Source organism: Magnolia sinica, chromosome 12 (assembly GCF_029962835.1).
Source record: "Magnolia sinica isolate HGM2019 chromosome 12, MsV1, whole genome shotgun sequence".
Classification (NCBI taxonomy): Eukaryota; Viridiplantae; Streptophyta; class Magnoliopsida; order Magnoliales; family Magnoliaceae; genus Magnolia; species Magnolia sinica.
This window is the reverse complement of record NC_080584.1, coordinates 10,793,767-10,927,312: the sequence shown is the minus strand read 5'-3', so window position 1 is coordinate 10,927,312 and position 133,546 is coordinate 10,793,767. Positions and strand designations below refer to the sequence as shown.

The 133,546-nt window shown below is 40.9% G+C and overlaps 1 protein-coding gene and 1 non-coding gene across 4 annotated transcripts; one reads left to right on the top strand and one right to left on the bottom strand.

The window, feature by feature from the left end:
• The first annotated feature begins 9,542 nt into the window (after window positions 1-9,542).
• LOC131222016 (small nucleolar RNA R71) lies at window positions 9,543-9,649 on the top strand. Its single transcript, XR_009159725.1, has one exon. It is a non-coding gene; the product is annotated as a small nucleolar RNA R71 (small nucleolar RNA).
• A 49,581-nt stretch (window positions 9,650-59,230) lies between these two features.
• On the bottom strand, window positions 59,231-115,640 carry LOC131220911 (probable LRR receptor-like serine/threonine-protein kinase At1g56140). Of its 3 annotated transcripts, XM_058215846.1 has the most exons (24): window positions 115,450-115,640; window positions 112,882-113,053; window positions 112,555-112,626; window positions 96,262-96,333; window positions 94,093-94,164; window positions 92,919-92,990; window positions 90,678-90,749; window positions 90,275-90,343; window positions 89,846-89,917; window positions 89,509-89,580; window positions 89,317-89,388; window positions 89,046-89,117; window positions 88,848-88,913; window positions 87,424-87,489; window positions 86,888-86,932; window positions 86,603-86,667; window positions 85,184-85,557; window positions 83,793-83,988; window positions 82,014-82,184; window positions 81,295-81,413; window positions 80,352-80,562; window positions 77,687-77,918; window positions 61,832-61,982; window positions 59,231-59,850 (listed from the first exon to the last, which is right to left on the bottom strand). In XM_058215846.1, the coding sequence occupies exons 1-24, from the start codon at window positions 115,622-115,624 to the stop codon at window positions 59,473-59,475; spliced, it is 3,138 nt and encodes a 1,045-aa protein (XP_058071829.1). In that variant the 5' UTR covers window positions 115,625-115,640; the 3' UTR covers window positions 59,231-59,472. The 3 variants fall into 3 exon arrangements, with proteins under 3 accessions (XP_058071829.1, XP_058071827.1, XP_058071828.1); XM_058215844.1 differs by lacking the exons at window positions 92,919-92,990; window positions 94,093-94,164; window positions 96,262-96,333; ... (1 more) ...; window positions 112,882-113,053; window positions 115,450-115,640 and adding an exon at window positions 91,249-91,444; XM_058215845.1 differs by lacking the exons at window positions 92,919-92,990; window positions 94,093-94,164; window positions 96,262-96,333; ... (1 more) ...; window positions 112,882-113,053; window positions 115,450-115,640 and adding an exon at window positions 91,178-91,196.
• Between the last annotated feature and the right edge of the window lie 17,906 nt (window positions 115,641-133,546).

The following is a 133,546-nucleotide window of genomic DNA, read 5'->3' as shown; positions in this document are numbered from 1 at the left end:
TAGATCAATGTGCCATGGGCCTAATGTTAGATTTCAAGTTGGAAACTGCAAATCAGGAATGTAGAGAAACCATACGTACAGATTAAAGACGAAAGTCAGATTCAAGAAGTCTTCTGGAATTTGCCCGTTTACGTTCAACTCATATATTTTCCTGGAAATTTAAAAAATGCAGAAAAAAAAAAAAATCAATCCAAAGAATAAAAAAAGATTATACTCTGGCAGAGTTTGATGATTGATGAACCAATGGATGCAGCCAACCACTGTAAATGTCACAAACATATTTGTTCAATCCAAACAGCAGGTGTCTCTTTAGACAGGATATTACCCAGAAAGCAAATCAAATGAACGATCTTAAAATGAACGGCTAAAGTGAAAGATAGTCCATAACTGTCCAATAAGGAGGCCATCAAATTGATAATTAGAATGGAAAATAGTCAATGGTCCAATTTCAAGAAAAGAATGCAGATAACTAAGAGGTTAGAATAATCCATTCAATCTGATTATGGACCTACATCTGAAGTGTGGCCCATTATTTGGATGGTTTGGATTGAAGTAAATTTGCCTCCCAAGTACATAGCAGCAGTACCTTTGAGGACTGAAAATAGAAAGTCATAAAGAAATGATGTAGGATCTGCATTCAATGTCTTAAGTTATGGACCATCGATGTAGAGGCCTGAAAGTGAACGATCCAGCTCTTGTACACAAGTGCCATGTGTGAAGTGCTAGCTGTGATTGGTTCCAAAAAACTAAGGAGCCATCAAAGCAAGGGTGTTGGGGGCTTTTTACCAGTTGTGTGTTTGGGCTTGGTAGTCAGTAACAGGATAGGTGCCTGATTCATTGCCTGTTTGCGTCCAAAGTGTGGTTTGGTGCCCTTTCCAGATTCAATGTACGTTGGGTTATGCCGCATTCTATAGGAGATATGTTAATGGTTTGGCATGGCATTTCATTGGGAAAGGATTTGAAAGGTCCGTGGTGGCTGTGCCTGCTAGTGGGTCTTTGGGCAATTTGTTAGGAAACAAACGGAAGATATTTCCGTAATGTCATTCATAACGCTGAGTGGGTTGTAGGGAGATCTTGGGGCTTTGTCCGGGAGTGAGGTTAATGCATCATGGGCTATAGGGGCTTGTTGTTACATTGTTGTTTGGGGTTGGCTGGTTGTTTTTTTTGTTTCTTGTACTGTTTTTTTTCTGTTGGCACTTCCCAATAAAACTTCCATAATTTCTCACAATGCGCGCACGCTGTTCACTCCCCAAGTATAGGGTTGTGATGTAGTAATAAACTTGGTGAGACCGAGGTCGAATCCCAAGGGACTGATACTTGTACGTTACCTGAAACTAGGTAGAAATAGAACTAGCCTAAGATGAAATCTAAATCCAATATAAAGTGATGAATAATGGTGAGAGATTAATCTAAAACTTGAGAGAAATCAGAGATAAGAAACTAGGGATTCAGAGGATCCACGTGTAGAGATCAGGGAGATCTTATGCCTGCTTCAAAAATCATGGAAATCAACTGAACTTCCTTTGATATAGTTTTCAAGAGATGAAAGGTATATGAATTAGAATGGATTTCATCACCAAACCATGCCCAGGAGACAAAGTAAACAACAGAATTAAACTAATTAAAAACCAATTAACATGATATGAAGGTTAGGAAGGGTAACGTCATCCAACCATGCCTAGGAGACGATGGCGAACAACAGGACTTCCTGACGTCATAATCAAAATAAGGAAAAAGAAATACTCAAAGCCATCGCAGACCCATTATAATTTCAGTCACAACAGACCATTAAAAACTAAAAACATTCCCTTAATTATCAAACTAAAATCAAAGTTAGTTCATAAAATTAAATTACAAGCATAAAATAGAGTCTCCCATCTCACTACAAGCTTCACCTCTTAGCCCTAGCTAAGAGGTTTAGCCACACATAAACCTGATTAGGCTAAATCTCAAAAACATCATAAAACAGTAAAGAACAAATCTGACTTATTCTCTTTCTCTCTCTTGTGCATCCACGTCCAAGCCTAAGCTCCCATCCCCTCCTCTGATCTCTAGCTCTTCTCTTCTTTTATAGGCTGATGGAGGTCGGCTACAAGCATAGTCGGTGGAACAGGTGCTGCAAAATCTGTTTACGCGGCCAAGAAGCTTGCAAGTCACGCCGTGCGTAAGAAAAGGACCCATCTTGCGTTGATGCTTGGTGGGGCCCATCTTATATGGTTACTGAAGAATCAGATCTGTTCACTAGTTTCGTGGTATCAATTTAGGCCACTATTCCAAGATTTAAGTGAATTCGAGCTCTGGGTGGACCACACCATTTCTCGACGTGGCAGCTTGTTCCTTGCTCCGCGTCTTTGAATGACTGAACGGGTGCATTAAAATGACTGGGTTTTGGTCTAAGACCTCCTCTGAACATGATGGACGTCTCGGATCATTCATTTGGTGATCGTGGTGGGCCACTTCAACTCCCAGCGGACAGACAGCGTTCAGTCTACGCAAATTGCTTGCGCTGGTTCTTGGTGGGGTCCACTTCATTTATCCTTTACAAAATCCATGCCATCCACCGGATTCTTCTCGAAAAACCGTTTGGGAAGGGACAGTTTTGGATCCAAAACGCAGTGGCCCATGAGATCTTTGCTTCCACCATTCATTCTGCGTTTGATCACTTCCTTCTTGTGTGTGCATGCATGGTCGCAGATGATCACCATGGATACGGTAAAACTTCTTCTCTGGACGCAATGGACGGTCAGGATCAAGCGTTTGGAGCATAATGGTGGCCCACCGAATTTCGTCCGCAGTCTCTGTTTCACACCAGAAACAGAGTTTCTGGTTTGAAGAGGAGACGGTCAAGAGGACCATCTCTGTGTTGCCATGCATGGCTAGTGCACTCATGCACTATGCACACCCGACTTAGGTGGGGTCCATGATCATGGCTATGAGAAATCTGCTCCATCCATCCTCTCTGGTACTTCATTTAACACGTTGAGACAACAATTGAAGCATATCCAGATATCAGGCGGGCCCCAATTCACAAATCTATGCGCTGATCTGTCCGTTGGGCAACTTTCAGAGAGATCCAATGGCTAAAATTTGTCTTGTACGGTTAACTTATGGTCTTCAGGCCATATATGAAGTCTCGAGGCAAACGGATGATGGGAACCCTGCGATCTTGCATTCTGGATGTCTTTCAGGCCCGTTTAACGTGAATGGCGTGATTTTCTCAGATCTCTGGTGTGTAAATTCTTCAATCTCGGTCCCCTGGGGTCCGTCCCTTGCCTTGGTGTCTTCAGAGCATTAAATCTATGCTTTTAGCACCCTTTTGCAGTCCAAGCTCCTAAATACATCTTGCATCAAAAACACGATTATAGCAGGGTGTTAAACAGTACCATGTTCGTAAATCCAAGCAATAATTGGGGTCTAATATGTAATATTTGACCCTCAACACAATCCCCAACTAGCATTTTGCTAGTCCCGAGCAAAGTATGCGAAAAATAAGTTGAGAATTACAGGATAATTTATATAAACTCGAGTGATTTTTGAAAAACAATACAGATAGTAGAATTCTAAGATTCATGAATGTTGGGCATTATTTTCTCCTGGTCTCAAGTGCACGGTAAACTTCATAGTCAAGTTCAAAGTATTAATCCATCAATTAGAAAAAATTCTAAACATTAGGATCCATGAGTGTATAGTTTAATATCGGCTTATCATCATTAAAATTCACTTCTTTATTTCATGATATCATTGGTAACCAACAAGAGGATTCATGATAACCAAAACTTGCCTCACAGATCATCTTTTCATTCTTCCAGCTTTTGATTTTTTCATTAAAAGTAACGCCAAGAAGGGGAATCAAATCCTTACCTATAGGGAGTAAACCTATGGTGGAGACCGTACACCCAACCCTTTTCACATATTATCCATGGGGAATTAAATCTACAACTATAGGGAGCAAACCTATGGTGAAGATTATTCGCCCAACCTTTTCCAAAGGTATCTGTTTTTTTTTTTTTTTTGCTAAGTATTTTCTTTTTCTTCAATTGATCATGACGAACAAATTTTCCAGGCTAGTTCCTTATATGTTTAGTGATTACTAAGTTAACCCTTCAATATCAAACTGAAACCTTAATGTGAAAGCGAGATGTGACATGTGAAATCATGACTCAATCAATGTTTACAACTTCTAATTCTGGATTAACAATTTAAACTTAACTGTGAAATCTAATAGATAACTGAATCTAAGAGTCATAAATCCAACATTACGTATCTTGAAATTCACAAGGAATTCCAAAAGAAAATAAAAATTTTCACAATTTTTGCTCAAGACCAAGAAAACACTGATTAGGAAACCTAATCTCCCACCCCGAACCTAAAATCTACATTGTCCTCAATGTAAAAGAAATAAGCATGCAATGCACATGGGACAACGAAAATATAAGAGGAGTGATGGAAAGATAGTACCTGGACGAAAGAATCAAGAAGCTTTCCAAAAATATCTACGTAAGAGCGGGTCAACACGAGAGAAACCAACAGAAGTAAAATAAAAATAACAAAAATAAAATCCTACCTACACCACTTTCGCAGGTGCTCTCGATTGCATTTAGCGTATGCAACAAGCCTTTAAACCCCTAGGTTGCCCCTAGAGGACGAGTTGTAGTCTCGTGAGGGTTTGCAGCAATGTTACCCATAAACATTGAACTAACTAAGAAAATGAAACGGAATGAAAAGCTGGGTTGGCTCCCAGGAGCGCTAAGTTTACCGTCTATCCTAAAACAGCATAAAGGAAACTACCCTAGTCCTATGAAAACAGGAAACCTACCTATACCTCCATCAGACTAGGAGATCAATCCTGGTAAACAGGATCAGTCAGAGGTATGGACATGTCCTCTGAATCAAATTTCTCGACAAATGGCTTTAAGCGATGTCCATTTACTTTAAACTCCTTGCCATTGTCAGGATCTCTTATCTCAACGGCCCCATGAGGATACGCAGTGACCACAATGTAAGGGCCAGTCCAACGAGATCGAAGCTTACCTGGAAAGAGATGTAATCGAGAATTATACAAAAGGACTTTTTGACCAGGTGTGAATGATTTTCGTAGAATACGTTGGTCATGAAACGCCTTCATTCTGTCTTTGTAAATTCTCGAGTTCTCGTACGCATCGTTCCGGATTTCTTCAAGTTCATTTAATTGAAGTTTACGTAGCGAGCCAGCGTTGTCCAGATTGAAATTCAGATTTTTGATCGCCCAGTACGCTTTATGTTCCAACTCCATAGGCAAGTGACAAGCTTTCCCATAGACAAGTCTAAAGGGAGACGTTCCAATAGGGGTTTTAAAAGCAGTACGGTATGCCCATAAGGCATCGGTCAATCGGATTGACCAATCCTTACGATCAGGGTTAACCGTTTTCTCTACGATATGTTTGATCTCCCTATTGGAAATCTCAGCTTGTCCACTTGTTTGTGGATGGTATGGGGTGCTCACCTTATGAGAGATACCGTATTTCTTCATTAAGCTCTCGAATGGTCTATTACAAAAGTGTGAGCCCCCATCACTAATGATGGCTCAAGGCATCCCGAACCGCGAAAGGATGTTCTCTTTTAAGAATTTAATGACCGTGCGATGGTCATTATTTCGGCACGGAATTGCTTTGACCCATTTAGTGACATAATCTACGGCGAGCAAAATATACAAATTTCCAAATGATTGGGGGAATGGTCCCATGAAATCGATGCCCCAGCAGTCAAATGCTTCTATGATAAGGATGAGATTCAAAGGCATCATATTTCGACGGGATAATGCTCCCAATTTTTGACAACGCTCACAAGCCTTGCAAAACTCATAAGTGTCCCTGAACATAGTGGGCCAATAAAAGCCACACTGTAAAATCTTGGCCGTGGTCTTTTTAGCAGAAAAGTGACCACCACAGGCCTATGAATGACAGAAGGAGATGACACTCTGATACTCGTCATTTGACACACATCTCCTTAGAATTTGGTCTCGGCAATATTTGAATAAACATGGATCGTCCCAGAAAAAGTTGCGCACCTTGGTAAAGAATTTCTTCTTATCTTGTGCAGTCCAATGCGTCGGTATGGAACCTGTGGCAAGATAATTGGCAATATCAGCGAACCAAGGCGAATGGGAGACTCTGAACAGTTGTTCATCAAGGAACATGTCATTGATATGGGTCGCCTCAGGAGAATCAGAGGTATTAAGGCGAGACAGATGATCGGCCACTATGTTCTCTACTCCCTTTTTATCTTTAATTTCCAAATCAAATTCTTAGAGTAGAAGGACCCATCGTATCAAACAGGGCTTAGAATCATTCTTAGAAAGAAGATACTTAAGTGCCGCATGATCTGTGTAGATAATGATCTTGGATTCGATCAGGTAGGACCTAAATTTATCCAAAGCGAACACTACGGCTAGGAGTTCCTTTTCCGTAGTCGAGTAGTTCACTTGGGTAGAATTTAAAGTTCTACTTGCGTAATGAATGACGTAGGGCCTCTTATCTTTTCTCTGGCCTAGAACCGCCCCAAAAGCATAATCAGAAGCGTCGCACATAAGCTCAAAAGGAAGGCTCCAATCGGGTGGCTGCATGATGGGTGCAGTGGTTAATATGCCCTTAAGCTTGGTGAAAGCCTCCTGGCATTGCTCAATCCACTCGTATGGTGCATCCTTTTGTAGAAGATTACATAAGGAACGAGAGAGGAGACTAAAGTCCTTTATAAATCGTCTGTAAAACCCTGCGTGTCCTAAGAAGGACCGCACGTCTCTAATGTTCTTGGGTAGAGGTAGGTTAGAGATAAGATCGATTTTTGCCTTATCCACCTCGATTCCTTTGGACGAGATAATATGTCCAAGGAGAATTCCCTTATGAACCATGAAATGGCACTTCTCCCAATTAAGTACCAAGTTCTTTTCTTCACATCTTTTCAGCACACATTTAAAACTCTCTAAGCACTCACTGAAAGATGAACCGAAAATAGAGAATTCGTCCATGAAGATCTCTAGATATTTCCCCACCATGTTAGAAAAGATACTCATCATACATAGCTGAAAGGTGGCAGGGGCATTACATAATCCGAATGGCATCCTTCTGTAGGCAAAGGTGCCGTAGGGACATGTAAATGTGGTCTTTTCCTGGTCCTCAGGGGCGATTTCAATCTAATTGTAGCCCAAATACCCGTCAAGGAAACAGTAATAGGAATAATCAGCTAGCCTTTCCAAGATTTGATCAATGAAGGGCAAGGGAAAGTGGTCCTTCCTCGTGACGGTATTCAGCTTCCTATAGTCAATGCACATTCTCCAACCAGTAGTAACTCTAGTTAACACGACTTCATTATTGGCATTGGCTATGATGGTAATCCCGGACTTCTTAGGAACTACCTGAGTTGGACTCACCCATTGACTATCGGATATGGGGTATATGATACCCACATCCAATAGTTTAAGAACCTCGGATTTAACCACTTCCCTCATGTTTGGATTTAGTCTATGTTGTGATTGCCGAGCAGTCTTAGCATTATCCTCAAGATATATGCGATGAGTACAAATCGAGGGGTCGATCCCCTTGAGGTCCACTATCGTCCATCCAAGGGCTCCCTTATGCTCAATAAGAGTAGATATAAGCATACTCTCATGTTCTTTCTCCAGGTGGGCAGAGATCACCACCGGGTATGTCTCATCTTGACCTAAATAGAAATATTTCAAATCAGAGGGCAAAGGTTTTAGGTCAAGCTTCGGTGGCTTGATGTTAGACGGTAGAGGCACTACATCAGTTTGGGGCAACCCTTCAAATTGTGGCCTTCACCGGTTAACTTCAAGTACCGATGCAGTATCAAGCAAGGCACACGTCTCCCTAATCATGTCGTCGTCAAAATCATGGGAGTGGGCCAGGCACGTCTCTAGAGGGTCAGAGGATAAGGCAGAGGTGTCGTATCTTCCACTAAAGAGTCAATCATGTTAATGTCGTGGAAATCGTCATCATCCTCTAAGTTTCTACCGTTATTGAAAAAGATTTTTGACTCCAATGTCATATTCCCAAAAGACAGTCATGACACCATTCCTACAATTGATAATTGCGTTTGAAGTAGCAAGGAATGGGCGACCAAGAATGATGGGGATCTGAGTGCTCATGTTATTGATGGGTTCGGTATCCAGGATAATAAAATCTACAGGGTAGTAAAATCTATCAACTTGGACCAACACATCCTCAATTATCCCTCTGGGTACACGAACAGAGCGATCAGCAAGTTGTAGTGTGGTTAGGGTGGGTTTTAATTCACCCAAACCTAACTGTTTGTATACCGAGTAGGGAATCAGATTGACGCTCGCTCCTAAGTCAAGAAGTGAGTGATCAATTCGATGGTCCCCGATTACACATGATATGGTTGGGCTACCAGGATCTTTGAATTTCTATGGCACGTCTTGCTTTAGGATGGCACTCACTTTCTCAGTTAAGAAGATCTTCTTTTGAATATTCTGCCGTCGTTTGGTCGTGCATAAGTCTTTCAGGAATTTGGCATATGAAGGTATCTGTTTTACGACATCAAGCAGAGGAATGTTGACTTTCACTTGTTTCAACACCTCTAGGATATCCTGAGAGTTAGAGAGAGGTTTTGGTGCGACCAACCGTTGGGGAAATGGAGCAACTGGCTTTTCTAAAAGCTCCGGTTCTAATTTTTGTGGGGCCTCACTAGATCCATTATTGTTGTACTCTTCTGGTTCTTGAGGCTTTTCGGGCCTAACCGGAAGGGTTTCATCAATGATCTTCCCACTCCTAAGAGTGGTGATGGATTTAGCGTGCCCCATTTGATTTGAAGAGCTGGGATCACTTATCTCGTATTGCGGTTTAGGATTGGGGAGCGGTTGTGTAGGAAGCATCCCCTTTTCTATAACCGTCATACGTGAATCCATCTTTTGCATAAAGTCTCGCATTGCCAAGGTCAGCTCTTGCATGGAATTTTGAACCGGTTCTTCTTGAGGTTTCCCTTGATTTGGATTTTGATTGAAGAAACCTTGAGGGGTAGCAGTTTGTCCATTTCTCCAACTAAAGTTTGGATGATTTTTCCAACCAGGATTGTACGTATTAGAGGTTGGTCCATTGAAAGGTCTTTAATAATTATTTACGGCATTGGATTGTTCATTCAACACTTCTCGAAAGGCGGGTATTGTAGGACAATTTTCAGTTGTATAAATGTTGCAATCACAGATGCCGCAAACACTTTCATTAACCTTATCCTTCTTTCCTTCCATGGCCTCAACTTTTCTTATGAGCGTAGTCACTTTATACTTGAGATCATCCTCTTCTTTCAAGAGATTCAATGCACCTTTCTCCTTAGATTGAGTCGGCCTAGACGTGGTGTTCATTTTTGGGTAATAGTCCCATGATTGTGTTTTTTCAGCAAGACTATCGAGGTAATCCCATACCTCGTCAACATTTTTATTAATGAATTCTCCATTACACATTGTCTCGACCATTTGGCGCATGGAAGATGTCAGTCTATCATAGAAAAAATTTGTAATGCGCCATGTTTCAAAGCCATGTTGTGGGCATGAACTGACCAAATCCTTGAACCTTTCCCAACATTGGTAAAATGTTTCATCCTCCTTTTGGGTGAAGTTCATGATTGCTTTTCTAAGGGTAATCGTTCTATGATGTGGAAAAAATTTCTTTATAAATTCCTTTTGCATATCATTCCATGTGCCAATAGATCTAGGACGCAATAAATGTGACCACGTCTTAGCCTTCTCCTTTAAGGAAAAAGGAAAGAGTTTCAGCCTGACTGTGTCTTCGGACACATTTTGAAAATATAAAGTGGCTATAATCTCATTAAACTCTTTCAAATGTAGGTATTGTTCTTCAGATTCAAGCTCATGGAACTTAGGAAGGAGTTGGATAACCCTTGGCTTGATGTCCATATGTCCTGTATTTTCAGGAAAAATCATGTATAAGGGCATACTCACCCCCGCTGGTTGTAAATAATCTCGCAAAGTACGAGGCGGGGGTGCTTGATACACCTCATTCTCATCCTGAATGTCCTCTACCCTAGGTTAGGGTAGAAGAGGTTGGTCTTCAGCCATCACTTCAATTAACTCAGGGGATTTGGAGTGGTGTCTAGTCCTGCGATGGATAGTCAACCCCTCAACCAATCCTCCTTCAGTCAAGAGACGTCGAGTATTGTCACGGGCCCACTTGGGCATGAAACACTCGCAGCCCTCAATCAAATTCGAAACCTAATCCTAAGAAAGGAAAAGAAAATCTAGAAAGAAAGAGAGAGTTGGAAAGAAGTTACCAAATTGAAAGCCCTAAGTAACAAAACCTGCAAAAGAAAACAAAACAAGTCAATTTCTAAAGAGAAGGTCTAGAATTAGAAAATCCTTAAAAAGGAAGATAGAAACAAACCAGTTTCTAAAAGAAGAAATTCCTAAAAGAAAGTGAAAATTTCTAAAATAAATTAGGAAAGTCCTAAACTAGAAAGTAAGTTACTAAAAGAGATCTGAAAAATTGAAAGTGGAGAAAGAACTTACCGAATTAGAAATTTCTATCTTAAAGGCCTACAAAATAGGAAAGTTAGTTTCTAAACAAAAATTCTATAAGTAGAAAATTAGGAAAACAAAATTAGATTCCAAAAGAGTTAGAATTAGAAAGTTACTAAAAAACAAAAATAGAAAGTTAATTTCTAAAAAAGGAAAATAACTAACCTAGTTTCTAAAAACAAAAGAGGAAAGTTTCTAAAAATAAACTATTTCCTACAAATAGGAAAATATTAGAAAATTTCTAAAATTCAAACCCTAATTCTAAAAGTAGAAAAGTAGAGAAATTAGGAAGAGATTACCAATTTAGAAACTTATGTCAGGATCGTACAAAACAGGAAACAAGTTAGTTCTAGAAATCAAATAGAAATAAAAATCTAAAACTAAAGTTTGTAAAATCCTAATCTCAAACTAATTCTAAAACTAATTAATTTCAAAGAATCGTAACCGTCAATCCCCGACAACGGCGCCAAAAACTTGTTCACTCCCCAAGTATAAGGTTGTGATGTAGTAATAAACTCGGTGAGAGCGAGGTCGAATCCCAAGGGACTGATACTTGTACGTTACCTGAAACTAAGTAGAAATAGAACTAGCCTAAGATGAAATCTAAATCCAATATAAAGTGATGAATAATGGTGAGAGATTAATCTAAAATTTAAGAGAAATCAGAGATAAGAAACTAGGGATTCAGAGGATCCACGTGTAGAGATCAGGGAGATCTTATGCCTGCTTCAAAAATCATGGAAATCAACTGAACTTCCTTTGATATAGTTTTCAAGAGATGAAGGGTATATGAATTAGAATGGATTCCATCACCAAACCATGCCCAGGAGACAAAGTAAACAACAGAATTAAACTAATTAAAAACCAATCAACATGATATGAAGGTTAGGAAGGGTAACGTCATCCAACCATGCCCAAGAGACGATGGCGAACAACAGGACTTCCTGACGTCATAATTAAAATAAGAAAAAAGAAATACTCAAAGCCATCGCAGACCCATTGTAATTTCAGTCACAACAGACCATTAAAAACTAAAAACATTCCCTTAATTATCAAACTAAAATCAAAGTCAGTTCATAAAATTAAATTACAAGCATAAAATAGAGTCTCCCATCTCACTACAAGCTTCACCTCTTAACCCTAGCTAAGAGGTTTAGCCACACATAAACCTGATTAGGCTAAATCTCAAAAACATCATAAAACAGTAAAGAATAAATCTGACTTATTCTCTTTCTCTCTCTTGTGCATCCACGTCCAAGCCTAAGCTCCCATCCCCTCCTCTGATCTCTAGCTCTTCTCTTCTTTTATAGGCTGATGGAGGTCGGCTACAAGCATAGTCGGTGGAACAGGTGCTGCAAAATCTGTTTACGCGGCCAAGAAGCGTGCAAGTCACGCCGTGCGTAAGAAAAGGACCCATCTTGCGTTGATGCTTGGTGGGGCCCATCTTTTATGGTTACTGAAGAATCAGATCTGTTCACTAGTTTCGTGGTAGCAATTTAGGCCACTATTCCAAGATTTAAGTGAATTCGAGCTCTGGGTGGACCACACCATTTCTCAACGTGGCAGCTTGTTCCTTGCTCCGCGTCTTTGAATGACTGAACGGGTGTATTAAAATGACTGGGTTTTGGTCTAAGACCTCCTCTGAACATGATGGACGTCTCGAATCATTCATTTGGTGATCGTGGTGGGCCACCTCAACTCCTAGCGGACGGACAGCGTTCAGTCTACGCAAATTGCTTGCGCTGGTTCTTAGTGGGGTCCACTTCATTTATCCTTTACAAAATCCATGCCGCCCATCGGATTCTTCTCGAAAAACCGTTTGGGAAGGGACAGTTTTGGATCCAAAACGCAGTGGCCCATGAGATCTTTGCTTCCACCATTCATTCTGCGTTTGATCACTTCCTTCTTGTGTGTGCATGCATGGTCGCAGATGATCACCATGGATACGGTAAAACTTCTTCTCTGGACGCAATGGACGGTCAGGATAAGCGTTTGGAGCATAATGGTGGCCCACCGAATTTCGTCCGCAGTCTCTGTTTCACACCAGAAACAGAGTTTCTGGTTTGAAGAGGAGACGGTCAAGAGGACCATCTCTGTGTTGCCATGCACGGCTAGTGCACTCATGCACTATGCACACCCGACTCAGGTGGGGTCCATGATCATGGCTATGAGAAATCTGCTCCATCCATCCTCTCTGGTACTTCATTTAACACGTTGAGACAACAATTGAAGCATATCCAGATATCAGGCGGGCCCCAATTCACAGATCTATGCGCTGATTTGTCCGTTGGGCAACTTTCAGAGAGATCCAATGGCTAAAATTTGTCTTGTACGGTTAACTTATGGTCTTCAGGCCATATATGAAGTCTCGAGGCAAACGGATGATGGGAACCCTGCGATCTTGCATTCTGGATGTCTTTAAGGCCCGTTTAACGTGAATGGCGTGATTTTCTCAGATCTCTGGTGTGTAAATTCTTCAATCTCGGTCCCCTGGGGTCCATCCCTTGCCTTGGTGTCTTCAGAGCATTAAATCTATGCTTTTAGCACCCTTTTGTAGTCCAAGCTCCTAAATACATCTTGCATCAAAAACACGATTATAGCAGGGTGTTAAACAGTACCATGTTCGTAAATCCAGGCAATAATTGGAGTCTAATATGTAATATTTGACCCTCAACACACGCGCACACACATGCACGCACGCACACACGCGCACACACACACACAGAGGATAGGTGCCTGATCATCCATCTCACACATGCCATATGTACAAGATCTGCACTGTTCATCAACCAGGGCCTCACTGCAATGTTCCTTCACCAAAAAACAGTCACATGAGCTCATTATATAGTTAAAAAAGACTTTAAAAATAAAATAAAATTTAAAAAAAAAAAAAAAAAAAACAGAAAGAAAAACAAAGGTTCAGAAAAGAAGGATATCGGTCCACATTCAACCAGAGTTCAAAAGCTCGATAATTCAACTCGAAATGATACTCAATTGAGTCTTCATCTAACTTGACTTTATATTTAATAATAAAATTAATTTAATTTAAAAAATAAGTATTGAATAAATAAGGAATATAAAATATCCAAACTAAGAAATCCACGGTCAGCAGGATGGTGATTGCAGGTATTTGCTTCATTAGCAGCTTCGAAACCCACTTTGAGTGATTCAGCTTGAGTCACCATGAGACATGTCAAGCTGATCAAGCAAGCAACTCAAAAAGACATGTCAATTTGAGACCAAAGAGCGAGTTCCTAAGAGACTCTTGAAATCTTGTCAAATCAACAAGTTTTAGAACCACAGATTCAACTCAAAATCAAATGTGGCACACCCAGTAGTGGACTGGCCCAACCATTGTTTCAAAGCATAGATGCAGTGTGGCCCACTCAGTCATGAAGACTAAAAGCACCTAATCTTCACTGACCATCAAATTGTAGGCTATTGTAGCCTTTTTACGTAGAAAAAATAACTTAGAAGGGAATAGGAGAATACTGATTTTTGTTGTATTGCTTCTTCATACTTGAAAATCCATACACATTTATAAGCTTTTGGATACATTTAACAAATAAAAGCTATTTAATAGATGCATAAAAAACTAAGGGACATGTGACTCTTCAACAAGAGACATGAACCTTTTCACAAAATTCTAAGCATGAATACATGCATGTATTCCAAAAGGTACATGTATTGGAACAAATACATGTATCTCTCTTCAAGTGCATTAATTCAACACAAATGTCATGATATGGAAAATTAAGCGAATGAGAGTGTGCACATACAATTCCCTCAAGTGGCATGTGGTCCCGTTATCGAATGTACAGTCGCACTTAATGGCCGGATTGATGTTGGTGCTGTCTACCTTTTAGAATCGATGGCACTTCCGGTGCATGGATCACCAGCAATATTCCAAGAGGGATCAGAAGAAATACCAAATTTCTGAAATATGGAGTTCAGCGCCCTCACTGCCATCCAACACATATTTATTAGCATCACTAAATAGAAACAATATTTGATTTTATGCCTCAAGAATCAGGCCATTTCACTCATCCAGTGGGCAAAAATGTACAAAGTAAACTGACAGAATAACAATATAACTATTTTTTTTGGCCATCCATTTGTTTTTTGTGCTATGAACCACCTGAGGTGTCACATGGCCTGATTTTTAGGACCGGAGATCTAATAGTGCAACCCATATGATGGAAGGCTTAGATGTCGCACAGGTTTCGTATTGGCACTTCTATCTGAGGGTGGACAAGCAAGGTTCCCACATGCATGTGGACCTAGTAAACCTTATTGTGAACATAATCCATGTGGCATATTATGCTTAGGCCCCCCTTGTGTAAGTTATGCCCAAGCACGGCCCGAAATGGGCTGAGCCTTCAGAGCCACCCATCACATTACCAGCAATTGATAGACCTAGGCCCACTAATCCGAAATAAAAACCGAGTATCCTGTGCATACCCTCAAGTCAAGAATCTTATGTTTCCTCTATCAGCCTAGGCTCCTATGATTTGTTGAAGACTCATCCTCCTCACTCATGGCAATCATGTACTGGTATCCAAGGCATCCAAATTGTGGCACACTGTAGATGGAGCATATCTCTAAAATCATACGAACCAAGCAATCCTAACCATCCAATTGATGCCCATCAAATGGGTGGTTAAAAGTAAAATAGTGAATTGTCCAAATTCCAAGGGCAAAATCGGATGGTTACTATCATCTTCTCAGTGTGATTTTGGGCTATAACCCAACCATGATTGAGCCATCAATTTGGACAGTCTGGATTGCTGTACAACTATGCCAGGCATACTGAAGGGCCACCACTATTTTTAAAATGGTCGCATACTACCTCCCTCTCTCTCTATGCGTAATAACTTCTATTAGCTAAGAACAAAGTCTTACAGTCATACAACCAGAAAATCTACATTAACATAACAGTAAAAAAGGTGGGAATTCATGAATCCATTCAATTAGCCCAAAGTAGCAGATTTAGCCAGAATATCTGCTACAACATTTCCTTCTCTATAATCCCATACAAAAACAAGCAATACATTTTCCTTCAGAGTGACATAATTGAAAACTGATGATACCACAGCTCCTCCATGAGCAACATACAAACCCATCAAAGTTTGAGTTTAAAGAATCAGGACCGTCGGGAATTCCCGTTTGACTAGAGATGATGGCCGACTAAATATGCTCCAAATAGGATTTCTTCTAGTTAAATCAAGAACAGAATTCAGATACGCCACATTCTCCTTTTAAATGGACTGGCTCATGGTCAGAGGTTTGATTTCAAAATATACAGTTGTTTCTCTCTAATGGTCTAACCAGATATTCCATAGAGTGGAAGGTAAAACTTTCCAAGTAGCATTAGAGTGGCCTCAAGCTAAGTAAGAAATATGCCATTGGAGAAAGAAGGATTGAAGGTTTTCAAGGTCTAGTAAGTGTATTTGGAACTATAGTAGCACAAAAGGGGAAGCAAAGCAGAAACAATTCAGGTGTGGGATCGGGGAAGTGTCTGTTTTAGAATGTAAACAAGTAGAAATAAGTAGCTAGTGGGAGTGGGAGTGGGAGTTTGAAGCATGATTGAAGCGTGAGTAGCGCCTACTAGAAGAATCCTTTAACTAAGTTTGGGACAGAGAAGCTAAGAAATAACAATTTCTTTGAGTGAAATCATGGCAATATAAAAGATGCATATGATTTTCAGCTTCCAAGTCACATGGAACACGGATCAGGTTACGTGGTAAGTGATTTGAAAAAAGTCTTTTGTGGCATCCCATCCATGCAAGACAATCCACAGAAAGAAAATTCTTTCGATAGGCTTCGAATTTTCCAGTAGGCAAAGATAAATGTTTCCAACAACATTGTCGTTGGTGGATTCTATAGGGATTGGAATTTGAAGGCCTCTTGTTGTTGCATTTCAGGGTCCCAAAGTGCTTTAATTTTTGCTGCATTAGGTTATTTCGTTGTCATTGAACTGATGGTTATGATTCCTAGGTGAGGGACTATGATAAGCAATGTGTAGGAGGGCCATCTGTCAGTCAGAGATTGATTGACTCACCATCAACTAAGGTCCATCCAATGCATGCAAGATTCAATAAATTTGTGTATTTTACAGAGAAATGGAACCAGATAGGCAAAAGGATGGATGGGATATAGATATCAAGCCACTTTCACACTTCAATATATCTGCTATTCGTCAATGTAACTCAGGTTTATTGAGGGAGTTTCCCAACCAAGGTTGTGGAGAATTCAAGGGAAAATGATGCAAGTCTTATGGTGCATGTCTTTCTTCCTATGGGGCATATGAGTTTCCCAATGGAGAGAACAGAACATTAGAATTTTTAACAAGAAGTCGGTAGGGGCTGAAATGGTTTTCCAAAGGGTAAAAGGGAGAATGATATTTTGGGCTTCCATTAACCTTCACTACAAGGGATGCAACTGGGAAGAAATTCTGGGTTTTCTTTTAGAGCTTTGATTCTGTGTCATTGAGGTAAATTGGGATGATTTCATATCATCACTTTCTTCCTCATTTCAAGTTTTTGGCCTTTTTCCAACAAAGTTTTTATTGCCATTAAAAAAAGATAGGAAGTAGCAGGTGCAATGCATGTTAAAAGAGGATGGCAGAAAGAAAAGGTGGGAGAAATCCGAAAGAGAGAGAAAAAAGGGAAAATTAGTATGGAAGGTGTGGGCTACACGCAAAGGGAGAAGGAGAGAAGGGCACTCATGGTTTCAACGGTGGACAACTCATCTCCATTTTTTCCTGTCGTATGGCCTATTTGAGCTTTAGATCTGCCTCATTTTTTGCCCGACGTCCTAACATAAGCCAACGCAACATATATATGGTACACATTTCACACAATCATCAATTCATCACAGTAGGCCCCACAGACCCTTTGTTTCAAAATACTCTTTAACTTCATTCAAAATTTCTTCTCATACTTTTTGAAAATACTCTAACTTCAGACAACAGCCATATTTTTTTGTTCGCAAAAACTCTAACTTCATTCAAATTTCTTCTCATATCTCCTTCGAATATTCAAAGTTTTCCACCTTATGAAACTAATTGCATAGCAAAAATGTCCAAAAGTTGCTAGTGTTATATATAGTATAGATGTAACCCATAAAAATGTGTCATTAATGAGCAATTTCCATCCTAATTTCAGAAGGAATGCAATATTCATGAGATATGAAGTCCTCTCGTACAAAATGGCTGGAAAATCTCCCAGAATTATTACCCATGATTTTCCATAGAAAAATCCAATGACATTTCTCATTTCCTCAATAGTCGAAACAGCATAACATATAGATATTACACAAGCATAATGTGGTTTGGCATGCCTGCCGTGACCGCTTAATTAAGGGTTAATGGCCTGTAGCAGGAAAAAATGATCCACTGTTCTCGGAGCACTAAAGTTATACTACTCTTGTATCAGACACTTGAATGCCCAACCGAACGATACTAACTGTCCATTAAGTCAATAACATATTTCATTGGCTACCAAGTAAAAATCTCACTAATGGGATGATCCTATCCAATCTTAATTAGGCCTTCTTTTTTATAACAATCTGTTCTTGAATCCATGGATGAAATGGTTAGGATTTCTTAAGTGAATTCTAATCAATCCATGATTGGCCCAGAGACAGATGGAGCAAATTTTTTATTGAACGTATTCTATACAACCGATATTGATCATCCTAAAGATCTGATGGTCAAAATTGTCAGATCGGTGCGAATTTTGCATGGCAGTCCATGGAATTTGTGTTCGAGCTAATGGACAGTCCAGATCAATCAATAAGAATCTGCAAGTTTCCTGATACAACTAGGACACTATCCAAGCCACCCATCAGAAAGGTCCAACATTGTCGATGTTTTTGCCCAAAAATAAATCTGGTCCAACATCAGGTGGGCCAAGACAAGTTTTTTCTTTCTCAGCCATACATTTTGTTCGTAAATTGTGGCCCACCTGACTAGTGGACTAACTTAACTTTATTCTTGGATCAAGGCATCAAAATTCTGGTACCCATCTGATGGATGGATTGGATCATGCACACGTGTGCCATGATGGAACGTCTAACGAATTGGAAATCACAGTTTGAAAGAGTAGAATTAAAGAAGAGGGGTAAGAAAGGCATACCTTCAGATGGGTCTGTTCTTGCTGGAGCTTGAGCTTGGGACCTCTCAACATGGCAGAAAACGTAAATACAATAAAAACCAAGGGCGAAAACTGACACGACTCTTCGCTCTCTCTCTCTCTCTCTCTCTCTCTCTCTCTCTCTCTCTCCAGCATTTGAATCGGCAGAGATGTGAAGCAGGAGAGGGAGCTATCATTACTGGAGGGAACTAAAGGTCGGCTACAGTCCTATGTGAGTTTTACACCATTTAAAAAATGGAGGTGACTCTTCAAACTTACACTTGCCATGGTCCTATGGCAATCTATACCGTCTAAATCTCTGGCCCAACTTTGTTATGCGTTACGATCCCTTCATCTTTGCAATACCTATTGAATTCCCCATAAGTGAATTCTTGACTGTTATCTATCCTTAATACTTTCACTTTTCGCCCTGATCGTTTATCCACCATCGCATTCCACTTAGTAAAAACATTGGATTTATTTTTCATGAAATAAACCCACACTTTCCTGAAATAGTCGTCAATGAATCTACAAACCATGATGACCCTCCATACATCAGAATGCACATAGTCAAGAACACCCATACATACATGTTTTCCAGACTTAAAAGACAACATTGATTGTTTACCATATATAAAATGCTCGCATGCACTATTAAAAACTTGAATTAAACAACGGTCAGAAAGTACCTTCATGCCCCACTCGCTCACGTGGCCCAAGCACGCATGAAACATACGCGCAGACGTCGAATTTGCTACAGACGTTGCGGCTCCACCCGATGAAGTGTTCCTGAACAACATGTCAAGATTTTCATTCCACTATGTTTTTATGACTATGAGTGCCCCCTTTAAAACTTTAAGGACACAATCAAAACCAGTGAATCTGCACCCAAGCACCTTGAGTGCTCTCAAAGATATCAGGCTCTTCCTCAAATAAGGAACGTATCTCACCTCAGTCAAGATGTGCTCCATGCCATCAAACATCTTGATGCACACCAATTCAGCACCAACTACTTTACATGCATTATCACTACACATAAAGACCTGGCCACCATCGCACTCACTGTAACTGTTGAACTAACTCCGATGAGTGGTCATGTGGTATGAAGCCCCCGTATCCAAAATCCATTCTTCGTCGAACTACCTAGATCTTGATGAGGTCAGTACATCACTACCATTCGTCTCCTCACAGGATTCCGTTATGTTGGCCTCATTGGAAGAACCCTCTGAATTCTCTTTTCTTAGATTTGTGTAATCCTTTTTCATGTGCCCGGACATTCCACAATTCCATCACTTCAACTTGTCATTACCATTACCTTTAGTTTTGGACCTCGATCGAGAAGATTCATTGTTTCACTCAGAATTCCGCCCCCTCATAACCAGTGCATTTGTAGAGGCACCCATGTTACCGCTTTTCTTTCTCATCGGCTTCGACCGAACGGCTGAGATAACAATTTTGTTGTTAAAGGTCGATCTATCGGTGCATAACGAGTCCTTGAACGACTCATACGAAGCCGGAAGAGAATTCAATAAGATGCATGCCTGATCCTTGTATTTCATCGTTTCCTCTACATCCAACAATTTACAAATCAACTTGTTGAAGTTACTAATATGTGCCTCAACATCAGCCCCCTCCGTCATCTTCGGATTGAATAATTGAAGCTTCAAGTACAAGCAATTCTCAAGAGATTTCTTCGCATACATATTCTCTAACTTCGCCTATGTACTCATTGTAGTTTTCTCTCTCATGACATTTTAGAGGACCTTATCCGTTAAGAATTATGGGATAGAGCTTCTTGCTTTCTTATCCATCTTATTCCATTCATCATCTATCATAGATTCCAGTCGCTTTTCAAGGAGAGCATCGTCCAATCGTTGCTAAACTAGGATACCGATCATTTTAACCTTCCAAAGTTCAAAATTATTCTTTCCGAAATATTTTTCTACATCGAACTTTAGATTTGATACCATTGATATGATGCTTTCAAATTCAATCTGCTTCCCAACATTATCTCTGATACCAGTTGTTGGGGAATCGCAAAAGCACATAAATATAAATCAAGTAAAGTGCTCCAATTACACAACCAAGTTCAAACATGAACAAACCAAAATTTACATGGAAAAGCCCTTGCAGGAAAAAAGCCATGGCACAAAGTGATAGTAATACACTATGAAAATATAAAATTACAAGAGATAGAGATTACCGATTTGAACAAGTCTCGAATCATCCTCACAAGCCAAGCTATGCCCTTGAAATGCTAAGAACGAATTTAGAAAACCTAAAACACCTCTCTTCCTACCCAAATCTCGAATACACCCGCTATATATAACATAACATCGTATCACAATCCGAAAAGGAAACAAATCCCGCACTTACGCAATTCTGTGCACGCGCTCGATGGCATCTTCAATGGGACTTTGATGTCATCAAACACCTTCAATGGCATCAAGTAAAACACCAAAATGTTCCAACGATAAAACATGAATTTTTCCGATGCATATCGACATCCACTCAATGGCATCGAGTGGTCTATCAATGGCATTGACAAACCCTGTTGTTTTACAGATTTGATGTTGGGGATTTATGCTGTGAAATCACACAGATCTAGATCTAGGATAGCAATCCAAGAGCAACAAGCAATCACAAGAGAACACAAAGATTTAACGTTGAAAACCCTTTTGCTCTTTTAGGAAAAAACCACGGCACAAAGCGATAGAAATCCACTATCAAAAGAAATTACAAGGAGAGAGGACTTACCCGATTCGAACAATCTTGAATCTCACCCTTGCTACACCCTTTGATAACCCTATAACCCTTTTAGGAACCCTTGGAAAACTTTTATAAAGCTTTAGAATATATTAGAATAGCCCTAGGGACCCCGATTTATAGTTTAGGCAACTTCACTTACGCACCGACCTTGGAAAAGTCCGGAAACTGCCTCAAATTTACGCAGTCCGCGCGTGGGCTGGTTAACCCTCGACTAGTCGAGCCAGGGCTTCGACTGGTCAAGACCAAAAATACCGCTTGCGGGACTTTGAGTCGAGCGGACCTCGACTGGTTGAGTGGACCCTCGACTGGTCGAGCAACACGTTGACAGATTTAAGACATCTGTCTGACAACATTTAAGACATCAACGACAAAGCATTGATGCAAATTTATATATGTATGAGTAATCTGAATGCACCTATGTAGCTTAAGGAAGAAGAATAAAGTAATAAAAGATGGTAAGCTTAGTTCATGGATTTAAATTTTGAGGGATTTCTGTTTGGATACATACAATCCTTGGATGTTAACAGCTTCCTAGGTAGGCAATGTTCCAACAAACAGAAATTAAAAGTTCTGTTCAGATTAGTTTGTGCACCGCATGTGGGGCCCATCTGATGAGTGGAAAGGTTGGTTTTTGGGTCACTATATAGTGGGGTGGGCCCCCAAGAGAAGCGGCTCGGATCCAGAATTCATGCAACTGCAATGATATTTGCTAGCTTATGGCGCATTAATCATAAAATATCATGATACTTGGGGCAAACTAACCGCACCATTAGTTTCTTGTTTGGTGGTTTACCTTAAAATAAAAATCAAATGAAATAAAACTCCGTTCAGACTCTTTTTTTTTTTTTTGGAAAATAACGATTTCATTCCTGAGGGAAAATTACAAGCTTATTTCGGGCAGAAGATCTGCCTATCATGTGCTATACATGTATAATGTGGGAACCATTTCTAATGTAACCAAGACCAGTTTTATCCAAAATAACCTGACCCTTGATCAAGAGGGGGAGGGAGGAGAGACCATGAAAGAGAGAGTTAGTCTGCTCAAAGCTGCCAATCTTGGCCAAGCTATTAGCCGGGCTATTAGCCTCCCTAAAAACATGGAGAATCCAAAAGTTCCCCTGAGAGGAGAGACATTTGATCCTTGTTAGCCAGTAAGACCATTTCCAGGAAAGCGAGGAAGCTTTGGTTAGGCAGGACACTGCCCAACTAGAATCTGATTCGATGATAACGTTAGAGATCCCGAGAGCCAAATAGAATTTAATACCGTCATGCACTGCACGCATTTCGGCCGTATTGTTGGAGGCAGTGCCGTGTCCACATGTGAAGGCGAAAATAGTGTCGCCGTGGTGATCTTGGCAGATCCCTCCACCACCAGCGAGGCCAGGATTGGCCAAAGCTGATCCATCTACGTTCAGTTTGAGCAAGCCAACTTTAGGCTTGATCCATTTGACAATGGATGAGAGACGAACAGAGAAATGGATGGTGGGCCCAGCGAGGGAAGCTGAAGCTAGAGAAGAAAAGGGCCGGAGGAGGAACATATTATCGAGATGGGGGAAGATGGTATGCAACCACCACCGAACCTTCTGGAAAATATCTGAAGCATAGCACAGTCAGTTGTCGAATCTGGCAGCATTCTTAGCCTTCCAAATCTCCCACAGAATGGAACCCGGGGCCACACGAATGATCAATTTCCTGCTCCCGGGGGGGAGGGGTCTCTGCTACCACCAATGAAGCCTATTCGTGATGGAGAGATGACTAAAGAGCTGAATCCCAAGGAAGGCAGCGGTCTAACGCCACACCGAGTCAGCAAGAGAGCTCTGAAGAAAAAGATGCGAGGGCGTTTCCGTCTGGGGACCGGAAGAAGAAGCAACATTGCAGCAGCTACAAGCCGACACCAGCTGAATTCCCTTTTGCTGAACCAGATCATCAACAGGAAGGGCATCGTGAAGCAATCTCCAGAGAAAAACAAAGATTTTGGATTCCAAATCCTGTTAGTCCAGGGAAGGACCTGGCCCCGAATCCTAGAAATATTCCAAGAAGATTTGGCTGAGAAGTGCCTCAAGGGCTCTAGAGGCTAGAGGAGAAAATCGTCGGCTTCTGAGGTGCAGAATCCGCCCCTGACGATATGAGACTTGAGCCAATTAGGGAGTAAATCGGCTGCATCCAATCTGATACCCTCGCCATCAATGAAATCGGCCACTCTCATATCTCTCATGTAATTTAAGATATGAAGAGAAGGGAGAGAATCAAGTGGGCCCAGCACGGTCTAGTTGGCACTCCACATATTGCATTCCCCACGCCCCAGGATCCACAGGGCGAATTTGTCAATGACGAGGAATAGGTCCATCATCCTTTTCCAGATTGGAGCCGACAGCGCACGTTGGCTGTCTAACCTGGGATGAGAGGAGAGCGGGTATTTGGAGCAAATGAACTGCCCCCATAAGCTGCTGCTATCCTTCTGCTTGATCCTCCAAGCCATCTTTAAATGGAGACCCACCATCACATCTTTTAGTTGTCTGATTCCAAGACCACCCTTGGCTTTTGGCTTAGCAATGGAGGACCACTTTCACCAATGGAGGCTCGGCCTGCCATCCCGCTAGCCCCAGAGGAAATTGGTAAACATCCTCTCCACATCATACATGATACTCTTTGGCATAATCACGACCGCTAAGGAGTGAATAGGGATACTGCTCAGGACAGAAGATATCAACGTGAGTCTGCCCGCTTGGGAGAGAATTCTGGTTGTCCAGCCTTGAATCTTTACTGCTATCTTATCCAAGAGAGGGGCGAAGAAAGATCTCTTAGCTCGGCCCTTGAAAATAGGAACCCCCAGATAGTTGAGATTACCCGCTGATTTGTTGATGCCAATGGTTTGTTGGATGCATCTAATTCTCACATTTGATAATTTGGAGGAGCAGAAAAAAGAACTCTTCTGGAGACTGATCCTTTGCCTAGACAGGGATTGGTAATCAGAGAGGAATTTTTTAACAAGTAGAAGGGATCACTTAGAGTCGTTCAGAAATAAAATTGTATCGTCCGCATACAGTAAATGGGATATATGGGAGCAGTCGTGTTTCACCCTGTAAGGGGAGCATAACCCACTCGAGCTAAGCTTGGAAAGGCCTCTACTGAAGACTTCTGAAGCAAAACTCTGTTTGGACTCATTCATGGATTTGTGGCCCATCCAATGAGTGGAAAGGTTGGTTTTGGGTCACTATATAGTGGGGCTCACTTGATAAGCTTCTTAGATATGGAATTCACGCAAGAAGTTTACTAGCTTAGAGTGGGTCTGGTGGTACCAAATATCATGAATTTCTTGATGTTTTGCATGAAATAATTAGACTGATCAATCATGAAATATCATCATATTTTAAGCAACCAAACACACCTTAGTTCCTTTGTTAGGTGTTTATTTGTTTGCATAAACGCACCACTGTTAGAAATCCATACCCTATTCTTATAAGAAAAACACTATTTGGACTCGTTCTTACATTTGTGGCTATATGTCTAGCCCATCCAATAGGTAGAATGTTGGGAAGTGCGAAAGTGTGAACCCTTAAGATCTGACGGTCTACATGATATGGAACCTTCACGAAGCCGAAGAACTCATTCTAAGAGGAACCCATATTACTGAAAATGGAAATTTAGGAGAACATAGGGCTGTAATGACCCGCTACAATAAGTGGCATAAACAAAATCGTTCAGCCCGTAACGTCCTTATTAGCACTATGCACAAAGAACTCATACCAACGTATGAAGCGCATGTCACCGCTAAGGGAATCTGGGAAGCACTGACAAATGCCTATGCACAGAAGTCAGATGTGAATGTTCGGGCAATGAAATTAGAATTTCAGGAGTATATGATGTCAGTCGGTTGCCCCATCAAAGATCATATTCGTAAGATAGAGCAGATGATATGTGCCCTTAGGAATATTGGGTGTAAATTGACTAAAAATCAAAAGATAATAGCAATGCACCGTTCCTTGCCTGAATCTTGGACCCCAATGAAAAGAATTTTGAACCATACTAATTCTATTACTACGTTCAGAGACTTTCATGGCCATTTGGTACGAGAGGTTGAAATGAATGCAATTCAGCCAGGTTCAGCCAAGGCCTTTGCAGCAGAGACCCATAAGTGGAAAGTTAACAAGAAACGGTTTAAAGCACACAAGAAGGCGAAAAAGAATAACCAAGAACAGAAGTCCACAGCACCTCCTCCAAATCTCAAGAAGGGGAATGGAAAGAAGAAGTAGAAAAAGACAAATATAATCTTCTTTGTCTGTGAAAATTCTGTCTATTATGCCCAACAGTGTGCCCATAAAAAGACAAGTAATTCCTAGGTCACTAATACTTTATATGTAGGCGTTTGTTCTAAAATCCTTTTCGTTGATACTATATCTAACGAGTGAATTTTGGATTCAGGCGTAACAAAGCACGTAACACGGAGTCGTCAAGGACTCGACGAATTTTAACCTGTAGCCAAGGGAAGTCACAAGGAGTATATGAGAAATAATGTTGTTGAAGACGTATTAGGGATTGACATTTTCCAACTCCATACGCGCATAAGGCGAACAATAATCCTCCATGATACTCTTCATGCACCGGGCATGCGCCGAAATTTAATTCTGTTTCTAGGTTATTATTTGATGGTTTTGACATTTATTTTTTCGGAACAAGAGTTTCTTTAAGACTAAATAACCTCATCTTTGCATGGAAAAATTTAATTTTAAATTTATTTATTTTGAATGTAGATAGTGATAATGCACCTCTTGCTTTATTTGCTATGTTGAATGAAATGTAGTATCTAAATCTCAAATATGGCACACGAGGTTAGGTCACATCGGAAACAATCGTATGACAAAACGTTCTGGTCTGTTAGACTCCTTATCCAAAGTTGATTTGTCATTTTGTGAATTTTGTGTGTTCGAAAAGACATCGAAGAAACCATTTCCTAAAGCGGATAGGTCCAAGCGCACACTAGAGATAATCCATTCTGATATCTGTGGACCCTTTAATGTACATGCCAAAATTGGATATCAATACTTTGTCACTTTCATTGACGATTACTCGCGCTATAGATATGTATATCTCATCTCACACAAATATGAGACTTTTGATTGTTTTCTTAAATAAAAACTGAGGTGGAAAATTAGCTTGAGAAAAAGATTAAAATCCTTTGATCTGATAGAGGTGGCGAGTATACATTTGAAACGTTTAAATCATATTATGAAAACATTGGCATTGTTTGACAGTACATAATGACTTACACTCCACAACAAAATGGTGTTGCAGAGAGAAGAAATAGGACACTATTGGATATGGTTAGATCGATGATGGCACAAGCCAATCTCTCTGCCATATTTTGGGGAGATGCACTCTTAACAGCCGTCTACGTCCTTAATAGAGTCTCATCCAAATCCATTCCTAAGACCCCATATGAGATGTGGTTTGGGAGGATTCCTTATCTAGCCAACCTACGCCCCTGGGGATCTTTGGGATATGTTTTGCTACCTACTCCGCATAGAGGTAAATAGTAAAGCCATTGAATGCGTGTTCATAAGGTACCCCATGCATTCAAAGGGATATGTTCTAGTTTATGAGGAATATGGACTTTAGATTGAGATAGAATCTCGGGACATGACCTGCATTGAAGATAGATACCCCAGTCGAATAATGCAAAATGTTCCAATAGAACTTTTTGAAATACTCGATGTATCTTAGGAGAGTGGGAGCTCTGCTTCTCAAAATGATGATGCTCCTATAATTCATTAGGACAGTGGGCGAACATCTCAGCAAGCTCTTGAGTTACGTCGAAGCGAAAGAGGATTGATTCCCCGAAGATACTTCCATATTAAGGGTCAGACATTCTCTTGCATTGCCGTTGATGATAATGAACCTGATTCGTATCAGGATGCATTATTATTATTTAACTCGACCGATTGGGTGACTGCTATGGACGAAGAGATTGCTTCCATGAAGAAGAATAAAGTCTGGGAACTTATTAATCTGCCTTCTAATTTGTAATGTCTCAGAAAAATCCGTACAAAGACCCGAGTGTCACCTCAGGCAGAAATCACTTAAGACCAAATCCTTTAGAAATTAGGCGAGAATTAGCTAGTGCTAAACTAGAGTACCTATGAAATTAGCACTAATCACTTTAAATATGATCTGCAAGACCTAAAACATGCAGAATCATTACCGCTACATTACCATAAAACTTAGGATCAATCTCTAATCCCAGTTGCTCTCTGGAGCACATCGAAACTTCGTATCGGACCTGAACCGCGCGTCGAAAGTTCGATTATGACGAAACCATACGGTTATGACTATCTTGCTGGACTTGACTACCACCTCATAAATCAAGTCCTAATAGTATCCAAAAACGCACAACTTGAGCTCGGAGCAAAGTGTGTGAGAAACGCGAATACCTTTAGAAAGAGAACTGAAACTTAAGTGAATTGAGTCGTCTCACTTACAGGCCTAATCTAAGGATTTAGACCGTCAGAATCTGCCCCAATTACACCCTCAGATCAGGGAAAATTTTCAACCCATGTCAATGCATTTGTGGCCCTGATCGAGTACCGGTGATCGTTGAATTGAAACTGGTCCGCCGCAGTCGATCTGTAAATTTGATCGGACCGAAAACTTAGCCTGACCTAGATCCAATGTCAGGGAGCTTAAGTCCGACTGCATGCAGAAAAGGGACCTCCAAAAGTTCTCCGTTGAGCCGAAACAGATGAGTTTTGGCTATAACATAAGTATACCATAGCCCTGGGGCCATTGAGCTCACGTTTGAGCCTATATAAGGGTCTTAAACCCTCTCTCTCCCTTCACATGGAATTTGCAAACCCTAGAGAGAGAAGAGAGAGAAAAAAGAAGGAAAGAGAGAAAGAGAGAGAGTGAGGGAGATTGTTCTCGGGACTCAATCTCGTCGTTCCACGTGCTTAGCTACCACTACCGTATCGCTATTCCGGTGATTCTGATTCCATTTTTGGATAAGAAATCCTAACCCTAATCTATTTTAGGGATTCATATAGGGTATGTGATGAAATAGCTAACCTATTTCATACTATAGGTTGCCGTTGTGCCGTAGACGAAGGCTGAGTGTTCAAACTGAATCTGTTACGAGTTTACCGGTGAAAGGTGTCGACTATAAACGTATAGGTTATGGTTTTCAAGGCTTTCAATGTTAGTTAATGATTTATAACCGACTGGGTTGCTGTTTCACATGTTAGATACGTCGTTTTCCTCGCTTTACGATTATATATGAATTATGTTGAATATAGGTTATTCCATGTGTAGGTTGAAATGACGGGATATGTCGGGAATTTGGATTTGTGCTTGCCATGATTATTCACCATGAACATGTGATTGTTGAATTCGTGACAACTCCTTGTGAAAGGATTTGCCCTTATGAAAGGATTCGTGATCAGGTGACGAGCCCTTTGTATCGACCTAGAACCGCAACATCGTATGAGACTAACTAGGACTGACGACCCTAGAATGGATCATTATTTGGGAAATGATACAAGGGAGGTACCTTAGCTTCCCAAAACTGTTGTGTGAATAAATCTAATTAAGCATTGCTAACATGAGCATGCATCGCATTGCATGTGCTTGGGCGAGGGAGAGCACTTTCGGGTGGTTGCCATGCGCGCCGTAAGATGAAGACGCTGAGGGAGTGTAGGCGAGGGCATGCATCATTATTACGGATCATTCTTGCATTAACAAGAGTATCTAGGACATGTTTGTTGTACTGCTTTATCATTACTACTTGATTGAATTGATAACATGTTAACCTTTGCTTTATAGTTCCACTGAGTTGATCACTCACTCCCACATTCCAGGACGGTGTTTTAAACACCAACCAGACTCTGTCTTAGCTGCAGGTGATGGCGATGCCTACGAGGCGGAGCCAGACTTCGAGGATGCCGAGGAGGCGTTCTCCTACATGCAGTTATCGGGAGGGTTCATGTGAGCCGTGTCCTGACTGCCGGGGCTATAGGGACACTGACTAGATGCCCTGGCACTGTTGTTCTGTATTTTGGGACACACTTATTTATTCATTTTGATTACTTTAGGAGTATACATGTATATGGTTAACCTGGTGACATTTTCACACTTTGGAGATCTACAACAACTTATACGTTATATTTATCAATCACAGTCTTCCGCTTGCGTAAATTTATTCGTCTTTGGAGTGTGATATGCTGTTTTGACTTAATCTCATTCATCTTTAATGCACTAACACGGACAACATTAAATCATCATTATCTATGTTGCATAAGTGATGCGTTGGAACTCGGGAGTTCAGTCTATGCTCGACCCCCGATTTTCAGGGCGTTACAAGTTGGTATCAAAGCATGATTTAGATTAAACTGGACCTGGGTTATAGTCACATGACGTACGCTGACGCACTATGACTTAGGAGGGAGCGACAAAATGTAGGAACAGGCATAGGATTTCCATTTTCGTCAATCGAAAAAATTTACCGAAACCGACCGCCGAGATCGGGCCTGTACACACCCGTGATCACTTGAGGCGATCTCGGACCACTTCTAGACCGTCAATCGACAGGTTTAGACAAATATCTAACCCATTCCAACCTCAAACGACTCGAAAAATATGAATGTACATGAGATAAGACCCGAAACAGCTCAAACGAAGTCGGGGGGCCAAATCGGTACAATTCGGGGGGACCCGAAGTAGACCCTGTATATCACAGGAGCACCACCAGGATCGAGTTGCTTTAGGAGCCCGTTTAGCTCAAGTCAAGGAGGGTCAGGCTGCTCTCAGATAGGAGATTTGAGAGACTTGGGCCGACGTGAAACAGAAGCTTGAAGAACATCAAGCGTACGTGAAGAAGAAGTGCAAGAAGATGTTGCGCACCCTGAAAGCCCTCTTATGCTGTTTGCAGGACAAGGGTGCCCCTCCACCATCGCCTGAGTCAGATGACTAGTTGTATGTTATCGCCGTCTAGATGTTTTTTATGCTTTCTTGCTTTCTATGTTTAGCTTTTATGGGTCTAGTAGTGTGGTAGGGTTGTTAATGTGATTAATGTTGAAGTTATTTAAATTAGCTCACATGCATTTTCCGTCATGATCCATATAAGGCATCTCATGTATTGTGACAATTTTGATTAAATAGAATGCATGAAGTTTTCTTTCGTTATGGAATGTGTAAGCTGATTGGGAAATTGAGTGTTGTTATGCAGAAACCTAACACATGTTGCACCCTATGTTGTGTATAGGGCAGGCCTCCAAGGATTACTTGGAACACTACACGTCTAACACTCTGTGGATTGCTTGAAGGGGCACCTCCCCTAAGCAATAGCCACACGGGCCCTAGCTTGGACCTTAGTGGCGATACGATGACGGGTTCGTTGTCGGCCACTAACCCCACTGATGGGCCGCCACCTTATACACCATCGGTTCACGAGCAGAACCACGCGTCTACTTCGACGCCTCACGTGCCACAGTTGGCTCCTCCTCCTGATAGGTTGGAGCAGATGATGCAGCAACAGCAGCTGCAGCATCAGCAGCACCAGCGGCAGTTTTTGGCTACCATCACAGGGGTTTTTGCTCAGAGCATGCACGCGACCCCTCCTACACCACTGGTGCACCCTGCTGGGAACACGAGTGCCAGCGGCATATTCGAGCGATTCCAGCGCTTGCGGCCTCCTACTTTTGTAGGTACTCACAAATCCGAGGAGGCCGAGTATTGGCTTGACCACATCTCTGAGATGCTGAGGCCGCTGCACTGCACTGAGGCAGAGCAAGTAGAGTTGGTCACCTTTATGTTCGAGAAGGAGGTCAGCCTCTGGTGGGACAACGTCCTGAGGACCGTGGCTGTTGGTTACTTAAGAACGTGGGAGGCTTTTGAGACGCGCTTCCACGAGAAATACTTTTCCCTCACGTACCGTGACGAGAAGGAGGGTGAGTTCCTGAGCCTCCGATAGGGAGGGATGATAGTAGCAGAGTACGAGAACAGGTTTACAGAGCTGGGTAGATACGCTCCATTAGTGTTAGCTGATGAGCCGATACGTATTTGGCGATTTTCTGAGGGTCTGCAACCCGAGATACGCTCGAAGATGTGTTGCGCTAGCATAACCAGCTATGCCAAGCTAGTGAGCATGTCGCTGCGAGTTGAGCAGGACGGGGATGGTCAATCCCGTACTTGTGCACCCGTGGCCCCTAGGCCCCGACCTGATTTCCCAGCCAGGTCATTTCTCGGTAAGAGGCCACATGCAGACTCTCCTCCCAGGCTAGCGGTGGCACCGACTCAGCTAGGATGAGCAGACTTGCGATGCACTTACTGTGGGAAGGTTGGGCATACAAACCGATATTGTTTTAGCAGGATGAGGTACAATAATTTTTCACCGCCTCAGAGGATCAACCGCCAGCTTTCTCAGACTATTACAGCCCCACCTCTACGATCACCTCCGGCACACCTCTCCTTTCGGCCGCCGACGCCTCATTTTAGGCTGCCTCAACGGCCTATGATACTGCAACCGAACCGTCCGCAGCAGGCTCGGGTACATTCGCTTACAGCTGAGGCATCAGAGATAGCAGACATGGCACCAATGGCTTTTGAGGTCACGACACAGATTCAAGGTACTCCAGTCTTTTTATTGGTGGACACTGGGTCCACTACCTCCATCATATCATGTACGACAAACAAGCGACTGGGGTTAGACACTGCTCTTATGAAGGGAGTGAGGGTCCTTACCGCCACAGGGACTTTTTCTGACGTTACCCGGATTTGTGAGGGTTGCTTGATAGACTTAGGGAGAAGGACGGTACCAGTTGACCTGATTGTTGCCCCCTATATCATTACGACGTTATTATCGGTATGGATTGGCTCACCGAGATGTGAGCAGAGAGTGATTGTGAGGCTAGGGTGGTGATAGCCCATGGACTTGAGGGCACAACTTTTACTTTCCCTGTTCAGGTTAGTCACCCTTCTCATTTGAGTTGTTACGCTTCTTTATTGGAGAGTATTGATGGTCCGACATTGGGAGATACGCCTGTGGTTCAGGACTTCACAGACGTATTAGAGAAGATCCCGGGACTACCTCCTCGGCGCGAGATCGACTTTACTATCGATCTTGTGCCTGGTGTGACACCTATTTCATTGCCGACATATCGCATGCCTCCATGTGAGATGGAGGAACTGAGGAGACAGATTGATGATTTGTTAGAGGCAGGCTTCATACGAACGAGTGTGTCTCCTTGGGGAGCGCCCGTGTTGTTCGTGAAGAAGGACGGGTCACTGCGATTGTGTATTAATTATCGCAGGTTGAACCAGGTGACGGTGGAGAACAAGTATCCTTTGCCCAGGATAGATGATCTGTTTAATCAGTTGAAGGGGGCACGATACTTCTCGAAGATCGATCTGCAGTCAGGGTATCATTAGTTGTACGTTAGGGATGAGGACGTGCAGAAGACGGCCTTCAGGACCAGTTTTAGACACTGAGTTTCTCGTTATGTCGTTCGGTCTTACAAACGTACCAACCGTGTTCATAGACCTGATGAACAGGGTGTTTCAGCCGTTTCTGTTCCGATTCGTCATCGTGTTTATAGATAACATACTGATATACTCTAAGAGTCGGGAAGAGCACGAGGAACACCTGCGAGCAGTCTTGGGTACTCTGAAAAAGAACCAGTTGTTCGCATAATATAAAAGTGAGACTTCTGGAAAGAGGAAGTCAAGTCCTGAGACATGTGGTGTCTAAGGAAGGAATATCAGTTGACCTCGCTAAGGTAGCCGCGGTTCAGGACTGGGAGCAGCCCGGTTCGGTTACTGAGGTGAGGAGCTTTCTTGGTCTGGCAGGGTACTACCGTCGATTTATTAGGGACTTCTCTAAGATTACCAGACCGCTATCTCAGTTGACACGAAAGGATCTGAAGTTCGCCTGGAATGAGAAGGCGGAAGCAGCTTTTCAGGAGCTGAAGGACAAGCTAACGTCTGCCCCTGTGCTAGTATTTCCAGAGCAAGGGGTTAAGTATACTATATACATCGACACGTCTTGCTTTAGTTTGGGTTGTGTCCTTATGCAGAAGGATAGGGTGATTGCTTATGCCTCGAGACAGTTGAGGAAACACGAGAACTACCCTACACACGACCTGGAGTTGGCAGCTGTCATCTTTGCACTGAAGCTCTGGAGACATTACCTCTACGAAGAGGAGTTCGAGCTCTTTTGCGACTACAAGAGCCTCAGATACATATTCACTCAACGAGACCTGAATATGAGGCAGCGAAGATGGATGGAAACCTTGAAGGACTTCAAGTTCGAGGTTTCCTACCATCCGAGTAAGGCTAACCTTGTGACTGATGCGTTGAGCCGCAAGAAGACCATAGAGTTTGCGGCTCCGCTGATGGTGGCGGAATGGCGTATGGTAGAGTTCGTGCGAGACTTCGAGCAGAAGCTCACCGTAGAGGAACTGTTTGAGAGTGTCCCACACATTCGTGTGCGGCCACTTATAGATGATAGGATCATCGCGGCTCAGAAGGACGATAAGCGATTGGTTGAGATGAGAGAGCAGTTGAGCGATAGTGAAGACTTAGAATGGAGAGTTAGTACGGATGGGGGTTTGCGATATCATGGCCGCCTGTGCGTCCCGAATCTCCATGACTTGAGGAGAGAAGTTTTAGAGGCCGCTCACAATTCGGAGATGGCAATGCATCCTAGTAGTACAAAGATGTATCGAGACATGAAGCGTTCTTATTGGTGGGACAACATGAAGGCCCACATAGTAGATTACGTGTCCCATTGCCTCACGTGCCAGCAGGTCAAGGCTGAGCATCGCCGACCTCCTGGTTTACTTCACCCTTGGATCAGGAAAAATTTTCAATACATGTCAGTACACTAGTGACCCTGATCGAGCGCCGGTGACCATTGAACTGAAACTGGTCCACCACGGTCGATCTGTAAATCCGATTGGACTGAAAACTTAGCCTGACCTAGATCCAATGTCAGGGAGATTAAGTCCGACCGAAGTGCTCCGTTGGGCTGAAACATACGCCCTTTGGATATAACCTAAGTATACCTTGGCCCTTGGGCCATTTCCATCAGACCTGGGCCTATATAAAGGCCTAAACCCACTTCTCTCTCACTACATACGAATTTTCAAACCCTAGGAAGAAAAGAGAGAGAAAAGAGAAGGAGAAAGGGATGAGAAATGAGTGAGAGTGGGAGTTAGTTGCCGGGATCTTTCCCCTGACGCTCCACGTGCTTAACCACAATCCCTGTATCACTATACGGGCGATTCCGATTCCATTCTTAGGTAAGAAAAACCTAGCCCTAACCTGTTTTAGGGTTTCAAATTGTGTAAGTGATGAAATAGCTAACCTATTTCGTACTGTAGGTTGTTGTTGTGCCGTAGACAAAGACTCGGTATACAAACTGAGTTCGATACTTGTTTACCGGCGAAAGGTGCGGACTATAAATGTTTAGGTTATGGTTTTCAAGGCTTTTAATGTCAATTAATGATTTATGACTGACTTGATTGCTATCTCATGCTTAGAAATGATGTTTCCCGCACTTTACACATATATATGAACTGTTGAAAATAGTGAAATCCATGTGTTTGTTGATATGCTGGAATGAATATGGAATTATGATTCGTGCTTGCCATGATTATTGATGGTAAACATATGATCGTTGTATGCGTGGCATCTCCTTGTGAACGGATTTGCTATAACATGTGTTTTAACTAAGTTATTACATATATGTAATATGTGTAGTCTGTGTTTGACAAAATGACTGAATGAGTAAATGCTTGTTTATGTTATGAGATAGGGCGATGAGACAGGATCCTCAACCCCCTTATATGTACTTATGGTTTCCTTATGTAACCTATCTACTATTACGTGATTTGTGATGAAATGCCTATGTATACGCTATGTGTTTGTTAAAATGCTTAAATAAGATCTCCATGTGGATTGATTATCACATGTTGTTCTTGACTATCATGTGCGAAACGAATTGTTTGGAGAGTGTTTGGGACTATGGTATAGTCTAGGCAATCGGTAGCAAGTCTTGGGGTGGTGGCTGAGGTTGTTTCGCCACACCGGACGTGTTCAATGAATCCGAGTCGTACTTGGGTTGTCGACAGTGGTTAGGCCACGCGGAATGCTTACGCACTCCATGTCGATCAAGTCAATGTGCGCTCGTACCAGTCGAGCTCGTCAAGTAACCCGATTGACTTGATGTATGTTCACCATGTATGGACGCTACTGCTTGAATCTAAGGTACCAAACTCACCAGTGGAAACCCCTTTAACCTTGGTACCTCGATCCGCTAAGACTCATGAGCCGGACATGGTGGTATGGGACACCGTGGTCGAGCTGTCGGCCTCCGCTGGGGTGACGAGCCTCCCCATAGTGACCAGTGAGCAACCCAAACTCGTGAGCCTAATACGGTGGTATGGGACATTGTATTCAAGCTGTCGGCCTACGTCTAGGTGATGAGCCATTCGTAGTGACTTCGAGCATACTCTAAGACTATGCTGAGGTGACGAGCCTCGCCATAGTAAATAAGAGTATAAACTAGGCATGCATTGAGGTGACAAGCCCTTTGTAGCGACCTGTAACCACAACATCGTATGAGACTGGCTAGGACTGACGACCTTAGAATGGATCATCGCTTGGAAAATGATATAAGGGAGGTACCTTAGCTTCCCAATCCTGTTGTATGAATAAACCTAAGTAAGCAACCTGGCTAATCATGTGCATGCACCGCATTACGTGTGCCTTTGGCGTAGCAGGTCAAGCACTGAGGAAGCGTTTCATGCCGCGATCGTGAGATGAAGTCGCTGAGGGAGAGCAGGCGAGGGCATGCATCATTATTTCATATCATTCTTGCATTAACAAGAGTACTTAGGACTTGATTGTTGTATTATCATTACTGCGTGACTGAATTGATAACATGTTAACCTTTGCTTTATTGTTCCACTGAGTTGATCACTCACTCCCACGTTACGGGATGGTATTTTAAACACCAACCAGACCCTGTTGTAGTTTCAAATGATGGCGCAGCTTGCGAGGCGGAGCCGGACTTTGAGGATGATGAGGAGGCATTCTCATACATGCAGTATTCAGGTGGGTTTTTATAGACCGTTCTGATCGACGGGGCTTCAGGGCTTATACTTGTAGTGGACCATCACTTTTTTGGACATTTTGTATTTTGAAACAAACTTGTAACTATTTGGCCTAGCAATGTGTTCATACTTTGGGGACCTATAATGATTTATATATTTTATACACTGATCACAGTCTTCTGCTTGCGTAAATTCAACTGTCCCTGGAGTATGATTTGCTGATTTAGCTTAATCTCATTCATGTTTTATATACTAACATGGACAACATCAAATCATCATTATCTATGTTGCATAAGTGATGCGTTGGAATTCGAGAGTTGGGTACCTGCTTGACCCCCGATTTTCAGGGCGTTACAAGTTAGTATCAAAGCATGATTTAGATTAAACTAGACCTGGGTTATGGTCACACGACGTACGCTGACACATTTCGACGTAGAAGGGTGCAAGAAAACGTAAAAAACAGGCATGGGATTCCCAGTTTCGCCAATCAGCGAAATTAACCGATATCGATCGCCGAGATCAGGTCCTTACCCCCCCGTGATCGCTTGAGACAACCCCAGATCACCCCTGGACCATCAATCAACGGGTTTAGACCACGATTTACCCATCCCAGTCTTTAATAATCGATAAATGTAAATATACATCAGCAAGGAACCCGAAATGACCCGAAACGACTCAAAAGGGAGTCGGGGGCCAAACGGGGCATCTCCAGGGGGACCCAGAGTGGGACCCGCATGTTTTTGGGACCCAGGGGGTAGAGGACCTCACCCCACCGGCGACCCCTCGCCGGAATGTCCAAAGGTCGGCGAGGACCTCGCTGGTTCCGCGAGGCCTGGCCGGTGCGGGCCGTGCGGGCTGACGCCCCTAGGGCATTGTGTGGCTCACTGTTTTGGGTTGGGATGTTTTAAAACACCCCCATAGCTGCCCCCTCTTCATATCCCACCCCTCCTAACTCTCCTTTTCTCAAGAAAACCCAAAATCTTCACTCAAATCGCCCCTCCAAGTGCTTCTCCTTCCATTTTCGTGCACCACTCACACACCCTTTCAAACCTCTCTCTCATGGCTCTTCACCTCCTTCATTTCCTTTCATTTGAGCATCCAAACCCCACTTTGTGTCTCAAATCCGGGTTCTACCATTCCATTTCCCTATTTCCTTCCCTTTTCCAGGGCCTTACTCGAGCTTGTTACGGCCATATTCTCGATTCCCACCATTTTTTCTATCATGGGAAAGATAAGGGCTCCTGTGGATGAAGCCTGGCCTAGATGCCCTACTCGTTCAAGGAAATAGAGGGCCGACACCTGTGGCACCACCCGCTACACCATCGATCCCAGAGCAGAACCGTGCGTCGACATCGACGTTATGCATGCCCCAGTCTGCTCCTCCTACTGATAGATTGGAGTAGATGATGCTCTTGATGCAGTAGCAGCAGCAGCAGTAGTTCTTGACCTCCATGGCTGGTATCTTTGCCCAGAGTATGGGCGTGGCTCCACCTTCATCACCTATGCACCTTGCTGGGAACATGAGTGCCAACGGCACATTCGAGTGATTCCAGCGTTTGCGGCCTCCTACCTTTGCAGGTACTCACCGACCCGAGGAGGCCGAGTATTGGCTTGATCCATCTCTAAGATGCTAAAGTCGCTGCACTGCACTGAAGCAGAGCAGGTGGAGTTGGTCACCTTTATGTTCGAGGAGGCCAGCCTTTGGTGGGACAGTGTCCTTCGAACTGTTACTGTCGGATATGTATGGACGTGGGCAGACTTTAAGACCCGCCTCCACGAGAAATACTATCCCCTCACGTATCGCTACGAGAAGGAGAGTGAGTTCCTTCGCCTCCGACAGGGATGGATGACGGTGGCGGAGTATGAGAACAGATTCACGGAGCTGGGCAGGTATGCTCCGTTAATACTGGTCAATGAGCTAATGGGCATGGGACGATTTTCTGAGGGTCTGCGACCCAAGATCCGCTCGAAGATGTGTTACGCTAGCATACCTGACTATGCTAAGCTAGTGAGCATGTCTATGCGAGCGGAGCAGGATGGGGACAGACAGTCCCGTATGCGAGCACCTATGGCTCCTAGGCCGTGACCAGATCTTCCGAGCAGACAGTTCCTCGATAAGGGGCCACGCATAGACTCACCGCCAAGGCTGATGGCTTCACCTGCCCTAGTGAGTCCACCTGTTGTTTGGTGTGCCTACTGCAAGAGGCCTGGCCACACAGAGGTGAACCGCTTCACTAGGATAAGAGATAGCGGCTTCTCACCACCCCAGAGGATCAACCGCCAGCTTCCCCAGGTTATATCAACACCACCTCTACGGTCAGCACCAGCTCATCCATCATTACGGCCACCCGCACCTCGATCTAGGCCGCCTCAACGGCCTATGGTACCTCAGCCCAACCATTTTCAGCAGGCTCGTGTGCACTCACTTACAGTTGAAGCATCAGAGACAGCACCTACAGCACCTATGGCTTTTGATGTTACGACACATATCCAAGGTACTCCAGTCTTCTTATTAGTGGACACCTGTTCTACTATCTTTATCATATCGTGTGCAACAGTCAAGCGGCTGGGGTTGGAAACTAGTCCTATGGTTGGAGTGAGAATCCTTATCGCCACAGGGACTTTCTCGGATGCTACCAGGATCTGTAAAGGGTGTTCGATAGATGTAGGGAGCGGGATAGTGCTCATCGACTTGATTGTCACCCATTACATCATTATGACATCATTCTCGTTATGAATTGGCTCACAGATATGAAGGCAGAGATCGACTACGATACTAGAGTGGTGATAGCCTGTGGACCAGAGGGCACGACCTTTACATTCCCAGTGCAGGTCAGTTGACCCTATCGCATTAGTTGTTAGCTTCCATGTTGGAGGATGTTCATGGTCCAACACTTGAGGACACTCCTGTGGTCCAAGAATTCTCAGATGTGTTCAGGAAGATATCTGGACTACCCCTTCAGCGCAAAATTGATTTTACCATCGATTTAGTGCCTAGTACCACACATGTATCTCACCCGACCTAGTGCATGGCCCCGTGTGAGATGGAGGAGCTGAGGAAACAAATCGATGATCTGTTGGATGAAGGCTTTATACGACCCAATATGTCTCCATGGGGAGCACCCGTGTTGTTTGTAAAGAAGAAGGATGGATCTCTGCGATTATGTATTGATTATCGCAGATTGAACCAAGTGACGGTAAAGAACAAGTATCTTTTGCCCAGGATAGATGACTTATTTGTTCAATTGAAGGGGGCAAAGTATTTCTCGAAGATTGACTTGCAGTCAGGGTATCACCAGTTGCACGTCAGGGATGAGGACATGCAGAAGACGGCCTTCAGGACCAATTTTGGACACTATGAGTTTCTCGTAATATAGTTCGGCCTTACGAACGTACCGGTCGTGTTCATGGACCTGATGAACAGGGTATTTTGGCTATTTCTATTCTGATTCGTCATCGTGTTTATTGATGACATTCTGATATACTCTAAGAGTCGGGAAGAGCACGAGGAATACCTGCGAGCTGTCTTGGATACTCTGAAGAAGAACCAGTTGTTCGCACAGTACAAGAAGTGCTACTTCTGGAAAGAAGAAGTCAAGTTCCTAGGACATGTGGTGTCCAAGGAAGGGATAACCGTGGACCTTGCTAAGGTAGCCGCAGTTCAGGACTGGGAGCAGCCCGATTCGGTTACTGAGGAGAGGAGTTTTCTCAGGCTGGCAGGGTATTATCAATGTTTCATTCGGTACTTCTCCAAGATAGCCAGACCTTTGTCTCAGTTGACTCGGAAGGATCTTAAGTTCGCCTAGAATGAAAAGGTAAAGGCAGCTTTTCAGGAGTTGAAAGACAAGTTAACGTCCGCCCCTGTGCTAGTATTGCCAGACCAAGGGGTCAAGTATACGATATACACGGATGCATCTCGCGTCGGTTTAGGTGGTGTTTTGATGCAGAAGGACAGAGTTATTGCCTAGCTATCGCGAGAGTTGAGGAAACACGAGGAAAACTACCCTACGCACGACCTGGAGTTAACGGCCGTCATCTTTGCTTTGAAGATCTGGAGACATTACATCTACGGAGAGGAGTTCGAGCTCTTTTGCGACCACAAGAGCCTCAGATACATATTCACTCAGCGGGACCTGAATATGAAGCAGTGGCGATGGATGGAAACCTTGAAGGACTTCAAGTTCGAGGTTTCCTACCATCCGGACAAGGCTAACCTTGTGGCTGATGCGTTGAGCTGCAAGAAGACCATAGAGTTTGCGGCTCCGCTAATGGTGGCAGAATGGGGTATGGTAGAGTTCGTGCAAGACTTCGAGCAGAAGCTCACCATGGAGGAGCCATTCGAGAGTGTCGCACACGTTCATGTGCAGCCACTTATTGATGATAGGATCATTGAGCCTCAGAAGGGTGATGGACGATTGTCTGAGCTTCGAGAGCAGGCTAGTGGCAATAAGGACGCCGAGTGGAGAGTTGGTATGGATGGGAGCTTACGTTACCGTGGCCGCTTATGTGTCCCAAACCTTCACGATCTGAGGTGGGAAGTTCTCGAGGCTGCGCATAATTCGAAGATGGCGATGCACCCTGGAAGTACGAAGATGTATCGCGATATGAAGAGATCGTACTGGTGGGACAATATGAAGGCCCAAATAGCGGATTACGTGTCCTGTTGCCTCACATGCCAACAGGTCAAGGCAGAGCATCGCCGACCTCCTGAACTTCTTCAACCCTAGCCCATAGTTGAATAGAAGTAGGATTTCATCTCTATGGACTTTATCTCGGGACTACCGAAGACGAGGAAGGGTTATGATTCCATATGGGTGATCATGGCTCGGTTGACGAAATTGGCTCACTTCCTCCCGATTAAAGTTTCGAACTTAGTAGACAAGTTGGCCAGATTGTACATCGGAGAGATTGTGCGCTTGCATGGAGTTGACTTGGAGATCATGTCGGACCAAGACACGCGATTCACATCTATCTTCTGGACTCACATCTAGGAAGCAATGGGTGTGAAACTGAAGTTCAGTACCGCGTTCCACCCACAAACTGATGGGCAGACGGAACGGGTGAACCAGATTTTGGAAGATATGTTACGAGCTTGCGTGCTAGATTTTAAGGACAGTTGGGACGACTGTCTCCCATATGCAAAGTTTGCTTATAACAACAATTTCCAGGTGAGTATTGGCATGACTCCCTATAAGGCCCTGTATGGGCGCCTGTGTAGAGCGCTGCATTGCTAGGCAGAGGTTAGCGAGAAGAGCTTGATTAGCCCAGAGTTAGTTCGGGCGACCTCAGAGAAGATCGACATTATCAGGCGCTGACTTCTGGCAGCACAGAGCAAACAGAAGAGCTATGCCGATACGAGGTGGCGGCAGCTAGAGTTCGAGGTTGGGGACCATGTGTTCCTTAAAGTTTTCCCCATGAAGGGAGTCCTTCGGTTTGGCAAGAAGGGGAAGCTTACGCCGCGATTCATCGACCCGTTTCAGATACTTGATCGAGTGGGTACGGTGGCATACCGCCTTGCCTTGCCCACACCACTTGCAGGCGTTCATAACGTATTTCATGTATCTATGCTGTAGAAGTACGTTTTTGATCATTCCCATATTATCATATGGGAGCAGGTACAGTTGAGCAAAGACGCTACTTATGTACTGCAACCGACGCGTGTCCTGGATGGGAAGGAACAGGTGCTACGTAGCAAGGTTATCCCACTTGTGAAAGTGCTGTGGACACACCACACCGAAGAAGAGGCTACTTGGGAAACAGAAGCCGAGGTCTGAAAGAACTACTCTTAGATTCTCTAGGAGTACGAAAAGGTACTAATTTCGAGGACAAATTTTTTTTCTTGAGGGGGGTAGATTGTAATGTCTCGAAAAAATTCGTACAAAGGCCTGAGTACCACCTCAGGCAGAAATCACACAGGACCAAATCCTTTAGAAATTAAGCGGGAATTAACTAGTGCTAAACTAGCTTATCAGTGAAATTAGCACTAATCACTTTAAATATGATTTGTAAGATCCAAACTGTGCAAAATCATTACTGCTACATTACCTTAAGACTTAGGATCAATCTCAAGTCCCAGTTGCTCTCGGGAACACATTGAAACTCCATATCGGACCTGGACTGCACGTCGGAAGTCCGGTAATTGCGAAACTATACGAATATGACCGCCTCATTGGACTTGACAACCATCCCGGAAATCAAGTCCTAATAGTATCCAGAAATGCACAACTTGAGCCCGGAGTGAAGTGTGTGAGAAACGCGAATACCTTTAAGAAATAAACCCAAACTTAAGTAAACTGAGTCGTTCACTTGCAGGTCCAAATATAAAGATTCAGACCGTCAGAATCTGACTCAATTATACCCTCAGATCAGGAAAAATTTTCAACACATGTCAGTACACTAGTGGCCCTGATCGAGCGCCGGTGACCGTTGAACTGAAACTGGTCCGCCACGGTCGATCTGTAAATCCGATTGGACTGAAAACTTAGCTTGACCTAGATCCAATGTCAGGGAGATTAAGTCTGACCGCACGTAAAAGAAGGGCCACCAGAAGTGCTCCGTTGGGCTGAAACATACGCCCTTTGGATATAACCTTAGTATACCTTGGCCCTGGGGCCATTTCCATCAGACCTGGGCCTATATAAAGGCCTAAACCCACTTCTCTCTCACTACATACGAATTTTCAAACCCTAGGAAGAAAAGAGAGAAAAAGAGAATGAGAAAGGGAGGAGAAATGAGTGAGAGTGGAAGTTAGTTGCCGGGATCTTTCCCCTGACGCTCCACGTGCTTAACCACAGTCCCTGTATCACTATACGAGCGATTCTGATTCCATTCTTAGGTAAGAAAAACCTAGCCCTAACCTGTTTTAGGGTTTCAAATTGAGTAAGTGATGAAATAGCTAACCTATTTCGTACTGTAGGTTGTCGTTGTACCGTAGACAAAGACTCGGTATATAAACCGAGTTCGATACTTGTTTATCGGCGGAAGGTGCGGACTATAAATGTTTAGGTTATGGTTTTCAAGGCTTTCAATGTCAGTTAATGATTTATGATTGACTTGATTGCTATCACATGCTTAGAAACGATGTTTCCCGCATTTTACACATATATATGAACTATGTTGAATATAGTGAAATCCATGTGTTTGTTGATATGCTGGAATAAATATGGAATTATGATTCGTGCTTACCATAATTATTGATGGTAAACGTATGATCATTGTATACGTGTCATCTCCTTGTGAAAGGATTTGCTATAACATGTGTTTTAACTAAGTTATTACATGTATGTAATATGTGTAGTCTAAGTGTTTGACAAAATGACTGAATGAGTAAATGCTTGTTTATGGTATGCGATAGGGCGATGAAACAGGATCCTCAACCCCCTTATCTGTACTTATGGTTTCCTTATGTAACCTATTTACTATTACGTGATTTGTGATGAAATGCTTATGTATACACTATGTGTTTGTTAAAATGCTCAAATAAGATCTTTGTGTGGATTGATTATGACATGTTGTTCTTGACTATCATATGCGAAATGAATTGTTTGGAGAGGTTTGGGACTATGGTATAGTCCAGGCAATCGGTAGTAGGTCTTGGGGTGGTGGCTGAGGTTGTTTCGCTACACTGGACGTGTTCGATGAATCTGAGTCGTACTTGGGTTATCGACAGTGGTTAGGCCACGTGGAATGCTTACGCACTCCATGTCGATCAAGTCAACGTGCGCTCGTACAAGTCAAGCTCGTCAAGTAACCCGATTGATTTGATGTATGTTCACCATGTATGGACACTACTGTTTGAATCTAAGATACCAAACTAACCAGTGAAAACCCCCTTAACCTTGGTACCTCGATCCACTAAGCCTCATGAGCCAGGCATGGTAGTATGGGATGCCGTGGTTGAGCTGTCGGCCTACGCTGGGGTGACGAGCCTCCCCGTAGTGACCAGTGAGCAACCCAAACTCGTGAGCCAAATACGGTGGTATGGGACACTGTATTCAAGCTGTTGGCCTACGTCTAGGTAACGAGCCATTCGTAGTGACCTCGAGCATACTCTAAGACTGTGCTAAGGTGACGAGCCTTGCCGTAGTAAACAAGAGTATAAACTAGGCATGCATCGAGGTGACGAGCCCTTTATAGCGACCTGTAACCACAACATCATATGAGACTGGCTAGGACTGACGACCTTAGAATGGATCATCGTTTGAGAAATGATATAAGAGAGGTACCTTAGCTTCCCAATCCTGCTGTATGAATAAACCTAAGTAAGCAACTTGGCTAATCACGTGCATATACCACATTACGTGTGCCTTTGGCGTAGCAGGTCAAGCACTGAGGAAGTATTTCATGCCGCGATCGTGAGATAAAGTCGCCGAGGGAACGCAGGCGAGGGTATGCATTATTATTTCATATTATTCTTACATTAACAAGAGTACTTAGGACTTGATTGTTGTATTGCGTTATCATTACTGCGTGACTGAATTGATAACATGTTAACCTTTGCTTTATTGTTCCACTGAGTTGATCACTCACTCCCACATTACGGGACGGTGTTTTAAACACTAACCAGACCCTGTTGTAGTTTCAGATGATGGCGCAGCCTGCGAGGCAGAGCCGGACTTTGAGGATGATGAGGAGGCATTCTCATACATGCAATATTCAAGCGAGTTTCTATAGATTATTCTGATCGACAGGGCTTCAGGGCTTATACTTGTAGTGGACCATCACTTTTTGGACATTTTGTATTTTAAAACAATACTTGTAACTATTTGACCTGACAATGCATTCATACTTTAGGGACCTACAATGATTTATATATTTTATATACTGATCACAGTCTTCTGCTTGCGTAAATTCAACTGTCCCTGGAGGATGATTTGTTGATTTAGCTTAATCTCATTCATGTTTTATACACTAACATGGACAATATCAAATCATCATTATCTATGTTGCATAAGCGATGTGTTGGAACTAGGGAGTTGGGTACCTGCTCGACCCCCGATTTTCAGGGCGTTACACCTTCCCACATCATCAAATGGGAGAAGGTACAGTTGAGTGAGGATGCTACTTATGTTCTACGGCCGACGTGCATCCTAGACAGGAAGGAGCAGGTGTTGCGTAGTATGGTTATCCCGTTGGTGAAGGTGTTATGGACGCATCACACTGAGGAAGAGGTTACTTGGGAGATAGAAGCCGAGGTTCGTAAGAACTACCCGCAGATTCTCGAGTACGAAAAGGTACTAATTTCGAGGATGAAATTTTTCTTTAAGGGGGGTAGATTGTAATGTCTCAAAAAAAATCCGTATAAAGACCCGAGTTTCACCTCAGGCATAAATCACTCAGGACCAAATCCTTTAGAAATTAAGCGAGAATTAGCTAGTGCTAAACTAGAGTACCTGTGAAATTAGCACTAATCACTTTAAATATGATCTGCAAGACCCAAAACGTGCAGAATCATTACCGATACATTACCGTAAAGGTTAGGATCAATCTCTAATCCCAGTTGCTCTTGGGAGCACACCGAAACTCCGTATCGGACCTGAACTGCGTGTAGAAAGTCTGATTGTGACGAAACCATATGGTTATGACCGCCTTACTGGACTTGACTATCAACTCAGAAATCAAGTCCTAATAGTATCCAGAAATGCACAACTTGAGCTTGGAGCAAAGTGTGTGAGAAACGCGAATACCTTTAGAAAGAGAATTGAAACTTAAGTGAATTGAGTCGTCTCACTTGTAGGCCAAATCTAAGGATTCAGACCGTCAGAATCTGACCCAATTACACCCTTAGATCAGGAAAAATTTCTAACCCATATCAGTGCACTTGTGGCCCTAATCGAGTACTGGTGACCGTTGAATTGAAACTGGTCCACCGCAGTTGATCTGTAAATCCGATCGGACCGAAAACTTAGTCTGACTTAGATTCAATATCAGGGAGCTTAAGTCCGACCGCATGTAAAAAAGGAGCCTCCAGAAGTGCTCCATTGAGCCGAAACAGATGGGTTTTGGCTATAACATAAGTATACCATGGCCCTTGGGCCATTGAGCTCACGTTTGAGCCTATATAAGGGCCTTAAACCCTCTCTCTCCCTTCACATACGAATTTGCAAACCCTAGAGAGAGAAGAGAGAAAAGAGAAGGAAAGAGAGAAAAGAGAAGGAAAGAGAGAAAGAGAGAGAGAGTGTGGGAGATTGTTCTCGGGACTCAATCTCACCATTCCATGTGCTTCGCTACCACTACCGTATCGCTATTCCGGCGATTCTGATTCCGTTTTTGGGTAAGAAATCCTAAACCTAATCTGTTTTAGGGATTCAGATAGGGTATGTGATGAAATAGCTAACCTATTTTGTAATATAGGTTGCCGTTGTGCCGTAGACAAAGGCGGAGTGTTCAAACTGAATCCCTTACGAGTTTACCGGCGAAAGGTGTGGACTATAAACGTATAGGTTATGGTTTTCAAGGCTTTCAATGTCAGTTAATGATTTATAACTGACTAGGTTGCCGTTTCACATGTTAGATACGCTGTTTTCTTCGCTTTACGATTATATATGAACTATGTTGAATATAAGCTATTCCATGTGTAGGTTGAAATGATGGGATATGTCGGGAATTTAGTTTTATATTAGCCATAATTATTCACCGTGAACATGTGATTGTTGAATTCGTGACAACTGCTTATGAAAGGATTTGCTCTAATATAGCTTATAACTAAGTTGTACCGGGTAGGTTAAAGTGTGTAGTCTAAGTGTTTGTGGAAATGATTGAATGAGTATGGAATTTGAATCCCTTCTTACCATGATTATCCGTCGTGGATATATGCGTGTTGTACTTGTGACAAATCCTTAGTAAAAGGATTTACCCTAATACATGTTGTGATCAACATATGTCATATATGTTGATGTGTGTAGTCGAAGTGTTTGTGAAAATGTCTAGATGAGTAAATATTTAGTAAAGTGTATTTATATAGGTGTTGAGGTGAGATTCTTGTTCACTCCCCAAGTATAGGTTTGTGATGTAGTAATAATCTCAGTAAGACCAAGGTCGAATCCCAAGGGACTGAAACCTGTACGTAATCTGAAAATAACTAGAACTAGAACTAGAAAAAGATGAAATCTAAATCAGGTGGATTTGAGGAATAATGATGAAATAGTAAACTAAAATATGGAGGATTCAAAGGTAGGAAACTAGGGATTCAGAGGATCCACTTGTAGAGATCAGGGAGATCTTAGGCCTGCTTCAAGAATCGTGTAAATTAAACTGAACTTACTTGATCTAGTTTTCATGAGATGAAAAGTATGTGAATTAGAATGGATTCCATCACCAAACCATGCCTAGGAGACAAAGCAAACAATACAATTAAACTAATTACCAACCAATCATTATGCTTATGAAGGTTAGGAAGGGTATCATCATCCGACCATGCCCAGGAGACGATGGTGAACAACATGGCTTCCTGACGTTATAAACATAAAAGGAAAGGAACATGCTCAAAGCTATCATAGACCCATCGTAAATTCAATCACAACAGACCATTAAAAGCTAAAAACATTCCATTAATAATCAAACCACAATCAAGTTCAATTCGCAATTTAATAGTTAAATCAAAAAAATAGAGTCTCCCATCTCACTACAAGCTTCACCTCTTAGCCCTAGCTAAGAGGTTTAGCTGATCACAGGCATGATTAGGCTAAATTCAAAATAACAAAAAGAAAAAGAAAAGAAAAAGAAAAAAAACCAGATATCTCTCTCTCTCTGCTCAAGTCCAGCCCAAGCCTTGCCCACGTGCAGCCACAGCCTTCCCTCTCTCATCCCCGTTTCCGTTCTCTCTCTTTCTTTCTTATAGGCAGCCGAGCGTTCGTCAGTATGGGTGTGCGAAAGGGAGACTCTTTGTTGCAGTAGGCGGTCAGGAACCTCCGCAGATAAGTCGGTGCGGAACTCTCTTTACGGAGCAAAAATGGATCCTCCCAACGCCCATGTTCCTGTGATTCTGTTCAAAAGAATAACATCCCTTGGGACGTTTTCGAGTGGCCTACATGATGGACGGTCCAGATCGGCCGTCCGATCATCACCATGGGCATATAATAGCCCCAAAATTGGTCAGCAGTGAACGCGGAAACAGGGCCTGCGTACGCCAGTTACGCTGTGACGATAGTGGGGTCCATGATCGGCTTCAACAGATAGATCCATTCAGTCCTTTCGATTCACGAGAAAAAATTGTTCAGAGATGGATGATTTTGGATCGAGTTAGGTGTGGCCCATTGAATTGTAACCCAGCCGTCCATCCTGCGTTTAAATGTTGAGATCTGACATCTGCTGTAATTTGAAATTACGCCACCTAGGCCTGAGTGAGAGGGGATGTGTGAGTCTCATAGACGGTCCGGATCTGACCGTTGATGCACGGTGGTGGCCCACAAAGATCCGTCCGCAAGTCCCTGTGCGGACGCTAGAAGGAAAAACAAGCTTTTCGTTTGTTGGAAGGATTCTCGGTCAAGAGACGGTTTGAACCTCTCTTCGTTGCCGTGCATGGCTAGTGCACTTATGCATTATGCACATCCGTCTCATATGGGGTCTACATATGATGTTCGCGAGAAATCTGCACCATCCATCTTCTGAATCATCAAATTTAAGGGGTTGAGACCAAAGTTGAAGCATATCCGAAGATTAGGTGGGCCCAAAATTAACTGTTTATGGGTTGATCTGACAGTTGTACCACTTCCAGAGGTATCAAATGGCTGAAATTTTACATGTACGGTTAATTTATGGCTCTCAGGCCATGTATGAAGTTTTGAGCCAAACAGATGATGGAAACCCAGTGATCTTGCATTTTGGCTGACTTTCAGGCCACTTGAGCTTCAGTTTCTCAATTTTCGCGGACCCCTGGCGTGTAATTTCGTTGATCTTGGTCCCCTGGAGTCCGTCCCTTGCCCTTGGTGTCATCAGCGCGTTAAATATATGCTTTATCATCCTTTTTTTCAATCTAAGCTCGTAAGTACACTCTGCATCACAAACACGATTAAATCAGCCATTAAACAGCATTATGCTTGTAGATCCAAGTAATAACTGGGGTCTAATATGCAATATTTGACCCTCAACAATTCTCAACTACCTTAGCTATGTTTATATATCCCTTCATGTAACTTAGATTAAATTTGTGTGATTTAGCATGAAATGCATTTGTGCAAAGTATGTTTACCTTGTATTTTGTGAAATGTTCAATTGGTTACGTTACTTAAATTAATTGTTTAACTTTGATATGCCTACCACATGTGTTATCCTGTTATATTTACATGCGTTTGGGACTACTACGTAGTCCGGGCTATCGGTAACGGTTCCCGAACGAGTGGCTGAGTTAGCTTCGCCACAACAGATGTGTTCAAGGGATCCGAGTCGTACGGAGTTTGTCGACAGTGGTTAGGCCACACGGAGTGCTTACGCACTTCATGTCGATCATCTCGACGTACGCTCATACCAGGTGAGCTCGTCAAGTAACCTGATTGACCTGATGTATGTTCACCATGTATGGACGCTATTGCTTGAACCTAAGGTACCAAACTCACCAGTGGAAATCCCGTTAACCTTGGTACCTCGATCCGCTAAGACTCATGAGCCGGACATGGTGGTATGGGACACCGTGGTCGAGCTGTCGGCCTACGCTGGGGCGACGAGCCTCCCCGTAGTGACCAGTGAGCAACACTGCCTCGTGAGCCGAATACGGTGGTATGAGACATTGTATTCGAGCTGTCGGCCTACACTGATCAGGTGACGAGTCCTTTGTAGTGACCTCGAGCATACTCTGAGACTACGTTGAGGCGACGAGCCTTTCCGTAGCAACTAGAGTATAAACTAGGCCTACACTGATCAGGTGACGAGCCCTTTGTAGCGACTTAGAACCGTAGCATCGTATGAGACTAGCTAGGACTGACGACCCTAAAATGGATCATTGTTTGGGAAATGATACAAGGGAGGTACCTTAGCTTCCCAAAACTGTTGTATGAATAAATCTAATTAAGTATTGGCTAACATGAGCATGCACCGCATTGCATGTGCTTTGCCGAAGGAGAGCACTTTTGGGTAGTTGCCATGCGCGCCGTAAGATGAAGACGCTGAGGGAGTGCAGGCGAGGGCATGCATCATTATCGCATATCATTCTTGCATTAACAAGAGTATCTAGGACATGTTTACTGTACTACTTTATCATTACTGCTTGATTGAATTGATAACATGTTAACCTTTGTTTTATAGTTCCACTGAGTTGATCACTCACTCCCATGTTTCGGGACGGTGTTTTAAACACCAATCAGACTCTGTCTTAGCTGTAGGTGATGACGATGCCTATGAGGCGGAGCCAGACTTCGAGGATGACGAGGAGGCGTTCGCCTACATGCAGTTATCGAGCGGGTTCATGTGAGTCATGTCCTGATCGCCGGGGCTACAGGGACACTGACTAGATGCCCTTACACTGTTGTTCTGTATTTTGGGACACACTTGTATATTCATTTTGATCACTTTGGAAGTATACATATATATGGTTAACCTGGTGACATTTTCACACTCTGGAGATCTACAACAACTTATACGTTATATTTATCAATCACAGTCTTTTGCTTGCGTAAATTTATTCGTCTTTAGAGTGTGATATGTTGTTTTGGCTTAATCCCATTCATTTTTAATGCACTAACACGGACAACATTAAATCATCATTATCTATGTTGCATAAGTGATGCGTTAGAACTCAGGAGTTGAGTCTATGCTCGACTCCCGATTTTCAGGGTGTTACACAATTGTAAAGCAATAGGTAATAAATGGGTACTAAAGATCAAAAGAAAGTCAGATGGTACAGTGGACAAGTATAAAACACGATTAGTTGCTAAAGGTTTCACACAAAAAGAAGGCATTAATTACGATAAGACTTTTTCACCTGTTGTAAAGTTCTCCTCAATCCGCATGATCTTGTCCATTGTCGCAAGTTTAAACTTAGAGTTATATCAGATGGATGTAAAAATCGCATTCTTAAATAGTGACTTGGATAAAGAGATATACTTGCAACAACCCATGGGTTATGTGGACAAAAAACATCCAAAGAAAGTCTACAAATTGTTGAAATCTATATATGGGCTAAAACAATCTTCAAGGCAGTGGTACATGAGGTTCCACTTAGCCATATCCGCTTTTGGATTCACGATGAGTGAAGAAAATGATTGTGTATATATGAAACGGTTTAGAAGATCTTTTCTGATATTATCTCTATATGTAGACGATATCCTGCTAGCTGGTAATGACATGCAATTGTTGATATTGATTAAAGATTGGCTATTTTTGAACTTTGAGATAAAAGTCCTCAGTGAAGCCAACTTTATTCTTGGGGTAAAAATCATCAAGGATCGCCCTAAGAAATTTTTGAGCTTGTCTCAAGCCACCTATATACAAAAGATCTTAGAGCAGTTCAGGATGAAAAATTCAAAAGCTGTTGAAACCCCTATGGATAAAGCTACCAAGTTAGACAGGAAATCGTGTTCCTAGACTGAAGCCGAGAAATTGGCTATGTCCTCAGTACCTTATGCAACCGCAGTAAGGAGCTTAATGTATGCTATGCTTTGTACTAGACCGGATATTAGCTATGTAGTTGACATAATCAGCCGTTATTAGAGTAATCCGGGACAGTCTCATTGGTAAGTCGTCAAACGTATATTCCGCTATCTCAGAGGAACAAAAGACCTAATGTTGTGTTATAAAGGCATAAGCCTCGAGCTTAAAGGATATTCTGATGCTATTTGGGGTAATGATGCCGACGAGGGAAAGTCTACTTCAGGATATGTCTTCTTACTCGGAGGGGGAGCTATCTCATGGTCGAGTAAGAAACAGACATCCACTGTTCTTTCATCTATGGAGGCCGAGTACATTGCATATTATGCTGCAGTTCAGGAGTATGTATGGGTTCGCAGATTTCAATTGAGTCTGGGTGTTGTACCGAGTGTTCGTCAGCCTATGTCGCTGAAGATAGACAACACTTTTGTCATTGACTTGGCTAAGGACCCTAAACACCACCAGAAGTCTAAGCACATTGAGATCAAGTATCATTACGTCCGTGATCAAGTGAGAGATAAGAAGGTTGCCCTCAGCTACTGTAACGCCTTGAAAATCGAGGGTCGAGCAGGAGCCCAACTCCCGAGTTTCAACGCATCACTTATGCAACATAGATACCAATGATTAAATGTTGTCAGTATTAGCACATTAAACATGAATGGGATTACACTAAATTACCATATCATACTCCAGGGACAATTAAATTACGCAAGCGGAAGACTGTGATAAGTATATAGAGCATATAGGTGGTAAGTCCCTAGATTATCAACATGTCGCCAGGTTGCATAAGTTACATGTATAGTTCCCAAAATTACAAAATGATAAAGTGCAATGTCTGTTAGTCCATATCCCTGTAGTCTCATCTGCGCAACTCCAGGTCTACACAGGCCTGCCAGAGAGTTGCATGTAGGAGAACTCATCATCATAAAAATCAGGCTCCGCCTAGTAAGCATCACCATCATCTGCAACTAAACCAGAGTATGGTAAGTGTTTTAAAACACTGTCCCAGAGTGGGAGTGAGTGATCAACTCAGTAGAGATATAAGGCAAAGGTTAACATGTTATCAATTCAATCAAGCAGTAATGATAAAGCAGTACAACACTCATATCCTAAGTACTCTTATTAATGTAGGAATGATATGCTGTAATGATGCATGCCCTCGCCTGTACTCCCTCAGCGATACCATCTTACGATTGCGGCATGCACCACTCCAAACACGTGCACTTCTTCGCCAAAGCACATGCAATGTGGTGCATGATTGTGTTAGCCAATACTTAATTAGGTTTATTCATACAACAAATTCAGAAAGCTAAGGTGCCTCCCTTTATATCATTGACCCCAACAATGATCCATCTAGGGTCGTCAATCTTAGTTAATCACATACGATAGGCAAGTTATAGGGCAACGTCACCCCTGATTTAAAAGCAGTGGACAGGTAAGTTCAGGTCACTATGAAGAAGCTCATCACCTCAACTTAGGCCTTAGTTTATACTCGAGGTCACTACGGGAAAGGCTCGTCACCTTAACGTAGGCCGACAGTTCGAATACAGTGTCACATACCACCGTATTTGGCTCACGAGTTTGGGTTGCTCACTGGTCACTACGGGGAAGCTCGTCACCCCAGAGTAGGCCGACAGCTCGACCACGGTGTCCCATACCACCATGCCCGGCTCATGAGTCTTGACAGATCGTGGTACCAAGGTTACACGGTTTTCATTGGTAAGTGGTACCTTAGATTCAAGCAGTTGCGTCCATACATGGTAAACACACATTTAGGCCAATCAGGTTGCTTAACAAGCTCGACTAGTACGAGCGTACGTTGAATTGATCGACATAGAGTGCGTAAGCATTCCGTGTGGCCTAACCACTGTCGACAAGCAACGTACGACTCAGATTCTTCGAACATGTCTGCCGTGGCTAAAGTAGTTCGGCCACCGGCAGTAGACCATTACCGATTGCCTGGACTACATCGTAGCCCCAATCGCACTTCCAAACAATAGCATTCACCTGTGAAAATAAAAGACAACATGTGACAACCAATCTAAATTTAAATCTCATTTGAGCATTTCAACAAACACATAACACATATGTTATCATATATAGGTGTTTCATCCACAAAATATGTAGTAGTAAGATAGGTTACGTGAAGGAAACCGTAGCTATAATTAAGGTGATTGAGAATCCTATCTCAACACCCTCATTAAATACATTTCAACAAACATTTTCTCATTCAGGCATTTTATCGAACACTTAGACTACACATATCACATATATGTAATAAATTAGTTAAAACACATATTATAGCAAATCCCTTCACATAAGAGTTGCCACACGTACAACAATCATGTATGCCCAAACAACAATCATGGTAAGCACAAATCATAATTCCATATTCATTCAGACATCTAAGCAAACACATGGAATACATTATTTCAACATAGTTCATATATATGTGTAATACACGGAAACATCGTATCTAAGCATATGTGATAGCAATCAAGTCAGTCATAAATCATTAACTGACATTGAAATCCTTGAAAATCATAACCTAAACGTTTATAGTCAGCACCTTTCGCCGGTAGACTCGTATCGAACTCAGTTCGAACACTACGTCTTTGTTTACGGCACAATGGCCACCTATAACATGAAATAGGTTAGCTATTTCATCACTTACTATATTTGGATCCCTAAAACATATTAGGGTTAGGATTTTTTGCCCAAGGACGGAGTCGAAATCACCGGAATAGCGATATGGGTGAAGGGATTCAACCCGTGGAGTGGCAGGAACGAATCCTGGTAGCAATCCACAACTCTCTCTCACTTCTACTCACTTTCTCCTTCTCTTTTTCCTCTCTTCTCTCTCCTAGGGTTTGAAATTCGTATGGAATGAGAGAGGGGTAGGTAAAGGGTCTTATATAGCCCCAGAACTGATCTCAATGGCCCCAGGGCCATGGTATACTTAGGTTGTAGCTAAAAGTCGGCTGTTTCGGTCCAACAAAGCTCATCTGGAGGCCCGTTTTCTGCATATAGTCTGGGAAAAGTCCCCTGACGTTGGACCTAGGTCAGGTTAAGATTTCGGTCTGATCGAATTTATGGATCGATCGTGGAGAACCTGTTTCAGTTCAACGGCCATCGTTACTCGATCAGGGCCATAAGTACACTGGCATGTGTTGAAAATATTCCTTGATTGGAGAGTGTAGTTGGGTCAGAATCTGACGGTCTAAAACCTTAAATCTGGCCTGCAAGCGAACGGCCCAAATCACTTAAGTTTGAGTTCATTTTTTTAAAGATATTTGCGTTTTTCACACACTTCGCTCTGGACTCAAGTTGTGCGTTTCTAGTTACCATTAAGACTTGATTTCCGAGGTGGTCGTCAAGCCCAGTATGGCGGTCATAACTATATAGTTTTGGGGTAATCGGACTTTCGACGCGCGGTCCAGGTCCAATACGAAGTTTCAAGGTGCTCCCAAGAGCAACTGGGTTTTGAGATTGATCCTACGTTTTTAGGTAATGTAGCGTTAGCGATTTTACTACCTTTGGGTCTTGCAGTTCGTATAAAAAGCGGTTCATGCTAATCTACTGATTAATTCAGTTTAGTACTTAATAAATTTTCGTTTAATTTCTAAAGGATTTGGTCCTTAGTGATTTCTGTCTGAGGCGGTACTCGGGTCTTTATATGAATTTTTTCGAGATGTTATAACTATATTCCTACTAAGGAGATGATGGCTGATCCCATGACGAAACTTATAGTCAGAGATCTATTTCAAGTTCATGTCAGGCAGATGGGATTGAGGAAAGCTTGAATGATGTACTTGTTTTTTTAGTACCTTTGATCTTTCGTTAATGAATAACACATTCCATTTATTCAGTTTTGAACACTAAGATAAATTAGGTATGTAGATCATCAACATTTACCTTGAGATCATGTAGGATTTCTATTTTTTGTCGGCAGGTCGGTCACCCACTCGCACGGGTTGACCAACCTTGAATGTTCAAGAGAGGTACATTTGGCGCCATGTTCATACACTGAGGTACAGACTTTTCTTTATTGTGAATAATAAAGGATGAGGATATGAGTGAGTCGTATCCGCTTACAATCTTAAAAAGATTTAAGATGAGACTGATTAAGTCGAATAATATAATCACACCATTCTTTTTCATGCGATCAATGTTATGACCTGAATTTATAACCGGGTTATGAGGTTATGAGATGAGTCGTACCTCACGTAAAATGACCTGCGTGTTGTAGACCCGATATACACTTAGTATTGTCTACTTTACGATGTGGATTGTAGCCACGTGCTGAGACTTTTTACCTACAGATTGCTTTGATTCGATCTAATTATTGCAACGTGCGAGTAGCCAGTCCCGTATGTGACTCTTTGTGTCCTTAGCTACCCTCCTCTTGTGTATAGGAGGATGAGATTGAGTGTCGCTACTTTAGTGTATTATGACGAAAGGTCCTTGATTGGCCAGACTCAGTTACGGTAAGAAAGCGGCTTGGTTGATTCTAAATTACACATCTACGTGGGGAAGATCCCGTGACAGCTACACGAAGTTTCTAGAACTATAAATATGCACTTGAAGACTTATCCACCGGCAGTATCGAGTTGTTTTTATTAGGCTTTTGCAAATAATAGTTATATATATATATAGAGAGAGAGAGTCATGCTCCCCTGCGCACCTACGCACGTGCGCACCTTTGCACACGTGTCATGGGTGTCTAATCTGAACGGTCCATGTGATGCGGAATTCCATGAAACCCCATGTGACAAATTTTCACCCTGATCTAAAATTCTGTTGGGCCATAGCAAAGAGAAATGCAAATCAAGGGAGGAAAATGTTTTCATTTTTCATGGGCCATCAAAGTTTTAGATCAAAGTAAAACTTAGGCCCGGGGGGTTTCACGAGGTGCTGCTTCACATGAACGGTTCAGATTTTGGATCCACATTATGTATGATGGGTTCTCAATAAAGTTCGTATGTAACAAGTACGAACTGGTTCGCAGGTGAGCGTTTCCGATATATATATATATATATATATACATATATATACATATATATATATATATATACATATATATATATATATATATAAAAGTATTTCTTTAAATTTGTTTTAGTCGAAGTTTGTGAAAAATCGAGTTTTTAAAATAACTTGATAAGTTGGATAAGTGTGTATGTTGGCCGAGTACTCCAGATCGGGAGTTAACTCCATCCAGTGTGTTTATGCGGACTAGGACATACATTGCAAAACTTGGGTTATTGAGTACTAGTTAGGTGGTCACTTAGTACTTAACACCTGTGAGAAGATTACGGTGATCCAGCTGGTCCCACGCCTCTAATTCTTATGATCGCGATGTTTGGTTTTGATTGTTATTAGGCAAGTTAGATGAACAAATTCTTTGTGCCTATCCCACAATGTGATTAAGTGGAAAATGTTGGACGTAGATCAGTGGGGCCTACTGGTGAGCAATCACTAGTGGGTGGGTCCCATGTATTTAGGCCTCTTCCGACCTCTTCACTTTTTAGTTGGTTTTTCAAATTCAATTTTAAATTTGATTTTGGATGGGAGATATGGAGAAGACCGGATAATCTGGTCTCATCCATATTCCATCTTTTCCTATAAAAGGAGATAAGGCTCTCTCATTCAATGCATTAAGAGAAACACTGTGAGTAAAATAGAGAGGAATAGTGTGCACAATAGTTTGTCCATTTAACTTGTCTTTGGGACGATCTAAACCATAGATCGTGATCCGGGGCCATCTATACCGTTGAATCAGAGGGGTGAATAGACCCATCTGCTCCAATAGTAAATAGGCGGGTCACTGGATCTAGAGCGTTAATATTTGGCTTCATGAAGGTTCCATATCATGTAGACCGTCAGATCTTGAGGGCTCACACTCACTTCCCGACATGGAAAGGTTGATTTTGGGTTCACCATATAGTGCGGCCGCATGATAAGTGGCTCGGATCTGGAACTCACGTGCGCAATCACAACGAAGTCTGCATGAGCACAACATGTTATAGAATGTATACCTTATTTTAGAGAGAAAAATAAATAAAAAATCTGTCAGACTCGTATGTGCATTTGCAGCCGTACAGATAAACGATTCGGATCTGGAAATCGTGTAAACGCAATGAAGCTCGCTGGCTTGGTTTCTGTTTGGTCGTTATCTGTTTACATGAACAAACACCGTGTCAGAGAAATTTATACAACCCTGCTCTGACTTGTCTAGCATTTGCGGCCTGGCCCATCCAATGAGTGGAAAGGCTAGTCTTCGGGTCACCATGTAGTGGGGCCCACATGATAAGTGGCTTGAATTTGGAATCCATACAATTGCAATGAAGGTTGTAAGGTTTGTTCCTTGTTTGGTTGTCATCTGTTCGCATAAACACACCATGGTTTAGAAATAAGAAACTCTGTTTAGGCTTGTTTGTGCATAAGCGGCCACAAGTGTGGCCCATCTGATGAGTAGAACTTCTGGTTTTGGGGTCGCTATATAATGTGGCCCACATGATAAGCGGCTCCGATCTGGAATTCACGCAATCACAGTGAAGTTTGCTAGCTTAGTTCCTATGTTTGGTGGTTATCTGTTTGCATGAAAGACTCCATGTTATGGAGGCTTTTACGTTTATTCTGCAACAACAAAAACAATAATTGTTCCATCTGAACCATGCCCTGTTAAATGCGGACGACTGGTTATGATCATTCATGTACAAGACACCAATCAGATGGCTCGGATCATCTGATGGAGGAGAAGTTACAGCATGATGTGGCCCACCTGGATGAACAAAAGGGTAACCCAGATTTGGGCACGCCTGAAAACATGATTAATAAATGAAACAATGAGCGAAGGCAGTGCAAGATCAGCAATCTGGTCCCCCCGATGAGGGCACCAGCCCAATCTTTTGGGCGAGAGCATGCTCATGGCCAGCCCCACCTGATGAATGACGATGAATGACCCGGATTCCATTGGCACATGCTAGATAAATTGCCCTCTCTCTCTCTCTCTCTCTCTCTCTCTCTCTCTCTCTCTCTCTCTCTCTCTCTCTCTCTCTCTCTCTCCTTGGGACAATCTTTTGTCTCATCACAGCCCTTGATTTGAAAATTGAAAATAAAAAATCTATTTATTCCTCTCCAAAATTTCCAACAACGCTAGTTCAAAATCACTCAATGCTGCTGCATTGGGCGAGCGTATAGTCGTCCACAAACTAAGAGCAAGCTAAGTAAATGGAAACAATGTCTCAAATATCAATAACCAAACCGCCCGGTGTCTAAATATATATTGTTGTATACACATACAGATACATTTATGCATGTTGGGAGAGATAGGAAGCGATCATCACCGTCCATTTCCAGTAACCTTGTGCAGCGTCGGCTCAGTGGGGCCCAGTGGTGAGCTACCTGCATTCGACAACGAGAACTGTTGGCTGCTGGTGCTTATACCAGTTGACGCTCTTGAAGTTTCATCACTCATGAAGCTGCTTGTGTCATTGGATGGCAAACCGGTTAAGTAGCCTGGCTTCGACGAGACCGTGCCCACTTCAATGTCTCCCAGCAGCATGGCCACCACTCGTGACATGGGCGGGCGTAGCGTCGGTGATGCCTGGATGCATAGAAGAGCAATGCCAATCATCCGAGCCACTTCTCCTTCATTGAATTCGGATAGTGTTGGATCTATCAGTTCCAATGCGCGGTCGTTTTCATGGAGATACCAAGCCTACAAAGTCATATAACAGATCAGACAAATAAATAAATAAGAAGAAGAAGAAGAAACGAGCTGTGGGTCACTTGTGCCGGTGCCCCACTATCTAGAATCTAGAAGATCTGGCCCAAAAATAGGCTGGACGGCCTATCGGGTGGACCAAACTTGCATGTTGAATACAGCCTGTTGGTCATTTTCTTTTAATTGCTCAATTTTATCTTTCTGGGTACATTGGTGGCGTACCTAATGAGTGAACAAACCACATTTTCAGGCCAGGGAAATTCGTGATGAAGCCCACCTGATGAACCGTGTGAATATTGCATAGGCACCGCCGTGTTTGTGTGGATGTGCAATTTTGTGCTTCTCACAATCCGAAGCACTACTGAGAATCCATTAGGAAATTGGACAGTTCTGAAACAACCCGTGCTTCCAATCATTGTTTCAGAATCAAACGCAACCAAATCAAGGTTGATTGCCACTATTTGCAAAACATTAAGATGGATGCTGAAACATGAAAAACAGATAATTTCACTAAGTGTAGAAAGAGAACAGACTCGAAACATGCTACTCATTGAACGATCCAGAGACTAGGACCGTTGATCGTCACCCAAATGAGGAGGAGAGTGCCATGAGACTGGAGATCACAATGGCAGACTGCTCTTCCTGACTGTAAGTGGTTCTCTTTTCTCTCTTGTTTCTTGTTGTTTTAGCAATGGGGTTGCTAATCCCCTTTATAAAGACTCATCCACCATCCTAATGGTCAGATCTCTCCTAAGGTGAAATGGTTCTCTCATTTGCGAAATGATCCTAACTATTTTAGAAAATTACTAACATTAATAATAATAATAATAATAATAATGCAAAATCAAACTGATATTAGAAGCTTGATTAACAAGCCAATGTGGGGATTACTGGTATCTCCACCATGAAAAGCTAGGTTCAAGAGGGGTCTCATGGGCCATTGATCCAACACCCACAGCAGAGAAATTTCCTCAGTTCAGAAGCTAAGTTGAGAATGCTGAGTTCCACTCTCCACCTTGAAAGACTATTGCTTTACTTAGTAGAATTTGTTAATGGATCGCTAATGGTTACTTCTAGTTTCAAGATTTTGGTAATTTAAATCATACATGTAGTTAAAGATGCATAGAAAATACCCAGCGTTTGTGGGACAGATATTTCAAGAGCCCTGTATCAGTAGCTGAGAATGCATCTGTGCCTCATGTAGGTAGTTAAGGTCACGTTTGGATGCGCCCCAAATCAGCATCCTGGAAGATACTTAATTAGAAAGGATGCTCTTTTGATCAGTTGCGTGTTTGGAAAAGATTCAAGGAACCACAATGCCTAGGATGCCCATTTGCCCACAACACAATATCCATGACATTTAAGGTTTGACTTGAAACGTCTTGGATATTTAAGGTTGGGTTTGGATGTACTCCAAATCAGCATCCTGGAAATAATTCATTAGGAAGGATTTCTTTTTTATTTTATTTTTTATTTTTTATGTCAGTTGCGCATTTTGGTGCAGCGCGCATTTCAGGAATCACAATGTCCAGGATGCCCTTTTCGCCACAACACAATATTGAGGATGTTTAAGGTTCAACTTGAAATGTTTTGGATGTACCCAAAATCAGCATCCTGGAAGGTACTTCAGCATAAAGGATGTGCATTTGATCAGTCATGCATTTTGGCAAGGGGGATTTCACGAACTGCAATGTCCAGGATTCTCTTTTCACCCACAACACAATATCCAGGATGTTTAAGGTTCGACTTGAAACATCTTGGATATTCGTTTGGGCTCCAGAAAATCCAAATTCAACTAAAATGTACTAATGTTAGATGAGTTTGAACTCTTAAATATGCGTTTTTGGCTAATTTTTCTAACTATTGAAGAGTTTTGGGTTCTGAAGAGATGTAGTAGTGTTTTCCAAAATGAAAGAATTGAGTTTCAGGCTCTTCATATCCGATGTATGTTAGTAAGAAAATTTAAATGCCATACCCATTCAAGGAGATACATCTTCTCTGGATCCACGTTCTGGCTTGCGTTTGGCCTTCCGCTTACAATCTCCAGAGCAACGACTCCAAATGCAAATACATCAGCCTTCTCCGTCAGATGCCCAAGCATGGCATACTCCGGTGCAAGGTAGCCGCTTCGAGAATATAAAGATCGCAGTTTCAGGTACATTCCAATATAAACCAACATCAGGTAATAAGAAAAGTAGGCCGTGTTTGGATGCAGAATAGAAATTGAATTGTGATAATTCAATTCAATGGAGTGAAAATTGGCAAATTGGCAATAGACCGAGAGGGCGAATCATAAAATTGCTTCAGGTCCAACTTCAATGCTTGGAATTGGCCATTTGCTCTATGTCGAATTGAATTGCTGCAGTTTAGTTCAATTGAGTATCCAAACACAGCCTTAAAAATATCATATTAATTGTTTGAGGCACTTCTACAAAAACCAACATCGGATAATAAGAAATTTAGGCTGCATTCCGATGCTCAATCAACTTGCATTGCAATAATTAAAAATCAAAGTGGAAATCACCAAACTGTACAAGCTCTCTCCATTCATAATGACAGACTGAAGTAGGGAAGGACGTGATGAGGTCGATCACCGTTTTCCTCAGGGATAACTACTAATCCACGGAGTTTCTCTGGATTCCTCGCAGAGATTCCTTCGATATCCACGAGAGATGAAAATAGAAATAATTTCTAATAATTCAAAATAAATTAATTGATGATAAAAAATGAAATTACAATCCTTTAAATAGTGAACTCAAACCTAGGATGGAGTTCTAGACTCAAACCCCCTAAAAACGTGACTTGCTATAAATAGTAAACTTACTATTTATAGACGGCCATGATTCCTACTAGATTTCATGTTTTTCGGCCAAAAATAATAAGTGTCTAATTTGGCCTAACCACATCATTCTCCTAATTTTTCTAAGCCCTTTTCATGTTGGGCACGACTCATAAAACTCAAAGGATCAAAAGTTATGATCAAATTGAAACTAACTATTTATACTAAAAATGAAAATAAAATGGACTTTCGACTGTCGATCTGATGGAATCTCGTAAATCCGGTGTGGGAAACCCGATGTAGCGGGTTGGTTGGCTAAAGTAGCTTCTCCTACCCCAAAATCATATCTGATATGTCGAAAAACTCATTCTGATTTTGTGAGATACGATTGTTTTAAGGTTCTCATGGTCATGATCACTTACGTCTCCAATCGGGCCTTATCTGGTCCATCTTGGTCATGAAAGTTTCTACAACACACTCTACATCAATCCCTCCACTTCAAAAGAACTCATCCTCGAGTTCTCGTCCCGCTTCAGTTCATGATACTTTATCAAGTCCGTGACGTTGAAAGTACGTGAGATCTCCATGTCATTCGGAAGATCAACAATGTAAGTGTTGTCGTTAATCTTTCAGAGGATTGGTACCAGCCCAATCTTTTTATTCTTCAACTTGTTGTACGTTCCGGTCGAAAATCTCTCATTACGTAGATGGACCATAACATGGTCGCCTACCTCGAACACCTTTTGTGGTCGATGCTTGTCGGCTTACTCCTTATACTTGTCATTTGAGGCATGCTACTTGGCTTGCACATCCGCATGAATGCCCACAATTCAGTCAGTCATATGTTCTATTGCAATGCTCATGACCAGAGGCTTGGGCAAAGGGACCAAGTCAAGTGTGTGGTAGGGCACTCCACCATAACCAATCTGGAATGAGGACTTCCCTGTCGAGTGGTTTGCCATGTTGTTGAATGCAAATTCTGCTTGAGACAAGGCCAAATCCCACTTCTTCAGTTTGTCATCAGAAAAACATCGAATGAGGTTTTACAACGTGCTATTCACAACTTCAGTATGCCCATCGGTCTGTGGGTGGTAGGTACTATTGAACTAAAGTTGCGTACTGAACTGATTCCACGAAGTTCACCAGAAGTGGCTAATGAACTTCATGTCACGGTCAGAAGTAATGGTCTTGGGAACCTCGTGTAGCTGCATAACCCCTCTAAAGAATAGATTCGCCACGTGTATTGCATCAAGGGTCTTCTTATATGGGATAAAGTGCCCCATCTTTAAGAAACAATTTACCACCATGAATAGTGAATCCATGTCGCATTGTGTTCGTGGGAGATTAAGCACGAAGTCCATAGATAAGTCCGACTAAGAGTCGTCAGGCATAGGTAATGGGGTGTATAGGCACGTATTATGAGATCGTCCCGTGGAGGTATGACAAACATGACAACGCTGCACTGCTTTACCCATGTCACGTATCAATTGCAACCAGTAATACCAGTCCTCAACAAAAGCCCACATCTTGTCTCACGTAAGGTGTCCACCAAGGCCACCTCCACGTAGCTCTTAAATAATCTTTTCCCTTAGAGAACTTTGGGGGATGCAAAATTGATTCCCTTTGAAGAGGAAACCGTCTTGCATATGTAGGTCATTGGGATGACCCTCTTGAACCTCATCCATGCATCCTTGAAGTCCTCATCCTTAGCATACAACTCCTTCAAATAGTCAAAACCGACCACTTCATTGCCCATCGTAATAAGTAGTGATGCATGGTGGCTAAGTGCATTGGCCACCTTGTTCTACTACCTTGACTTGTGCTTTTGAACAAACGTAAATTCCTACAAAAATGCAACCCATCTATCATGCACACGATTCACATTATTCTGACTATTAATAAACTTTAAGGCTTGCTGTCATTGTAGAAACAAACTCTCTCTGAATCGGATAATGCCGCCAATGTCAGAGTGCTTAAACAACTGCGTACAACTTAAGCTAATATGTCGACCACTTCTTTCGGGCTTCGTTGAGTTTCTTATTGTAGAAGGTTACCAGCCTGACTTCCTATGATAAGACTCTTCCAATTCTGATATATGAGGCGTCACACTCAACCTCAAACAACTTGTCGAAACTGGGAAGAACCAAAACTGGTGTTGTGGATAATCGATGCCTCATTGGTCCACTAAAATGGGCTTTTTTTCATGTAACCTGTATTGAGTGCGACTATAGTACTGAAATTCCATACGAATTGATGATAGAAGGTCACCAACCCATGGAAACTCCTCACTTCATGAATGTTTGTCGAGATTGACCATTCCCTAATGGCTCGCACCTTTTCATCATCCACACGGATGCTCGTGAACATCACAACAAATCCTAAGAACAACAAGTTGTTCGTTAAAAAATTGCGCTTCTTCAAGTTGAGGTACAACTTGTTAATTGCCAGTACCTGTAGCACCTGCCTGAGATGTTCCATGTGCTCCGTTTCACCCTGACTATATGTTAAGATGTCATCAAAATATACTACCACAAATTAGCCAATGTACGACTTTGGTACTTGATTCATCACACGCATAAAAGTGCTCGGTGCGTTTGATAGACCGAGGGGTATGACCAATCACTCATATAACCTTTCCTTGGTATTAAATGTCATTTTCCACTCATCATTAGGTCATATATGAATATGATGGTATTCGCTCCTTAGATCTAGTTTAGAGAACACCTTGGCACCTTCTAACATATCAAGCATACCGCAGTATTGGAAACCAATATTTAATGGTAGTTTTGTTAATTGCCTGACTGTCGACACACATGTGCCATCTCCTATCTTTCTTAGGCGTTAATAATGCTGGCATGACACATGGTCTCATGCTCTCTCAAAAGACCCTTACAGATTAATTCCTCCACTTGCCCTTGGAGTATCTCATACTCTTTCAGACTCTTCTGATAGTGAGGGTGGTTGGGCAAGCTAGTCCTAAGGACGAGGTTTATGTGATGTTAGATGTCTCACATGGAGGGCAATCCATCAGGTAACTCTTTGGGCCAGATTTCATTGAATTCATTTAGCAATAACCCTAAACTTGGAGGAATGTTAAAGGGCTTCGATTCCTCGCCATTTATCACCATGGCATACACCTCGTCGGTTTTCTTGAATTTTTTCATGAAATCTCGAATGGTCAAGAGGGAGTTTCCCTCCACTTTACAAGCTTCGGTGTGGTTCTCTGGTGCCATAGGGGCAAGGATCATTGTAACACCCCAGATTTTTTGCCAACCTGAAAATAGATGTCCTTAGGCAATGGATCGATCATAACACCTTATTAACTTTCCAGAACTCAATCCCAAAGCGTAAAGTCCCTTTTTAACCCTTTTCCTTCGAAATCTCACCTTTCACCATTATATCCTTCAAATTTTTCTAAGCACATTTATAATACACACCAATCCTAGGGCATAAATGATGAAGAACATTACCGAAACTAAAACTTACCATAAATAGTAACTAAATGTATAAAATGGGTTTTTAACCCTTAACCTTTTGGAACCTAATAAAATAAATAGGTTATTTAGATAGATTAGCTTTTCTTACCCCCAAAATCATATATTACACGTCAAATAACTCATTCTAGTTTACAAATGAGACCCGATAATGCCTCGACGGACTCGGGGGCCTAAATGACACAATTCGGGGGGACCCGAGGTGGGTCCCACATGTATCCGGCACCCCCCCGAGGGGGGGAGAGGACATCGCCCCTGGGGTGAGCCATCGCCCCAGAGTCCAGCGACCGGCGAGGGGCTCGCCGGTTCGGCAAGGCCTCGTCCGTACAGCGGGCCGGGCGGTCCGCTTTTCGCAAATTTCTGCGACTTTTGTCCAACTTTGAAAAGTCATATCTCCCTCATTATAATCCGATTTAGGTGATTCAAAAGCCATATTGAAGCTTGATAAGTCTAGTTTCATATAAAAATAAGTGAAAAATATAATAAAATACTTAATATAGTTGAATATAGGTCATTGTGACAACTATTCGAAAATCATTAGTTTGAACAGTTGCTACTTCTGGAATTTTTAAAAATTTTCTACAATAGGAAATCTAATGAAATTTGGTAGGAATGAAGTGGACTTGATAAAGAACTATTAGAAAAATAATTAAAATAATATACCAGCTAAAAGTGTCAAAAAGGGGCGTAGAACTGCCCTAGGACCTTATTCTATCGTAATTAGGGCACGATTTAGTTAAGTGCTAAACTGAACAATCAATAGAATTAGCTCGAACTACTTTAAATATGAACTACAAGACTCAAAATATGTAGAATCATTAATGCTACATTATCTTGAAACTTAGGATCCATCTCAAAACCCAGTTGCTCTCGGGAGCACCTTGAAACTCCGTATCGGACTTGGACCGCACGTCGAAAGTCCGATTACCCCGAAACTATACGGATGTGACCGCATTACTGGACTTGACAACTCCCTCGGAAATCAAGTCTTGATTGTGTCTAGAAATGCACAACTTGAGCCCATAGCAAAGTGTGTGAGAAACGTGAAAATATTTAGAAATAAAAATCCAAGTTTAAGTAATCTGAGTCGTGTCGCTTGTGGGCCAAATATAAGGATTCAGATCATCAGAGTCTGACCCAAATACACCCTCAGATCAGGAGAAATGTCTCACACATGTCGATGTACTTGTGGCCCTGATCGAGTGCCCGTGACCGTTGAACTGAAACTGGTCCGCCACGGCTGATCTGTAAACCCGATCGGAACGAAAACTCAGCCTGACCTAGATCCATGGTCAGGGAGCTTTAGTCCGACCGCACGTGGAAAAGGGGCCACCAGAAGTGCTCCGTTGGACTAGAACAGTCCGTATTTGTATATAACCTAAGTATACGTTGGCCCTGGGGCCATTCCCATCAAACCTGGGCCTATATAAGGACCTTAAACACTCCCTCTCATATACCATACGAATTTTACAAACCCTAAGGGAAAGAAGAGAGAAAAGAGAAGAAGAAAGTGAGGAAGAGAGAGAGAGAGTGAGAGATAGATATTGGGATCTTTCCCTGACGCTCCACGTGCTTAGCCACCACTCCTGTGTCGCTATATGGGCGATACCAATCCTGTTCTTAGGTAAGAGAACCTGACCCTAATCTGTTTTAGGGATTCCAATAGTGTAAGTGGTGAAATAACTAACCTAATTCATGCTATAGGTTGCCATTCTGCCGTTGACAAAGACTAAGTGTCTAAAACGAATCCGTTACGCGTTTACCGGCGAAAGGTGCGGACTATAAACATATAGGTTATGGTTTTCAAAGCTTTCAATGTCGGTTAATGATTTATAACTGACGTGGGTGCTATTTTACATGCGAAATGCGTCGTCTGTTTCATTTTACAAGTATATATGAACTATGTGACATATAGTGTATTCTATGTATATGTTGTGATATTTGAATACGTATGGAATTTGGAATTGTGCCTAACATGATTATCTGTCGTGGATATAAGCTTTTTATATATGTGACAACTCCTTAGCGAAAGGACTTGCCCTAAATCACGCCACGGCCAATATACGTTATATATGTTAAAGTGTGTAGCCCAAGTGTTTGTGGAAATGATTAAATGAATATGGAACCCGGATTCATGCATGCCATGATTATCTGCCGTGGGTATATGCGTGTGGTATACAGGGCAACTCCCTAGTGTAAGGATTTGCCCTAATACGTGCTATCACCAACATACGTCATATATGTTGGAATATGTAGTCCAAGTGTTTGTAGAAATGTCTAAATGAACAAGTGTGTAATAAATTGTACTTTATATGGGTATTGAGAAGAAATTCTCAACTACCTTAACGATGTGTATGATTCCTCCATGTAACTTATATTCTTTGTCTGTTTTACTTAGATACTGCCTATGTGTGAATTCATGTTTAAGTTGAAATCCATCAAATGCTCACATGCTTGTATGATTGGAATTGTTGATCCATTACTGTTCTGATTAGCTTGTATGATTATCTGTTGTAATTGAATGTGTTTGGGACTATGAAATAGTCCAGGCAATCGGTAACAGGTTCTGATTTGGTGGTTGAGGTTGTCTCGCCACATAGGACGTGATCGATGAATCCGAGCTGTACTTGGGATGTTGGCAGTGGTTAGGCCACAAGGAGTGCTTACGCACTTCATGTCGATTAACTCAACGTGTGCTCGTACTAGTCGAGCTCGTCAAGTAACCCGATTGACCCGATGTATGTTCACCATGTATGGATGCTACTGCTTGAATCTAAGGTACCAAACTCACCAGTGAAAACCCTTTTAAACCTTGGTACCTCGATCCGCTAAGACTCATGAGCCGGGCATGGTGGTATGGGACACCGTGGTCAAGCTGTCGGCTTACGCTAGGGTGACGAGCCTCCCGTAGTGACCAGTGAGCAACCCAGACTCGTGAGCTGAATACGGTGGTATGGGACACTGTATTCGAACTGTCGGCCTACACTGATAAGGTGACGAGCCCTTTATAGTGACCTCGAGCGTACGCTAAGACTGCGTAGAGGCGACGAGCCCTTACGTAGCAACAAGAGTACACTAGGCCTGCACTGATAAGGTGACAAGCCCTTTGCAGCAACCTAGAAACCGTAATATCGTATGAGAATTGCTAGGACTGACGACCCTAGAATGGATCATTGTTTAGGAATTGATATAAGGGAGGTACCTTAGATTCTCAATCCTGCTATACGAAAGGGACTTATAATAACTCAGTAATCACGCTCATTACATCGCACTGCATGTGCCCCGGGTTGAGAGCACAGAGGGAAGAAAGCATGCCGCGACCGTAAGATGGTGTCACACGAGGGAGTGTAGGCAAGGGCATACATCATGCTTACATTTCATCCTTGCATTAATAAGAGTATCTAGGAATGTCTGATATGTCTGCTTTATCATTACTGCTTGACTGAATTGATAACATGTTAACCTTTGCTCTATGGTTCCACTGAGTTGATCACTCACTCCCACGTTACGGGATGGTGTTGTACACACCAACCAGACCCCTGTTTTAGTTTCAGATGATGGCGATGCATATGAGGTGGAGCCGGACTTTTATGATGATGAGGAGGGTATCTCTTAGATGCAGCTATCAGGCGGGTCTATGTAGACCATGTTCTGATCGACGGGGTTACAGGGATGCTGATTAGATACCATTACACTAGTTATTTTTCACTTTTGGAACACCATGTATATTCATTTTGTCCATTTTTGGAGTATACATGTATATATTTAACCTGGTAACATGTTCACACTCTGGAAACTTGCGACAGTTTATATATTTTATATATCTATCACAGTCTTCCGCTTGCAAAATTTAACTGTCTCTGGAGTATGATATGTTGTTTTGGTATAATCCCACTCATGTTTAATGCACTAATATGAACAACATTCAATCATCATTATCTATGTTGCATAAGTGATGCGTTGGAACTCAGGAGTCGAGTTGGTGCTCGACCCCCGATTTTCAGGGCGTTACAATCATCTTTTGACCATCCTTGATAAAGTTGTAAACATTGTCTCGTCCTCGGTGGGTCGTATCACGGTTTGATTGCCATGGTCGACCGATTAACATATGACATGCTTCCATGCCAATCACGTCCCAAAATACTTAATCCTTATAATTCCTACCGATTGAAAATGAGATAGTGCATTGTTCGGTTACCTTCGTCTCGTTCACCTTTTTTATCTAGCCAGTCGAGTAAGGGGAATGATGTTTTGTTGTAGGTAGCCACAACTTGTCCTCTATCACTTTCGAGATGATGTTTTCTCTACTACCATTATCTATAATTACATCACAGACCTTGCCATTGATGGTACACAACGTACGAAATATATTGTGCCGTTGAGGGTGCACCTCATTCCTTAGAGTGTACAATAATTACCTCATGACCAAGGATTCACCATGATCCTCGGCCAATCATTCTTCATCACCAGCTCCTTCCTCAGCGACTTGTTCATCTTCATCAAATCCAGGGCCTTCTTCCATTGCATCACCTTCAGTTCCCCTTTGTTAATTGTCAAGTGGGCCGCGGGGCGTTGAGGGCAGGTGTTTGATAAGTGGCCCGGTTAGCCATAGTGGTAACAATTGTTCGACCTTGGCTGACCATAAGGATTTGGAATCTTGCTCGGACCTGCTATTGTAGGTGTCATGTACAGGCCTAGATGCCCCCTCCCCCCCTTGTCACGGTTTACGATTGTAAGAGGTTGATGACATCCTCCTACTAGTTTCTTTCCTTTAGCCAACGGTGAATTCGGCATGAGACCTATCATAGAAGGCCAAGTCGAAAGGGTAAGGCCGAGTAGGGACTCTTGTAAGCTACGTTTTCACCCTACCTGCCAACTGAACCACTTCATCCACAGGCCCGACCAGGTGCATCTGAACTTGGTCCTAAATTGTCGATCGTAAACCACCTATGAACTGTGCTACCTTCCACAATTCGATCTCTGACAAGTCGTTCCACGTTGTCAACTGCTAGAATTCTTCGGTGTAATCTATGACGGTTCGATTCCTCTATCGGCAATTTTAGTATTGCTGAAATAATACGTTGATAATCACTGGGGAGGAATCGTGATCGAAGAAGGCGTATCATCTATGGCCATGATCAGATGGGCGCCTTGTTCTGTCGGGCAAGTGAAGTTGTAATTGCTCTCACCATGCAGAAACACTATTTGAATGCCACTAATTTCACCCTTTTATGTTCTAGCACGTCCATGTAATCAAGATATCGTTCTACTTCAAATAACCAATTAAGGAAATCTTATATATGCAATAAGCAATTAAAACTGAAAAGTTTAGCCTTACCTCGATAGTCTCTTTTAGAATGATCTGATTGATCGTCTCCATGGACAGGTCATCGGGAAACACCACCACCAATGTCTTCGTCACTGGAGCTCGACTCATCAGGGGTAACCTTACGATTCACCTCCGGAAGTGCTCTAAGAAAATCGAGGTTGTGCCGTACAGCAACCATGGGCGGCTGAGTATCACCTTGGGCTTGGTGCGAAATTAGCACATCCGCAATCCGATCGAGGGTTGCCTGCAACCATTGCATAGTCAACTGACTCTGTCGGTGGAAAGCTTACATTCTTCCCAATAGATAACGAATTCTTAGATCACTGTCCACAGGATTTTGGTCCATTCCATCATTAGTTGCCATCAGTTCGAGGAGAATCCTCTCTCTGATACCAATTGACGCAGGGAAGGACGTGATGAGGTCGATCACCATCTTCCTTAGGGATAACTACTCTGAATCCACAGAGTTTCTTTGGACTCCTTACAGAGATTCCTCGAATTCATAAGGGATGAAAATAGATATAATTTCTAATAATTTGAAATAAATTGATTGATGATAAAAAAAAAATTTGAAATTACAATCCTTTAAATAGTGAACCTAAACCTAAGATGGAGTTTTAGACTCAAACTCCCTAAAAATGTGACTATAAATAGTAAACTTACTATTTATAGACAGCCATGATTCTTACTAGACTTCATGGTTTTTGGCTAAAAATAATAAATGTCCAATTTGGCCTAACCTCATTGTTCTCCTAATTGTTCTAAGCCCATTTCATGTTGGGCACAACTCTTAAAACTCAAAGGATTAAAAGTTATGATCGAATTAAAACTTATTATATATAGTAAAAACAAAAATAAAATGGACTTTTGACTGACGATCTAATGGAATCTCGCAAATCCAACGTAGAGGGTTGGTTGGCTAAAGTAGCTTCTCCTACCCAAAATCATATCTAATATGTCAAAAAACTCATTCCTACTATTTAAAGGTTCTAACGGTCCTGATCACTTCCACCTCTGATCGGGCCTTCTCTGGTCCATCTTGGTCATGAAAGTTTCCACGACACGCTCTACATCACAAACCAACCCCAAGATTGAAATTATGAAATGGAATGGCTTCTGCTTTGGCCTTGCGCTCTACATGGAGTTGGGTTATTGCAATTCAGTTCAATCAAGTATTCAAATGCACCCATATGAAAGGAAGGCAAATGGGAATTTTCAGCAACGCTTACTGTTAGATAGGCTCACATATCTTGTATAGCTAGTATACCTTAAATAGTTCGTTTCCATAGGTAAAGGATTCTGATTTTATTATTTTCCTTATATAAATGACTGTAATCTCTATATATTCAACCCCTTTGGGTTGTCTCAAATACAGAAAAGCTTTTAGCTCCTCTCGGTTTTCATGGTATCAAAGCATCACTGATCCAAAACCGGCACCACCTGTCAGATCCGACCGCCCCTGCGTCGTCCAGCCCCTCTGCTCGTCCAGCCCCTCTGTCCCTCTGCGTCGTCTGGTCCCTCTACGCCCCTGCGTTGTCCGGTCCCTCTGCGCCCTTGCTTGTCCCCTCTGCACACCTGCTCGTCTGGTCCCTCTGCTCGACCCCTCTGCGCACTTGCGTCGCCCGATCCAGCGCCCCTCTGTTCATCCCGATCCAGATCTAGAACCAAATCCAGATCCCGAACCCAATCCAGCGCCCCTCTGTTCATCCCGATCCAGATCCAGAACCCGATCCCGATCCCGATCCAGATCTAGATCCAGCGCCCCTCTGTTCCAGATCCAGCGTTCCTCTGTTCCGATCTAGCTTTTTTGATCCAGAGCCCCTGTTGCTGTTGCTATTCTGCCAGATTCAAAAACTACAATCTCTTGGGTATCTCCTGCTGTACGGTACATCTTAAACCTTCTTCTGTTGCAACTCCTTGCATGCTTTACATTCCTTCAGATCAATGGACAAGGACTACTCACGTACAGAGGCCCCACAATGTAGTTTTGATGGTACCAATTACTCTCTATGGGCCATCCATTTTCAGAACTTCCTCAAGGGTCATGGTTTGTGAGGACAAATTGATGGATCTGTTCCTATCCCCACTTCCACAATGCTGACAAATTATCTGATTGGGAAATGAACAATGGACGGATTATTACCTAGATTCTCGATTCAGTCAATCGATCCATTGTTGTTGGCCTCACACCTCATCGCACTGCTAAAGTAATGTGGGAACATCTCCAGACAATTTATCAACAGAGTAATGCGGCCCGGTTATACTGCCTGGAACAGGATCTCGTTAACCTTACTCAGGGTGATGATGGTATTCAATCATTTTACTCCAAAATTGTCACAATTTGGATAGAGATGGCTATGATGGATCCAACATTTCCTCATGCCTATAAGATATTCCAAACTATGCGCAAGAGTGCGCAAGTTCGACAATTTCTTATGAAGCTCGTCCGGAATTTGAGCCTGCTCTCCTGAACCGTAGCACTACTCCTTCATTGAATTCAGTTATTAATGATTTATTGGTTGATGAACAATGACTGAAAGTTCTCTCTCTTCCTTCCTCAACTCCGGGATCATCTGATATGGTACTTGCTGTGTCCACCACCACACCAACGCGTGGTTCCACTCCTTTGACTTGTCGCAGCTGCAACAAGGTGGGTCATGTTATCGCTCAATGCAAAGAATGATGCGCTTATTGTCGACGGACTGGTCATGGTATTCAGGACTGCCGTACACGTGCCTATGCATCTTCTTTCGACTGTGGACGTGGTGGTCGTAGTCGTGCTCTTTCTACTACTACTGCCACTATTTCTTCCGAGACGTCTGTTAGTGATTCTGCCTCTACTGTTTCTGTTGAAGGTCTTTCATCACCTTTGACTCCTGCGATGCTCCAGCAAATCATTCAGGCCCTTTCTGAGGCCGATATGTCAGGTACATTCCCATCTTCTACATGGTTTTTCGATTCGGGTGCTTCCAATCATATGACTGGTGCTGTATGCCATCTTCGTGACATTCGTCCCTACACCGGAAATCAGGCTATTTCTACTGCGGATGGCACTAGACTATCTATTCAGTCCATTGGATCATTGACTTTCTCTCCTTCTGCTCATCGCCAGTTAACCTTCGTGATGTGTTTCATGTCCTTAACCTCTCCTCCAATTTAATTTCAGTTGGTCAACTCACATCCAATAACTGTCTAGTCATATTTATTCTCAACTATTGTTTTGTGCAAAATCTGTCAACGGGGAAGGTACTTGGGATGGGTAGGCGGCATGGTCGTCTGTACGTGCTGGACTTTGATCCATCTGTCACTCCGTCTCGTTGTTTCTTTTCTCCATCTTCATCAGATATTTGTTCGGCAAATAAATTGTGGAAACTTTGGCACTTTCGCCTGGGTCATCCACATTCCGATCGGTTAATTTAGTTATTTTATTCTGGCATGTTAAGGAACGTTTCTCTTAATAAAAAAGATTTGGATTATTCTTGTTCATCTTTTTATCTTTTAGAAAGTAAGTGTATTCTTTTTCCTCTAAGTATTACAAATTCTTCTATATTTGAACTAGTGTATACAGATGTCTGGGGTCCTTCATCAATTATGTCTCTCTCTGGGTTACGATACTATGTTATATTCATTAATGATTTCACATGTTACACCTGGATTTACTTTTTGCACTCAAAGTCACAGGTTTTTGAAAAATTCAAGATATTTCACTCTATGGTGGAGACTCAATTTCGGGTTCCAGTTCAAACTCTCTGCTCTAACTCAGGGGGGAATATCTCTCAACCGATTTTCGTACATTTCTTCAGGGTCGTGGGATTATTCATCAGACCGCCTGTTCTGATACTCCACAACAGAACGGGGTGGCTGAACGAAAAAATCATCATATTGTTGAAACTGCCAACACCCTGATGACAGCTATGAGTGTTCCTCGTTCTTTCTGGATGGAAGCAATGTTATATTCAGTCTACTTGATCAACCGGATGCTAACCAACGTTCTGAACAGTAAATCTCCATACTTTGTTCTCAACGGCTTACCTCCTGCATATTCTACATTCCGTGTTTTTGGTTGTGTCTGTTATGTTTACCTAGCTTCACGTGAGCGTAACAAACTATTTTCAAAATCGATCAAATGTATGTACTTGGGATTTGGAGAAACTCAGAAGGGTTTTCGATGTTATGATTTGGTTTCTCGTCGTGTTCGGGTTTCACGACATGTTATTTTTCTTGAATATATTGCCTTTCATTTATCTCTTCCTCCTCCGCACGCCCCAAAATCTCCTGGTCTAACCATATTTCTTGATATTCCTTTTGCCTCGAGTACTCTCCCTCATCCGTTGTAGGTTTACTCGCATCGACCACGTACAGCTCCACCACCTATTACTCAACCCGAACCTACTGTATCTGTTGTAGATCCTGAACCTACCTCGATACGTCGTTCCGATCGTGTACATCAAGCGCCTGATCGCTTGATATGCTCTTTCTTTGTCATGAATGCTACTCTGGATACTGTTTTTATTCCTACTTCATACTCTCAGGCAGCCACTCATGATTGTTGGAAGAAGGCTATGGCAGAAGAACTTGCGGCATTGGATGATAATCATACGTGAGACATTGTCACTCGACCCGCTGACCAACAGCTAATTGGTAGTAAATGGGTTTATTCTGTCAAGCTCAAGTCTAATGGATCATTGGATCGATACAAGGCTCGACTTGTCGCTCAGGGATACAAACAGGAATACAGAATTGATTATGATGAGACATTCGCTCCCGTGGCCAAGATGAAAATTGTTCGTACTTTTCTGGCAATATCTTTTGTTGCTCTTGGCCACTTGCTCAGATGGATGTAAAAAATGCTTTTCTTCATGGAGACCTCTAAGAAACAATATATTTGAAACCTCCTCTTGGCTCTTTAATCCCTGATAATAAGGTCTGTCACCTAAAGAAAGCCTTGTATGGCCTCAAACAGGCACCTCGGGCATGGTTCCAACACTTTCACGATGTTGTAACAGGTGCTGGCTTTACTCAAAGTAGTCATGACCCATCCTTATTTTTGCACACCACTGCACGCGAAATTGTCATTGTTCTCGTCTATGTTGATGACATACTTCTAACTGGTAGCGATGCTACTGACATATCGTCTTTAAAGGAAGTTCTGCAATCCTCCTTCAAGATGAAAGACCTCGGCCATCTCACATACTTTCTTAGGCTTGAAATTTCACGTTCTAAACGTGGGATCCTGGCTAGCCAGCGTAAATATGCCAAGGATCTCTTTGCCTTGGCATCATTGACGGATCAGAAGACAATTCAGACTCCCTTAGAACTTAACGTTCAATATAGCCGTGATGATGGTGATCTACTTGCATAGCCCGACTTATACCGCCGTTTGGTTGGGAGTCTAGTTTACTTAACTATGACTCGCCCTGATATTACCTACGTTATCCAAGTCATCAGTCAGTTTGTTTCTTCTCCTCGGACTCTTCATATGACTGCGGTGTTGCGCATCCTATGATACCTACGTGGAACTCTAAATCGATCACTGTTCTTCTCCTCCACGACGACTCTGGACCTTCGTGCTTATTCGGATGCTGATTAGGCCGGTTGCGCTCTCACACGAAGATCTACCACTGATTACTGTGTTTTTCTTAGCACTTCTCTCATCTCTTGGAAGTGTAAGAAGCAGGCCACTGTTTCTAAATCAAGCACAGAAGCCGAGTATCGGGTGATGTCCGCTGCGTGTAGTGAGCTTGTCTGGTTACATGGACTTCTTTCCGACTTGGGCATTCCTCTACAGAATCCTACCCCACTCCATATTGATAATCTAAGTGCCATTCAGATTGCCTCTAACCAGGTTTTTCATGAATGGACGAAGCATATTGAAGTTGACTGTCACTTTATCCGCGAGAAATTTCAATCTGGGCTCATTTCTCTTCCGCATGTTGCATCATATGATCAGATTGCCGACATTCTCACCAAGTCCCTCACTTCTGCACGTCATTCATTTCTAGTTGGCAAACTATTACTTGTCGATGACCAGCATTAGTTTGAGGGGGGATGTTAGATAGGCTCACATACCTTGTATAGCTAGTATACCTTGTATAGTTCGTTTCCATAGGTAGAGGATTTTGATTTTATTAATTTCGTTGTATAGATGACTGTAATCTCTATATATTCAACCCCTTTGGGTTATCTCAAATACAGAAAAGCTTTCGGCTCCTCTTGGTTTTCACTTACATTGTCCCTGCGATACGTGTACTGATGTGGGTCATCTTGTCATCGTAGAGCTTGGCCAAACCAAAATCTGATATCTTTGGATTGAGATCCGCGTCAAGTAGAATATTACTGGCTTTGACATCCCTGTGAACAATGCGAGGCCCGGATTCCTCGTGAAGGTAAGCGAGACCTCTTGCCGTCCCCAAGCATATCTCCAAGCGGGTATGCCAATCCAAATGCAAGGTACTCTCTCCTGCAAGGAAATGGCAGCCATTAGCATTGAAATATAGTAAAATCAAGCTCTCCTACATCTAGCTATTACACTAGGATTTTGAATTGTACTCTATGTCCCATGTGCCACTGCTGGCTTGTGGGGTTCAAGGTCCAGGCCGTTCCTTCATTGGGGCCCATCATATATGTGTAATGGCCAGAAAACAAGCCAGTTTAGTCATCAGGTGGGCCACAATCCTGTCATGGTTCACCTCATGACAGGATATTTGGGCCATGGTACATACACGGTGGGGACCACCACATGAACAACATGGATCTTGCTAACATGGAGCACATGGCACATCCCATGCAGCCATCTAGACCATCCATATAGTCGACCAACTCTTCATTGAACCCCTAGCTCAAAAATCAAACAAGATACAAGTTCATAACACTGATCCATTGCCCATTTTTAGAAGATGAAGAAAATTTTAAGATTGACTGTCAAAGACAAAATGTATGTAAGATCGTGTGGTTAGAAACAACTGAAAACTGCAATATTTCTACCAACACCTGATCCATGAGAGTGGCATTTCACTTGATTAGTTCAGATTCTTCAAATGGATCAAATGCACTGTTAATCTTATTGCCAACAGAATCAGTACAAGGCCACATTTGGATGGAATGAACTGCGAGCTGTTATTGGAAACAACCAAATTCCCAATCCCTCAATAAAATGCTAATGGCCTGTTTGGTTGCCACTTCAAAATAATTTCATCTCATTTTAGTTAACAGTAATTATGTATTAGAGATTTCAGTAAGGATTAAAACAAAAATCTTGATAACCATAATTCATAAAGAGAAATGCTCCACTGTTCTCAGAGCACTTTAAGTTATAGTGCTCCTAGTTGCATTGATTCACTTGGATGGTCCAATCAATCAATCTGAACTGTCCATTAAGATTGGAACACATTTGATGGGCTAGAATGAAAAAATACCACTGATTGTATCATCCAATGATTTGACCTTATTTTCTATAGTGATCCTTCTTCCAGGCCATTGATGAGATGGTTACAATGGCGTAAAAAACGTGATTCTTTAGAATCATAGGCAATCCATGATGATCCCTGACAAATCGATGGATTATGTAAATGATCTTGACCATCCATACTTAGGGTCATTATTCAATGGTTAATATTTATTAGATCAGTGTGATATTTTCATAGTAGACCATGAAATGTGAGTTGGACCTATTGAACAGTCTAGATCAATGGATTGGATTGTCTAATTGTCCCAATGCAACTAGTAGGACTATTACTTATAGTGCTCGAGAACACTGGAACATTTCTCATTTATATAAACTATGATCTCTAATATATAATGAAATCATTTTAATGTGGCAACCAAACAGGGCAAAAGGTAATTACAATTTGGTAATTATTTCCACTTCACTGCGACAATTACTGCAGTTCCATTCAATAGTGCATGCCTTGGACCCACCTCACATGATAAGGGAAGTGCTAATGTAAAATTGGCCATTTTGTCCATATAAAAGGGTGTGTTTGGACATAGAATCAATTTGAATAGCAATCGAACTTTTCATATTGTCTGTCGCCTTCAAATTGTAGTTACATTCCTTTGATGTCCTGGCTGAAAATTTCGTAATCACAATTCATTGTCTCTACTCCATCAATGCAAATGCTAAGGATGGTAAGTAATTGCAATCTTAATAAACTAATAACTGTAATCCAATTCGATCGAGTTGGTGTTGTGCCCTGAAAAACCAATATAGAGCTTGTCCACGGATGACATGGATGTGATATTAACGTCTTATCCATATAGCACGATGACCATGGGTCATAGAATGTTTCAACCATTAGACTTTTATTCTAGCCATTAAAAAGGTTTTGATCGCACTTGGTGATAGTCTAATCTAATAGTTTAGATCTGAGGCTCCACCACTTAGTTTGCATGAGTATTGGATCGCATCTGAGAGAGAGAGAGAGAGAGAGAGAGAGATTCCATATTTCCCTCCCTCCTTTCATCACACGTTCCACACGTGGGTCCACCTAGAAGGCTCTACTCATCTCCTTTGGCCCTGCTCCAAGAGTTGACTTGTTGGTTCTCAACTTCTCCTTCGTCCAGGGTAAATATAGGAGAGACCTAGTTTGAAGGACCAGCATTATCAAAACGATGATATATATATATATATATATATATATATCATAGATTTAAGGTAATTCTAGTTCTTAAAATTACCTTTTTCCATTCTAGAGATTTGAAAAATATCAAATGAGGATCCTTAGGCTTAGCACAAAATCTAGAATTTGAAAAACTTTAAATTCCACCGCATTTTGAAAATCCTAACAAATGGTATAACAAACGTACCCTAAAACCATATAAGACAAACTAAGGCTAGTGTTAGTTTTCATTCAAGTATATAATTTCATTGAGAAGGGAGAGGGTGGTAACATACCGAAGAGTGCTTGATCTAGGCTCTTGTTTTCCAGATATTCATAAACAAGGAGCCGATTCACTCCCTCAATGCAGCATCCATACAACTTCACGAGGTTCCGTTGTTGGACAGCAGATATAGTGGCAATCTCTGCTACAAACTGATTATTTCCTTGGTGAGATACTACCGAGAGTTGCTTCACGGCCACTATCCGCCCATCAAGCAGTTTACCCTGTGGTGAAAATCAGATCAATCGGTTTTCCTTTCAAGCATTTTCCATTAGGGAATTGAAATAGTACAAAAGTGTACGGCAATTTGCAGAAAATTAGAAAGGAAGAAAATGGATGTGAACCTTAGGAAATGGATGTTTTGGATGTGATCAAGACCATTGATCTGCCTCATACAGGTAGGGGCCCGGCTCACACAGGCCGCATATTCCGAGTGTGCCCCTGTATCATAGGGCCACCCCACTCGAAGAGTCTCAAACACGAGACCTCCTGCTCTGAAACCAATTTGATGCAGGACAACTAACCACTTGCTCCAAAAGCTCGAACTGATAGAGCATGGCGAATTAATCTCTTTATCTCATAGCTCAGGCCCCACATCTTATGGGTTAGGACCTTGGCCAAGTACCCCTTTATGGGCCTTACATCACATGGGTACCGCCTTACATGAGCCACTCATCTCAAATGGGCCGCCCACCCCGAATGTGCCCCTGCATCCCACAGGCCACCCCACTCAAACCCAGTGTGAAAATGCCCTGCATTACTTTTGTTCCATTAAATGTGAACAATTGTTTTTTTTTTTTTTATTCCTTGCCATCTTTCCGATAGAAACCATCAAAGGTTCAGGATTGTTCCATTAGGGAGTGGGCATCCTTGATGGGATTAAAATACCAAGGCTCGGGACTGTTCAAATCTTCTAATCATTGTAGTCAACATGCATGCAATAAAAACAAACTGACCTTAAAAACAGGCCCGAATCCTCCCTCGCCCAGCTTATTTTCAGAATTGAAGTCTTCGGTGGCGGTCTTCAATTCCATGTAACTGAAAGTGTTTGGTCTGAGACCCATTCCAAGAAACTCTGCAGATACACATGAAAAGGCAGGATGCATTCATACATTCAGTTCAATCCAATACATGGCTAAGAAACATTTGTACCATTAGGCAGTCCAAGTTATTTTGATTGCTCATTAAATTTGAATGTATTTTTCTTTGAAATCACAAGAAAAAAGTAAGGAAATAAAAGTACGCCCAGTTGAATAAAGTTAAACCCAATGAATGGGATCAGTCGGTGCATTTAGGATGTGTTTGGATTCACTATCAAATCAAATTGCAACTGTTCATCTAATAAAATGGAAATCATCAAATTTTAGTTTCCTTAGAATTCATATTGAGGATTTGTGCTTTGAATCGTCATCTCCTCTTGATCAGATGGAACACTTGCGATTCAGTTGACTTGTCCATTGAAACACAGAAGTAAGCCACACTTGGATTTTCCCACTTACCAGATATAATTTTCTAGGCTAGCACCAAACCTTATTGGTTTGGAAAAACACCCAACGGCGATTTGATGGTACATCCAGACGCACCTTTAATGTACTGCCGATCTGTACTATGTGACTCGAACATTTCTGAATTTTCATTTTTGTATCTTTTAATTATTTACAAACATCGGAATTACCTTCGTCTTCATCAGTGCTCATTGTTTGACTCCTTTTCTGGATAAAAACTACAACAACCAATACAATGCATAGAACTCCTACAGAAACTGAAATTCCAACAGCCAAAGCAGTCTTGTTCTTCTTTCCTGAAGTTTGTGGAGTGACTGGAGTCCTGACAGTCGGTTCAAAATCTGGACAAGAACTCGGTACAATTAGTAATCAATGTTGAACTTTCAGATACTTTAGAACGCACTTTTAGAAGAATACTACAAGTGGACTTGCAGATGGTAATCAGGACTGTCGATTTGGCGAGTCATCACTTGGATGGTCCATAGAATGGACTATTGTAGCCATCCAATTAGTAGTGGTCAAATCACTAATTTACTCTGACTTATGAGCCATACTATGGAACTTTTGGAAAGAGCAATTGAGCAAAAGAACAAGACATGAGATGAATATATCAGAAAATTAGTTTGGTTTTATGCCAAGGAGGTCTACCACTAAAGCTATTTTTCTAGGACAATTGAGAGAAATATAGGGAGAGGAGGAAGGATCTCCACATGGTCTTTATTGACTTAGAGAAAGATTAGGATAGGGTCCCTAGAGAGTTAATCGGTGTTGGGAAAGAAGGGAATTTCAAGAGGATGCGATGATTAAGGATATGTATAAGGGAGCAATAAAAAATGTGAGGACCACTAATGGAGGGACAAGTGAGTTCTAAATTTCAATAGGCTAGCACTGGGGGTCGGCATTAAGCTTGTATCTCTTTGCATCCATTATGGATGAGTTAATGAGATATTTGCAGGAAGAGATCCCCAATTGTGTATGTTGTTTGCAAATGACATAGTTTTGATTAACAAGGCAAGGGAGGACATAAACACAAAGCTAGATTTCTAGAGGGGTGCTTTAGAATCTCAAGGATTTAATATTAGTTGACTAAAACAGTGTATATAGAATAGAATGCAACTTTAGTAATAATAGGAGTGGGAACAAGGAATTAGTTACGATTGTTGACAAAGAAGTTTCCCAAAATAGCCAGTTTCAATACATAGGTCAATAATTCATGACAGTGGGGAGATTGAGAAGGATGTTGCACCCATAGAGTTCAAGCAAGGTGGAAGAAATGGAGATGTGCATCTAGAGTTTTATGTGATTGGCATGTACAACTCTAATAAAAGGGATATTTTATAGGATAACTATAAGATCAACCATGCTTTACAGAATAAAATGTTGGGTAGTCTAGGAACAATACGTTAATAGGATGTGTAGTTGAAATGATGATGTTGAGATGGACTAGTGACAAGATAAGGAAGAATAGCATTAGAAATGAATGCATTGGAGGGAATTTAGGAGTAGTAAAGTACATTTAGATGGTTCGGCAATGTGCAGCAGAGATCAAGAAGCTGGTTAGATGGAGTGAGTTGGTACAAGTTAGAGGCTCTAAAAGGGAAAGGGGAAGGCCCAAAAGGACATGGGTGGAGGTAGTAAGAAAAGACTTAATGTCCTATGGTCTAACTGAAGTTATAGCCCTTGATAAAGTGGAATGATAGAAAAGGATTCATGTAGCCAGCCCCAATTAGTTGGGATAAGGCTTAGATAATGATGATGATGATTTTTGGCCAATGGTCCATCCACATGATAACCACCAAAAAAACAATTGCAATTACCATCCATGATCACCACACTAACAGTTGTGATCACACTAAATAGAATTTCTATGAAGAGCTTTGGGCGATAACAACATTTCTCTTTGTTCTAATATAGAATCAAACTTCAATCACAAATTCTTTAAATCTTACTAGGAGTAACACGGATGGCCGAGATGGTGGGTCCGTAAGTGCCTAGCGAAGGTATACAGCAAGTTCCCTTTCCAGCCCAAAGGAGATGAATTTCAAGTACGTTTTGGGATACCATAACCTGTCGTTGCTTCTCAATGGCTCTGTAGACAGAACCTGCTTCCTTTTTTATATTGAAGTCTTTCCATTCCAGTTTACCCTGCACCATTAACTTAGCTTTAAAACTAACAGAAATTGTTGTCACAATGAATTCAAATTTCAAAAACAGAATTTTGATAGGAACAGATAGTCATTTCAAAAACAGAATTTTGATTGGAACAGATAGTAAGGCATTATGTTTGGGACTCTTTGCAAGTAGATGGAATTCAAGAAAACATCTACCCATTTTCAAATGAATGATGTTCATTTGAAATTGCAGATCTCAATAGCTTGATCAATGTATAATGCATGGAAAAAGAAAAAAGCTAGTTCATGATTAGAATAATCAAAGAGTTCTGCTTAAATCACATAGATCTGAGACAGACACAAAATGAAATGACTAGTGCCACCCCTCCTCACCCCTATGCGGGGCTAATAGCAATGTCTATGAGAAATCCACTCCATCCATCGATTTCTCCAGCTCATGTTAGGACAAGAGCTCAAAAACGCAGCAGATCCAAAACTCAAGTGGACTACATGACAGAAACAGTGGGGAAATAGGGATGGAAATGCCCATCATTTGAAACCTTCCTGGGACCCACCATCATGTTTGTATATATTCCATCCATACTGTTCATACTGATATTCCCACTAAGATTGACTGAAAACACAAATAATATCGTGATGTAAACTTAAGTGATCCCATGAAGGTTTCAATGATGGACTTCCAATCCCCACCACTTCCTGTGGCACGCCCCACTTGAGTCTTGGATCTGCCTCATTTTTAAGTTCATGTCCAAACATGAACTGGTGAAACCAATGGACACTGCATTTCTCATGGACATCACGGTGGGCCCACATAGCTTCTGCTTTCAGGAACTTGTTGGCAGGGTACAGGCAATTCGCATCCATCTGAGACATGCACCAAGTGGACCCCGCCGCCTTGATGACCCAGTCCATTATGCCAGTCCACACTCATCAGGCAGGCTGCAAGTATATTTCAAACATGCACTGTTGCCAATTTTCAGAAACCAACCGATTATTTCACTCTTCATAAATTTCTGGACTACCAAAATTTGGCCAGATGATCTACACATTGGGTCTCATGTGATGGATGTGTCGAATGTCGTATGCATGCGAAGCTGGCACCTGTTTGTACATAGAAGAACTTATGGTGGGTCTATCAAACATATGGGATTTGGGTTGAAAAATTAAAAAGATCTTACAAACTCAGAAAAATGTCCTAATACACATACCTGAAGATAAATGTCGAAAATGCGCTTTCCAGTGCTCTGCCATGATTGTGAATCTGGAAATTCCGTCTCTGCAAATTTCAGATTTACAGTGTAGTTCCCGTTTTCGAGCCCCAGACCGTAATATCTCAGCGATCCTGGTGATAGCCTTGCATATTGGAACAGCCCCAAGTCTACTGTATTCGAAAATACATCCTGATCATATCTGAAATATCTAGTGTTGCTGCCATCACTAAACCTTCCGACATTACTGACGGCCCACTTCTCTGTGTTGGTGACATCATAGGATGCTGGGCCCAGAGTTGCATTGTCTGCCTCATACTCAGTGTTGGTAGTTATCATTGTGGGCCCACCACACCTTATCGCAAATGAAGAATCTGTAGATCAATGGAACAGTGAGACACTGATCAGTTTATAGCATACTCGATGGATTGCTCATGTACAGTGGTACGGCAATCTTTGGATCATGATCAGATGATGGGGCTCATCGACCCATTGCATGATCACCGTTAGATCATGATTTGCAGCGATGTTTTCAATGAACATGGAAGGTCCAATGCAGAAAATGAAACATTGATCTCATTAAACTGAAACTTAATAAAACAGTACACGTGATTGTCCAACGTAGACCCCATAATGGGTGGGCCATAACCCAATGACAACATCATTAGATGATCCTAATCATTTGATCAGAAAGACATTGATAAAAATGTCCTCCATTCGAGCAATTATGATCATCCAACTGGCATTATTTTGAGGCCATTGCCCATCTGTGGTAAGTAATACATGATGATCTATATGGTGGGTCCAACCTAATACATGGCTTGGATGTCTTACACATGTGCCAAGTTTACACGTCGAATCGCATGTATAGAGGTACAACAAACCTCTGATTACTTTCAAGTGCTATATCATACTATGGGTAAACCTCATACATATAAAGAAACAATAAGAACAGGAAGCTCCCACATTTCATAGGACCGTGATCTCATGCCTGGGTGACCAAAGTAATGTGTACATGTGGCAAATGTGGAGGAGATCTGAACCATTCATTCAGCTGTTGTGCTAGTGAGTGGGGCATAGACCAAACTTCACATTGATTGGATGATATAAAACAACTAATTTGAACAAATATGGACAGAAAAAGGGCAGCAGGATTGCAGTCAATCATACTCAATGAGAAAAACTTCATTGATTAGACAGCCCAAATTCCCCGATCAAAGATATTTCTGGTTGATAGCCAATCAATGATAGATGGTACAGATAACCATACACACATGCAACAAGTACAGGACAGATAATGGGTGGACGATAACTCCAATGCACCTAGGGGCATGGGACCACTGGCCCATTTTATTACTATGTATATAGAGAGAAAAAAAAACAGATTATCTATTGATAGAAATGGAAAGAATGGCTTACAGATTGGAGGGTTCCTATTGCATGGAAAGCTTCGCTGAAGACAATTCAAGCTTAAAGGCAAACCACTGAATGCACAAGAAAAATGACTGTTAAATAACGGCCATTATATGGTGGAATGACAGCCATTGATTACAGAGGATTTCTAGTTTGTTTAACCAAGAAGCCGAAATTCAACATGGTTAAAATCAATCGGTAATAGGAAGTATTCAAATGGCCAGGTATATAATGTTGCAAACCAATGCTTTTATTGTTTTGACTCATTTAAAAAATGACATTAATAAGCACCTGCTGTTAGAACTATCGAATATGAAATTATTTGCCACCAAGCTCCTGCACACAGAGCATAGTGTCAGTATCATTGATAATGTTGAAAGTCGAGTGCTTTTATGATATGCATGTGAAAATGTATGTCCTCATTGGGATCAATTATCCAGTGAGCTATCACAGTGAATGGGCCATGCATCAAAATTACAGTAATTGGACAGCTCTGACTATCCAACTGTTCTGCATTTTTCCTACCAAGTGCTTTTTGAGTGATCGTCCCTTATGAGACCATAATTCTGTTGCTTTATCTTTCGGAGGGCCCACCAAATCATCAGTCCTGATTGGTGTACACACATTCCAAATGTACACTAGAGATGTTTTCGAATATTTCGGACATCAAAACTTTGAAACCATGTTTATATTATGAAAGCAAGAAAGAAAGAGGGTTTAATCCTAGCCCTGGAAATGGTACTCTGCATTTAACAGCGTAAAATATGGTTTTACAAGTAAAAAAAATGGTGGTGAAAAGAGGAAGGTTTGTGCTTCCTTAGACATACAAGTTTAAGCCGCCTTCTGAAACCCAGGATGGAAATCTTCCTGATAATTGATTGTATGATAAATCTCTGTAAATTAAAAAAAAAAAAAAAAAGCAAAAAAAAAAAAAAAAGAAAAAGAAAAAAGAAGAAGAATATCAAAGATGATCGAAACATTGAATGTAAGATAGCATTTATCAAATAAACAGGCACTAAGTTATACAATTGTGATCATTAAAATGACTATCCTTGTCATACAAAACACATTATCTTTGTTGATGAAGAGCGCGCAATGGAAATTTATGGCCTGTAACACCTATCCGTACAGAGAAAACTATTTTGATTTTCACTGCTGAAAGTTTGTGATGACACACGACTTGCGGCAACACGTCGTACTGCTACTTGTCAGCTCGCCGTTACAAAATAAATCTTGTTTGTGGGGTCATGTCCACATAAGGCCACATGTAATGATGACATAGAGCAATGGGCCACGAATCGACTATAGCCTGTTGGCATTTGAAATTCAAATGGGTTTCACTGTGAAAACATGGCGCTTGATGGAGATATAATGAACCTATGAAATCTTCACGATTGAGTCATTTACATAAAGCAAAGGCAGAGATGGCAGGGAAATGTGGTCCTATGTTATTTGTAAGGCTGCATTTCAGTGAACTACTGAGTACAATTCCAGTTATTAGTTCAATTGAAAGGAAGCAACCAAATTGTAGTAACCTTCAAATTCAGTGTTAGAGAAAAATAAATGTTGTTTATTTTATTTTTGATGCCCCCTACCTATCAATTTCCCCAAATTTCTCCTCTAATAACACAGTAAAAGGCCTCAAGTTGAAGTTATAATGTAATTTCAATGTGGGGCAAAAAACTAGCCCATCATCATTGATACTATAGAAAGCAAGGGGTGTTTGGATGGAGGAAAAACAAAACATGGACATGTAAAAGTAAACTAGAATCATCAGAAAATTAAAAACCATGGATTCCAATTTCCCTTCATCTATATATTTGTGATTGCAGTTTTATATGGATTCCATGTATGATCATCTTAGACAGTCACCTCATGTGTCTTTTCTTTTTTCTTTTTTTTATAAATTTTATTTTACACACGGACACACACCCCACACACTCACGCTGGTGGAACTTCACCACCTATGGGTACTCGAACCCTTGACCGGGAGTTGAAACTCCTGAGAGTCTACCACCCGGGCAAGAGTAAGGACCCACCTCATGTGTCTTCTTTGCCTTGGAAGATTTAACATCTTTATTTTCTTTTACGGAGAAATGAATGCCCACAATTTTGAGGAAATCAGGAAAATGGAAACTGGTTTTGAAAGCTACTTATATGGTATCAGAGCTAGAGATTGGAATTCAACTCGATACTGTATCCAAACAGTCTAAAGCTATAAGTTCAGTACAAATGAGTCAGATGAACATACATATTAAGAAGTCCATTGCTTTTTTGGGATGGCAGTGTACCGGATAAGCTGTTGTTTCCAAGAAACCTGAAAATCACGATGATGAAATACATACATCAAAGAGAATTATGTAAAGAACATTTGATTGAGGAAAGGTTGTTTGATTCTTACAAGTAAACAAGTGAGCCTATATTGAAGAGAAGGTTGTTTGATTCTTACAAGTAAACAAGTGAACCTATATTGAAGAGAGACTCTGGAATTTGTCCACTTAAATTGTTGAAGCTCAAATCCCTACAAAAGTAAACAACTTAATATGGTAGAGGAAAACAAAAATGAGAATGAATTGCTAAGAAGGCAAGTCAAAGATCAACAGCATGTGACAAGTCCCTACTAGGTGAATGGTCCCCTCACGTCACATGGACTGCAAATGTATGAACTCAGTAAACATGAGAAATTGTAATTTGAACCAAACATAACTTGAAAAACTCACATCTGCATCAATAATCGGTGTCTTCCAATGGTAGACGGGATAGTACCAAAAAGCATATTGTTTCTTAGGACTCTGTAGAGAAAAGCACAAATCAGATATGAGTATGTTAAGTTTTCAAGGCATGGATGAAAAAAGAAAAATAAGATCTAACAAACTAGTATTACTGCATGTGCTGAGATCATATGGTCATACAAGTTGTTTAAAGATGTCATATTCTCAATAAAATTCAACGATGAGCTCCCATTAGACACATCACTGAGCCGCCTGTATGATTATACAATTAGTTAAGACTGTTTGGAGAAAAACAGTTTACAATTTTCAAGAGTTCTACTTTAAAATCAAATTGATAATCATGTAGATACATAGGAGCTATTTTTCTTTCCTAAACAAAAGAGACCCACTTCTCAATTTTTGGAATTTCTACTTGGGGTATGTCCGGTTGCACCAAATATCAAACACACCCTTAGAGCACAAATTCCAATATCAGAAATTAGAATATTAAAACAAGTTAATGAACAGCGACACTCACAAATCAGTCAGTGAGATCAAATTGGAAAAACTCGATGGTATCGGACCCTCAAAAGCATTGCCTTGCATATTCCTGCATCAACATTTTCATAGTCAGAAATATTCTTTAAAGAATTATTCTATGGCATATCAAGAAAATTGAGGTTTGCTAAGCTACTCATATGGTAGGTCCCACTTGCAGCTAAAATTAATGACCAGTCGTCCACATTCGACATACATGTGTGGCCCCCTAGATGACCGATCTTCAAATGCGGCAGGAATCCCTATCCACAGTCAGAACAGGATTTGGCAGGAAACCTACTTTGAGTGTGGATAGAATTCCTGTCCACCACCAGTAGATGGTGGGAGACCTTGTTACACAATTCCATGTATGCCAAATGAGAAGATAGGAGTTACAATCAGTTTGGAACTCTTTCAAGTATTAGCTTACAATTTGGTAAGATTCCAACTCCCAATGAAATCAGGTATCCTTCCTGTGAACTGGTTATCAGAGGCCCACCTGAAATCCAATCAGATTTTCCACGGTAAATGCGGATATTAAGAAATCTAGGGATCAGAAATGATAGACACGGCATACAAGTAACCAAAATTGAACCATCCAAAATCATGGCGCCCACAGTAGATGGGTCATAACCCAAAATCAGATTGATGGAACTGTCATAAGCCCTGGATAATGGGCATTAATCTGTCGAATTCAGATCATTGCGAATTTTCCCATTTTAATGCCCATTGGATGCAAACCATAATCTGTGCCACTGCTAGTTCAAGAGCAATCTAAGGTAGGGCCTATGATTTTGACGATTTCCATGCTTCTTATAATCATGAGCTCTTACAAGATATGAATGTTTCTCAAGCTAGCAAATGTTGAAGGAATCTCGCCGCTTAGCCCACTGCTATCCATATATCTGTGAAAAGCAAGCATAGATCATGAATTCAATTGTAAGATTTCTTGTTCTATTATCAGCTAGAGGAATGCTCACACCATCTCAATGGATGAAAAGTAGCTGTCCATTGAGTTACATTTAAAGCAGTTAACATGGTTGAGAGGGTGCTTTGAATAGCCATGTGACTGTAAACAAAGAGTCCAGGAAGAGAGTTTTACACATTCCAACAACCACTTCCTCTCTGCAAAATAAGTTTTCTAAACTTCTCATTTTTGCTCCTATTTTCAGGCTCATTTTTGTAGTTTTTCATATTGTTATTCTATCCTTGCATAAACAAATAAAAAGCTTTGAATTTCTAGTGACTTATTGCTAGAGTTGTCTGGTGCCATTGTTCTCCAATGCTTATTGAAGATTGAAGAGATCTAGACTAGAATGGATGTCCGCCTTACATCCCTAGAGAGGCGAACTCAGTGGCAGATGGGCTCGCTAGGCTGGGGACACGCAAGGTAATCAGGATTACCTATCGTTGGGAGATCTCCCTCCCTCCATTCGAGGCCTCTTGTTCCTAGATAGAGTGGACCTAGGCTTGATTCGCGAGAGCTGGGCCTTTTTTCTGCCTTGTCTCCATTACAATAGGAGGGCCTGACCCCTTTTCTTGGCAGGCCCTCCCAAATTTTGTGCTTTCATAGCTGTAACCTTCTGTTCCTACGAATACAATCTATACTTCATTTAGAACAAAAAAAAAAAAGAAAAAAAAAAGGATAAAGAGGGTATAGATTGTCTGTTACCCAATTTCAAACTTAGGTTTTATCTATATTGGAGGCAAATAATCTCTCAAGTAAAGCAACTCCATAAAGCAACTTGAAGTGGCTTTCCTTCACATTTAAGGCATAGTCTTCTTCAAGAAGAGCTGTTTGGTAGTAACAAAAGTTTAGTCTGATAAGAATATATTCCATGATTTGTCTACTACTTCTTTACATAAAAACAAAAACTATATAACTTGTTCTTATAAAAACTATAGACCATGTTCCTGGAATGTTATATGGCAGGCCATTCTATTATTGTACATAGTGCCACATTCGTGACACATGCTACAAATGCCAATATGCTAAAACTGTCGTATGAACCTTCTATACCCTTCGTGTGCCACATTTGTCACATGTGCTAACTTGGACATGTGATACACATGTTGCATATGCCACCACACAAGGTCAAACATCCCACATGCGACATGGTATATCTTCGAGAACCTCACATACACCCCATATTCTATTATACATTTATTAGCACCGCATATGCACTGATGTGCTAAAATTTCAATATGTATGTAATCTTATTTATTTTAGGTGCTTGACAAACAACATAAGAGTAATTAGTCCACAACAATAGCATGATTAAGCTAAGACAAGACTAGGACGAGCCTCACTTGGATAGACAGTCTAAGACCAAATTTTTTCTACTATCAAACCACCCTAAAATAGTTTTGTTCAGGTTAGTAAATCATGATACTATGCATCCTCAACTGCATTAAGGTTTTGTAAGTCCCCTTTTTTTTTTCCCGATAAAGGTTTAAAAGAAAAAAGAAGGCTCTTTCTCTCATTTATTTGTATTTCTCTGTCTATCTTAGGTCGATAATAAGAGTCTTTTCTTGCTTGCTTTCTTTTAAAAATAAAAAGTCACATGGTCCTACTAATTGATCAATAATATACGCTCCACCCAACAAATAACTTCCAACCTTTTGTGGATGTGACATCCCATCCATTCAATACTCCGACGCCATTATTGGGATTATCCTTTGCAAAGAACACATATCCGCTCGCCCCGAGTGAATCATACTATGATGTTTTGTTATTTGTCAATGGCTAAACATTATTGCTATGGTCACCTAACGAGTGAATGAGGCTGAATTTTGCACAAGATTATGCTTATGGTAGAGCCAACCTATTGGAAGGGTTGAATGTCACAAAAACATAATAGGTTATTGGAAGTAATTTATTGGGTGTACAGTAACTTATGGTCCAATTGATTAGACTTAAAAAAGGAAAATAAAAATAAAAATAAAACCACCACATATTAATCACTATTAAATTTAAGTGACAAATTCTAAATTCTAAACACATCATATGCCATTTTTAAAGAAGAATAATAAAAAATATTTAAATAATTTAAATAAATAAAAGCAGAACTTACAGTTGTTGCAGACCGGTCAAATTTCCCAGCTCAGGTTGGAGCGAACCAGAGAAGTTATTTGAGCTTATACCCCTGAGATAAATAATTATTTAATTATTTAATCTCCAAAAATATCCCTGTTCATGGAAATCACTACAATGACATCCATCAATTCGCTATCATTTGAGAACTGAAATGTAAGTACCATAACTTGTGGTGCAGCAAACCTTTCCGGCCAACATGACTCTTCTGTAGAACATCCGTACCGTGCCAATTTTAGGTCCGATGATGAAGATCATCTAGCTTAAAAATCAGGTGGATCCGCTCATTAAGTTGACCACGCCTGAATGTTGATTCAGACCGTCGGTTATCCACTCATTTCAGGACGCTGTTTGGGTGGGGACCCCAGCATCAGCCAGATAGCTGATGTCAAAGCTCTATGGGACCTACCATGATGTATGTGTCATATCATGTTATCCATCCATTTTTCCAGCTCATTTAAGAAAATGAGCCCGAAAATGAGGCAGATCCAAAACTCAACTGGACCACATGACAAGAAACAGTGGGGATTCTCGTGGTCACAGAAGTTTTGGACCAATGTTTTCCCTTCATCCAGGATTATGTGACTTTATGAACAGTTTGGATGGAAAATAAACAGTGTGGTGGGTCCCGGGAAGTTTTCAACAGCAACCGTTCAATCTTCACTGTTTATGGTGTGACCCAAGTGAGCCTTGGATCTGCCTCATTTTTTAAATCATGCGATAAACCGAGCTAGAAAAATGTATGGATGGCGTAGATAAAACATATACATCATGGTGGGCCCACAGAGCTTTGACATCAGCTGGCAGGCTGGTTTTGGGTTTGGGGTCACCAGCCAAACCGCGTCTCTCATTCCAACGGTGCAGCCCACTTGTTGAGAGGTCTGGCCTGTTTTTCGTGCCAGGTGTTTCATGGTGGGGCCTACCATTTTGAATGTGCTGATTCCCCCACAGAACTGGCATGTTTACGGGAAAGATCACACCATCTTTACCACGTGCTACATACTAGCATTCCCCTTTTAATTTCTGCACTACATATCCTTACGTGGTTAGGATCACCTTTTCATTGTGATTTTTAGTCTATGGTCCATTCATGGAGCCTTACAGCAAATGAATGGTTCAGATCATCACACACTTATATGCGAAGGAGATCTTACAAGGAGATTACGTTCTGAAGGTTTCCCAGCTCTTTTGGGATGCTGCCTGACAAGCCATTCATGTTAACAGTACTGAGGAACAAAAAATCAAAGCAAATGTTAGAGTCATAGAACATTGCACCATAAATCAGGCACGTTCAATTTACACGTTTCACACACATATATCTTAATCCGAACGGTCCAAAGTGCGCCCCATCAGGCTATATTCAATTTTGACGGTGCAGATTTGGGTACATATATGCCATGTGCAGGTTGAATTTGCTTGCCAGCATGATCTACCATGTGATGGAGACTATCATATAATTCATCCATAAATACTAGGATGATTGGGCATGATCCTGATCGTTCATGTGGGGCCCATGCTATAGTTTCAGAGTTTCTGAGATTTGCTATGGAAAGAATACAACTGTCCAATTATATGATCAAAGGCCCATAGTCGGACCCACAAAATGAAAGGTTTTTGATCATCCACCCGTGTGTAAGCCTTGTACATCTCTACATAAGCACAGCTTTGAATGTGGCACAGGTGCACAGATCTGAGCTTTCTATAAGGTGGCCCTCACTCATAGATCTTCTGGCCTAAAAAATCCTGCAGGTTTACTCTTTAAGTGGGCCACAGTGTACAAAACAAACTTCTAGCTAAAGCAATTTTTTTTTTTTTTTTCCAGCCATCCATTTGTTGTGTGCCCGCACCAACAATGAAAAGACCTGATTTTTAGCTAGAATATCTAAACAACGTGATCAGCGGATGGAAAGCTCCGATCTTACACGTATGCCATTGTGAGACATGCGATTGGAGATAGACGGATGAGATTTGTATTGTTCATTGTGACAGTCCAAATGATGCTGATCGGATAATCGTAACCATCCAACTGGAGGCCAGGAATGGACGGTTAGAAAGAAACTGGTCAGCTTTCCGAGTTCAACGGTCGGAAAATTAGATATGCTTTTCCCCACGACTACTTTCGGGTATTAACCATCCATAAGCGGTCCATAATTAGGACGGTCTGCAGATGGTTAATAAGTCCCTAACCACCAACTGGAGGCGTTGGTTGGACTTTTATTTATAACCGTCCGTTCCCATCCTCAAAAGTTATTGAAATCCGTGGCTAGGATCATCCGGACCGGATGCGCATTGCGTCCTACCCCCGCCCGGACGGATTACCGTCCGGGCAGGGCTCTGTGGGGCCCACCATGATGCAAGTGTTTTATCCACGCCGTTAATCGATTTTATCAGTTCATTCTAATTAGGATATTGAAAATGAAGAACTTCCACAGCTCCAGTGGACCACACCAAAGGAAGCTGCAGTGGTAATCACACCCACCGTTGAAACCTTTCTAAGAGCCACCTTTATGTTTTTTTACCATACAACCTATTCATACGGTCATGCATACGTGGATGAAGTGAAAAAACAAATATCAGCTTGATCCGAAACTTCTCCAGATCCCAAGAAGTTTTTAATAGTGGACGTTCAATCCCCACTTTGTGGTCCATTCAATTCTTATACCTGCCTCATTTTGGTTCACATCTTAAAATGATCTGAAAAAAACGATGAACGGTGTGGATAAAACATTTACATCACGGTGGGCCCCACAGAGCCCTGCCCGAACGGATTACTGTCCGGGCGGGGTAGGACGCAATCCGCGTCCCATCCGGACCGTGTATAAAGATGTAAACTTTATAAAATTCAACTGGTTGCACCGGATACAAATTACTGTAATAGTTAGCAGCCATTTCGAAAGTGGTGGTGATTCATCCACCTACCACGTGGCACTCAAATGCAGCTATCCAGACCATCCAAATTGTGGGGAAACTGTGGATGGAGCGCGCGCGCGCGCGCGCGCCCACACACACACACACACACACACACACACACATATATATATATATATATATATATATATATATATATCTGATCAAGGAATCCTAACCGTCCAATTGATGGTTATAGTATGAACGGCTAAAAGTTAATAAATTTGTTCCAAATTCGAAATCAGATGGCTCCTATAATATTCTTCATGTAAATTTTTTATGTGTGTTACATCCACCAGTATTTCAGAGAATTGGGTGGTCTGGATCGCCCTACCACCATGCCACGTGGACTGTTAAAGGGTGACAAATAATAACAATAGCGGATATTTCGCTGTGGGAGAAATTTCGATACTTACAAGTATTGCATGGACCTTAAATTGCCGATGAATGCTGGCAAGGTACCCGTTATGTAGTTTTGCGTAAAATCCCTGCAATGTAAAGAAAACACTTGGTGAAGTGTGACACGTGTGCAAGACCAAGAACGCTCATCAGGTGGGGGGCCCACAATGTTGATTTCTAACCAAGCTTTACCTCTAAATTGATGAAATCGGATTGCGTACTGAGTAACTCAGTACGCTCATATCCTGCTGAGTAAACTCTGTTGGGCCCACCGTGAATACATGTAGTTTATCCACGCCGTCCATCCTTTTTTAAAGATAATTTTAGGGGTTGAGCCCAAAATTGAAGCATATTCAAAGCTCAATTAGAGCATACCACATAAACAGTGGAACTATTGATTTCCACCGTTGAAACCTATATAAGGCCTCCCGTGATGTTTATTTGTCATCAAATCTTTTCATAATATAAAACAGACACATATAAAGTGAAAATACAAATATCAGCTTGATATAAAACTCCTGTGACCCTTAAGAACTTTTCAAAGTGAACATTGAATTCACACTGTTTCAAGTGGTGTGGTCCACTTGAGCTTTTTATATACTTCATTTTATGGATAAAGATATAAAATTATCTGATAAATTCAATGGACGGAGTGGATAAAATGCATGAATGATGGTGGGACCCACAAAGTTTACTCAGTACGTAATCTGATTCCTAATAAATTGATAGGCACACATGTATGTTGAATGTTTGCTACTCGTCAATTTCCCTAGCCATCCCATTCCTTTTATTTCATGCGTAGCCCCTTGGTATGCCAATAAGTCTAATCTATGCCATTTACCACACGCGCGCGCCGAGCCATGCCATGCCAAGCTCAGTCGAGTCGGCGTGTGCGATGGGATGCAACGGGGTAAGGTGCGGGTGCGAGTATACTCGCATGGGTGTATGTGTACGTGATTGTTCGGTTAGTCTCACCTGTTAGGTTTAAACCCAACGGACCTAAGCCTTTCAAAAGGGTGCTTAATGCACCACTTTAGAGTCTATATAAGGACTTCCGTTCCAATTTCAAAAAAGGAAATCTTTCTTATCTTCTTAAAACTTTTCGAAACCTATTGCACTTAGGACACTGTCCAAGGGGAGCAAATTCAATTTCAAGCCTTTCAAGCCGAGTGACTCACATCACGCCTTGACTCAAATATATAAGTTTTCTATTTTAAATTTAATTATTTTTTTTTTTCTTTTTGGTTCTTGATTTTAAACAATCTATTCAATTCAACCAAATATTCCAACAATCTTGAAATTGAATTGTTGAATTAAATAGACTATGGCTACCGTAATAGTAAATGCTTCTGCCGAGTTAGCTAAAATTGAATCTATCGTTAGACAATGCTTTAAACAGTGGAAACAAAAACTTATGTTCGCACCGACCACCCTTAAAGTTTCATACATACTATCTGAATCATTTACTATAAATCCATCAAATCAAACTAAAGTGGTAGATGAAAATAATTGCAAAAATTATATCCTGAACTATTTGTCTAACGAACTATTTGATGTGTATGCTTCTTACGAGTCTGCTAAAGATATATGGATTGCTTTGGAAAAGAAGTAAATTTTGAAAGATGCAGGCGCTAAGAAACATGCAATCGCTAATTTTCTTCACTATAAAATAACAGATGACAAACTTGTCACTGATCAGATTTATGATTTTCAAAATCTAGTTTATGAACTGTTGTCAGAAGGAATTAAGTTGGACAAAACATTTCTGTTAGGAGTGTTGATAGAAAAGCTACCACTCTTTTGGAAAGAGTATAAGAATAAAATGAAACATAAAAAGAATGGTGTTTTATTGGAAACTATAATCGTATATATACGAATAGAGGAGACTAATAGAAAGAATGACCAAAATGAAAATGAAAATGAGATAGATTCAAATGTAAATCTTGTAAAATCAAGTCGGGAAAATAATAAGAAAAAAAAAAGGCAAATGTCTTAATTGTGGCAAACCTGGACATTATGCCAATGAATACAGGCTCAAAAAGAAGAATGTAAATAATTAATTTAAGAAAAATAAAAATTGTTACAACTGTAGAAAGCCTAGTCATCATATTAAAACATGTAGGCTTAAGAAAAACAAAGATAAGCCGCAGACTAATCTTATAAAATAGGCAATGAGTTTGACATAGTATTAGTTGTAGTGTTAGAAGTCTTCCTTATAAACAACTTGGAGCGGGTACTAGACACTGGTGCAACTAGGCACGTGTGCAAAGATCGTAGCATGTTTACCTCCTACCAAGTATTAGGAGATGATGAACAGGTATTCATGGGTAAAGTTAGAACATCTTCAGTTATGGAAAAAAGGAAAGTACTTCTTAAACTTACTTCTGGAAAGACTTTGCTATTGAATGATGTCCTACATGTGCCTGACATTAGAAGAAACTTGGTCTCTGATTCACTCTTTAATAAGACTGGTGTCAAGTTAGTATTTGATTCAGATAAACTTGTGATGATTAAGAATGAAACTTTTGTTGGTAAGAGATATTGTAATGATGGTCTATTCATTATAAATGTATTCAATGATAGTAATAAGAAGATATCCATTTTTGTTTATATCGTTAAACTCTTTTATTTATGGCATAATAGATTAGGTCATGTTAATGTAGTTTCTTTGAAGAAAAAGAAAAGATTAAATTTATTACATAATATATCTAATGAAGAATTCGATAAATGTGAAATATGTGTAAAACCAAAATTCATTAAAAAACCATTTAAACGAATAGAATGATCCTCTATTCTATTAGAGTTGATAGGCAGTGACCTAGGTGATTTTAGAAATCATATGTCTGAGGTGGAAGATATTATATAACTTTTGTAGATGATTACTCTAACTTCACTAGAGTCTATCTGTTAAGGAATAAAGATAAAGCTTTATATGTTTTTTCTAAGTACATAATTGAAGTTTAAAATCAGTTAAATATAAAAATTTAAAAACTTGGAACAAATGGAGGATGTGAGTATGAATCTTCTTAATTTAGAAAATTATGTAAAAAGAGTGGAATAATTCACGAAAATACAGCTCCTTATACACCAGAACAAAATATAATAGCAGAACGTAAGAATAGAACTCTTAAGAAGATGATGAATGCTATGTTAAATAGTTTAGGCTTACCCTTAAATATGTGGGGAGAAACAATTTTGTCTGTTTGTTATATCCTAAATAGGATTCCTTCTAAGTCTTCTGAACAAATACCTTACGAACTTTGAAAGAATCATGTTCCTAGTTATAAATATATTAAAGTGTGTAGGATTGCCTAAAACTAAGAAAAGAAAGTCAGGCCCTAAAATGACCGACTGTATATTTATAGGGTACGCACAAAATACTGCAGCTTACAGGTTTCTAGTTTTAAAGACTAAGTATAATATTCTAGATCCCAATACAATTATAAAAGTTAGGGAGGTAGAGTTCTTTGAGAACATATTCCCTATAAAATCTAAATCTATAGGAATGGAGGAAGTTAATGAATCAGATATCGCGTATACTAGTAAAAGTACTTACGAGAAAGTAGTAAATGTGATACAATCAAGAAAAAGTATTAGAGTTAGAAGAGAAATTAACTTAGGAGATGATTTTTTCACCTTCTTAGTAGAATATGATCTTACAACCTATACAGAAGCGATTAACTCTCTAAATGCAACATGCTGGAAAGAAGCAATAAATGATAAGTTGAAATCTATTATATCTAATAACACTTGAAAACTTGTAAACATACCACCTGGAAATAAACCAATAGGCTGTAAATGGGTGTTTATAAAGAAACTCAAATCAGATGGAACTATTGATAAGTTTAAGGATAAGTTGGTAGTAAAAGACTTTAAACAAAAAGATGGAATATATTATTTTGATACATATTCTCCTGTAACAAGGATTACAACTATCAGGGTCTTAATAGCGATGACTTCCATATATAAACTGGTGGTACATCAGATGGAAGTTAAGACGACTTTCCTAAGTGAAGACTTAGAAGAAATATATATGAAGCAACCTCAGGGTTATAAGATATTATGTAAAGAAAATAAAGTATGTAGACTAATTAAATCACTATATAGTCTAAAAAGACTCTTAAACAATGGCATGAAAAATTTGATGGTGTTTTGAAATCAAATGGTTATTATATAAATGATATAGATAGATGTTTATATAGTAATTTTTTTTGAAAATGATTGTGTTATTATATGCCTTTATGTTGATGACATGCTTATTTTTAAAACTAATATTAAATTAGTTATTACGACTAAGAAATTCTTGTCATCTAAATTTGACATGAAAGACTTAGGAGAGACTAGTGTAATCTTGAGTATTGAAGTAACTAGGAAAGATAGTGTTATTGTATTATCACAATCTCATTACATTAAGAAGTTACTGAGAAAGTTTAACCATTTTGACTGTTTATCTGTCAACACAACTTATGATTATAGTGTGACTATCATGAAAAATATAAATAGTAGTATGTCTCAATTGGAGTATTCCAGAATAATTGGTAATATCATATATCTAACAAACTTTACTAGACCAAATATAGCTCTTGTAGTCGGAAAGCTAAGTAGATATATACATAACCCTGGAAAAGAGCATTGGAACGCATTGTCCAAGATTTTGAAATACCTAAAAGGCAGTATGGCATATGGTTTACATTATAATGGTTATCCTGCTGTATTAGAAGGATATAGTAATCTTAACTAGATCACTGATTCAGATGAGACAAAATTCACTAGTGGTTATGTCTTCACTTTGGGTGGAGTAGTCTCTTAGAAGTCTACTAAGTAGACATATATCGCTTGGTCAACTATAGAATCCGAATATATTGCATTAGAAAAGGCTGGATCAGAAGTTGAGTGGCTTAGAAATCTCTTAACTGATGTACCATTGTGGCCAAAGCTTGTATCGGTCATATCTATTCATTATAATTGTCAAGCAGCTATAACAAAAGCAAAGAGTAAAATATATAATGGAAAAGGTGGACATATTAGACTCGGACACAATATAGTGAAATACATATTGCGTGATGAAGTCATATCTATTGACTTTGTGAGATCAGAAAAGAACTGACAAATCCTCTGACCAAACGACTATCTAAAAGATTAATCAATGATACATTGAAGGGAATGAGACTAAGCCTAATATATAAGTTACCAGTATCGGCAACCCAACCTATACAAGTGGAGATCACATGATATAGGTTCAATGGGTAAACAATAAGACACAAGGTACATGATTGCACTGAGATATATGAGCCCCTTCTATGGTGTACAGTGCAAACAATAACGTAAAATGGTGAGTTTTTAGAACTCTTAATGAATTCATAGTCATATATTTGGTAGTGTATACAGTTGCTACATACAGTTGATAGAATTCACCTATATGGGTGTGGAGGTGGAGGTAGCTTTCTGTGAGAATCTAAGCGAATTCTCTAGAGCACTCATGAAATTCAGGTAATGACGAATGGCCAAAAAACAGTACTGAATCGCATAATTACTTGCAGAGAAAAAGTTGTATGAGTGGCATGTATTTGCGATTTATATTAAAAGGATTCAAGTTTAAGACTATGGTGTAACCTGATTTTGTAGACTTGTCTTGCTTACTCTAATGTCAGTTCAAGTTTATGGTGGCGCCAACACCATTGCACAACTATTACGCTTTAACTCGAAAGACTTTTTATTTTGAAACATGTGGGGTATTATTATATTTTGTTTCAAAATTTATATTTAAATTTAAATTTCGAATATTTTGGTTTCCCTTCACATTTAAAATTTTGATGTTTTGGGTTATGAGTTTTGTCCCACATCGAATTTTCTAAAAAAAATCTTCTTATATATAAGATAGGCCTTTTAATTTGGGGCTTGAGCCCCATTCAAGGGGTATGTGAATTTGGTTCCGGGGAGGGGGGGTGGTTATGCCAATAGCTTTAATCTATGTCATTGTTTGTGTCCATGTGGGCGTGCGCAACGCTACGAGACAAGATGGGATGGGATGGGCTGGGCTGGGATGGGGAGTGGTGTGTGTACGGGTGCCGGCGCAGGTGCGGGTGTACTCACGTGGGGTGTGTATGTGTGTATGGGTACTCGCGAGACTTTATTTATGAAAGTGTAGTCGCACTTGCACCTTTTCATTTTAAACTAGAGAGATGTAACTGTTGGGTTTAAACCAAACAGACCTAACCCTTTAAAAGGGTGCTTAATGCACCACTTCAGAATCTATATAAGGACTTCCATTCCAGTTTCAAAAAATAAAATCTTTCTTATCTTCTTAAAACTCTCTATCATCTGGTTTACAAGTTTTGATTGGTGAGTTCGTCGCTCAGTCAACTCAGAACTTTTAGCTTAAACTGCAAGTGGTTCAAGCTTGTGTACAGTGAGTGCACCGCTAGGACCGGGTCATAGTTGATATATCCTGGAGGTTGATTGCTCTGGAAACCTGTTTCACTTGGGACACTGTCCAAGGGGAGCAAATTCGATTTCAAGCAAAGTGACTCACATCATGCCTCGACTCAAATATATAAGTTTTGTATCTCAAATTTAATTTTCCTTTTTCTTTTTAGTTCTTGATTTTAAATAGTCTATTCGATTCAGCCAAATATTCCAACACTTAGGACTCAAGAGGGTTGTGGTTAATAAGCTTAGCCTGGGTTTTGCATGTAGTAGACTGAGCTCGACTTAGGGCTGTCAATGGTCGGGGCATAGGCTTGGCCTAGCAGTTCAAAATTCGAGCTGAAGCCAACCTGAAGCCTGGCCTGTTGACAACCCTAACTTAACCCAACTAGATATTAAGAATAATAAGCTTGATCTCTATGTGGCCTAATTACTAACCATGTTATATTTTATATCCATGCTATCCATCTATTTTGCTAGATTATTTTTTAGCATGAGCCTAAAAACAAACAGATCTAATTCTCGAGGGAACCATATTATGGTAAATAGTGGTGAATAACTATTAATAAGTCACACAAGTTTTTGATCGAGATGATATTTGTATTTGTTTTTGTTTTTTTTTTTTAAATTTAAATTCGTCCAGTTTTATGTGACCTTATTAATAGGGTGGATGACAAATGAATGTTGCCGATACATTATGGTGGGCCCTGGAATTTTTTTAATGACAAGACGTTCAACCACTACTATTTCTTATAATATAGTCCACCTGAAGTTTGGATTGTCTTCATTTTTTAGCTCAAGATTTAAAATAATATGATAAAATAAATGGACAATGTAGATATAAAATACATACATCAAGGTGAGCCCCACGATATGGGTGTTGGGGGCAAACGGCGGAATCACACGGAGATGAATCTAGGATAACAATCCAAAAGCGCCCAGCAAAAAGGAAGGAGAACACAACGATTTAACATGAAAAAATCTTTCGAGAAAAAACCACAGCACGAAGCAACAAAAATTCACTATAAAAGTAGAAATTACAAAGAAAGAAGACTTACCCGATTCGAACAACCTTAAATCTCACCCTTGCTACACCTCTTTGAAACCCTATAACTATTTAGAAACCCTTGGAATGCATCCCAATCCCATTTACACCCATATATATAGCCTTGGAAAGAATCCTAAACGAAATCGAAAATAAATCCCACAATTTCGCAATTTTACAAAAAAATCTGCGTAGAATCTGATTAGATTTATGACATCAAATACAACAATCTCCACCATATCTTCAATCTTCAAACGCGTAGCTCCTTGTCCTCTTCTCTTATCTCTGCCTCGCATCATAGCTTCATTAATGCTTCTCGTGCACACTCCATATTCCTTTTACGTTATTGCCAAGCCTAGAGAAGTTGTACAAAACTTAAACTTCTCTATAGGAACAACATTGGTGAGCATGTCTGCTGGATTCACACTGGTATAAATCTTCTCCATAGTTATGCCTCCTTCTTCAAACACCTGTCAGATAAAGTGGTGACGAACATCAATGTGTTTAGTACGAGAGTGATAAATAGAATTTTTAACCGAATTTATAGCACTTTCGCTGTTGTAATTAATCAGCATGACTTCCTGCTGAAGCCCCAATTGATTTATCATGCCTCTTAACCAAACACTTTCCTTAAACATTTCTGTCACTGCCATATACTTTGCTTCGGTCGTGGAAGGAGTCACTACGGACTAAAGTTTTGACATCCAACTAATTGCTCCACCCGCTAGAACAAACAAGTATCCTGAAGTTGACTTTCTGGAATCCATATTGCTTGCGTAGTCTGAATCCACATAACATACCAACTTTGCCCCTATATTCTTAAAAGTTAAGACAAATTTTTTTATACCTCAAATGTATCGAAGTAGTCATTTCACCGCTTCCCAATGTTGCTTGTCGGGGTTTAACATGTATCTGCTTACAACACCGACTATCTGTGAAATCTCTAATCTTTTACAGACCATGACATACATTAAACTACCAATCACATTCGAATAAAGCACATGAGACATAACATGTTTTTTCTCATTTGATTTAAGACATTGTTCTGAGAAAAGCTTGAAGTGAGCAGCGTGGGGAACGCTCACCGACTTTGCCTAGTCTATCTCATACTTGATTAGCACCTTTTCAAGGTATTCTGTCTGTGATAACCAAAGGTTGCTCATCTTCCTATATCTATGAATATTTATGTCGAGAACCCTCTTTGTAGCCCCCATATCTTTCATCTCGAATGTTCCTGATAATTGAGTCTTCGGTACGTTGATTTCAAACGTATCATGATTGACGATCAACATATCATCTACATACAATACTAGGATGATGTATTTGTCATCACTCAGTGTCTTGTAATAGACACAGTGATCGTATTCACTCCGAATAAATTTCTGACTCATCATGAAAGAATCAAATTTTTTATACCACTGTCCAGGCAACTATTTCAGGCGGTACAACGACTTCATTAACCTGTAAACTTTTTTCTCTACCCTTTTAACTTCATAGCCCTCTGGTTGCTTCATATAGATCTACTCTTCCAACTCTCCATATAGGAATACAGTCTTGACATCTATCTGTTCCAACTCAAGATCATATTAGGCAACTAATGCCAACACAAATCTGATAGATACTTGCTTAACCACTATGGTGAATATCTCTGTGAAGTCGATTCCTTCTCTTTGAGCATACCCTTTACTACTAGTCTCGCTTTATATCTGTCATATTTTCTTTTGAATAACTACTTACATCCGATCGCTTTTCGGCTCACTAAAAGCTTCACCAACTTTCAGGTGTTGTTTTTGTACAATGAGTCCATCTCATCGTCCGTAGTCACCTTTCACTTTTCTGCATTAGGCTCATTAAGAGCCTCCTGAATAGTAGACGGGTCTCATTCATCTGTGATGAGGGCATATGCAATATTAGAGTCGTCTCTATATCTTTTCGGTAACTTGCGATCATGCGGTGTGTTTATTCTCACAGGTGACTGCTCCACCTGCTCTTATACCTCTGTCTGTGCATTTGTCTCTACTTGAGTATCATATGTGTCAATCTGGATATCTACGATCAACTTTTCTGGTTCCTCTTGCTCATCTTGATCATTCTTGTGGAATATGGAGTTTCATCAAATCTGCTGTCATGGCTAGTGATAACCTTGCATGTGACATTGTCGAATAATTTATAACCTTTCACACCAATACTATAGCCAACAAATATATACTTTTTGAATATATGGTCTAGTTTATCTCTCTCAACTAACAATACATGAGAGTAAGCCTCATAACCAAATATGCGCAAATCTGAGTAGTCAATCTTATGATCACTCCATACTTCTTCTAGAATTTTTCATTCAATTATCATAGAAGGAAACTGGTTCACCAAATAACAAGCTGTGTTAACGGCCTCTGTCCATATGTTATTGCACAATGCAACATTACTTAACATGCATCGGACCCTCTCTAAGAGAGTTCGATTCATCCGCTCAGTCACACCATTTTGTTTGAGTGTGTGGCGCACTATGGTATGCCTAATGATCCCTTCATCATTGCGATATTCATTAAACTCATTGAAAGTAAATTCTCCACCATTGTCAGTCCTTAAAACCTTTATATTTTGGCCCTGAATGTTTTTCCACCATTGCCTTCTATTGTTTGAATATGGTGAAAATTTCAAATTTATATTTCATTAAGTAAACCCAAACTTTTCAAGAGTAGTCGTCAATGAATGAAACAAAGCATGACGACCCCCAACGGAAACCTCTAGCAATAGCCCCCATACGACAGAGTGCACATAATCAAGCACTCCCTTACATACATGTTTTCCTGATTTAAAAGATAATTTAGATTGTTTACCATATATATAATGCTCACATATATCTAAATCAGAATTCATATAAGCTGGAATCGAACAACGATCAGATAGTACCTTCATGCCCTGCTCACTCATGTGACCCAGACGAGCATGCCACATATGTGCAGACATGGAATATACAACAGTCGCTGCCGCTCCACCTGCTAAAGTGCTCTTGATCAACCTGTAAAGGTTTCCATGTCTTTGCGCTCTCATAACTATGAGTGCTCCTTTTGAAACTTTAAGGACACCATTAAGACTAGTGAACTTGCACCTATAGCCTCAAGTGCACCGAGAGAAATCAGAATCTTCTTCATATCAGGAACATAACTAATATCAGTTAAGGTATGCTATATCCCATCAAACATCTTGATGCTCACCGTACTAATAGTCACAATATTATAGGCATTATTATTGCCCATAAAGACCTGTCCACTATTACATTCTCTATAACTAACGAACCAACTCCAATGAGGAGTCATGTGATATGACACTCCTGTGTCAAGGATCCACTCATCTTTATGATATTCATGCAAGTGTCAAATCATGGACATGGACAAAACATCACCTCCACTTGTCTCTTCATCAGATGTGACAACATTGGTCTCCTTGAAAGAGGCCTCTGAGTTTTATTTCTTTGCTTTAAGATTTGTACAATTCTTTTTCATGTGTCCAGTCATCCCATAGTTCCAGCATTTCAATTTTTCTTTTCCCTTGCCCTTAGATTTGGATCTAAGTCTTGAAGATCTTGTACCTTGATTAGTGTTCCTGCCTCTCGTAAATAGTGCATTAGAAGATGTCCCCATGCCACAGTTTATCTTTCTCATGGCCTTCCCTTGAAGGGCTGAGATAACAGTGTCCACACTCAGGGATTTATATGTGGTGCACAATGAGTCTCTGAATGACTCATACGATGCCAGAAGAGAATTCAACAACATGCATGCTTGATCTTCATCTTTGACCACTTCCTCCATATCCAGTAACTTGTAAATTAATTTATTAACGTAACTAATGTAGGCCCCCACATCTCCACCCTCTGTCATCTTGAAGGTAAACAACTGTAACTTCAACTATAGGCGATTCTTAGTGAATTTTTTCACATAAATATCATCTAACTTCACCGATAAACTAGCTGCAGTTTTCTCTCTCAAAATATTATAGAGAACCCTATCCGTGAGACACAAACGAATTGAGGATAAGGCCTTCTTATTAAGAGTATTCCAATCATCATCACTCATAGTCAGCTTTCACTCCTTAAGAGAACCATAGGGCTGAAAGTTGGATGGGTTCAACCTGATCGACCCATGATCGACCTGACATTAGGTTGGGCTTGGGCAAGATGTATCGGGTTTGGTCTCGGGCTTGGGCCATACAAACACCAACCCGATAAAACTTGGGTTGGGCTTGGGTTGAGGTCTTGGGTTGCCAGACTCAACCTGAACCCGATCAATATATAAGTTCCTTATAAATTAATTATAATTGAGTGCAGATCGTCTGCGTTGAAGGCACAAAAAATCCCAATGCCATCAGGTTTCATTGATCCACGTCATTTCGATGACTTAAGCTAATAACACGACTTTTAAAGGATTAGTTGTCCTATATATTTAGCTTGTTTGTTTAGAAAAAATGAACTTCTTTACGATAAATAACTACATATATAATTTATAAAATTATAGGTACAAAAAATAAGACGTGTATTGAAAATATAACTGGCTAACATAATTATGAAAATATTAGCATATATCTACCTGACCCACCGGGCCAACCCGACCGAGCCCGCTTAGGTTGGGCTTGGGTTGAGAATTCCCAACCCGAGGTTGGGTTAGGTTAGGATTAAGGTATGGGAACCTTGGGTTGGGCTAGGGTTGAGCACCAACCCAACCTACCCGACTTTCAGCCCTGTAGCACTATCTTCACCTTGCTTGGTTAAGGAACTGATCATCTTGATCTTTTATAAATCAAAGTTATTTTTACCTGAGTACTTCTCAATGTTATATCTAGTGTTTCCTATTAATGCCAATCCTTTAGATTTAGGCTTGCGACCCAACAATTGCTCTGATAACACTTGTTGGGAAAATGACAGAATCACATAGAGATGAATCTACGATAACAATCCAAAAGCACTAAGCAAAAAGGAAGGAGAACATAACAATTTAACATGGAAAACCCTTTCGGGAAAAAACCATGGCACAAAGGAACAAAAATTCACTATGAAAGTAGAAATTACAAAGAGAGAAGGCTTACCCGATTCGAACAACCTCGAATCTCACCCTTGTTATACCCCTTTGAAACCTTATAACTATTTAAAAACCCTTGGACTGCATCCCAATCTCGTTTACGCCCATATATATATATATATATATATATATATAGCCTTGGAAAGAATCCTAAACGAAATCGGAAACAAATCCCGCAATTTCGTAGTTTTGCGAAAAAATCTGCGCATAATCTGATTAGATTTAAGACATCAAATACAACAAAGGGCAACATTGTCTTGGGTGAGGCTAGCGTGCTCCCACTAGATTGTGACTATCCATACTCAGGCACCTAAAATGTGTGTATGTGGCATCCATTACATGGGACTTGGGTTAGGTGAGTAGTGGTGAAATGCTTAGATTTGATTAGTAGGTCGTATGTTATTAGAGATAAAACAATGTAGTGTGTGGAAAAACCTTATAAAAAGCGGGCCATCTCTGATAGTGTACTGCCTCACCAATCATATTTCCTCGCATCATTTCACCGCCTAGGTGGGTGTGGGTGGTGAGCTACTCCCCCATTGCATGGAATGAGTAGTGTTGGGAGGGAAAATAGTAAGTCGGATAGCTTAACTTGTGGAATGGACCAACTCTACTAAACAGCACAAGCCCCTCGACACCTGAGCCCTAAAGGGCATCTACGTCTAGAAATAGGTTGACCTCCTAGAGGAATGGTGAACTATAAGGACACACAAAGAGGAGACCACCGTAAGTCTACTCAAATGGCCAATTGCCGACCTAACCTATAGGTCGGCCATAGCTCGGCCTTAGATCGGCTATAGGTCAATTATAGGTAGGTCATAGTCCGGTTGAGGCTCGACTAGAGCTCGATCATAGCTCGACCAGAGCTCAATTTTAGGTCGAGATGACCTCTAAGAGAAGGCATATGCCGGTTCCATAGAGAACTCGGTAAACGACCTATCCATGAACTAATAATCTGAAGATCCTTCCAACGACCCAAAATCTCTCCCAAGATCTTCAGAGGATCAGATCGGATCCCAAGAACTTCAGGATCTGATAAGGATCCTGAACGGATTTGGAAAAAGGATTTGTCTCCGGTATATCAGGAAAGACTCCCTACCACGTACGTCTTCCCTCTCCTATAAATAGAGATATTCCCAGCCAATGTAAGGTATGCACATCTACACCCTAATACTCGACTGGTAACTCTTTTCCAAAGATATCCTACCCATTGAAAGACCCCAGAGATCTGACTTAAGCATCGGAGGGTCCCCTGTACAAGCCAGGGTCTCCTTTGTTTTTTGTTCTTTTTTGTGCAGGTTCGAACGGGTTAGCCAGGGAGGGTCTGTCGGAAAACTGCATCAACAAGTAGTTCACCGTCCACCTTAGTATTATGAAATGATGCAAGAATATTTGATTGGTGGTTGCATCATGTAATTATATATGAGGCAAATATAACTAATTGTTGACTGGGTCCTGCCCCTACTTGGATGGATTACCATCCCCGCAGATCTGTGGAAGGGTCCATCGTGATGTATTGATTTATCCATCATCTATTTTCTTGAATCATTTTAAGGTATGAGCCCAAGAAAGAGACAAATCCAACGCTCAAGTGAACCATAACAAATCAGGGACTTGGGTTACATTAAATGCACAGAGTATTAAATGCAAGAGTCATTTGTAGTGTGATCAGTTGAACATTGTATCTGCTTCATTCTTAGACTCACACAAGGAATGGACGGCACGGATAAATAGATACATCAACCCCTCCACAGATGGGTTTCCCTTCTTCCTTCATCCCTCAGTCCAGGACTGGCTGAACTAGTTGGTGGAAGTTTGGCAGATAAGGTTTGAAAGCATTTCTTTAGCATTTTTGGGTTTGCCCTCTTCCCTCATCCCTCAGTCCAGGACCAGCTGAACTGGTGGTGGCAGCTGCCCCTACCAGGCGGTAGCATCTCAGAATTATGGTGGCTTTCCCCCTCCTTTATTCTATGGGAAATCTGGAGGGCCTGGAATGAGGCAAGTTTCGACGGCTCTATGGTTTCTGCTTCAGGGGTGCTTAAAAAAGTGAAGTGGTGGTTGGGGAAAGTGGACCGTGGAAATCCAAGGCTCTCATCCTAGCTGATGATCCACTCCCTTGCTCCCTCTGAGCTGGGGATATCTCGCCCCCATCCCCCTCCAAAAACATTCTCTATTGTGAAGTGGATCAGGCTTAGGGAGGGTCGGGCCAAACCGAATGTTGATGGCTCTGCTTTATCAAATCTTAGGCCATCAGGTGGGAGGTGGCATTATTAGAGACCGGCAGGACAATATGATTTTCGCTTTTGTCAAGGGCTACGGGCACAGTTCCAACAACTTGGCGGAGCTTCGGGCGATGTGTGATGGGATGGCCTATTGTATGAACCTCCGAATAAATAGAGTGATTGTTGAATCGGATTCAAAATGGGTGGTGGACTCACTCAATGAGAGGTCCAGCAATACCTGGAAATGGAAGCACTAGCTGAGCCGGGTTAGAGGGTATCGAAGTAGGGGATCTTTTAATCTCTATCTAATTCTGAGAGAAGAAAATGGCCTGTCAGACGGTTGGTCAAAAAAGGGTGCAGAGTCAAGTGATCCGGATTTTCCGGGAGACCTTAAGCCTGCCCTGTCTTGTCAAGCGCCAGTATCCTATCGGTTAAATAAGGCGGGGTTTGGCTCTATTAGAGAGCATAGATAGAAATTCGCAGTGTAGGATATGATAGGCAGGCTAGCCTTTTTTGTAATGGGTCTTCCCCGCGTAGCCTAGTCCTGTACGTCTTGATTTATCAATGAATACATAGAGATTTTGGAAAAAAAATAAAAGCCCCTCCACAGATCTGCCTGGACGGTAATTCGTCCAGACATGGGCAGGACGCAATCCCAGCAGGGCTGGATGCAATCCACGTTCATATTAAATTAAAAAACAGAGAGAGAGAGAGAGAGAGAGAGAGAGAGAGAGAGAGAGAGAGCTCAGATCATGCTTGACAGACCATGCCTCACCATTGAGGCTACACAACCTCGATCACCATCGGTGTGGCGTGGCCCAATCCGCTTCGATGTAAAAACAAGGGAAGGGGATTGCTGTATGCATACTAGGTAAACTTTGTGGGGGCCCACCGTTGTTTAGGTATTTTATCTATTTCATCCATCTATTTTATCAGCTAATTTTAGAACTTGATTATCAGCTAATTTTAGAGCTTGAGAACAAAAATAAAGCATATTGAGAGTTCAAGTGGACCACAACAATGGAAAAAGTGTCAATCAAAAGTCTACGTTTAAAATTTTCTTAAAGCCAAGCTGATATTTGTCTTTTCCCTTCATCTATCTCTGAGTAATCTTACGAACTGTTGAAAAAAACTGATGGAAAGTTTCCACGGTAAAAATCATTACTCCCACTTGAATTTTGAGTTCAACTCATAAAATAAGCTACTAAAATTGATGAACAGTATAGATAAACTACGATAAAAGCCTACTGAGCTAGTCAATACGCAATCCAAATTTCCAGAATAAGAGACAAGTATAGATCATTTTTTCCCCAACGTTCAATCGATGATCATAACTTCTGATTAATGGATGTTTATCCTTTGCAATCAAATCATCGGATGGCATCATTCATTTCAACTCTACATCAAATATCCACCAACCAACTACTCAAGAAGTTAAATAAGGGTAGTTTTTTAAACTGGGTCCCAACATTTGAACGGTTGATATTAGTTAATTGCTTGTATCATAACAGCAACAACGAAAAAAGGGAGGGGAGTCCGTACAGGTGTGTCAAGAAAGTCAGGTTTTGGAGCTCTTCCGGAATTGGCCCTATCACATTCAACCCCTTCAGTTTGCTGAAAATAAAAAATAAAATAAAGTGTAAGTAGGATCCGAAGGACTACACGAATCGGTAATCCACTACACCTTTACCTACACGTTGTATTTACTCTCGATGATCAAAGCCATTCATCTGGTGATCCACACTATGGATGAGCCATTACACAAAGATCAAATCGATCAGGAAATTCTAAAGATCCAAGGCCCACCAGACGGTTCACTTGATAAATAATATTTTCTTACTAAGTTAGCATATCTGAGTGTACACTTACATTTGGGTTATGTGGCAGGTGGATCCACCGTTGAATGAGCAATCACATATGATCCCTGGGTTGCTAATCGTTGATGAATTAACGGCGATCCCGTTACATGGCTCTCCACTTATGTTCCATTCATTAGAAGCAGAACGACCCCAATGTTGGAAAATGGCATTAAGAGCTCTCACTGGCCATACACATATAGAAAATGTTATAATAAGCCCATGGGGGCCAACACTAATCAACGGCAGTTAGGAAACCCAAAAAAAGAAGGGAAAATGAGTCGGAAATTATAATATTTTGGAACTATGTGGGGCCCAACCGTGATATCCACGTGGAATCGAAACCGTGAATCTGGTGTAACTCCTCGTGTGCACCATACATCCCAAGAATCATCCGCAACAAAATCCCAGGTGAGACACACTACACGGAGAAATGTACAGTCATCCATAAAACCCATATATTCACTTGTTGTGGCCCATCTGAATTTTGGAATGGGTTGATACAAGGTTTCTTCCTTCATCCTAGTGGGGTTCACCTGATGAATGGGTTGGATGACATATAACCTACATGGTCGACCCCACGTTCCATTTGATGTGTATCCCACTTCCCATCGTCCCCCACTTTTCCACTTTTTTGTGGCCCACCTGAGTCATGGATCAGGCCTAACATTATGAAGGGGTGCATATAATGCATGGGTTGGATGGAACTCACACATCATAGCGGCTCCCACAATCTCGAACGTATGGTAACTAATGTTGGAGGTTGCTGATGAGAAAGACTTCTATCCATGTTGGGCCATGGTTCGATAATCAAGACCGTTGATCTAGTCTCATACATGGTGGATTTGAGATGTCCTGAAAACTTTTAAGATTGCAAGATCCAAACCCTTCCATTGATTGTCTTCAAATGTATGAGTTAAGTAGATGGTCATATTCAAGCCAAAATATTTCAAAGATAAATAATAATCATAATAATAATAACAATAACAACGACAACAACAACAGCAAATAATAATTAAGAATAAATTAAATAATTCTCCTCAGTTGGTTTTTTCTGATTCTTGCAATTGCAGTGAGGCCCATCCATATGTGCTTTGGATCATTGAATTTGAGGCTTTTATTTGTTGACTTTTCATCATTGAACAAGTGGTTTATTAGGCAGCCGATCTCATCAGATCTCGGTTGTACACTACTAGTCTACCTATCTCAGCGATTGGGTCATAGTTGTTCCGTTTGAATTGAGCTGCAAATCCAATTTTAACATGCTCACATTCCAACGGCTGAAAACCAAACACCAACAGGAGTTGCAATTTCGCAGAAACCCAGACTTGCCCAAGATTGGATTATAAACAAACGTGGCATATATGAACAATTTTATAAACAATCACATGAATGCTTTTATCTCCCAGTGTACTTTTGTATATGCCATATAAACTGGATTGGATATGCAAATCCAATGACCGGTAGATCTTAGCTTAAATAAATCAAAGACCTTGGTGTTGCATCAGGACAATTAGACGGTCCAATTGTTCTACGCAGACCATTTATTAGGTCCGGTATACATTTCTTGGGCCAGATTAAAAAAAAAAAATCACACCAATGAGATGATCCAATTCATCTGTAAGTTGTGGCCTTCTTTTTTATTATTCATCCATTCCCAAACTAAGGATGAGATGGTTAAGATTGCATGATAAAATTAATTCTCCCGTGATGGGCCTTACCAAAGAGATGGCTTATATTGTTGATTGGACCTGATTTTATTTAAACGATCTTGATCATCCAGTTGACAGACTATTGATAGAATGAGTAGAATGGCCTGATTTATGTTCTCTGCACTTATAGTGCTCTGTATCATTTATTTAGTACACATGATCGGCAACTAAGCATCATTAATTATCCAATCTAAGAAAATACTTATAAAATTAAATTATTATTATTTTTTTTTAAAGGCTATAGATCATCCATCTGGTGGCCCACAGCATCGATGGGCCTCAGCCCAAGAAATTGCACCACCCACTTAATCCACAAACAAATGGTCACATGCACCAAAAAAAAAAAAAAAAAGACACAACAGAGAGAGAGAGAGAGAGAGAGAGAGAGAGAGAAGAAGAAGAAGAAGAAGAAGAAGATGAAGAATGGTCTGCCACGGGGCAAAAGTCCAATTCACGCCACTTTTGGTCCATAGACCATATATGGTACAGACCAGAAGATTGATGGTTGTGATTGCATTTTTTTTTTCCATGAAAAACATAAAATAAAAATCATCTCAGGCCATCTAAGCCTTGTTCCAATAAGTCGGGTCATTAATTAGAAATGCCAGCAGCTAACTTAATACAACCCCGTCCTTTATCTGGGCTTGGGACCAGCAATGAGAGCAAGCTCCCAGCGGTGTTCCTACGTACAGAACTCCTACTTAGTCTCAACTTGCTACTTCATTAAGAGAAAAAAATTTAAAAAAAATTCAAAAGAAAGTTACAGCTGGGTTTCAATAAAAAGATTCAAAGCAAGACAAATAGAGTCCTTGTTGAGATGAAACTCTAAATTTTCATAAGAGAGAGATTGAGATTCTAAGGATGCAAACCTTCATCTGGGTCTGTTGTAGCATTAGTTGCATCTTGAGCTTTGCATCTCTCCACCAAACACAGGAGGTGTATGCACCAGAAGCAAAAGGCAAGCAGTGTATGAAATGGAGATTTTGGCATGGATCTTTTCATCATTCCATGCACCAGAGGTGTACTGTAGATAGGCCTTCTCATTTCCCGAAACTATGCAACTTAAAATCCCAAAATCCCATAAATAGATGGGTCTCTTTTGATTACAAAAGTCGTCTCCTAAAAGTCTTGTTTACACGGGTTTGGTTGATATAAAAATGAGAGTAAGGATATTTTTTACTCCCCACTAATGCAACAAAGGCTATGTTGTAAATTGGATGTCTTAAATCTGTGTTTTACCGCGCTGCTTGACCGGTCGAGAGACTTGCTCGACCGTTCGAGAGGCTTGCTCGACCAGTCGAGGCCCGATCAACTCGAAGTCCAACGAGCGTAGCTTTTAGGTGTTCAGGCCGCTCGACCAATCGAGGGTCAGGCTCGACCGGTCGAAGGGGTCCTTCGATTAGTCGAAGCCTTGGCTCGACCAATCGAGGGTTACGCAAATACTGCGCGGATTTTGTGCAGACCACGTAAATTTGATGTGGTTTCTAGATTTTTCCAAAGAGGTGCGTAAGTGGAGTTTCCTAAACTATAAATAGGGGTCCCTAGGGCTATTCTAAAGTATTCTAAGGCTTCCTAAAGGGATTCCAAGGGTTTCTAAATAGTTCTAGGGTTATCAAAGGGTGTAGTAAGGGTGAGATTCGAAGTTGTTCGAATCGGGTAAGTCCTCTCTCTTTGTAATTTCTATTTTCATAGTAAAGATCTGTCGCTTTGTGCCGTGGTTTTTTCCCGCAAGGGTTTTCTATGTTAAATCTTTGTGTTTCTCTTGTGATTACTTGGTGCTCTTGGATTGCTATCCTAGATCTAGATTTGTGTGATTCCACAACACAAATCTCAACAAGTGGTATCAGAGCAATCGTTGGGGCATAGATCTGAATATGAGGGATTAGCATCAATGGGAAGCACTAGGTATGAGATTGAGAAGTACTCAGGGAAAAATAACTTTGAGTTATGGAAGATCAAGATGATCAGTTCCTTAATCAAGCAAGGAAAAAATGGTGCTCTTGAGGAGCGAAAGTCAAGTCTACTATGACTGATGATGATTGGAATACTCTTGACAAGAAGGCCTTATTATCGATCCATTTATGTCTCACGGATGAGGTTATCTACAACGTCATGAGGGATAAAACTACGGCTAAGTTATGGGCAAAGTTAGAGGATGTCCATGTGAAAAAATCTTCTGAAAATCGCCTATACTTGAAGCGGAAGTGGTATAACTTTAAGATGAAAGAGGGTGGAGATCTAGAGGCTTACATCGGTAACTTTAATAAATTAGTTTGCAAATTGCTGGATATGATGAAAGATGAAGAACAAGCATTTATGTTGCTGAATTCTTTTCCGGCGTCGTATGAGTCATTCAAGGACACAATGTGCACCACGAATAAAACCCTGAGTGTCGACACCATTATCTCGGTCCTTCAAGGGAAGGCCATGAGAAAGTTAAACGTCGACATGAGGATATCTTTTGATGCACTGTTTACAATGGGTAGGAATTCTGAACAAGGTACATGTTCTTCAGGTTCTAGATCCAAATCCAAGGGTAAAGGCAACTGAAAGGTAAAGTACTGGAATTATGGGATGGAAGGACATGTGAAGAAGGATTTTGAAAATCTTAAATCGAAGAGAGAAAAATTTGAGGCTTCGTACAGGGAGACCAATGCTACCACGTCAGATGGATCGAGTGGATGTGACGGTGATGTTTTGTTTGTGTCTACGAACAGACGACCATACAATAATAGTAGGGGCGAGTGGATTCTAGACACAGGGGCATCCTTTCACATAACTCCTCGTCGGAGTTAGTTCACTAGCTACAGGGAGTGCGATGGTGGACAGGTATTTATGGGCAATGACAGTGCTTGTAATGTTGTGGCTATTGGTACGGTGCATGTTAAGATGTTTGATGGGACAGAGCGTACCCTGACTGGGGTGAGGTACGTTCCTGATTTGAAGAAGAGCCTGATTTCTCTCGATGCACTCAAGGCTATAGGGTGCAGGTCACAAGTATTGATGGTATCCTTAAAGTATCTAAGGGGGCACGGGTAATCATGAAAGCGCAACGACTCGATAATGTTTATAGGTTGATCGGAAGTACTTCAAAAGGTGGAACTGCAGTGGCTGTGGCGAATTCCACCTCTGCACGTGTGTGGTATATTGGGCATGACCACATGAGCGGGCAGGGCATGAAGGCTATGATGCATGGACAGGGATACAGAGCAGGTGGAGCAGCCACCTGTGAGAAGAATTACACGGCATAATCACAGGATATCGGCAAGGTACATGGACGATTCCAATATCGCAGGGGATCTGTCTTCTATTCAAATGGCTCTAGGTGAGCCTGGTGCTGAAAAGTGTAAGGTGACTATGGGCGATGTGATGGACTCGTTGTACCAGACCGACATATGGGAACGGGTGGAGCTTTCAGTGGGTCAGAGAGCGGTTAGATGCAGGTGGATCTTCATGAGGATACAACATAAATATAGAGTGAGGTTGGTAATGAAGGGTTATGCTCGGAGAGAAAGGATCGGCTTCTCAGAGATATTCGCGCCGATGGTATAGCAGATGTTTATTAGATCCGTGATTGGCGCTGGTTGACCAATGTGATCTCGAGCTGGAAGGATGGATGTGGAGTCTGCACTTCTGCAAGGGAAATTGGAAGAGCAGATCTACATAAAGCAACCGGAGCAGTTCGAAGTTAAAGGGGTTGAGAAAAAAGTTTGTAGGAGGTCGTGGTACGACCTGTCGCCTAGGCAGTGGTATAAAATTCGATTCCTTCATGGTGAGTCAGGTATTATATGTTCATGACATGTAGATCGTCAATCATGACATGTCTGAAATTAACGTACTAAAGACTTGGTTAAGTGGGACGTTTAAGATGAAGGATCAGGGGGGCTACAAAGATGGTTCTCAGCATTGAGACTGAAAGAGGAGTAGGCTTTAGTTATCTCAGGTAGAATACCTTGAGTAGGTATTGATCAAGTATGTGATGGACCAGGTAAAACCAAAGAGCGTTCCCTACGAGTCTCTCCTCAAGTTTTTCTCAGGACATGTCCTAAAACAGGTAAGGAAAAGCAGGATATATCTCATGAGTCTTATTCAAATGCGGTTGACAGTGTATGTCATGGTCTGTATTAGACTGGTTATTTCACACACTATTAGTATTATGAGCAAATACCCGGCAAGCAATATCGGGTAGCTATGAGATGGTAAGAAGACTACGTCTTTACTTTTGGGAAGACATGAGCAAAGATGGTTAGGCATATGGATTCAGATCCAGTAGACATGCTCACCTAGATCGTTCTTACAGAGAAGTTCAAGTTCTGTGCAACTTCTCTGGGCTTGGCGATGACGTAAAAGGAGGACAGAGTGTGCACGAGAAGTTATGATGTGATGCAAAAATAAGAGAAGAGGTCAAGAAACTATACTGTTGAAGATTGAAGACTAAAGACATGGTGGAGATCGTTGTAAACTGGATGACTTAAATCTGTGTTTTACAGCACTGCTCGACCAGTCGAGGCCTGCTCAACTTGAAGTCCAGCGAGCATAGTTTTTATGTGTTTGGGCCGCTCGACCAGTCGAGGGTCAAGCTTGACCGGTCGAAGGGTTCCTTCAACCAGGCAAAGCCCTGGCACGATCAATTGAGGGTTACGCAGATACTGTGTGGATTTTGTGCGGACTGTGTAAATTTGATGCGGTTTTTGGATTTTTTCAAAGAAGTGCGTAAGTGGAGTTTCCTAAACTATAAATAGGGGTCCCTAGAGCTATTCTAAAATATTCTAAGGCTTCCTAAAGGGATTCCAAGGGTTCTAGGGTTATCAAAGGGTGTAGCAAGGGTGAGATTTGAGGTTGTTCGAATCAGGTAAGTCCTCTCTCTTTGTAATTTCTATTTTCATAGTGAAGATCTGTCGCTTTGTGCCATGATTTTTTCTTACAAGGGTTTTCCACGTTAAATCTTTGTGTTTCTCTTGTGATTGCTTGGTGCTCTTGGATTGCTATCCTAGATCTAGATCTGTGTGATTCCGCAACACAAATCCCAATAGGCTAACCCCTGTGACTTGTGTGTTTTTTCAAGACTAATTAGAAGAGTAAGCTAACCTTATTCCTTACATATTATCCATATCTCAAGTGGTAGATTGAGTGAAGATAACCTCGTTTCAACACTAAGGTCTTGGTATCGATTCTCAAGTGAGGTATGTACTAACAAGTTAACCCATATATATATATATATATATATACATACATATATATATGTATGTATATATATATATATACATACATATATATATGTATGTATATATATATATACATACATATATATATGTATATATATATATATATACATACATATATATATGTATGTGACTTGTGTGTTTTTTCAAGACTAATTAGAAGAGTAAGCTAACCTTATTCCTTACATATAATCCATATCTCAAGTGGTAGATTGAGTGAAGATAACCTCGTTTCAACACTAAGGTCTTGGTGTCAATTCTCAAGTGGGGTGTGTACTAACAAGTTAACCCATTATATATATATATAAAAGCAGAAGAGAAAAGCTAACCTTATTCCTTAGGGGCCATTTGGAGCGGAGTAAATGGAGGTAAATGACTTTTCAGGTGTGTTTAGATGGAAATAAATGCATGGAAATGAAATGAAATGGGAGTAAGTGAGCTTGCAAATGAAATCTTCTCTGAGAGAAGATTTTGAAGTGACGAAGGAAATGCCTTCTTGAGCTCTCTTAGAGAGTCGCACGAGTAAACAAAGGTGTTTCTATGCACATTTTCATTACCTACGAAGTACACTAATGATACTTCAAAATAATTTAATTATCAGCTACGTCACTAAAATCACACAAATAGAATGATCAATACTGTCCAAAGGATGGCCATCTAAACGGACAACTAAAAAACAATGGCAAGCTGCTTATTTGTGAGCCTTACATTTGTGGCCCGCCCGAAGCTTGAAATTTCCTCATTTTTTGTAAAAGTATATATTTCAATGGGCTTATTATAATCATTCTATTAAATATTAGATACGTATACTAATTTAGGATAATAAGGCTAATTTGAAATATCACACATGTTCCCGTAAATATATTAAAAATTTTCAATGCATTCCAATTCCTTCTATTTACTCCCATCCAACGTAGTATTTAGATTTTAAATGCATTTCATTTACTCCCATCCAAATATAACTAATTAAGCCATTTACTATCAATTCCTTTACCTCCAATTCCATTTCTCATTTACCTCAATTTACTAGGTTTCAGTTCATTTAGCTCTAATTCCATTTGTCATTTACTTCCATCCAAACACATGCAGTGGCATTGGCAGGACTCCTCGCTCCAGCCATTTATTAAGCAGCTTATAATAGTATCTTTTCTTACTTGAGCTTGTAAACTCTAGTTTAATAATTCTTTCAATACTCTCGTACTAGCGACTAGGTTTAAACTGACTTAAGAGGGCCCTAGACTGCTAAATGACCAGAACAGGGGAACAAGGGAATTAAATGCCGCCGCCATACACGACTTCTATTAAGACATCTCTTCCTTTTTATCTTGTGTAAGATGGGGAAGAACTTTGATACTCTGGAGGTGGTGGGCGATATATGGTTGATACATGGGCACTAAGAAATTATAGACGTGGCATGTTTTTTTTTTTTTTTTTTTTTTTGAAGACGAATTTTATTTATAATCAGCCAAAGATGTACAATCTTTCAAGCGGGAACCAACAAAAAGGATCGGGCCTTGCCTATCGTATACCAGAAACAACCGAAGCCATGGACAAAAAGACAACCGGACTGTCCACATGAAAAACTGCCCAAACAGGGGCTAGCGGGGGACCGATTAAGAAAATCCAAGAATACCGATCCCTGCCTTGTGGAGGACCAGAGAACCCCTGATGGTTCTCGGAAGGTCAGCCTGTGAAAGTAACTTAACTTAAACCGTCCAAATGTTGGTTGACACTTTTGATGGGTTGCAAAAAATAAAAAATAAAAATACAACAATCTGTGGACATTCATCGTGATGGGCCCCACAGAGTTTACTCAGTACACTTTACACAATCCACTTCCCCTCCCTCCAGCCATTTATTTAGTAGCCAGTAGTAGCATCCTCTTCTTACTTGAGCTTGTGAACACTAGCTTAATTATTCTTCTGGTAATGTCCTACAAGCGACTTACTTTGAACAGACTTAAGAGGGCTCACTTAACTATTAAACGACTAGATGGGTGACTTAAGAGGGCTACGGTTTACCTAAGAAAATTAAGTTTTATATTTTAAACGACTAGGATGGGTGACTTAAGAGGGCTACGGTTTACCTAAGAAAATTAAGTTTTTATATTAAAATCCATAACTAATTCTTAATATTGGAAAATAAGAATATGCTATAGGAGCAACCTCACACATGCACCGCGGCTACAGTCGTGGTGTGTCTTTGATCAAATACATTTGGTTTTCACTACTTTTTCTTCATAAGGACATATCCTCTCCACTACAAAATCATTCAAAAATTCTCTCTTCTTTAAAATTTTCTTTGGTCTGTGTTTTTTGGGTGCAAATTAGTTTTGAGTATTTTTAAGTTCATATGGCGTGATTAATAGTGAATTAGATCTAAGCTGTTCATCTTGAAGGAAATTTGTTGTATTTCGAAGGCAAATTTGTTGAAACCCAGTTCATTAGGAATCATTTTCGTTTAACGGCAAATAAGTCTTTAAGACAACAATAATAACATACATTGACCTCTTCAAATTCTTTTGTTATTATTTTTTATTTATTATTTTGAATTTTCTGATATATTTCTATAATTTAAAACTAATATATGATGTAGAACTTTTCCATGTGCTTGACCGGTTGAGTTGGAAGAACTTAACATCCGTTTCTTACACACGCTCAGCGAGGGCAATTATGTAGCTGATGGTGTAGCTCTAGCATTGGTATTCCGAATAGGCTTTTCCTTATATAGAGAGATCTTCCAAGGCTCATCAGGGAATCCCTGCTCTTTGACAAAACAAGCGTAGGTCAGCTCAGACACTCCAGACCCAAGGAGGGGGTCGGATGAATTAGCGCTTCTCAGCAGCCTCATTCGCTTCTAGCATTGGGGACAACCTCTGGCAGTTTTTCCATCCTGCGCTTCGTCAGGGATCTTTTTTGAACAGCTCGCGTTCTCCTTCTCATTTGGCCCAGCGTTTCTTCTTTCTTTTTTTTCTTTTTTTTTATTCCTGCTCTCTTACGGGGCGGTTCTCCCCTGTTTTGGCTGGGGTCAGCTAACCTGTTTTCAGGTTTCATTGGCACCTCCTGCTTCATCTTCTTTCTTTTAACCTTCTTACTTCTCTTTTCACATGATAGGTGGGCCCTATCAACCTGTGGGGCCCGCCCGAATTACCAAGATGTACATTTTCTTTCGTGGAATCCCACCTTTCCTTTAAATAAATAAATAAATAAAAAAAAATTCCAAAGAAAGAGTTGCAGAGCCAAACAAGATCCAGGCCACTCATTAGGTCCTGCTACTGCGAAGACTAAAAAAGGAAGAGTGTTCCACTCACCAGATGGGGTACGATATACTGTTACAATGTTGACATTTGGTCTTTCTTTTTTCTGACCGTCCATTTTTCAGATACAAGTGTTCCCTTCCTGATGAGTGGACAGCCTCACTTCTGGGACATGACATGTTTATGGACTCGATAATGGACTGGATTCCACACAACACGTTCAGCAGCGTTTCATTCCTCCACCGTGATGTATGTGCTATATCCGCACCATCCATTCATTTTGTGAGAACATTTTAGGCATTGATGACAAAAATGAAACACATCCAAAACTCAAGTGAACCACGCAACAAAAAGCAATGGGACAATGATGGCCACCGTTGAAACCTTCTTAGGGCCTCGTGATGTTTTTTTTCCATCCCACTTGTTCATAAGGCCACACAGATCTGGATGTAGGGAAAATAAAAATATCAGCTTGATCCAATACTTCTGTGGCCTCAAAAAATTTTCAATGGTAAGTGTTAAATCTCCAATTCTTTCTATGGTGTGGTTTACTTGAAATTTAGATTTACATCAGTTTTGATCCCATGCATTAAAATGATCACACGAAATGGATGGACGGTATGGATATAACACATACATTATAAAGAGACCATATAACTTAGTGACGTCAACGTACCACCAACCATTGGCGGTGTCCACGCAATCCGCTTCCGTTCCATGAAGGCTTCGGTCCATCTCACGTTCCCGCGGGCATTCTCCTAGGGATGGCGGTGCTGGACCATTTCAGGATGTGAGCCTACACATAAGGCATATGAACACCAACCGTTGAAACCTTCTTACCAACCATTGAAACTTTCACCAAGACCACCACAGTTATCTTTATATGCCATGCAACCCGTTCATAAGGTATTTCGATCACAGTGCCTTAATAAGGTTTTAATGGTGGGAGCTCAGTTATCAATTCTTCTTGTGGTTATGCACCGCTTGAATTTTGGATTTGCTTTATTTTCGAGCTAAAATTCTAAAATGACATGGCATAACTTATGGACAACATGTATGTTACATGAACAATCTCAGTAATCACTAAGAACGCGTATATAACCGAACACAAGCACGACTTGGCTGCAGACCGAGAGCAAATGATACCGGTGAGGGACGTGGATTTCCTACTGGGCTGGAAACTTAGGTGGGGTCTACCGTGATGTTTGTAAGAAATCTACCTTGTCCATCGGTTTTATAAGATCATTTTAGGACTTGAGACCAAAGACTAGGAGGATCCAAGACTCAAGTGGGCCGCACTAAAGGAAAATCTGGGTAGGGAAATTTCTACCATTGAAACCTTCTTAAGGTCTATAGTGATATTTACAAGCCATCCATACCGTTCGTGACGTCATTCCTATTGGGATGAACAGAAAACACATGCTAACCTGATTCAAAACTTTGGTAGCCCCATGAATATTTCAAACTGTGGACGTTCAATTCTCACGTTTTCAACTTACTTAGTCTTCGATCCGGCTCATTTTTTGCTTATGCCCTAAAACGAGCTCAAAAATGGATAAATGGAGTGGATTTCTCAACAACAACACAGTGCGCCTCACCTAAGTTTCCAGCGCAGAAACTTAGTGCCAAAGGCTTTGGCATGAAATTCGCCTCCCCTTGTCAACAGATAAAATAAAGCAAATCCTGTGTTTGGTTTCCCTATTTGCTTTATTTTTGGGACCATATCATAAAGTAAGTTAGAAAAACAGATGGATGCTGTGGACAACAATAAATATATGGGACCTGCTGTCAATGCCTCACCAACCTCGCAGATTCACAGCCAGTCGTGCTCATCGTATACAGATGCGGGTTGCACCGTGACCTCAACACCACGTGGCTGGACATATACATATGCGAAGAGTCGGGATCCTCTGTTATCAGGTTAACAGAGAATTCCTGTTACCCTAATGGTTTGGCGTCCGAAGCTATTTTTATTTTTTTTATTTTTTTAGTGAGTGGTGACGTGGACCAATGAGAATTAGGGTATCAGGATTTCTCTGTTGACATGATAACAGAGGATCCGGACTCCTTAAAAAGTGCAAGCCGAGGATGGACGCGTAGGTGGACGTGGACGTGGACTAATTGGGTAGGGAAGTCCGGAAACGGATTGGCTACTCTCCGTGCCACCAGCCCCGTGGCTAGTGGTTGGTGTTCTGTGAGCCCCACCATGATGTATGTGTTTCATCGATTCCGTGCATCCATGTTTACATACCATTTTATGTCTTCATCCCAAAAATTAAAAGGATATAAATCTTAAGTAGACCACACCACATGAAAACAATAGTGATTGGATATCCACCATTAAAATCCTCTTAAGGCCCGCTATACTGTTTATTTGACATCCAATATGTTGATTAGGTCATACAGGCCCAAATGAAGGAAAAAATAAAAATCAGCTTGATACAAAACTTTTATGCCCCAAAATATTTTTAATGGCCAACGCTCATGTTTTCTGTAATGTGGTGCACTTGAGATTGAGATATACCTCATTTTTAGTCTCATTCCTTAAAATGATAAGAAGAAATAGATGGATAGCATAGATGAAACACATACATTATGGTGGGGCCCACAGAGCACCGACCACCAGCCATTGGCTGGTCAGGGGAGCCAATCCGTTTCCATGAAGTCTACGAAGCGGATTGGCTGGTGTACAGCGCAACGGACGCAGCGCAACGGACAGGGATTGCATCCTACCCTCTCTGTGGGGCCCACCGTGATGTAAGTGTTTTATCCAAGCCGTTAATCGCTTTTCTCAGATTATTTTAAGGTATGATACAAACATTGAGCAAGGTACAGGGCTTAAGTGGACCACAAAGGGGGGATTAAATGTCCACTATTAAAAACTTCTTGGGAGCTGGAGAAGTTCCAGATCAAGCTAATATTTGTTTTTTCACTTCATTCACGTCTACATGACCTTATTAATAGGTTGGATGATAAAAAAAAAATATCACGGTGGCCCTTAGAAAGGTTTCAACGATGGGTGTCATTATCACTGCAGCTTCCTCCGGTGTGGTCCACTGGAGCTGTGGACCTGCTTCAATTTTACTAAATAGCTTTAAATGATCTGAGAAAAGCGATTAACGGCTTGGATAAAACGCTTACATCACGGTGGACCCCATAGAGCCCCGCGTCCACAGCGCAACAGGGACGCGGATTGCGTCGCCGTCCCTAGCTCCCAGGCAGGTCTATGGGTAGGCCCACCATGATGTATCTTTACATTCAAACCGTCTATCCCTTTTCTCAAATTATTTTAAGGCATTTATACAAAAATGAGGCAGATCAAACGCTCAAATGGACCACAACAAAGATGAGTCTTCCATTTAATGCAGCTAGCATTTAATGCTATGTGCATTTTAATGCAACCAAGCTTATTATTTGGTGTGGTCCACTTGAGCATTGGATCTGCCTCATTTTTGTATTCATGCCTTAAAATAATCTGAAAAAAAGGGATAGACGGTTTGGATGTAAAGATACATCACGGTGGGCCCGCCCATTGACCTCCCGTTCAGAGCTCCATTTGAGCATTGGATCTACCTCATTTTTGTATGCCTTAAAATAATCTGAGAAAAGGGATAGACAGTTTGGATGTAAAGATACTTCACTGTGGGCTTGCCCACATACCTGCCCGTTCGGAGCTACTTACGGGCGGGGGTAGTAGTGTACATGTAGACTAAAAAATTGACAAGACAAGCATATTTTTGTCATTTGGTGCAATTTTATCTAAGTTGTTCAATGGAGTGAGGGGCTTGAAATAATCCACACTAGAATGGGAGTAATTTACATTTTTAAAAAAAAAAAAATAGAGGGGGGCGTTTATAACATCTCTTTTTCTTTTTTATTTTTAGGGTTGGTCGTTGGTCAAAGGGCAGAAGAGCTGTGATGATTATAATAATGAGAAAAATGCCATAAGTAGACGAGGTGTTCTCGAAACGTGTAATAGGGTGCTTTCAGGGCGTGTTAATTTTGACTTTAGACCGTTGAACCAGCGTCCTCGCTAGGCACGACTTTAGGGCCTGTTTGTTTTTTCACAGCCAGTGTAAATACACTCGAAATAGGTAATTATTACGGTAAACCATGTTTGAAAATTCATATTTGTACCATTGAAACTAATTCAAAAGAGATAATTTTAAATTTTTGAATAGTACAGTAATGTATATGATATATCCGTTCTGTCCATCTATTTTACTACAATATTTTGTAGCATGAGACAAAAAATGAAGCAGATACAACACTCAGGTGGCCCACACCAAAAGAAACAGTGGCCCCACAAAGTTTTTAATGTAACTATTCGATTCACTTTTTCGTATGGTGTGGTCCACTTGAGTTTTGGATATACCTCATTTTTTTTCTCATACTATAAATTCAAATGGCATAATGGATGAATGGTGTGGATAAGCGAAATGCATCACAGTGGGACCCATATATATTTTGTAATGCTTTCGGTTTTCGTGTCAAAAAAGTAAGTAGTCAAATCAGGTAAGTTGTAAATACAAAGGGAAATAATTATTACTCTTTTACCCAGTATTTACCAGTGCACTGGAAAATCAAACAAGCTGGGCTTGGGAATTACTTACTTTTTGTGGAGAGCTTAATACTGTGGCATGTAATGACGAAGCGTTAATCCGTTTGTTTCGAAAATCTTTGAAAGGTGATGCATTAGATTGGTACACGTCATTAGATTACCATCAAATCAAAACTTGGAAATAACTTTCCCAAGCATTCATCGATCATTTCGTGTACAATCTTAATGTAGCGCCCAGAAGGACGGATCTTGCTGCCTTAAGGTAGAAGAATGATGAGTCATTATCAACTTACGTTGGACTATGGCGAGCCATGGCCATCAAAATGAAGACACCCACCGACAACAAGGAGAAAATCTCCATAATCGTCCACTCAACAAACTCAAGTATCTCTGGATACCTTGTCTCGTATCCATATGGCGGCTTTACTTAACTCATCTGCACCGGTGAACAAGTTGAAGTCGAAATAAGGGCTGGGACGATCTCCCCTTGGCGGCCTCATCAGGCCTCCTCGATACAGAGGATAGTGGAAGGAATGGCTACTAAATACGATAATGGTAACAGAAGTGTTGTTATCTTCCATCTAATAGAAGAAGACAATCTTATCGCCTCTACTCAAAGCGCATCATTCGCCTCTCAAAAGGGACAACAACAATAATAACATCAACAACCAGGATGGAATGCAAAATACCCCATTCATAGTCAGTAGATGGGGATTACCCGGGAGCCTAGGCAATTCACGCTGATAGACCAAACTTATAGTGAAATACTAACCACATTAATCTAAAGGCAAATACTTACCCCACTACTGCTTAGGCCCCCACTAAACCCTCTGATATCATTAGATCAATATATTGAAGGCTCGGTTATCTAGGACGTTCGAGATGAAAGATCTAATAGTTGCAAAGAAGATTCTCAGCATTGATATACACATAGATAAGGAAAGGAGCAAGATATATTTTTCTTAGGAGGAGTATTTTAAGGTCTTACTCAAGTTTAGAATAGACAAGACAAAAATGGTTAGCACACCTCACATTGCTTACTTTCGGCTTTCTTTGAATCAATGTCTCGCATCAGATGAAGTAAAGCAATATATGTATGCTCTACTCAAGTGCGGTTGGCAATTTTATGTATGTCATGATCTATACGAAATCAAATATTTTACATGCAATAGGTGTTATGAGTGGATATATGTCAAACCCCAACAAGCAACACTGGGAGGCAGTGAAATGACTACTTTATTACATACGAGGTACAGCTGATTATGTTTTGATATTCGAGGAATTTGATAAGAAACTGGTAGGCTATGTGGATGCCGATTATGCTGGTAACATGGATAACAAAAGGTCGACTTCTGATTACTCGTTTGTGTTAGCGGGTGGAGCAATTAGGTGGATGTCAAAGCTTTAGTATGAGCTTAATCTTTTCACAACTAAAACAAAGTATATGATGATGATGGAAGCATTCAAGGAAGTTATTTGGTTGAGAGGTATGATGAATGAGTTGGGTGTTCAGTAGAAAGACGTGCCTATGAATTGTGATAACGAAAACGCAATCAATTTAGCAAAGAACTTAGTGTACCATTTCCAAACTAAACATATTGATGCACATCATCACTTTATATCGCAGATGCTAGAGGAAGTCATTATTACTCTTGAATCTGGCAAATGTGCTTGTGAAAGTTGTTCCAACAGAGAAAGTTCAAGTTTGATCGAATTGAATATATGTCATCGATTGATTGAAGGTCGTCAATTAAAGTCGATTGATCAAAGGGTCAATCGATGGTGCGCACAACTTCTACTTAAGTGCGCAGTTTTTTTTTTCTAATTCCAGAATTGTGTTATATAAACCGGTTTATTGCAGGATTAGGGTTAATAGAACATTGTTCCAAAGAGAGCTAGAGTTTTGAGAATGAGAAATTCACTCGTAGAAGCAAGGGTTTCAAATTTATAAGTTGTATGTCTCTTATAATTTTGTTTTCATAGTGGATTGCTTGTCACTTGGTGATGTGGTTTTTTATTTAAGGGGTTTTCCACGTAAATTATTGTGTACTATGTACATGCTTAAATTTTCTTTCCTTGTGCTTGTTTAATTCACTTATGGATCATGTCTGGTTGATGTTTTCGCGCCCAACAGGCAGTATCACTTGATTTAATGGGTACTACAATTTGGGCAGTATCACTTGATTTAATGTGTGCCATGTGTACAGTTTCTGAGTGCTTGCTTATCAACCACCATACTTGATCAAAGCATCAAACAACTCCCCCATAAATGGAGACTCATTTGTAAAATAAATAAATAATTAAAAAAAATTGACCAACGGTTTATATTCAGAAAAGAGTAATGACTAGATTTTACTTGGTCCAATTGAGCATGGGATTGGTCTCTCACACGTGTTTCTATTCGGCTTTAATTCGGTTAAGCGTGCATCTGGGCGTGTCATAGCTGAACGTGGCTCAATTCGAACCAAACGCTTTTAACTGCAAGCGCTGCTTAGATAGGCAAAGAGACCAATGATTTCACAAATCAGTCATCTATTTAGCCACCTGTCAAATCGGGCGATTTATGAGAGGGGGGTTCACCTTTCAAATGGATTTTTTTTTAAACCTTTTAATCGAAAGGACTTCAATATTCGCGTGATTGCAACCGTAGTTCAACATTGCAATAATATAAAAAGAAGATATAATTGAACAAAAATTGAAATTGTATTAATGATTTTACAATGCATGCACTTATAATCAGTTTTTAGGAACGACAATCCATTCGTCACTCAATGAATACTCAGCTTTGTAGCAGGACAGTCATCTGAGGGAATATGATGATCGTTTATTCAAAACTCAGCATGAGCCAAGCACATGGTGAGATGATCGTCTTAATGGAGGATGATGCAGAAAGAAGGTGATCATTTGTTCAAAATTTGATGGGAGTCGAGCTCGTGGCGAGATGATCGATGGATGATGATTATTGACTAAGATCTTCCCTACAGTCCAGAAACATGGCATGGATGAAGGGAATTAAACTAAACTTAAAAATATAATCATCATTGCGGTCCAACAAAATGGCATGGATGGAAGAGAATTAAACTAAACTAAAAACTATGATCCATGGTGACGAGAGATAGCTTTAAACTAAAATGAAATAAAAAGGATAGGCGTCTATGCAAGACAAAAGATAGGCAGTGTTGCACTAGGTTTGGTTGTGTTGGTTAGGTACTCCGAGCTGATAGCTTTAAACTAAAATGAAATAAAAAGGATAGGCGTCTATGCAAGACAAAAGATAGGCAGTGTTGCACTAGGTTTGGTTGTGTTGGTTAGGTACTCGGAGCTCTTCGCTCTTTCTCATATTTATAGAATTCTTGAAGCGATTGGTAGAAAGTTATCTTTATAACTGCTCTACCATGTGTCTATGGTGCATATAACTATTTAAGCCATTGTAAACGCTTGGTTTTGGTTCCTACATTTTTTCCTCAATTTTTCAACATGTTTAGTTTGACTCGTGTATGTGATGTATTTGACTTGGAGTTATCATTAGCCCAGTTAGCCTAGAATTTGGCGGTTGGTTAGACCTTATAGAATATTTAAAAGTTGAAGAGTCCGAAGACTCGCTGCTTTATAATGACTCTTGATCTGCAATCCGGGATCTTGAGCAAGGGACCTCAATGATGAAAAATGAAGGGGTTAGGCACACTCTTTATCTGCATGAAAGTTTAGTTTCTACTTTATGGGATTAATTGGATTTTAATGGATTTACCGATTTTAAAGCTATTATATTGAACATAAAGGGTAAGCACTAGTTCGCCACAGACAAGCACTCCATAACCGTTAGAGTTCGACTTAGGGATGGAAATGAGGGAATGCAAAGACGTTCCTCCCAACAACTGGTATCCAAGAAAAATTGAAAAGGAAAGATAGGAATGGACTTAGTCTCCACTAGTCAACCACATGCAAGAATCCCATAGCTGCTAGAGTTTGACTTGAGGTGGAAGTGAAGGAATGCCAAGGCACTCCTTTCGACGACTGGTATCAAAGAAAAACTAAAGAAATTAAAGAAAATGGACTGGTTCAGTCTAGGTTTCTGATGCGGCAGATCTGGAGGTTTGGCAGGCCTCAAAGCATATGTCCAAAAGTGTCTGGAAGAGCAGTGGGTTGGAGAGGATGCAATGATATAGTTGTGAGATGCAATGCATGAAATAATAAGCCTAGATAGAGATGGGAGTAGAAGGATGAAGAATCCCGGTACTCTTGAATAAAGAGATGATTGGACCCCTTGACCCTAATTCTACTCCTTTGCGATGCACTACGTGGTTTGGATCGATGAGGTTGGTGGCTTGGGCGGTTGAGGGGCTTAAATGTGAGCTAGGACTTGGGACGAGTGGTATTTGATAGTTTGAGAGATGTGAGTGATTGTGGTAGTTAGGGATGAAGGATGTGGATTATTGTGTGCTAAGGGGTTGGAGGCTATGGGATGAATGAGCTAAGGCTTAAAGAATGGGTTGGAGAGTGGGGCTGATGAGGCCTGAAAATGATATAGCTTGGCAAGCGAGCTCTCCCTCTCTTCCCTTAAGATGTGGTGTGTGAAACGAGAAGGGAGAAGGGGTATTTAAAGGTTTGGAAAATGGTAATGCAATGATTTAGGGGATCTTAATGGTAGAAGGTGATGTAGATGTTGGGATTTGGTATGCGGAATGACACAGATATGGATCTAGGATAGCAATCCAAGAGCACCAAGCAATCACAAGAGAACACAAAGATTTGACATGGAAAACCCTTGCGGGAAAAAATCACGGCACAAAGCGACAAATCTTCACTATGAAAGTAAAAATTACAAAGAGAGAAGACTTACTCGATTTGAACAACCTCGAATTTCACCTTTACTACACCCTTTGCAAACCCTAAAACCCTTTTAGAAACCCTTAAAATACCTTTAGAATGCCTTAAAATGAATTAGAAAGGCCCTAGGGACTCCTATTTATAGTTTAGGAAACCCCACTTTCGCACCGACTTAACTTAAAATAGTTTGGAAACCGCCTCAAATTTATGCAGTTCGCGCGCAGTCTGCGTAACCTTCCACGATTATCTTGACATCAATACAGAGAGTCTCTTCCAAATCTATTTCAAATAATGAGAAATGAGAGCTTCTATCTGTATCTTGATAGGAGCCAAATCAGATCAAAAACATCTGTATGGGTGGACTTAAGACATGTAGAATGGATGATGTAGATTTGAGGGCATGTAGGTGTGACTTAACTGCTCTCCCTCACTCTTTTTTTTTCTAGGAAGCGAGGTGTGAATGTCCAAATTCTCTAAACTCTCCCTCTAAGATAGGATCTTATATAAAGTTGTGCTAGAGTTTCAAGAGAAACATATTATATAGTACTTCACCACCATATAAACATCTATGTACCCTACTGTGAAGGTTACTTATTTACTTTCCTAATTCAGACAACTCAACTATCCATAGTCGCAATTCTTGAGCAATTCTCATATACCACTTAAGGTATGAATTAAATCAAATCCCAACCATTAAATGTCCATTAAGCACTAGCTGAAATAAATCAATGGCTGAAAACAAAGGTTAACGGTTGAAAAACCACAGTTAACTAATTAGAATCGTCAGAGATAATAACCAACCTTTAAACATTTGATGGGCAATCTAAATTTCAAGATCAACCCCATATTCATGTCCTTCATAAACCAAATTGATTGCGTGTTGGATTGTGTGTATTTAGAGGACTCTGATGAAGACACTCAACTATACCCACTTTCAGTGGTAATCCAGAAGTTTCATAAAGAAAGCTAAAGCATGATCAATCAAAACCTGTTCATCCACATATCTTTAAGTTAGGGGATTTGATGAAGCTCATGCAACTAAAAGCCTGTTTAAGTATGAGCATGGTAAGTCTCTTAGCTTCGATACTTGCAAGCCATCT

Bases quoted from the DNA above. Each gene is read 5' to 3' on its own strand.
- LOC131220911 (XM_058215846.1), bottom strand. From the start codon at position 115,624: ATGAGAAGGCCTATCTACAGTACACCTCTGGTGCATGGAATGATGAAA. The intron at 90,344-90,677 runs GTAAGAGCTCAT...ATTGGATTTCAG, and splicing joins TTGAGAAACATTCATATCTT to GTGGGCCTCTGATAACCAGT. The intron at 85,558-86,602 runs GTAAGCCATTCT...ATTGATCTACAG, and splicing joins CAATAGGAACCCTCCAATCT to ATTCTTCATTTGCGATAAGG.